Source organism: Budorcas taxicolor, chromosome X (assembly GCF_023091745.1).
Source record: "Budorcas taxicolor isolate Tak-1 chromosome X, Takin1.1, whole genome shotgun sequence".
NCBI lineage: Eukaryota > Metazoa > Chordata > Mammalia > Artiodactyla > Bovidae > Budorcas > Budorcas taxicolor.
In genome coordinates, this window is record NC_068935.1 from 140,111,866 (window position 1) to 140,242,816 (window position 130,951).

General features: G+C 49.0%; 1 protein-coding gene across 1 annotated transcript; it reads right to left on the bottom strand.

The window, feature by feature from the left end:
• Positions 1-13,624: 13,624 nt before the first annotated feature.
• On the bottom strand, positions 13,625-115,100 carry DHRSX (dehydrogenase/reductase X-linked). The gene is made up of 7 exons (XM_052662972.1): positions 115,019-115,100; positions 114,792-114,899; positions 109,165-109,233; positions 51,362-51,463; positions 38,967-39,174; positions 30,762-30,969; positions 13,625-14,279 (listed from the first exon to the last, which is right to left on the bottom strand). The coding sequence occupies exons 2-7, from the start codon at positions 114,805-114,807 to the stop codon at positions 14,076-14,078; spliced, it is 807 nt and encodes a 268-aa protein (XP_052518932.1). The 5' UTR covers positions 114,808-114,899; positions 115,019-115,100; the 3' UTR covers positions 13,625-14,075.
• Positions 115,101-130,951: the final 15,851 nt, after the last annotated feature.

Genomic DNA, 130,951 nt, shown 5'->3' on the forward strand with positions numbered 1-130,951 from the left:
CCTGGGGTCTTCCTGTGAGTCAAGATTCTACTTCTTGGAACATCATTCCGACTGTTCGGAAATATTAGATGAGGCACGTCTCCATCTTGGTTTCAACACAGGAAGTAATCCTAGTTCTCAAACAGGACAGTCATGGCTATAGGACTTGGCAGAATATCTGAGCAGTTCTGGGAGGTGCCAGCGTTCAGGGCTGAAAGCTGCATCTCAGTGGGTCTCAAACTTGTCTGAGCAAGACGATGGCTTGAGGAGGTCTAATAAATGCTGACGCCCCAAGGGATGAGTTTGGGAATTCTGTTGAAGGTGAGGCTGAGCATTAATTGTTTTCAGAGGCTCCCCTAGTGTGTAGCCAACACCCACCAGCCTTACCAGACCTTATCATCATACAGTCGCCAAGTTGTGTCCGACTCTTTGTGACTCCATGGACTGCAACATGCCAGGCTTCCCTATCCGTCACTATCTCCTGGAGCTTGCCCAAGCTCATGTCCACTGAATCGGCGATGCCATCCAACCCTCTCATCCTCTGTCACCCTCTTCTCCTCCTGCCCTCAATCTTTCCCAGCATCAGGATCTTTTCCAATGAGTCGGCTCTTCACATCAGGTGGCCAAAGTATTGGAGCTTCAGCTTCACTCCTTCCGATGAATATTCAGGGCTGGACCTTGGGGACGGTCTTCATCACCCAGGACAGGCTTGAGCACGTGGATGGTTTGATGGTGGAGAGGACGCGCTGGGGGTGGGGGTGTCCTTATCGACTGTAGACTTGCTTGTCTTTCTTGAGGTTGGAAGGAATGTGAGCAACGACGGCTATAGCATTTGCAGTTCCGGTGCAAAATGAAACTGGGGGTTCCTTGTTTTCACGTCATTAACAACTTCAAGAGGGTGGTCACAGGGCATTAAGGCAACAGACGTTCTTATGAACCCAGGGTCCTGTGTAGCTACACGGGTCAGTCAACCAGGAAAGCAACTCTGAGTATGTATACAAGAAGCTGTGATCTCCATGGTTTTCCAGGTCGTCACAGAAGGAACGAATGTTTTCTGAGTTTTCAAGCCTTCTGGTTCATGCAGGATATAGTGGATGGAATACTGTCTACCAAAAATTATGACCACGTCTTAATCCCTATTATTGGTGGATATGACTGTTGGCAAAAGGGTCTTGGCAGATGTAACTAATGAGGAATCTTGAGCTGAAGAGATCATTCTTGACTATCCAGATAGAAGTGAAGGGGCTGAGATGAGGTTCCTCCTGGATAGGGGTGGCCTTAAACCCAGGCACAGGGTCCTTGTAAGACACGGAAGAGGAGAGACACAGACGCAGAGGAGAAGCCATGTGGAGACGGAGGTGGAGACGGGAGGGAGGCGGCCACCAGCCCAGGGACGGAGGCCCGGAGCCACTGGAAGCTGGAAGAGGCAGGGAGGACCCTCCCCTGGAGATTCTGGACAGAGCTTAGCCTTGGGACACCATGACAATTTGAGGACCACCTCCAGGGCTGGGGGAGGATGGATGTCTGTTGATTTTAGCCACCCGTTTGGGGTCCTTAGATACAGCTGCCCCAGGACCCTCGTGTAGACAGCACAAGAATGAGCTGGGTGAATCAGCAGGGTCGTCCACTGGGACCACGGGCCCCCGTCACACAGAGATCCAAGCGATGAGTCACTGGGGCCCACCAATCGTCTTGTGGGTTCACACGGTGACTGTCGCTTCTGCAGCAGGGACGAAGGAGGTCGGGAGCCTCTGACCCTTGGCTTCCACGGCCTCTATGACCCCTGGCTGCTCTCTTCCTGGTGCGGGCCCCCGGCCCCCGGGAGACTCCTCATCATGCACGGCTCTCCTGGGAAGGGTGTCAGGATGTCTCTTATGCAAGTAGACGTCCTGCAGAGTCAGGGCACCTAGAGAACTCTCTGGCTTGTTCCTTTCAGGCCACCACGTGGATAGCCCTGTGAGCTGATGTCTCATCTCTGCCAACCACAGCCGCACACGGGCGAGACGGCGAGGACCTCAAATGCACACGTCCTCATCTCCTGCTTGTTTACACTAACGCCTCCTGGTCCCGCAACACCGAATCTGTTGCACCCCGTTCTTCTGTAATGAAAACACGGTCTCTGGGGTTAGACACACCTCAGGGTCCCACCCAAGGGCCACCAGGACCTCGAAACGAGGTCAGACATTGAGTCTTTAGGGGGCAGTTTCCCACCCACTTGATGGATTTACAATTCTCCCCATGGTGCACAGGGGGACGACACCTGGTGTCCACATACTACGGACCTTGGATAAGTCTGACCGTCCCCCCGTTTTTGTAAATCAAGTTTTATTAGAACACAGCCGCACACGTTAGCATTGTGTCTGTAGCTCCCTGTGTGTGGTATGGAAGAGCTGAAGGGTTGTAAGAGAAAACATATAGCCCTACCATAGGAAGACATTTATTAACTGGTCATTTACGTAAAAAGTTGGCTCTTCTGGAATGCTATCTATCTGAATATCATCACTCATGAATATCTATCTATCCATCCATCATATCTACCCACCCACCCACCCACCCATTATCTGTATCACCCATCCACCCAACCATAACATCTATCATCAACCCTGAATATCTGTCTATCCATCCATCCTCTCTCTCTGTCTGTCTGTCCATCCGTCCATGCATCCATCCATCATGTCTATCATCAATCTTGAATATCTATCATATCTATCTGTCTATGTAACCATCATATCTGTCCATCCATCTATTCATCACACCTATCATCAACCCTGAATATCTGTCTATCCATTCTATATATCTATCTATCCATTCATCATATCTACCTATCCAGCCACACATCATATCTCTGTCAATCCATCATATCTATCCATCCATCCATCACAGCTCTCTATCATCAACCCTGAATATCTATCCATGCATCCTATCTGTCTGTCCATCCATCCATCCATCCATGTCTATCATCAGTCCTGAATATCACCATATCTGTCTACCCAACCATCATATCTACCCATCCATCCATCCATGTATCCATCACACCTGTCATGAATCCTGAATATCTATTTATTCATCTGTTCTATCCATTTATCTACCCAACCATCATATCTACCCATCCATCCATCCATGTATCCATCACACCTGTCATGAATCCTGAATATCTATTTATCCATCTGTTCTATCCATTTATCTACCCAACCATCATATCTACCCATCCATCCATCCATGTATCCATCACACCTGTCATGAATCCTGAATATCTATTTATCCATCTGTTCTATCCATTTATCTACCCAACCATCATATCTACCCATCCATCCATCCATGTATCCATCACACCTGTCATGAATCCTGAATATCTATTTATCCATCTGTTCTATCCATTTATCTACCCAACCATCATATCTACCCATCCATCCATCCATGTATCCATCACACCTATCATGAATCCTGAATATCTATTTATCCATCTGTTCTATCCATTTATCTACCCAACCATCATATCTACCCATCCATCCATCCATGTATCCATCACACCTATCATGAATCCTGAATATCTATTTATCCATCTGTTCTATCCATTTATCTACCCAACCATCATATCTACCCATCCATCCATCCATGTATCCATCACACCTATCATGAATCCTGAATATCTATTTATCCATCTGTTCTATCCATTTATCTACCCAACCATCATATCTACCCATCCATCCATCCATGTATCCATCACACCTATCATGAATCCTGAATATCTATTTATCCATCTGTTCTATCCATTTATCTACCCAACCATCATATCTACCCATCCATCCATCCATGTATCCATCACACCTATCATGAATCCTGAATATCTATTTATCCATCTGTTCTATCCATTTATCTACCCAACCATCATATCTACCCATCCATCCATCCATGTATCCATCACACCTGTCATGAATCCTGAATATCTATTTATCCATCTGTTCTATCCATTTATCTACCCAACCATCATATCTACCCATCCATCCATCCATGTATCCATCACACCTGTCATGAATCCTGAATATCTATTTATCCATCTGTTCTATCCATTTATCTACCCAACCATCATATCTACCCATCCATCCATCCATGTATCCATCACACCTGTCATGAATCCTGAATATCTATTTATCCATCTGTTCTATCCATTTATCTACCCAACCATCATATCTACCCATCCATCCATCCATGTATCCATCACACCTGTCATGAATCCTGAATATCTATTTATCCATCTGTTCTATCCATTTATCTACCCAACCATCATATCTACCCATCCATCCATCCATGTATCCATCACACCTGTCATGAATCCTGAATATCTATTTATCCATCTGTTCTATCCATTTATCTACCCAACCATCATATCTACCCATCCATCCATCCATGTATCCATCACACCTATCATGAATCCTGAATATCTATTTATCCATCTGTTCTATCCATTTATCTACCCAACCATCATATCTACCCATCCATCCATCCATGTATCCATCACACCTATCATGAATCCTGAATATCTATTTATCCATCTGTTCTATCCATTTATCTACCCAACCATCATATCTACCCATCCATCCATCCATGTATCCATCACACCTATCATGAATCCTGAATATCTATTTATCCATCTGTTCTATCCATTTATCTACCCAACCATCATATCTACCCATCCATCCATCCATGTATCCATCACACCTGTCATGAATCCTGAATATCTATTTATCCATCTGTTCTATCCATTTATCTACCCAACCATCATATCTACCCATCCATCCATCCATGTATCCATCACACCTGTCATGAATCCTGAATATCTATTTATCCATCTGTTCTATCCATTTATCTACCCAACCATCATATCTACCCATCCATCCATCCATGTATCCATCACACCTGTCATGAATCCTGAATATCTATTTATCCATCTGTTCTATCCATTTATCTACCCAACCATCATATCTACCCATCCATCCATCCATGTATCCATCACACCTGTCATGAATCCTGAATATCTATTTATCCATCTGTTCTATCCATTTATCTACCCAACCATCATATCTACCCATCCATCCATCCATGTATCCATCACACCTGTCATGAATCCTGAATATCTATTTATCCATCTGTTCTATCCATTTATCTACCCAACCATCATATCTACCCATCCATCCATCCATGTATCCATCACACCTATCATGAATCCTGAATATCTATTTATCCATCTGTTCTATCCATTTATCTACCCAACCATCATATCTACCCATCCATCCATCCATGTATCCATCACACCTATCATGAATCCTGAATATCTATTTATCCATCTGTTCTATCCATTTATCTACCCAACCATCATATCTACCCATCCATCCATCCATGTATCCATCACACCTATCATGAATCCTGAATATCTATTTATCCATCTGTTCTATCCATTTATCTACCCAACCATCATATCTACCCATCCATCCATCCATGTATCCATCACACCTGTCATGAATCCTGAATATCTATTTATCCATCTGTTCTATCCATTTATCTACCCAACCATCATATCTACCCATCCATCCATCCATGTATCCATCACACCTGTCATGAATCCTGAATATCTATTTATCCATCTGTTCTATCCATTTATCTACCCAACCATCATATCTACCCATCCATCCATCCATGTATCCATCACACCTGTCATGAATCCTGAATATCTATTTATCCATCTGTTCTATCCATTTATCTACCCAACCATCATATCTACCCATCCATCCATCCATGTATCCATCACACCTGTCATGAATCCTGAATATCTATTTATCCATCTGTTCTATCCATTTATCTACCCAACCATCATATCTACCCATCCATCCATCCATGTATCCATCACACCTGTCATGAATCCTGAATATCTATTTATCCATCTGTTCTATCCATTTATCTACCCAACCATCATATCTACCCATCCATCCATCCATGTATCCATCACACCTGTCATGAATCCTGAATATCTATTTATCCATCTGTTCTATCCATTTATCTACCCAACCATCATATCTACCCATCCATCCATCCATGTATCCATCACACCTGTCATGAATCCTGAATATCTATTTATCCATCTGTTCTATCCATTTATCTACCCAACCATCATATCTACCCATCCATCCGTCCATGTATCCATCACACCTGTCATGAATCCTGAATATCTATTTATCCATCTGTTCTATCCATTTATCTACCCAACCATCATATCTACCCATCCATCCATCCATGTATCCATCACACCTGTCATGAATCCTGAATATCTATTTATCCATCTGTTCTATCCATTTATCTACCCAACCATCATATCTACCCATCCATCCATCCATGTATCCATCACACCTGTCATGAATCCTGAATATCTATTTATCCATCTGTTCTATCCATTTATCTACCCAACCATCATATCTACCCATCCATCCATCCATGTATCCATCACACCTATCATGAATCCTGAATATCTATTTATCCATCTGTTCTATCCATTTATCTACCCAACCATCATATCTACCCATCCATCCATCCATGTATCCATCACACCTGTCATGAATCCTGAATATCTATTTATCCATCTGTTCTATCCATTTATCTACCCAACCATCATATCTACCCATCCATCCATCCATGTATCCATCACACCTGTCATGAATCCTGAATATCTATTTATCCATCTGTTCTATCCATTTATCTACCCAACCATCATATCTACCCATCCATCCATCCATGTATCCATCACACCTGTCATGAATCCTGAATATCTATTTATCCATCTGTTCTATCCATTTATCTACCCAACCATCATATCTACCCATCCATCCATCCATGTATCCATCACACCTGTCATGAATCCTGAATATCTATTTATCCATCTGTTCTATCCATTTATCTACCCAACCATCATATCTACCCATCCATCCATCCATGTATCCATCACAGCTGTCATGAATCCTGAATATCTATTTATCCATCTGTTCTATCCATTTATCTACCCAACCATCATATCTACCCATCCATCCATCCATGTATCCATCACAGCTGTCATGAATCCTGAATATCTATTTATCCATCTGTTCTATCCATTTATCTACCCAACCATCATATCTACCCATCCATCCATCCATGTATCCATCACACCTATCATGAATCCTGAATATCTATTTATCCATCTGTTCTATCCATTTATCTACCCAACCATCATATCTACCCATCCATCCATCCATGTATCCATCACACCTGTCATGAATCCTGAATATCTATTTATCCATCTGTTCTATCCATTTATCTACCCAACCATCATATCTACCCATCCATCCATCCATGTATCCATCACACCTGTCATGAATCCTGAATATCTATTTATCCATCTGTTCTATCCATTTATCTACCCAACCATCATATCTACCCATCCATCCATCCATGTATCCATCACACCTGTCATGAATCCTGAATATCTATTTATCCATCTGTTCTATCCATTTATCTACCCAACCATCATATCTACCCATCCATCCATCCATGTATCCATCACACCTGTCATGAATCCTGAATATCTATTTATCCATCTGTTCTATCCATTTATCTACCCAACCATCATATCTACCCATCCATCCATCCATGTATCCATCACACCTGTCATGAATCCTGAATATCTATTTATCCATCTGTTCTATCCATTTATCTACCCAACCATCATATCTACCCATCCATCCATCCATGTATCCATCACACCTATCATGAATCCTGAATATCTATTTATCCATCTGTTCTATCCATTTATCTATCCAACCATCATATCTACCCATCCATCCATCCATGTATCCATCACACCTATCATGAATCCTGAATATCTATTTATCCATCTGTTCTATCCATTTATCTATCCAACCATCATATCTACCCATCCATCCATCCATGTATCCATCACACCTATCATGAATCCTGAATATCTATTTATCCATCTGTTCTATCCATTTATCTACCCAACCATCATATCTACCCATCCATCCATCCATGTATCCATCACACCTGTCATGAATCCTGAATATCTATTTATCCATCTGTTCTATCCATTTATCTACCCAACCATCATATCTACCCATCCATCCATCCATGTATCCATCACACCTGTCATGAATCCTGAATATCTATTTATCCATCTGTTCTATCCATTTATCTACCCAACCATCATATCTACCCATCCATCCATCCATGTATCCATCACACCTGTCATGAATCCTGAATATCTATTTATCCATCTGTTCTATCCATTTATCTACCCAACCATCATATCTACCCATCCATCCATCCATGTATCCATCACAGCTGTCATGAATCCTGAATATCTATTTATCCATCTGTTCTATCCATTTATCTACCCAACCATCATATCTACCCATCCATCCATCCATGTATCCATCACACCTATCATGAATCCTGAATATCTATTTATCCATCTGTTCTATCCATTTATCTACCCAACCATCATATCTACCCATCCATCCATCCATGTATCCATCACACCTATCATGAATCCTGAATATCTATTTATCCATCTGTTCTATCCATTTATCTACCCAACCATCATATCTACCCATCCATCCATCCATGTATCCATCACACCTGTCATGAATCCTGAATATCTATTTATCCATCTGTTCTATCCATTTATCTACCCAACCATCATATCTACCCATCCATCCATCCATGTATCCATCACACCTATCATGAATCCTGAATATCTATTTATCCATCTGTTCTATCCATTTATCTACCCAACCATCATATCTACCCATCCATCCATCCATGTATCCATCACACCTGTCATGAATCCTGAATATCTATTTATCCATCTGTTCTATCCACGTATCTATCCAACCGTCACATCTACCTATCCATCCATCTACCCATCATGTCTATCAATCCTGAATATCTATCATAGCTCTCTGTCTGTCCAACCATCATATCTATCCATCCATTACACCTATCATCAATCCAGAATACCTATCCATCCATTCTATCTATATATCTATCTACCCAACCATCTTATCTATCCATCCATCCATCTATCCATCCGTCATCTCCACCATAAGTCCTGAATATCCATCACATCTATCCATCCAGCATATCCATCTATCCTGAATATCTATCAATCCATTGTTGTATCAGTCTGCCTATCTCTATCATGTATCTATCTTTCTATCCATCTCTTTCCATCTATGATTCTATATGTCTACCTAAATATCATCTAGCCAGCGTCCATCTACCTATCCATCTGTCTGAACATCATGCCTAATATACATCTATCTACCTACCTATGCATCTGTCTGAACATCATGGCTAATATTCATCTATCCACCTACCCATCCATCTGTCTGAACATCATGGCTAATATTCCTCTATCTACCTTCCTGTGCATCTTTCTACCTAAACCATAAGACCCAGGCACCTGATGCTCTTTTAGAACAGAGAGCTGAATAAATGAACCGAGATGAGCCGATGAGTGAACGACGTCTGTGAAAGGCTCTGGCCCTATACCTTAGAGCACAAATCTCTAGACTCTTTTCCTGTCTTTTGCTTCTACAGAGAAGCAGAGCTACCGAGGAGAGGTGGAAGCAAAGCCCCCATGGGCACGCCATCCTCCAGGCAGATGGCGACAAGCAGAGAGGGGAATGAAAACGCACACCTCCCGGGAGGGTACCATTCGTGGCGGTGCTCCCATGCCAGGGGCCATGTGTGTGATGAGGACGTTGTGAGTTTCTGGGGACACTGTCATGACAGCTGTGTCCTGTGACTCAAAGCTGTGCCGGGGACCCCGTGGGAGCTTCCTCCTGTCCAGTGCGACCCGGCGAATGGCATTGCCACACAACCGACACCATGTGCCCAGAAGACCCATCACCAGAAATAAAGTTTGGGCCGCGTCCCTGCAGCCCCATCCACACTGAAGAGCCAGGTATTAAATAGCAAGACACAGCTCCGGCATCTTTGTTTAGAAGCAGATTTGTTTCAAGTTGAACACCTTCGCCGAGAAACGCGCCCTGGCCCAGAGGCGGGAGACTGAGAGAGAACCCCTTCTTGGTCGTCTTGAGTATTCCCAAGCGAGAGCTGCGGTGTTCCTTCATGGTTTCATTAAGTGACCATTGAATAAACACTTTGTCCCAGAAAAATGAACCCTCCTTCACTGTTGGTGAGAACGTGAATCGTGCACATGCTACGGAGAACAGGATGGAGGTTTCGCAAAAAAAAAATTAGAAGAGTTGCCATACGATCTAGCAATTCCACTTCAGGTTGTATATCCAGAAAAGGGGAAAACTCTAACTTGAATAGACACACGGACCCCACTGATCACACCAGCACCATTCACAACAGCCGAAACATGGCAACAACCTAAGCGCCCATCGACAGGTGAATGGGTCAGAAAGACGTGGTACGCACACACACACACACACAAACAATGAAATAGCGCTCAGCCATGAAAAGGAATAAAATAATGACATTTACAGCAACATGGAAGAACCTAGAGATCATCACACTAAGTGAAGTAAATCAGACCCAGAAAGGCAAGTACCGTATGACACTCAGTTACATGTGAAATCTAAAAAAAAAAAAAAATGACGCATATGAATTTATTTACGAAACAGAAGTAGACTCTCACACACATAGAGATCAGACTTGTGGTTGCCAAAGAGGAGAAGGTGGGGAAGGAATGTATTAGGAATTTGGAATTAACACATGCAGACTGCTGTATCCGTACCGCACAGGGAGTTATATTCAATATCTCGTAATAAGCAATAATGGGAAAGAATCTGAAAAAGAATATGTGTGCATATACAGGGTTGGGCAAAAAGTTCCCTTGGGTGTTTTCACGACATCTTCAGTTCAGTCCAGTCACTCTGTCATGTCCGACTCTGCGACCCCGTGGACTGCAGCGTGCCAGGCTTCCCTGTCCATCACCAACTCCGGGAGCTTGCTCAAACTCATGTCCATCAAGTTGGTGATGCCATCCAGCCAGTCGGTGATGCCATCCAACCATAACATCTTATGGAACCTCACACAAACGTTCTGGCCCACCCAAGGTATTCATAACTGAATTACTTTGCTGTACACCTGAAAACTAACACCATATTGCAAATTAGTATAGTTTAAAAAAACGTTTAAAAAAATAAACACTCCATTCCGGAAGCACGCTCCATCCATCTTATACTTGTGAAGTATAAACCCAACTCTGGAAGAGCTGCTGGTTGCGACCCCAATGCCTAGTGTGCTGGAAGCCCAATGTCAGGTTTGGGGCCTCCTTAGGGTTTCATTTGTTGAGGGAATATGGCTAGCTAACCAGTGGTCACTGGTCTTGAAATCCAGGGTGCGGTCTGGCAGGAAACACACACAGTCATTTCGCTAGCATCCCACGTGTCTGAACTCTCCATGCTAGACTCTGAGAACCCAAGAGCCGTTCTCAGAGACAGGATTGAGGCTTCCTTGACCTGACTGGTGGGCAGGGGTCCAAGCAAGTGTCCACCACCCTGTATGAGATGTTCATACAAGTCAACAACTGTGTAAGTTTCCTGTATCGAATCACGATCATGGTGTTGGTGTTTTGTTTGTCTTTTTAGTTGCTGCGTCTGACTCTTTGCAACCCCATTGTAGCCCAACAGGCTCCTCTGTTCATGGGGATTCTCCAGGCAAGAAGACTGGAGTGGGTTGCCATTCCCTTCTCCAGGAAATCTTCCTGATTCAGGGATTGAACCCCGGTCTCCTACAATGGCAGACAGCTTCTGAGCCACCATGGAAGCCTTTTGGTGTTTTTTAAAAAACTGAAATTTATCCTCAGCTTCTTTTATAATTTCTTTTTTTTTTTCACATTAAAAAGATTTTTTTTTTTTTTGCTGGACCACATAGCACGTGGGATCTTAGTTCCCTGACCAGGGATCAAACCCACATCCCTGGCACTAGAAGCCTGGAGTCTGAACCACTGGACCAGCAGGGAAGTCCATTGTCTCTCATTTCTGCAGATGCGGGGCTGAGCTCCCTGCAGAAGCTCCAGGGGAGGGTCCTTCCCATCTCTTCCAGCTTCTGGGGTCTCCAGGCATCCGTCCCTGGGCTGGTGGCCGCCTCCCTCCCGTCTCCGCCTCTATCTCCACGTGGCTTCTCCTCTGCGTCTGTGTCTCTCCTCTTCTGAGTCTTATAAGGACCCTGTCGTGGGGTTTAGGGCCACCCCCACCCAGGAGGACCTCATCTCAGACCCTTCACTTCACCACGTCTGCAGACAGCCTATATTCACAGAAGATCCCACTTCTAGGTTCCACTCATCAGAACCCAGTATCCTTCAGGAATGTTTTCAGGCGAACACAGCCTTCTCATTGATTGGCTTAAAACCATGGGAATCCATCCTCTCCCAGTCCTGACAACCAACCATCCATCGTCCCCCAGTCGTGGAGACCAGACATCTGAGGTCAAGGGGTCCCAGGGCTGAGCTCCCTCCAGAGTCTCCAGGGGAGGGTCCTTCCCACCTCTTCCAGCTTCTGGGAGCTTCAAGCGTCCGTCCCTGGGCTGGCGTCTGCCTCCCTGCCGTCTCTGCCTCCACAGTCCCATGACCCCCTCCCCTTCCGTAATCAAATCTCCCTCTACCTGTCTCTGATAAACAACCTCACGCGCACACTGGTGAGCAAGAGTAACGTCTCATCTGAAGAGCTTCATTATTATTGGCAATGACTCTTGTCCCGAATACGAACACATCTGCGCATTCCCAGGCGGCAAAGTGGTAAAGAATCTGCCTGGCAACGCAAGAGACAGAAGAGACTGGGTTAAATCTCTGTGCCGGGAAGGCCCCCTGGAGAAGGAGACGGCAGCCCACTCTAGCACTGTTGCCTGGAGACTCCCCATGGACAGAGGAGCCTGGGGGGCTACAGTCCAGGGGATCGCAAAGAGTCGGACAGGACTGAGCAACTGAAAAATGACGACATTCTGGCTTGAAGGATAACCCACGTCCTGTGCTATAACCCGTCCTCCAGGAGAGGGACATGCCCATACTAACAGATGATGAACGGAAGGGCAGAGAGCAGGAGAGAGGTTTCGTGTGCCCACTGAAGGGTGAGTGGACTGCAAAGCTGCCGTTCTACGACCGAGACCCTAAAAGGTGGTGGAGTGGTCCAGACGCCCACATCCTGTCCACATCTGTGTCCTAGAGAGCCCCATGGGGACTGGTGTTCCGGGCTCCCGTGGTGTCACGTGTCCTACAGAATTACCTAGCCCTCAGGAGACCGTCCTTCCATGAGTGGTGGGGTGAGACCCCTGGTGGGAACCCTGGGGGCCACAGGTTAGCCCCTAGGAGCCAGTCCTCCTGAAGATGATGCGGGGTCATGTGACCCTTGAGCAAGACAGTAAAGAAGGAAGGCTCAAAGCGTCTCCCTTTCTGGGAGCCAGGAATCAGAGATGCATCTCTGGCACGGTTCAGGCGTGAGACAGACGGGAACGCAGGACATCCTCGTAGCTACTGGACTTCCCTTGAAAGTGCCTGTTTCACCCGAAACATGTCTACCCCAGGGTTCCACAGCGCCTCTGCACTTAGGAAAGGGACACTGTCCATGAGGCTTGCAAGATTTAATGACTCAGAGCACCCAGTACAACTGGACACTTAGCAGGGATCACAGGATGCATGGCTGAGAACCACACCAGCTCAGGGGTCCACTCAGCGTTCCTCTTTTCTGTGAGCTCCCTGGTCTTGATGGGAGACCTGGGGGCGGGTATACAGAGGGCCCGGAGGGTTGGGGAGATGAGGGTGATGGAGAGATGTGGTCCAGCTGAAACACACCTGTGAGGGCGGCACAGACCGTGGTGTTCCCCATTGGACCATGGTCTTCCTGGCAGGCCGCTGCCCACCGAAGGTCTCCCGGGTCATGACAAGAGACCCTGGGGGGAGACAGGACCCGGAGCATCGGGGGGATGAAGGTGATGGAGAGATGTGGTTCAGCACAATCAGACCTGCAAGTGTGGCACCAACCGTGATGTTCCCTGGGTCGGACCACAGTCTTCCCGGCAGCCCGCTACTCGCCGAAGGTCTCCCGGGTCACATCGGTGATGCCTGTTAACTGGCAGCTTCTGGCCCAGAGCTGCCGCTGAAGCTCCGGGTCGTACGTGGCCTCAAGAGACCGGGTCTCCCTCTCGTTGTAGAGATAGCGGCCACCGAGACCTTCCAGGGCTGGGGTGACTGCGGCATAGACGGAGGTCCAGGCTCCCTCGTCTGGGGTCTGCAGGGAGAAGAAACACAGAGGAAGATGCTAACTGTCAGAGCAGGGACACAGGGTCTCGGGAGCCCACAGACATCAAGAGGGAGACACAAGGCCCCTTACCGGGGGCCCATCGACTCATCAACTCAAGCCTGGCTGGCCAAGGCTGGGGGAGCTGGCACTCTGTGACCTCGCAATGGTGCATCCTTGTGGGTTGTGTTTCCACGTTGTTCTCATGCATTCCCACACACACATGCAAATAGCCTGTATGTGTTACATGTTACCTGTACGTGTTACACCCCCATTGCTCTGGATGACCAAAGGAAGCAGACTCTAAAGAGAAGGCTGGATACATCTCAAGAGAGCAGAGCTCTGTGGCTGCAATAAAAAAGGTCTTTCTCATGGATGTGACTCACTGCAGGGGTGAGACAAAGTGTGGGTTCTGGGCACAAACCCTGAGTTTAAATACTCAAGACTCCAGTTCTTTTTTTTTTTTTAATTCATTTTATTGAAGTATAGTTGATTTCTGAGGCTTCCCAGGTGGTACTAGTGGTAAAGAACCTGCCTGTCAATGCAGGAGAGTGTAAGAGACGCGGGAGACTGTAAGAGATGCAGGTTCGATCCCTGGGTTGGGAAGATCCTCTGCAGAAGGGCATGGCTACCCACTCCAGTGGGCTGCACCCACTCCCATATCCTTGCCTGAAGAATCCCACGGACAGAGGAGCCTGGGAGGTTACAGTCCATGGGGTTGCAAGGAGTCGGACCCACTTGAAGCAACTTAGCATGCATGCAGAGTTGATTCACAAGGTTGGGTTGATTCCTGCCATGCAGTGCAGGCTCTGTGAAACCAGAATGCCAACTGACTGGGTCAAAGCAGATGGCGGTTCAGCCTCAGGGTTGAACGCGTGCTCTCTAGCAATTTTGGAGGAAATGTTCAGACAGCAGAGAGGTCCTTGCTTTCCAAGCAGGGGAGGAGGTACGGTATGAGAACTGGAAAGTCTGAAAAGGAGCTTGAAAGGAATTAGAGAGACGGGAGAAAAGTGGATGCTGGGTGGAAGGCAGAAGGTTGGAATGTAACACATGCTGAGCTTCTGGGCTTAGGGCTCATGCCTGGGCGTGATCACTGGATTAGAAGTCGTGTCCAATTCTTTGTGACCCTGTGGACTGTAGCCCACCAGGCTCCTCCGTCCAGGGGATTCTCCAGACAAGAATACTGGAGTGGGTTGCCATTTCCTCCTCCAGGGGATCTTCCCGACTCAGGAATTGAACCTGCCTCTCCTTCCTATATTAGAAGGCAGATTCTTTACCGCTGAGCCACTTAGGAATCAAGAAAACTCCCTTATCTTATTGTCAAGGTAACGGTCGTTCTCGAGCTTGTCACTTAAACTTTGGAAAATCCACTCAACTCGGCCTACCCTGGTCCTTCTCATGTGCCTCTAAGAGTCTGTCTTTGGAAGCATCACCAGAAACAGATTGAGGCCTGGAGACAGCCTCATAGTCACATTTTCTAGACGGAGATAGGCTAAGAACATCTCCTGGGTAGTCATAGTGACAAATATCCTGTTGTTCTTGGTCAGATGGATTACCAGGGAGCGCTGCACCTCCACAGCAAAAACATGGTTAGATCAGCTCCCGGAGTGAGCCTGCTTCCTAAGTCAGTCATTCTCCAGGCTGAAATCCCAGGGGTCTGTGCCCAGAACCCCCACTTTGTCTCACCCCTGGAGTGAGTCACTTGCACGAGAAAGACCCTCTTTAATGTAGCCACAGGGCTCCGCTGTCTTGAGAGGTGTCCGGTCTTGTCTTCAGAGGCTGCCTCCTTTGGGTCGTCCAGCGGGCATTGTCTGGGGAGGAAGGGGTCCACTTCACTTCCCCTACACCTTGGAAACCCTCTTATCTGGCCCCTACACCTTGGAAACCCTCTTATCTGGGTAACACTCCTTGTGATTGGCATGTCCAATGGAACACAAGGATGGCTGTTTTAGGGGATGGTGCCTGTGGTGTGCTGGACATGAACTTGGGATGGGCACTTTGCCAGAAACTCAGGTACAGTCAGGAGGGATGAGATGTCATGGGATTCTGTCTGTTGATGTGATTCCCAAGCACAAACATACTACACCCTCATGCATACACACTCACATATACCCAGGCACAGACATTCACGGGCACACACACACACCCATGCACATGCCAATATTCACATGCTCACACAGTCACACGCACACACACCCCCATGCACACAGATGCATGTATATGGACACACAAATATTCACATGCACACACTCACATGCACACGCATGCATATGGATGCACAAACATACACATGAACAGACAGATATACTCAATGCACACACAACCAAGTGCCCACATGTATTCACATGCACACACAAATATTCACATGCACACACACTCACAGCACACACACCCATGCACACAAATGCATTTATGAGCACAGGCACACACACCCACACACATTCACACAGATACACATACCCTCAGGCACACACATGCATTTACACAGATGCACACACACCCATGCACACAAACCCATAAGCACACGAATGTATTTATATGGACACACAAGTGTTCACACAGACACACAAATATCCACATGCACCACACACACTCACATGCACACACACCCATGTACACAAATGCACTTATATGCAGACACACACCCAGGCACACACGTTCACACGGATACTCATACCCTCAGGCACACACATGCATTTACACAGATGCACACACACCCATGCACACAAACCCATAAGCACACGAATGTATTTATATGGACGCACAAGTGTTCACACAGACACACAAATATCCACATGCACCACACACTCACATGACACACACCCATGCACACAAATGCACTTATATGCAGACACACACCCAGGCACACACGTTCACATGGATACTCATACCCTCAGGCACACACATGCATTTACACAGATGCACACACACCCATGCACACAAACCCATAAGCACACAAATGTATTTATATGGACGCACAAGTGTTCACACAGACACACAAATATCCACATGCACCACACACACTCACATGCACACACACCCATGCACACAAATGCATTTATATGCAGACACACACCCAGGCACACACATTCACACAGATACACATATCCTCAGGCACACACATGCATTTACACAGATGCACACACACTCACATGCACACAAACGCACTTATATGCATGCAAACACATCCAGGTGCACACATTCACAAGGCTGCACATACATACACCCAGGCAGACACACGCATTTATATGGATAAATATTCACACAAATATTCACATGCACACACACACACACACTCACATGCATACCTTCACACACACACATATTCCCCCAGGCACAGACATGCATTTTCACACACGTGCAACTATTCATATGCACATACATACAAAACACACAAGCATTTACACGCAGACACACACATTCACATTTACACACATATAACTCCAGGAGTTGGTGATGGACAGGGAGGCCCGGTGTGCTGCAGTTCATGGGGTTGCAAAGAGTCGGACATGACTGAGCGACTGAACTGAACTGAACTGATGCCCTCATGTACACACATTCACACACACATAAGCATATCCTTGCATGCACACAGAAAACATTCACCCAATGTGGTCTTGACCATCCAGAGAGTTCTCTGACATAGAAAAGGGAAATTTTTTTTGAAAAGGAGCCATTCTCAGCGCTCACACATCTCATGCAGGATTAATCACATCCACTTATCCCACTTAAGCACATGATAGATGCCGGGCTAAAAACAGCCGCCCTCGATCACCTACAGAACATTTCCAGGCCTCGGGCAGATGACAGAGAGGAAGAAAATGCGATTTCATGTGTAATGTTTTAATTCCCAAATGTTTTGACAGCTCATGAAACGGACGGTTTTATGCATTTCTTCTTCCCCGCGTCTGACGGCACAGTCCCAAGTCTCGGCCATGAGGATCGTGACACATCACGCCTGCCTGAAAGGGAGAAGGTCCGAGACGCTGAGAGTCACCTGTGTTTCCATAAAGAAGGCAGAACGCTGACCAATTAATACTTTTGAATTGTAGTGCTGGAGCTGGAGAAGACTATTGAGAGTCCCTTGGACTGCAAGGAAATCCAACCAGCCCCTCCTAAAGGAAATCAGTCCTGAATATTCATTGGAAGGACTGATGCTGAAGCTGAAGCTCCAGTCCTTTGGCCACCTGATGTGAAGTGCTGACTCACTGGAAAAGACCCTGATGCTGGGAAAGATTGAAGGCGAGAGGAGAAGGAGTTGACAGAGGATGAGATGGTTGGATGGCATCACTGATTCAATGGACATGAATTTCAGTAAACTCCAGGAGATGGTGAAGGACAGGGAAGCCTGGCGTGCTGCAACCCATAGGGTCGCCAAGAGCCAGACGTGACTGAGCAACTTTAAGACAATAACAGTATTTTCGTGGCCCTGAATACCAAGATGGATAGTTTAGATAAGAGCTCCCGGGCACCTGGAGCTCACAACAGGAAGGGGCATTGGGTCAATGGGTGGGTACATGCGCGTGGAAAAAAGAAACCAAAATAAAAAGCAAAGAGAGCAGAGGGTGGGATTGAAACTGTGCTCAACAGAGCTGGGAGCTGTGTGCTGCAGAGAAAGATGAATGTGTTATAATTACATAATTACACAGCCCTTTGCAGGGTTGGAAACGCTTTCCCACATATTATGTCAGTGCCGCTCACAACAATCTTAGGAGATGCCATCATCCAGAATTAAGAAATTACAAAGATGAGGGGCAGAGTAGAGGGAGGGCAAGGGAGCGGGAGGGTGCACAGGATGGCCAGATTTTGGTTCTTCTGGAGACCCCAACCCTCCCCACCGTCATCCTGAATCAGGATGGGCATGTTCCCTGACAAGTCTCTTGTGTCTCTGCTGGAATCCCTGAAAGCTGCACTTTCTGTGTGTTTCTCTGAGTTGCAGACACATGCTCTCACCAGCCCAGCTGGCACTGGAGGCGGATACCCCACGGACACACCTCAGGGTCAAACCATCTGTACTTCTCATCTGCCTGGTACCCTATTTCCCAGACAGGCACCAACACACAGCCTGGTGTTCCTGCATCAGAAACCCCACATGACTCCTGAGACTTCCTTGCTTCACCTTTCAAGGTCAACGAGTCAAGACACTATGATGTGCTCTCTGGAATGGTCTTTTTTTTTTTTTCCTACTTATCTGTTTGGTCTTCCCCATGGCTCAGTGCTAAAGAATCACCTGCCAATGCAGGAGACGTGGGCTTGATCCCTGGGTCACGAAGAGGCCCTTGAGAAAGAAATGGCAACCCACTCCAGTATTCTTGCCTGGACAATCCCATGGACAGAGGAGCCTGGTGGGCTACAGTCCATGGGGTCACACAGAGTCGGACATGACTGAGTGCCTGAGTGCATGCACACCTGTGTATGCGCACACACACACATTTATTTATTTATCTGCACCAGGTCTTACTTGTGGCATGGGGCATCTTTCGTTGTGGCACATGAATTAGGCTGAGGTATGTGAAATCTAATTCTCTGACCAGGGATTGAACTCAGGCCTCCTGCATTGGGAGCGTGGAATCTTAGCCACTGGACCACCAGAGAAGTCCTGGAATCATCTTCAAAACAATCTCCTGTCTCTCTCCATGCTTGCAATGGCCTCTAACCAGACCCTGGGTTCACTGCCTATGGATCATGCCCTCTGGTCCATGGATGCTCTGTAGACTGTGGTCCACGGATGCTCTGTGGGCTGTGGTCCATGGATGCTCTGTGGGCTGAGGTCCACGAGATGCTCTGTAGACTGTGGTCCATGGGATGCTCTGTAGGCTGTGATCCACAGGATGCTCTGTGGGCTGTGGTCCATGGATGCTCTGTGGGGTGTGATCCATGGATGCTCTGTAGACTGTGGTCCATGGATGCTCTGTAGACTGTGGTCCATGGATGCTCTGTAGACTGTGGTCCATGGATGCTCTGTGGGCTGTGGTCCATGGATGCTCTGTGGGCTGTGATCCATAGGATGCTGTGTGGGCTGTGATCCATAGGATGCTGTGTGGGCTGTGGTCCATGGATGCTCTGTGGGCTGTGGTCCATGGATGCTCTGTGGGCTGTGGTCCATGGATGCTCTGTGGGCTGTGGTCCACAGGATGCTCTGTGGGGTGTGATCCATGGATGCTCTGTGGGCTGTGGTCCATGGATGCTCTGTGGGCTGTGGTCCATGGATGCTCTGTGGGCTGTGGTCCATGGATGCTCTGTGGGGTGTGATCCATGGATGCTCTGTAGACTGTGGTCCATGGATGCTCTGTAGACTGTGGTCCATGGATGCTCTGTAGACTGTGGTCCATGGATGCTCTGTGGGCTGTGGTCCATGGATGCTCTGTGGGCTGTGATCCATAGGATGCTGTGTGGGCTGTGGTCCATGGATGCTGTGTGGGCTGTGGTCCATGGATGCTCTGTGGGCTGTGGTCCATGGATGCTCTGTGGGCTGTGATCCATAGGATGCTGTGTGGGCTGTGGGCCATGGATGCTCTGTGGGCTGTGGTCCATGGATGCTCTGTGGGCTGTGGTCCATGGATGCTCTGTGGGCCGTGATCCATAGGATGCTGTGTGGGCTGTGGGCCATGGATGCTCTGTAGACTATGGTTCATGGGATGCACTGTAGACTGTGGCCCATGGGATGCTCTGTAGACTGTGGCCCATGGGATGCTCTGTAGACTGTGGTCCATGGGATGCTCTGTAGACTGTGGTCCATGGATGCTCTGTGGGCTGTGGTCCATGGATGCTCTGTAGACTGTGGTCCATGGGATGCCCTGTAGACTATGGTTCATGGGATGCACTGTAGACTGTGGCCCATGGGATGCTCTGTAGACTGTGGTCCATGGGATGCTCTGTAGACTGTGGTCCATGGATGCTCTGTGGGCTGTGGTCCATGGATGCTCTGTGGGCTGTGGTCCATGGATGCTCTGTGGGCTGTGGCCCATGGATGCTCTGTGGACTGTGGCCCATGGATGCTCTGTGGGCTGTGGTCCATGGGATGCTCCAGAGGCTGGAAGCATCTGATTCTACGTCACTGCTGGCATCAAGTATGTGGCATCCCTGGATAGGGTGTAGCCCCAAAATCTAAGCCACTCACTGCAAGTGAGCAATGGCAAGCTTGGGCTCTCCTGTGTCCAGACTGGAGCTGGAACCAGGTATCCTGAGGAGACTCGAGAAAGGGGGATATCAGATCATTATCAGGGGGTCAGGGGTTCAGATGGGGACCCCAATGAGAAGGGGGCAGTGACAGTATGATCACCCCCATCTTTTTTTTTTTTTAATTTTAAAATCTTTAATTCTTACATGTGTTCCCAAACATGAACCCCCCTCCCACCTCCCTCCCCATAACATCTCTGTGGGTCATCCCCATGCACCAGCCCCAAGCATGCTGTATCCTGCATCAGACATAGACTAGCGATTCAATTCTTACATGATAGTATACATGTTAGAATGCCATTCTCCCATATCATCCCACCCTCTCCCTCTCCCTCTGAGTCCAAAAGTCCGTTATAGACAGCTGCGTCTTTTTTCCTGTCTTGCATACAGGGTCGTCATTGCCATCTTTCTAAATTCCATATATATGTGTTAGTATACTGTATTGGTGTTTTTCTTTCTGGCTTACTTCACTCTGTATAATCGGCTCCAGTTTCATCCATCTCATCAGAACTGATTCAAATGAATTCTTTTTAATGGCTGAATAGTACTCCATTGTGTATATGGACCACAGCTTTCTTATCCATTCATCTGCTGATGGACATCTAGGTTGTTTCCATGTCCTGGCTATTATAAACAGTGCTGCGATGAACATTGGGGTACATGTGTCTCTTTCAGTTCTGGTTTCCTCGGTGTGATCACCCCCATCTTGAGCTATTTCTGCATCACCCATGGTCTGAGCCTAACTCAGGCTTCTTGGACCCTTGGATTGTTCTTCAGTTGTGTCTGACTCTTTGTGACCCCATGGGCTGCAACACGCCAGGCTTTCCTGTCCTTCACCGTCTCCTGGAGTTTGCTCAATCTCCTGTCCATTGAGTTGATGGTGCCATTCAGCCATCTCATCCTCTGTCGTCCCCTTCTCCTCCCGCCTTCAATCTTTCCCAGCATCGAGGTCTTTTCCAGTGAGTTGGCTCTTCACACGAGGTGGCCAAAGTATTGGAGCTTTAGCATCAGTCCTTCGAGTGAGCATTCATGCTTGATTTCCTTTAGGATGGACTGGCTGGATCTCCTTGCAGTCCAAGAGTCTTCTCCAGCACCACAGTTTGAAACTATCAACTCTTCGGTGCTCAGCCTCCTTTGTGGCCTAAGCTCAGCCTTCAGCTCCACTCTGAGGACCACACTGTCTGCGTTCTGCCCTCAACACAAGCGCAGATCATTACTGCCATATTCCTCCTCTTAGGGCTCGAGAGGATGGCTGAGGAAGCCACAGAGTCAGGAGCAGGGGAGTTCCTGGCACAATCATGGGACATGCCTGCTCCACGCCTCATTAACTGTCTTCGGCGCTCTGTGCAGAGGGCGTGCGTGAGACGTCACCCAGCTGCCGGCAGTGATCGATGGAACGGTCTCGATTCGCTCGTGGAAAGAACCATATAAGGGTTTCCCTCGAGGCTCGGTGGTAAAGAATCCACCAGCCAATGCAGGATATTCATGTTCCATCCCCGGTCTGGGAAGATCCCGCGTGCCACAGAGCAACTAAGCCACCGCAACTACTGAACCTGTGTCTCAGAGCCTGTGCTCGGCAGTAACAGAAGGCACCACCTTGAGAAGCCCTCAAGCACCTCAACTGGAGAGTTACCCTGCTCTGTGCAGCTGCAGAAAATTCCACACAGGAATGAAGACCCAGCGTGGCCAATAAATAAAGAAAACTACTTTTAAAAAACTAATTAAGCGTCTCATCTTCATAAATGTATCAACCTATCATTTTTTTTTTCCAAGGGAAAAACTGCCATGCTCCGGGAACTGGCTCTGAACTTGGAATCAAGTCCACGGTTTTTGGTAAGGTGCAGAATAGAGGTTTCAGAGTGAGGTACCAGGGAAGTCCTCTACACGCGAACTCTCAAGTTGCAAACTCGCAAAGATGTGAAGGTGCGTTCCATCAGGCTCAGGCGTGAGTGACACTGCAGCTCACCCTCCGTGTACTCTGCTGACAGTTCTTCAGCCCTGCCGTCTCCCACCGCCTCCTCCTGCTCGGTCACTAACTCCTCTTGCCTGATTCTGTCGATGCCAGCCCCTGTGTGCCAGCTGTTGCCCTGGACGACTGTCCTTCTCACGGTACCGTACTATAAGATTGAAAATGTTTATCTTGTGTTTGCTTTTTGTGTATTTTTTGTGTGAAAAGAACTATAAAGCTAAGACAGTACAGAACTATTCAGCCGACTGGGTTAGTTGGGTACCCCGGCTAACTCTGTTGGACTCACAAATAGGACGTAGGGACGTGCTCCTGGAATGGAACTCGTTTGTACGTAGGGGACGGACTAAAAAGAATGTCACTAAATGACGTAAAGGGACACAAAGACACGTCAGTCCTACAGACTCCCCCCACTGTCCAGGGATCAAGGGCACACCCTTTTGAGAATTCACACAAGTCATACACATACGCATGCATCTAGGGAAGTAACTCGTATAGTATATGGTTGCGTGTGTGCTCAGGTGAGTCCGACTCTCTCTGTGACCCCATGGACTGTGGCCCGCCAGGCTCCTCTGTCCATGGGATTCTCCAGGCAAGAATAATAGAGTGGGTTGCCATTTCCTTTTCCAGGGGATCTCCCCAACTTAGGGATTAAATCCAAGTCGCCTGCATTGGCTGGGGGATTTTTTATCACTGTGCCACCTGTGAAGCCCCTTTTCCATGTACATATATCTGTTTATGCATGTGTCTCCAGATACAGATACAGATAAATATTAGTATATCTATTTTTTGGTTTCTCCATCTCCAGAATATTTTCCTCCTATGTTCTAATATCATTGGTTATGACTCTCCAATATTACTGCTTTGTATCTTCTTGAAACAGAAAATACAGTGGAAAAGAGTATCGGCAACATACGTGAAAGACACAAATTAGCAGTCAGAATAAACAAACGGGGGTGAATCCAAAAGAGAAAGCCTAATATTTAACAACTTATGACCAACCTAGATAGCATGTTGAAAAGCAGAGACATTACTTTGCTGACTTAGGTCTGCCTAGTCAAGGCTATGGTCTTCACAGTGGTCATGTATGGATGTGAGAGTTGGACTGTGAAGAAGGCTGAGCGCTGAAGAATTGATGCTTTTGAACTGTGGTGTTGGAGAGGACTCTTGAGAGTCCCTTGGACTGCAAGGAGATCCAACCAGTCCATCCTAAAGGAGATCAGCCCTGGGATTTCTTTGGAAGGAATGATGCTAAAGCCGAAACTCCAGTACTTTGGCCACCTCATGCCAAGAGTTGACTCATTAGAAAAGACTTTGATGCTGGGAGGGATTGGGGGCAGGAGGAGAAGGGGACGACAGAGGATGAGACGGCTGGATGGCATTACCGACTCGATGGACGTGAGTTTGAGTGGACTCTGGGAGTTGGTGATGGACAGGGAGGCCTGGCGTGCTGGGATTCATGGGGTCGCAGAGAGTCGGACACGACTGAGCGACTGAACTGAACTGAACTGAATGTTTCCAACAGCCACATGCATGGAAACAACGTGGATATCCACCGGCAGATGAATGGATAAAGAGGATATGGTGACTGCACACGCATGGAGTATCAGCCAGCCACAGAAAAGAATGCGATCATGCCATTTGCACCAACACAGGTGGATGCAGAGATGGTTATAATACGTAAGGTCAGCCAGACAGAAAAAGACAAATACCATACGATATCACAGATATGGGGGATCTTAATAAAGAAAGGGTACAAATGAACATTTTTCCAAAACCGAAATAGAGTCGCAGACACAGAAAACAAACTGATGGTTACTTGGGGGTAAAGGAGCGAGGGATGAATTGGGAGATGGAAACTGACATATACACACTAGGATATATAAGACGGATAACTACAAAGGACCTGCTGTGCGGCACAGGGAACTCCACTGGATATTCCGAATCGATCTAGATGGCCAACAGTCTAAAGAGAGATTGGATACACGCATATTCATAAACGGTTCACCTTGTCGTACTCCTGAAACGAACACAACTCTGGAAATCAACTTACAGCTCCAACATTTTAATAAACACATAAAGTTTCATCAAAAAAAAAAAAAAAAAAAGAGAGAGAAAGGCTAAACATCACCAACTCACTGGACATGAGTTTGAGCAAACTCCAGGAGACAGTGAAGGACAGGGAAGCCTGGCGTGCCGCGATTCCTTAGGGTCACGGTGAGTGGGACACAGCTTAGTGATCAAACCACAACAGAAACAGACACCCCCTAAACGAAAGGGGAAACGTGACGAGCAGACGTGTCCAAAAAGGCAACGTTCAGATGCGAAGTAATCCCACGGAGACTGCTGAACCACAGGGTGTTTCGGAAAATGCTCATTAAAACACAGCTAGCCCCGTTTCCTGCTCCAGGATGCAAGCACCCAGCAGTTGACTCAAGCTGGCAAAGACTAAATACTCCAGCGCTTAACGTGCGTAAAGAAGGTGCAAAGCATCTGGAAACAGTGAGAAACTTTATTCTCTTGGGCTCCAAAATCCCTGCAGATGGTGGCTGCAGCCATGAAATTAAAAGACGCTTGCTCCTTGGAAGGAAAGCTATGACCAACCTAGATAGCATATGAAAAAGCAGAGACATTACTTTGCCAACAAAGATCCGTCTAGCCAAAGCTATGGTTATTTCTAATGTATGGATGTGAGAGTTGGACTGTAAAGAAAGCTGAGTGCCAAAGAATTGATGCTTTTGAACCGTGGTGTTGAAGAAGATGCTTGAGAGTCCCTTGGACTGCAAGGAGATCCAACCAGTCCAACCTAAAGGAAATCAGTCCTGAATATTCTTTGGAAGGACCGATGCTGAAGCTGAAACTCCAATCCTTTGGCCACCTGATGGGAAGAACTGTCTCATTCAAAAAGACCCTGATCCTGGGAAAGATTGAAGGCAAGAGGAGAAGGGGACGACAGAGGATGAGATTTTTACATGGCGTCACTGAGTTTAAATGGACATGCGTTTGAGAAGGCTCTGCGAGTTGGTGAAGGACAGGGAAGCCTGGCATGCTTCCGTCCATAGGGTCGCAGAAAGTCGGAAGGGATTGAGCGAATGAAAAACAAAATCATGTTGAATTCTCAGCGCTGAGACTGTGCACTGGAAAAACGGTCTTCTAAATCCAAACGGAATTCCCAGGAAGCATTGACATAGGAGGCCCTTCTAGTCTTATAATCCCACTGCCTCTGATGTTCCCAACAGAAAGAGAAATGGCGGTCTGCGGAAGACCAAACCTGCAGGAACAGCAAAAAACCAGAAAGAACCCGCGCATTCCTACCCCAGAGAAAGGATCTGAACCACTTCATGGGTGCGGGTGGAGGACTTCACAAGGACAGGGGTCAATAATCTACTCTGACATACCTCAACGTGGGCAGCTCTCAACCACGTGCAGGGTGATAAACTGTGACCTCCCCCAGGAGACAAATCTAAGTGTGTGAATGCATGCGTGCCGAGTCCATTCAGCAGTGTCTGACTCTTTGCGACCCTGTGCACTGTATCCCCGCCTGGCTCCTCTGTCCATGGGATTCTCCAGTCAAGAACACTGGAGTGGGGTTGCCATGCCCTCCTCCAGGAGATCTTCCAGATTCAGGTATGAACCCCTGTCTCCTGCACTACAGGCAGAGCCACCTGGCGAAGCCCCAAAATACCAGGCATAGGTGATGAATTCAATCTCCAGCCCCCCTCTCCCTGGAGGTCAGAGGGTTAAGACTGAAAAGTCCCACCCTTTAAAGGCCAGTTGGTTGCCTCGGCAACCAACCCCCACCCTAGGGCAAGTCCCAAAGGTCACACATTTACATAACAAGGGGAGTCTTTCAGGATCTCAGCACTTGGGAAATTCCAAGGGTTTTAGGAGGGCTGAGGCAGAAAAAGGGACCAAAAAAAAAAAAAAACCCCAAAACCCAAATACATGCATTTATCATAGACCACAATATCACAAGCATCAAGAAAAAGGTGGGCAAAGTGAAAGATGGCTTACTTTCAGATAAGGAACAGCAGCATCTGAAATCTCGACGCTCCCTAAAGTAAGTTAAAAATTCCCCCTCCTGTTAGATTTGTTCAGATGAGATGATTATAGTAGAGTCATATACATATTATTATATTACTATTGGAGAAGGAAATGGCAACCCACTCCAGTGTTCTTGCCTGGAGAATCCCAGGGAGGGGGGAGCCTGACGAGCTGCCGTCTTTGGGGTCGCACAGAGTCGGACACGACTGACGTGACTTAGCACCAGCATAATCATATAAGCGTACAGTCATATACACTTATAAGTAAGTATACTGATACTTATATAGTCATAAAACATATTATAGCATATTACAGGTATAGTATAGTATACTCTAGTCAAAGCTATGCTTTTTCCCGTAGTCATGTATGGATACGAGAGTTGCACCGCAAAGAAGGCTGAGAACCAAAAAACTGATGCTTTTGAACTGTGGTGTTGCAGAAGACGCTTGAGAGTCCCTTGGACTGCAAGGAGATCCAACCAGTCCATCATAAAGGAGATCAGTCCTGAATATTCACTGGAAGGACTGATGCTGAAGCTGAAACTCCAATCCTTTGGCCACCTGATGCAAAGAGCTGACTCACTGGAAAAGACCCTGATGCTGGGAAAGATTGAAGGCAGGAGGAAAAGGGGACGACAGAGGATGAGATGGTTGGATGGCATCACTGACTCGATGGGCATGGGTTTGAGCAAGCTCCGGGAGTTGGGGATGGACAGGGAGGCCTGGCGTGCTGCGGTCCACGGGGTCACAGAGTCAGACACGACTGAGCGACTGAACTACAACAAGATACCACTTGTAAAAACGTAACCACCGCCTAAACATAGGGAAATATGAGCAAATGATTAAACAGAAGGAGACCTCTTCATGCTACAATGGGTTTTTTCCCTATTTGTAAAAATCATCTAAAAGGTGGTTTAGAAACATAATCTGGTCAGTCGAGAAGCGCTGAACTCAAAAAAATAAATGCACAATGTGAGAACTGGCAGTTAAGCTTTATTTCAGGCAAAATGAGAACTGCGGGCCAGCAGACAGCACTTGAGATAGCTCTGAGATACTGCTCCAAAGAGCCAAGTGGGGGAAGGTCAGTACACGTATTATTTTACGCAAGGTTTCTGCTCGTCACGGGGAGCGGTCACCACCATGCAGGACTTGTCAGTGCTTTTCTAGCTATGAGGAGATGAAATAACCGAGCTCATGAAATGGGCTCCTGAGAATACCCAGCCCTCTGAAGACCTGTCCTGCCAGTCTTTCCCGGAGCAGTCTTTCCTGTCTGCTGTCCACGCTGAGCCCCTTTCAGGGAATGTGGAAGGTCTGCAGCCGTAGCAGCGCTTGGTTGAATCCTTGCAGAGGTGGACAGAAGATGCCCACGGCAACTACTAGTGTGTTGTTGACAAACGGTAAACACAAAGAGATTGGCGCTTCCCTGGTGGCTCAGAGGTTAAGAATCCGCCTGCAGTGCGAGAGACCCAGGTTCCATCCCTGGGTCGGGAAGATCCCCTGGAGAAGGACACGGCAGCCCACTCCAGTATTTTTATGGACAGAGGAGCCTGGCGGGCTACAGTCCACGGGGTCACAAAGAGTCAGACGCACTGAGCGACATAGCACAGCACCCACGTCTCATTCACAAGAAGAAATGAGATTTCAAATGGAACCAGAGAGGGGAAGCGGGTGATACAGGCGAGGCGGGTTTTGCTGTCCCGGTGACGGACATGCGATTACAGCTGCTGCCGGCTGCTTGCTGGGGACAGTCGCCTCTGCTTCTTCACATCTGCCAGAATCTGAGCTCCGTGGGTGGTCCCGGAATTCCGGACCGAGGGGAACCCGGAGGCGGAGAAGTGGCGACAGTCACAGTCACTGACAGCGTCCACCCCGCCCCTCCAGAGCTCTGACCATCGCGGTTGCTAATCTGTGAGATTCCCACAGAGAGGACGAAATGAATTCTGCGCACCTGCCAGGACTGCGGAGGTGGGTGATTTACCCGACTCCCCTCGGGGAGTCAGCACCTCCCACGGAAAAGATCACAGCTCGAGGAGGGATGTGATTCCAGCAAGAAGCCACATGACTGCGCAGCAAAGACACAACCTGACTGGTAACAGCGACAAACGTGGAGACCTACACACACTGCATATGGGCTGGGGACACCGTTCTACACGCACACCAGCAGACGTGTTGTGGGAGGTTGGGGTCCCCGTATTCCATGTCTGTGTCCCTTAGCTAGGGGCCGCCCTGGTGGCTCAGACTATAAGCAATCCACCTGCAATGCAGGAGACCCGGGTTCGATCCCTGGGTGGGGAAGATCCCCTGGACGAGAGCATGGCAGCCCACTCCAGTATTCCTGCCTGGAGAATCGCACGGACAGAGGAGCCTGGCGGGCTACAGTCCATGGGGTCACAGAGAGTCGGACACGACTCAGCGTCTAACTCACAGAGCACATCCTCTAGCTAAACAAACTCCTTCTCGAGAATTTATCCTAAAGAGAAAATCACACGGAAGATCCCAACAGACATCTCTGCAAACAAAGACACACGGACGGCCCTCGGGTACATGAAAAGATGCTCAGCGTCGCTGGTTACTAAAGAAACGCAAATCAAAACTCCAATGAGGGGACACCTCACACTGGTCAGACGGAAATGAAGCGAAAGTCGCTCAGCTGTGTCCGATTCTTTGCGGCCCCATGAATATACAGTCCATGGAATTCTCCAGGCCAGAATACTGAAATAGGTAGCCTTTCCCTTCTCCAGGGGATCTTCCTGATCCAGGGATCTAACCCAGGGATCTCCCGCATTCCAGGTGGATTCTTTACCAGCTGATTCTTTACCAGTACAGTATGGAGGTTCCTTAAAGAAAAAAACATTAACAATACATCCACCATCTGACCCTGCAATCTTACTGCTAGGAATATATCTGAAGAAAGCCATGTTTAGAAAAGATAGCTGTAACTCAACCTTCACAGCAGTTTTGGTGGCAATGTATACTTGCACAGGCATTATGGAAAACGGTATGGAGTGTTTGCAAAAAACTAGAAACAGAGCGATCATACGATCCTGTGATCCCGCTGCTGGGGCATATATCTGGAGAAAATGATAATTAGAAAAGACACGCGCACCCCAGGGTTCATCGCAGCACTATTTACTATCGCTGAGACATGAAAGCAACCTCAATGTCCATCAACGGATGAACAGAGAAAGATGCGGAGCCTGGAATCAGTAACACAGTGGTGTCAACGAGGTTAAAGCCAGATCTGCCCGCGGACCAGAGCAACACCCCGAGCATCGCGGCCTTTACCTTAAAAAGCCACCAGCCCAGGAGCTTCTTGACGAGCCGGGTGCCCCAGAAGACGTGTCTGTAGAGGTCGGTGTCCACCACGCCGGGGTCGGCCACGCTGGCGGTCACGGGGACGCCCCGGGCGGTCAGCAGCGCCTGCAGGTGGTAGGTGAACAGCACCAGGGCCAGCTTGCTCTGGGCATAGGCTGCGTGTGCCGAGTAGCTGGTACTGCAGAAGCAAAGAGGAGAGGCTGTGAGACCCGGGCGTCTGGATGCCGACACTGCCCTGGCCCAGCCGTGGACAACAGCGCCAGGCATGGGTTGAGGGCGCCTAGAGACGTGCCCGAGGTCAAGCGGGCTGTGCTGAGTCACTCAGTTGTGTGCGACTCTTTGCAACCCCGTGGGCTGCACCCCACCAGGCTCCTCCGTCTGTGGGATTCTCCAGGCAAGAAGACTGGAGTGGGTTGCCATGCCCTCCTCCAGGGGATCTTCCCAACCCAGGCATCAAACCCGGGTCTCCTGCACTGCAGGTGGATTCTTTACCGAGTGAGTCACCAGGGGCGCCCACGTGTGTTACCTGCACTGCGGAGTTCTCCTAGGATGCTACAGGGTGGGTACTAGGGTGGATATTCCACCCAATATAGGGTCAGGGGACTGACTGGTTTAGATCCGCAGGCTCGTGGCAACAGTTGCTACGGGGCTTGGTCAGTTCCAGAGATGTTTATCCTGTGATTCTGGAGCAGGGCTGCCCACCTGTGACCTTGCTATAGGGCCCCACACCACTTTTTATTTTCTCCTGGAGTGTTCGACACTTGGGGAAGACGCCAGGACAGATGTGCTCCTCTAGGGCACAATGACCACCTCCATCCACTCCCGTTTTGACTTCCTACCATCAGGCACTATTTTATGAGGTTGGACGTGGGCACCACTTCCTGAAAACCACAGGGCTTTTTTTCTGGCGGTCCAGTGGTGAAGGCCTCTTCACCTTCCAATGCAAGAGGTGTGGGTTTGATCTCTGGTCAGGGAGCTAAAATCCCACATGCCTTGTGGCCGAAAATACCAAAGCGTAACACAGAAGCAATATGGCATTAATAAGAAATTCCATAAAGACTTTAAAAACAGTCCCCGTCAAAACAAAAATTCTTTGCATAAATAAATAAAAACATAATGGTTGGTCACTGATACCTAACCTTTCCCAGAAAGTAGCATTCCTGGAATGTAGGAAAGAATTCACTGCAGAGAAAATACCACTCCAGGCAAACTAACTGTGGTAGCTTCAGTTCAGTTCAATTCAGTCGCTCAGTCGCGTCCGACTCTTTGTGACCCCATGAATCGCAGCACGCCAGGCCTCCCTGTCCATCACCATCTCCCGGAGTTCACACAAACTCACGTCCATCGAGTCGGTGATGCCATCCAGCCATCTCATCCTCTGTCGTCCCCTTCTCCTCCTGCCCCCAATTCCTCCCAGCATCAGAGTCTTTTAGCTAGTAATTTTATGCATAGCTACATAGCCTGCGTAGAATGAAGAGCTCATTAACATCTCTACTGGGGACGTTCCGGGCAGTCCAGTGGCTAAGAATCCACCTGCCAGTGCAGAGGCTGGGTGTTTCATGCCTGGTCAGGGAGACAAGATCCCACATGCCTCACGGCTAAAAAAAAAAACCAACACACAAGAGACAACGGTGTAAAGCAATTACATTCCAATAAAATTTAAACAGAATAAATAACAAGGACCAGTTTTGAGGCTTTCATCCTTTTCTTTTCTTTTGTCATCAACAATAAATCTGCAAATGAAAAACCCAAGTGATCTGTGTTGAAAAAGAAAAGCTAGCACTTGAAATTGTGAAAGGGACATTAAAACCTGACAATTCAACTATCCACAAAAAAGAACAGAAGCAACATTGTAACACATTCAATATCAGCTTCAGAAATGGCCCACATGGAAAAAAGAAAAAAACAAGTCTGTAATGGCCCACATGGAAAAAAAAAAAAACAAGTCTGAAAAATAAAGAAAACCAAGGAAGTCTTCCTGGCAAAATACTCCACGTCTGGTTCATTGGGGATCGGTCATTTTCTTCATGTCCATAGTTCTTTTTCTGTAATTTTGTGGATACGAATGCAGCCCCACTTGTGTTTCTTCTTGCGGTTCAACATGCCCCAGAGTCTATGTTAGTTTACATTTTCAGCCCCCGTGGTGACTCTAACATTCGGAGAAAATCCATCCACGGAATTCACCCTTGTGGGAATTTAATGCAGACAGAGATTAAAAAGAAAGAAATCCATCCTGACATGAGAAGCAAAAACAAAAACAAAAAAAAAGCACTCGCTGGAACTCAATGCCTCTTATGCACAAAGGCTCTTACTAAACAGGAATTGAAAATTGCATTAAATGAACGAAATGGACTCAATGATTCAGAAAAGCAAAGTCAGGAAACGTGACCAAGGAAAAACACGTAAGAGGGGGAAAAAAAATAATGACAAAACGGAAAGGGAAATATTTAAACATAGAAAACAGGACAAGCAATGATAAGGCTGAGAAATGAAGCCATGTAAGCGTCATTGCCTAGTGAGGCTTTCTGAAAAAAAAAATTAAAAAAACCACCTCAAGCTGTTTTGTAAATTGCACACGTGGGCTCTCGGCTGTCAAAATGTGACAACCACATCAACACCCTTGGGGACTCTGTCCCACCTCCTGCCGTTTCCCCGGGCAGCAACTTTCTTCCTTGTCAGCAAGCCCCCACGATGTTGCCAGCCGGCAGCCAGCCATTTGTCACAAGAGGCCACGTGCAAACTCTGAGGTTCTTTCGGGGGCCCCTGCAATTTAAGCTGGAGAATAAACCCCAAGTCCTTTGTCTCAGCGACGAGGAAGGGCAGGTCGGCCAAGGGTGACGCAGGACGAGCTTCCGCAGAGCGTTTGCCAGAGGAACTCCAAACACATCTTTTGTTGGAGGGAGGAAGGAAGATGATAACACAGCAGAGTTCCAAGCACCAATTCCCTCCCCGGGATCCGTGACAACCCCCCAATTATAGTCGAGATGCCTGTTTCTGGCAAGCTGTTCCTCTCTCTGCCCAGCAGGGGAGGAGAAAGCTCCAGCAATGAGGGGGTTATTAAGTACGGGGAGGTAAAGGCTCAACTTTCCCGTTGGCTTTGGACCATGTCAGCAACACACACATCCGTCTGCTCCTGAATTAACAGGGCCGTTTGGGACAGAAGAGCAGTCGTGAAGTTAAGAAAGAAGACACCGGAAATGTGCAGGTTCCTTAAAGGAAAATTGACGCATGACAGAATTATGGCTTACCTCTATGGAGATGAGTATGGAGGTTCTTTCAAAAAATAAACCAATGTTCACTGCAGCACTGTTGAGGGTAACCAGGACCTGGAAGCAACCTAGATGTCCATCAACAGGTGAATGGATAAAGAGAATGTGGTGATGTGTACATGGAATATTACTAAGCCATAAAGAAGGGAAGAAATTGGGTTGTTCGTCGCGATGTGGATGGACCCAGAGAATCATCTGTCATACAGATGATTGCAGTGAGTCAGAAAGGGAAAGACAATTGCTGTATATTAATGCATGTATAGGGAGGGAATTTGGACAAAGAAGGCAATGGCACCCCACTCCAGTACTCTTGTCTGGAAAATCCCATGGATGGAGGAGCCTGGTAGGCTCTAGTCTGTGGGGTCACGAAGAGTCAGACACGACTGAGCAAATTCCCTTTCACTTTTCACTTTCATGCATTGGAGAAGGAAATGGCAACCCACTCCAGTGTTCTTGCCTGGAGAATCCCAGGGACGCGGGAGCATGGTGGGCTGCCATCCATGGGGTGGCACAGAGTCGGACACGACTGAAGCGACTTAGCAGCAGCAGCAGCGGGGAATTTGGAAAACTGGTTCTGAGGAACCTATTTGCAGGGCAGGAATACAGACGCTGATGTAGAAACAGGCATGCGGACACGGGGTCTGGCGGGGGCAGCAGAGGGCGGGAGGAACTGAGAGAGGAGCGCTTCCATCTATGCGGCGCCATGCGTAACAGAGCCAGCTAGTGGGAAGCTGGCGAGTGGCACAGGGAGCCCGGCTGTGTGGTCTGCGATGACCTCAGGGGCTGGGATGGGGAATGCAGAGGAAGCTCGGGAGGGAAGGGATTATACGTACGCATATAGCTGCTTCATGCCTTGTACAGCACAAACGAACGCAACTTTATAAGCCAATCACGCTCCAGTGAAACAATAAACATGCTAAAACTTTGTGAAAAGAAGAATTATGGTCCTCTACAATAGCACAGAGAAGAGACGATGCAAAAAGTCAATACTTGTCTCTAAAGGATAAAAAAAGAAAAAGAAAAAGAAAAGAAAAACAAGAGTACAAGTAATTTCAGGAGTGGTTCCCTGGTGGTTTGAAAGATACACATCCACGCTGGAAATGGAAAAGAATCAGAGCTGAGACACCAGAGAACAGGATTCCCATTAGAGTTTCTAAGTAAAGCCCCGAGGGACAAGAGACACGGTTGGTATTGAAGACAATGAAGAGATGGTTACAATGCTAACAGCCAAACTGCTCCTCTCCCAGTTCCTCCCGCCCTCTGCTCGCCCCCCCCCCCCCCGCCCCCGCCGCCAGACCCCGTGTCCGCAAACCTGTCTCTACATCAGCGTCTGTATTCCTGCCCTGCAAATAGGTTCCTCAGAACCAGTTTTCCAAATTCCCTTTACAAACAAAAGCACCGGCAGAAGACATTCATAAAATGTCTACGCGACTTGCTTCGAAACAGGAGACTTTTAGTAACTGCCCTTTGTAACACACGGCCTCAAAAAGTAGAACAGAAACCATAAATATACCTTTGTTTTCAATAAACAGTAACTTATTAATTTAACTACCTCATAAATAATTTGAAGGTCAATCTAAAACAGAAGTGGAGATATCACTGCGGTAGCCTTTTTGTTGGAAAGGAAAAAAAGTTTCTTCTATACTTTTATGTTCGGTGATGAGGGCATGCAGATTAAACCAACAACTGTCAGATTAACAAGAGAAACACATGATTTTCACTTCTAATTTCAAGAGAAACACTTGTTAATTTCCCTTCTAATTTCACAGGTCTGGGGGATTCCAAAGACTTGGGAAGTCCTCGTTTCTCAGAAGTTTCTGTTTTTAGTTAGATAAGGGAAGTTCCCGAATGGCATCTTTCTGCATCTGTTGCTTCGCAATGGCCTTCAGCTCAAAATAATCTGTGTATCCAAGTGGCACATTTTGAGTTGGCATGTTCAGATCCCTGTCACTTTCTCTATCTTAAAGGCAAGAGAAGGAAAGGTGAAGGATGGTATTTTAGACACAATATACGCAAATCTGTGTACTGAATCAAAGACTCGATAACTCTCTAAAGGGTTGGTTCTTGATGAACAACCTAGGAAAGCGTTACTTAGAGATAGGAAATCTTCTCCTAAATTGCAGCAGCATGGTTTTTTCGGTTGAGAAGAAGAAACTGGACCTTGACTTCTGCATTTGATGCAAGCAATAAGTGGTGTTTACAAGGCTGAGTGTTGTATTTGGTTTGGGTCTGGCGCTGAACTCAGAGCCAATCTAAGCCCACCACAGTAAGGATACTGGGACACCCGAGACCAGGTGCTAAGTGGACACAGTGAGGAAGGGCACCCATTGTTAGTAAGATGCCAGTAATGGAGTAGACCATATGTTTGCACTAAAAAAAAAAAAAAGGTTTTCAAGTTCTCATCAGAGAAAAAATAGGTACTGTCCAAAGGGCGTCCCCCTGGCTCAGTGGTGAAGAATCTCCCTGTGATGCGGGAGGCCTGGGTTCCGTCCCTGGGTCCAGAAGCTCCCCCGGAGGAGCAAATGGCAACCCACTCCAGTGTTCTTGCCTGGAGAATCCCATGGACAGAGGAGCCTGGCGGGCTACAGTCCTTGGGGTCACAGAGAGTTGGACACGACTTAGCTGGTGTTCCAGTCCTTAAGACTTTACCTTCCAGCGTAACAGATGTGAGTTTGATCGCTGGTCAGGGAATTAATATCCCTGCATGTTGCAGGGTGTGTCCAGAAGGTAAAAAAATTAAATAAGGAACGAGGATATGTTTTACAGCACGAGGAATATAGCCAATATTAGACAATAAATACAATACAATCTTTAAATTTATATACTATATATTAATATGGAAATGGCAACCCACTGCAGTACTCTTGCCTGGAGAATCCCACGGGTGGAGGAGCCTGGTGGGCTATGGTCCATGAGGTCGCAAAGAGTCCTGAGCAACTAAACCACGTGCAAATAATGATATGAATATGATAATATACATGACTATGTGAGTATAATTATGCTTATACATGTGCATTGCAGGCAGATTCTTTACCAGCCAAGCCATCAGGGAAACCCAAGAATACTGGAATGGGTAGCCTAGCCCTTCTCCAGGGGATCTTCCTGACCCAGGAACCGAACTGGGGTCTCCTGCATCGCAGGCAGATTCTTTCCCAACTGAGCTATCAGGGAAGCCCCAATAAACCATCATGGAAAAGAATAAAAGAGAAGAGCATGGATAGACGTGTATGGAGAAGTCACTTTGCTCCAAGGTGGAAATTACAACACTGTACGTCAACTACGCCTCATAGACTAAATTGTAACCATGCTTCACGGTTTTTCTCACGTGTTGAAGAATATACTAGGATTTGCCTCAAAGCCTAAATATAAATAGACTGATATGCAGACACTGCTTACATGTGTGACCGCAAAACAGCAAACGGTTCCTCATCCAGGCAGATCTCATCTTGCTGCACATCAGCGATATTGCGCTTTTGTGCACACTGAAGGTCTGGGCGAGCTCCGTGTGGAGGAAACCTCCTGGCGCCGTGTTTCAAAACAGCGTCTGTTCACCTCACGTCTCTGTGTCACGTTTCCGTCATTCTCCCTGTATCCTTCTTTTAAATTTTAAATTTGACAGAATTTTTATTTCAGAGTGCCGTAATCCTGAATCGAAGTGAAGGGCTGGTTGAAAATGGTGCTCTGAAGTTCTGACATGACATTTAACAGCTGTAAGTTGCTAGGTTATAAGCCAGGTGCACACAAGATGGAAACAAGTAATATAGAAAGTTTTGGTAGCCAGGAGATTCATCTTATTATCTCTTCAGCGACATATTTCCAGCCGACTCTAAATTAAAGGCCTGCTTTCTCCCACTCTTTCAAGTCTTTGCATGGTGATCATATTTGTTCCGTTGAGCTGTGATGAGTGACCTTTGATGTGACTACTGCAAAAAAGGTTGTGACTTTCATGCAGAGTGAAGTCAGAAAGAGAAAAGCAAATATCGTTTATTAACACTTAGGCGAAGCGTGGAGAAACAGTAGGTTTTCAGTTGCTAAGTCGTGTCTGACTTTTTGTGACCGCACGGACTGCAGCCCGCCAGGCTCCCCCGTCCGTGGGATTCTCCGGACAAGAATACTTGAGCGGGTTGTCATTCCCTTCTCCAGGGAGAGAAATGGTATAGACGCTCTTATTTGGAAAGCAGAAAGACACACGGATGTAGAGAACAAGTATATGGACGCCAAAGGGGAATGTCGGGGTGGGAGGAATTGAGAGGCGGCGATTGATACATATGCAGGATTTTGATACATACGCGCCATTGATACTATGCATGAAATAGACAACTAGACAAGTACTGACCGCACAAGAACTCTCACAAAAAGATTACAAGTCGCTGAGATGAGATGGCTGGATGGCATCACGGACTCCATGGACACAAGTTTGAGCAAGCTCCGGGAGTTGGTGATGGACAGGGAGGCCTGGCGTGCTGCAGTCCATGGGGTCGCAAAGAGTCAGACACGACTGAGCGACTGAACTGAACACTCAAGGCTCAGAGGACAGTTAGCATTCTTCAGCAATAAAGGATTTTTTTTAATCAAGGTCTGTACCCTGTTATTTTAGACACAATGCTATTTATTGCACATCTAAGAAATTACAGGCTAGAGTAAGCATCACTTTCAGATGCAGTAGAAAGAAAAACCAATTTGTGCAGCTCACTTTCACGCGATACGTCCTTTATCACTGCAGTCTGGAACCAAAACCCACAGCCCCTCCCAGGTCTGCCTGTGTTGGTGGTGCAGTTTTTTGCTTTTTTTTTTTGGCCACGAGAGAGGCTGAGCTGCAGACCAGGAGGTGGGAAGCGACGTCGCCTGGGACAAGCGCCCTGTGCAGAGCGTCGCGTTGACAGGTCACCTTGCCTCCCCGACTCACCCGCTCTGGAGGTCGTCCAGGTTCAGCTCCCCCACGTAGTGCGTGGCCGAGGACACGGTCACCACCCGGGCGCTGCGGCCAGGGGCGCCCGACTCCTGCAGGGTGTCCAGGAGGAGGTTGGTGAGCAGGAAGTGCCCCAGATAGTTGATGCCGAAGTGCTCCTCAAAGCCGTCGTCCGTGGTCCTCTGGGGCACCATCATCACGCCGGCTGGGGACAAAGGGGGCACTCAAAAGAGTCAGAAACGAGTAGGTGGGTGGGGTGGGAAGAGATGAGACTCTACACCATCCCGTAGACGACGGAGAAGCCCCTAAAGTCCAGGACAGTATCTCTGGTCCTAACTCCCAGCACCCCTTCCCACCTCAGTGTCCAGCTCTGTCCACAGCAAATAGATGGGGGGCAGGAGGAAGCAGTGACAGACTGTATTTCCTTGGGCTCCAAAATCACCAAGGATGGTGAGTTCAGCCACGAAACTAAAAGATGCTTGCTCCTTGGAAGGAAAGTTATGGCCAACCTAGACAGCATTTTGAAAAGCAGAGGCATCACTTTGCAGACAAAGGTCCGTCTAGTCAAAGCTATGGTTTTTCCAGTAGTCATGTATGGATGTGAGAGTTGGACCTTAAAGAAAGCTGAGTGTCAAAGAATTGATGTTTTTGAACTGTGGTGTTGGAGAAGACTCTTGGGAGTCCCTTGGACTGCTAGGAGATGCAACCGGTCCATCCTAAAGGAAATCAGTCCTGAATATTCATTGGAAGGACTGAAGCTGAAGCTGAAGCTCCAATACTGTGGCCAGCTGATGCAAAGAGCTGACTCACTGGAAAAGACCCTGATGCTGAGAAAGATTCAGGGCAGGAGGAGAAGGGGACGACAGAGGATGAGATGGTTGGATGGCATCAGTGACTCAATGGACATGAGTTTGAGCAAACTCCGGGAGCTGGTGATGGACAGGGAGGCCTGGCGTGCTGCAGTCCATGAGCTCACGGTGTCAGATACAACACAGCCTCTGAACAACAGCAATAAAGTGCAGAATCGATGCAATTGCACTTGAATCTTACCGAAACCATCACCACCCCCTCTACCTTCAGTCTGTGGAAAATTGGCTTCTGTGAAGTTTGTCCCTGGTGCCAGACAGTTTGGGGACCACTCATACAGCACCTAAAATCTGATGAAAAAAATATTGGGTTTCCAAAGAGATTGTTTAGCTTTCCTGTAAGATCTTCCAGAAAATCTCAAAAGAATGTTTTGGCCAACCCAATAGACTGGGAGTTTGGGGCTGACATATACACACAGCTATATTTAAAATAAAATGTGCTTTAAGCTGTGCTAAGTTGCTCAGTCATCTCTGACTATTTCACTGCAGCCCACCAGGCTCCTCTGTCCATGGGATTTCTCCAGGCAAGAGTACGTGAGTGGGTTGCCATTCCCTTTTCTGGGGGAATCTTTCCAACCAAGGGATTGAACCTGTGTCTCCTGCATTGGAAGGCAGAGTCTTTACCACCTGAAGGTGAGAAGTGAAAGTGACTGTCGATCAGTCGTCTCTGACTTTACAACCCCACAGACTATACAGTCTGTGGGATTCTCCAGGCCAGAAGACTGGAGTGGGTAGCCTTTCCCATCTCCAGGGGACCTTCCCAACCCAGGGATCGAACCCAGGTCTCCTGCGTTGCAGGCGGATTCTTTACCAGCTGAGCCACAAGCGAAACCCTGAGAAGCCCCTTAAAGTAAAATGCCTTTTAAATATTTAAAAAAAAAAAAAAAAGTCGAGGGGCTTGGTAAATTTCACACAAGTAAATTACAGACCTAGGACCAACGTCCATTATTTTAAGACTATACCCACTGAACATCTTTCTCCCTAAGACCTCTACGTAAACAAAACAGGTTTCCTCAACTAGAGACATTTTCTGCACGATGGTCAGCTGTCTAAAGGTGTGTGGTTCTGAAAGGAGAAACTTTGCTACAGTTTTAACATATCAACTGAGTTTGCTGTTATTATATGATGCTAAGCTCAAAGATGTTCTAAAATGTTGCCCTGTATTGAACAGTAGTCAATAAAAAGTAACACATATACAATGGAATATCTAATGAATGTGTGTTTAATGTGTCCAACTCTTTGCAACCCCATGGACTGTAGCCCCACAAGGCTCCTCTGTCCACGGGATTCTCCAGGCAAGAATACTGGAGTAGGTTGCCACACCCTCCTCCAGGGGATCTTCCAGACCGAGGGATCGAACCTGCATCAAAGGAAGATTCATAACCCGGCGAGCCAGCTGGGAAGCCCACCGTGGAATATTACTCAGCCATGAAAAGGAATGAAACTGTGTCAGATGCACTGATGTGGACGGACCTAGAGTCTGTCATACAAAGCGAAGTAAGTCAGGAAAAGAAGTATTCATGCATATATGCGGAATCTACAAAATCAGTTCAGAGGAACCTAATTTCAGGGCAGTAACAGAGACACAGACGCAGAGAACAGTTTGGGGGATGCTGGGGGAAGGAGAAGGTGGGATGGATAGAAAAGGACCGACATAAAGGACTGATATATCCACGACCGTGTGTGAAGCAGACAGCTAGTGGGAAGCTCTGTATAGCCCAGGGAGCTCATCTCGGGGCTCTGTGATGACCTAGACGGGTGGATGGGGGCTGGGAGGGAGGCTCAAGGGGGAGGCGATATATCTGTACTTCTAGCCCATCTGGGTTTCCCTGCTGGCTCAGCTGGTAAAGAATCTGCCTGCAATGCAGGAGACCTGGGTTCCATCCCTGGGTTAGGAAGATGCCTTTGGAGAAGAGCATGGCAACCCACTCCAGTATCCTTGGGCTTCCTTGGTGTCTCAGATGGTAAAGAATCTGCCTGCAATGCAGGAGACCTGGGTTCCATCCCTGCGCCTGGAGAAGGGAAAGGCTACACACTCCAGTATCCTTGCCTGGAGCATCCCATGGACAGAGGAGCCTGGCGGGCTGCAGTCCACAGGGTCGCAGAGTCAGACACGACTGAGCGACTGAACTCAGCACACGGCTGGTTCACTTCATTGTATGGCAGAAAGAAACACAACATTGGAAAATCAATTATAGCCCAACAAAAAAAATTTTTTAAGAATACACCAAACTCTCACTGGGTGTCTGTTTTATATGTGATGAAAAGTAAGGTGCATGATAAAAACGTTTCTGAGGAGTGTGTTGGGGATGCCCTTCAGAAGCTGTCTGGAAGAATCCAGGCAGAGGTGGTCAAGAGGCATTTTGGACACAATGTGGACAGTTCCGTGCAGTAAGTTCCCTTGATGTCGAAGGTGGACGGGATGAAGCTGCGTTCAATAAGCTGTGTGCGTGCCTGCAGCAGGGAGGGTACTCAGCGTATGACAGACTCGTACATTCCGGGGGCACGCGGCTCACGTGAGGCCAGTCGGGAAAGGACACAGGGCTCCAGGCAGAGGGATAGCCAGCCTGCTCACTGTCTGGACACGCATTCCCTCGGGAGACAGATTCTACAGCACATTTCCTGAGTTGCGGTGGCCTCCCGAACTGCCGTCATGAGTGGAAGTTGGCAGTGGTGACAAGGTCATAGAGCATCCGAGGGCATGCTCAGAAAAGACCCCAGTTTTCAAAATTCTGTCTCTCGGGGCAGAGCTGGCCTCCCGAGAGAAGGCTGGCACTCCTAAGATCTCTGTTCTGGCCCAGCGATCACACATGGGGATCTCGTCAACCAGCCCAGCGGAGGCCAGGCGCCATGCCTGGAGAAGATTCTTGAGAGTCCCTCGGACTGCAAAGAGATCAAACCAATTAGTCCCAAAGGAAATCAATCCTGCATATTCACTGGAAGGACTGATGCTAAAGCTGAAGCTCCAATCCTTTGGCCACCTGATGCAAAGAACAGACTCATTTGAAAAGACCCTGATGCTGGGAAAGATTGAAGGCGGAAGGAGAAGGGGACGACAGAGGATGAGATGGGTGGATGGTATCACCAGCTCGATGGACATGAGTTTGCATAAGCTTCAGGAGATGGTGATGGACAGGGAGGCCTGGAGTGCTGCGTCCATGGGGTCGCAGAGAGTCGGATATGACTGAGTGTCTCAACAACAACAACAACTTCAAACCACAGGAGAAAGCCACTCTGGACATGAGACCCTTGTGGAACGTTCAGAAAACAGCAGCTCCGGGTGCAGCCCCATGGGAGGACCAGAGGGACAGCAGTCCAAAATGCAGGCAAAGGACTGTGGTTATTTCAATATGTCTGCATGCTCACTAGCTCAGTCATGCCCAATTCTCTGAAGCCCCGTGGACTGTAGCCCACCAGGTTCTTTTTGTCCATGGGATTTTCCAGCCACAAATACTGGAGCAGGTTAATAGCAGCATTAATTATAACAGGCAAGATGTGGAAATGACCTAAGTGTCCATTGACAGTTAACGGATATGGAAGATGTGGTGTGTGTGTGTGTGTGTGTGTGTGTGTGTGTGTGTGTGTGTGTGTGTATTCCCTCATGGAGAAGGCAATGGCACCCCACTCCAGTACTCTTGCCTGGAAGATCCCATGGATAGAGGAGCCTGGTAGGCTGCAGTCCATGGGGTTGCGAAGGGTCAGACATGACTGAGCGACTTCACTTTCCCTTTTCACTTTCAGGCATTGGAGAAGGAAATGGCAACCCACTCCAGTGTTCTTGCCTGGAGAATCCCAGGGACAGGGGAGCCTGGTGGGCTGCCGTCTCTGGGGTTGCACAGAGTCGGACACGACTGAAGCGACTTAGCAGCAGCAGCAGCAGCATTGCCTCATTCCTTTTTTATGACTGAGTGATATTCCATTTGACTGAGTGATATTCCATGGGCTGCCCTGGTGGTTCAGCTGGTAAAGAATCTGCCTGCAAGGCGGGAGACCATATACATATACATATGCATATAGGTATAAATATAATGGAATATTACTCAGCCATGAACAAGAATGAACCAGCGGCATGGATGGACGCAGAGATGACCATACTAAGCTAAGGAAGCTATAAACAGAAAGACGAATACCACGTGGGATTCTTTACAGCCCGTGGAATACTACTCAGTCAAACGGAATATCACTCAGTCATAAAAAGGGAATGAACTAATCCCAGCTGCTGTGACACAGAACAAGTCAGAGAAAGATAAGACACTGCGTCAGATCGCTCGTACGTGGAACCGTAAAAATACCTCAGACTAGTGAATATGACCACAAAGAAACAGACTCGGACGTAGAAGAAACTGGTGGTGAGATCAGCAGAAGAGAAGGAAGGGGTGGGGGCAAGATGGGGGGAGACGGTGAAGAGGTCCAAACCACTGTGTGTTGGTGTAAACTTCCCTGGTGGCTCCGCTGGTAAAGAATCCGCCTGCAATGCAGGAGACCCCAGTTCAGTTCCTGGGTGGGGAAAATCCGCTGGAGACGGGACAGGCTACCCACTCCAGTATTCTTGGGCTTCCCTTGTGGCTCAGCTGGTAAAGAATCCGCCTGCAAGGCCAGAGACCTGGGTTCAACCGCTGGGTTGCAAAGATCTCCCTGGAGAAGGGAAAGGCTAGCCACTCCAGTCTTCTGGCCTGGAGAACTCCATGGACGGTATGGTCTATGGGGTCGCAGAGAGTCGGACACACCTGAGCGACTTTCACTTCATTTCACATCAGTTTAAAATAAAGTACAAGGATATATTTTACAGTACAGGGGACACAGCCAACACTTTATAATGACTGTCCACGGACTCCAAGTTTACCAACTGTGAATCACTACCGTCTGCATTGTGGCTCAGCTGGTAAAGAGTCGGCCTGCAATGCAGGACACCCGGGTACAATCCCTGGGTCAGGAAGATTCCCCTGGAGGAGGAAATGGCAACCCGCCCCAGTAATTCTTGCCTGGGGGATCCCATGGACAGAGGAGCCTGGTGGGCTACAGTCCATGGGGTCAGAAAGAGTCGGACACAGTTGCGCGACCACCCGTTTCCCTTTCATCCTGTACACCTGCAACATATAACATTGTACACGCATTGTACTTCATAAAAGATGATTATCAACAAGAAAGCAGGTATTTACGAACCCGCTGTGCTGTGATCGGTCACTCATTCGTGTCACAGATGGACTTGAAAGCTATCATGTGTCACATTGGAAAACACGCCACCTTGTGGAACAGGGGCGCTGGAAGGGGACGTGGGGGTCGGCAGGAACTGAGGGTTGAATTTGAAGGTGTCTCCAGGGCCTCAGCCTGCACAGTTGAGGATCAGGTTATAAAAAAGCTGGTGCTGCGTCTCACATCCTCAAGATGCTTTTGGGGGAGTTCCATCGTGGTCCAGTAAGGTGAGGAATCCACGGTTACATTGCAAGGCGTCTGGGTTCCATCCCTGTTCACCAAGGTGAGGGGAAGATGGTCTTTGATTTCTTGGACATGGGCAGCAGAGAAACCACCCAGGAGAGTGTGGTCAGCCAGGCCTCGGCCCAGCTGATGGGCTCTGGAGCTAACGCCACTGGACAGACCCACTGGACTCATTCGTGTTCTTTTTTTTTTTTTGGTTGGGGCACTTGCAGTCAGGTGCATGGAGATCTGAGCTGAAGGACACCCCCCTGAGCCACCTCCTTGAGGCTGGACCTATACACTCAGTCCGTTCGGATTATGTGTTTCCCAGCGATCACAGACAGGACAGCTCCCGTGCAGCCCGAGGGGTGTGCCAGCTCGGATGGTCTCCACACACAAGCTCTGCTGACAGATTCGAGCGGCAACTCTCTGACTCCAGTCGACCGCGAGGAGGCTCCGGGCTCAGGGGGAGTTCAAGGTGACCTGGGAAATCTTCAAAGGTGATCTGAGCAAGCCCTGGGCAAGAGCATTGTGAGTGGAAATATATTTTTACAGCAGTGGCCTGGGCATCGCTGGCATGCCTACAGCCCCACACCCCACCGTGTTCCAGACGCGTCAGATCATCTGGGGATTCATCCACTGGGGGAGCCAGGTGCGGATGGCAGCGCCCTGGATGCTGGGCCTAAAACTCCCAGGGTCCCCACTCATGACTAAACCCATGATTAAGTGAGCTGCTGTCTGGCTTTCCAGGTGGTTCAGTTCACTAGTAAGGAACCCGCCTGCCAATGCAGGAGACATAAAAGATGCGGGTTTGATCCCTGGGTCAGGAAGATCCCCTGGAGAAGGAAATGGCAACCCACTCCAGTATCCTTGTCTGGAGATTCCCATGGACCGAGGAGCCTAGCGGGCTACAGTCCGTGGGGTCATACAGAGTCGGACACGACTGAGCAACTTCACACACACACACACACACACACACACACTATAAATGGATAGAAAGCATGTGATTCAACTGAGGACCAGGGTTGGGGTGACTTTGACCCCAGATCCTCGTCACGCGAGCAGGACGCAGGGGGTGGGGGGCTGAGTGACCCCGGGGCGGTGGGGGGGCTGAGTGGCCCCAGGGTGGGGGCGGTAATGGACACACGGTCTCACCACAGACCAGGTAAAATCTAGACATTCAAAGAGCAAACGACAGTGTCCAGAATCTACCGTGAGTCAATGGGGAAATCATTAACGAGAGTGCCGTGTGGATCGGTCCACAGCTCACTGCGTCCACCGTGCTCCCCATAACATCATCTGCCGGTCACCACAGAGGGAAGACCCACCGTGCCTGCCCCATGCCCCAAGAGCAGGGCAGACATGCTTCTCCAACAAGCAGCTATTCTTGGCTGGAAGCACCTCCCAGCCTCTGATGTATGTACACCCAGGATGCCTTGGGTCGGCGGGATCGGAAACACCCAGCTCTGTGAACGGCTTTTGCATTGTAAAATGTACAAGAGCCGAGACGTGGGTGCAACCTAAATGTTGCAGAAAAATGGATAAAGAAGGTGTGGTGCGTATATACAATGGAATATTACTCAGCCGTGAAAAAGAATGACATGATGCCTTTCGGAGCAACACGGACAGAGCTAGAGATTATCGTGTTAAGTGAAGTAAGTCAGACAGAGGAAGACAAATATCATGTGTTATCAGTTACACACGGAATCTAAGAACGCGGTGCAAATAAACCTATTTACAAAACAAACTCACAGACGGAGAGAACAGAATGATGACTACCAAAGCTGAAAGATCCATCCGGTGCATCCTGAAAGAAATCAGTCCTGAGTATTCACTGGAAGGACTGATGCTGAAGCTCCCATCCTTTGGCCACCTGATGAAAGGAGCTGACTCATTGGAAAAGACCCTGATGCTGGGAAAGATTGAAGGCGGGAGGAGCAGGGGACGACAGAGGATGAGATGGTTGGATGGCATCACCGACTCAGTGGAGTTTGAGCAAGCTCTGGGAGGTGAAGGACAGGGAAGCCTGACGTGCTGCAGTCCATGGGGTCGCACAGAGTCGGACATGAACAACAACAACACTTGGGCACCTGCTCCCCAAGAATCAGACCCCAGTCCCTGCTTTCCTGAGTGCTCTGGACACCAAGGCCCCCATGGCCACTGCCCAGAAGGCCAGCGCTAACGGTCCTTGGTCCGCGAGCTGATTTATGTCATGCGTTCCTCAACTAATGAAGATCTACAGTGAAAACTGGGTTAACGTGTATCTGGCCAGACAAGCCATCTTTTTTCTTTCTCAGGGCTACCACTGACACATTTATTTGGCACGGGGAACAGATACTTTTTAGTAATCCTTGATGTTGGGAGATTCATCTAGGAGAGTGATGGGAAGTATTCCTGCAAGGACAAACCATAAATTCTGAGCCGTGAACACAAACCTGTCCAAGTTCTGGCACGAGGATGGGAAACATCAAATTTGGATGGGAATAAATGATCAATATTGACCGGCTCTGCAGGACATTCACTATTAATCATTCTCGGGGTGGACGAAGCCCCAGCCTCGATCACGAGTTCCCCCACCGGCGGAGAGAGGCGGTCTCGTCCCATTTGTGCCATGCTAACCCATGCACAAATATTCCCTGACTGGAATGCCAAACACCTGCAAGATCCTGATTGCTCCCTTTAATCATAAATTTTAGGGACTTTCCTGTCAGTGTGGGCTTCCCTGGTGGCTCAGCTGGTAAAGAATCCGCCTGCAATGCAGGAGACCTGGGTTCGATCTCTGGGTTGGAAAGATCTCCCTGAAGAAGGGAAAGGCTACCCACTCCAGTGGGCTTCCTGGTGGCTCAGCTGGTAAAGAATCCGCCTGCAATGCAGGAGACCTGGGTTCGATCCCTGGGTTGGAAAGATCTCCCTGAAGAAGGGAAAGGCTACCCACTCCAGTGGGCTTCCTGGTGGCTCAGCTGGTAAAGAATCCGCCTGCAATGCAGGAGACCTGGGTTCGATCCCTGGGTTGGAAAGATCTCCCTGGAGAAGGGAAAGGCTACCCAATGCAGTATTCTTGGGCTTCTCTGGTAGCTCAGCTGGTAAAAAATCTGTCTGCAATGCCAGAGACCCGGGTTCAATCCCTGGGTCGGGAAGATTCCCCTGGAGAAGGGAAAGGTTTCCCACTCGAGTATTCTGGCCTGGAGAATTCCACGGACTGTATGGGGGGGGTCACATACCCACCGGGGTATGTCCATGGGGGTCACAAAGAGTCAGACATGACTGAGCGACTTTCACTCCACCACCTTCATGGACATAATTCACAGCTACAGAACATAACTGCTTTCTTTAGAACATGAAACTCTCCTCTGATGGACAGTGCAGGAGCAACACTGTAGCAAACTCGAGAAAGACTGGAAAAGTGATCTCCATCGAGAATGGTGATACAAACAAATGAATCAATTTTAAAAATGCAAAGCTAGCGAGGACCTCTAGCTAGCCATGATCCTCGGACAGCTTTCCTGTGGGACGCAGCTAGGGGGGTGCTCTCCATGAGAGCTGATGCCTGGGATGGTTTTAACAGGAGTTGGTCCTACAAACCCAAGCCCCTCCCTCTTTTTGAAAAACTTCATTTATTTATTTTTCGCTGCACAGGGTTTTTGCCGCTGCTTGGCTTTCTCTAGCTACAGTGAGCAGGGGTTCCTCTCTAGCTGCAGTGCTCAGGGGTATCATTGCGGATCACAGGCTCGAGGGTGTAAGCGCTTCAGTACTGGGAGCACACACGCTTAGTTACTCCAGGGCATGTGAAACTTCCCAGAACAAGGATCAAACCTGTATCTTCAGCACTGGGTTGGGGGTGGGGGGGATTGTTAACCACTAGACCACCTGGGGAGTCTGAATCCTACTCCTTTGAGCCAATCACCTTGAGAGGAGGAGTTACTATCCCAGAGAAGGGTCCCGGGCACACAGCTTTGGTAAATTCAGCAGGCTCTACTGAACACCATCAGTACCATGGACAGGGCCTTGGTCTGAGAACTCGTGAAGCCAGGAAATGGGTTTGCAGCTGCTGACTCAGAATATTCCCAGTATCGTTTCCTTTCGAGTTGTGGTTTGACCTGAATGTCCATTGACAGAGGAACAGATAAATGACATGTGGTACATATATGCAATGGAATATTACTTGGCCATGAAAAAGGATGAAAGAATGCCATTGGTAGTAACAAGCATGAAACTCCAGATTGCCATACTGGGTGAAGTTAGTCAGACAGAGGAGGAGAAACATCATACGCTATCACTTACATGCACAGTCTAAAAAGACACCATACAATTGAACTTAGTTATGAAACAGAAACAGACTCACAGGCATAGAGGAGAAGGAAATGGCAACCCACTCCAGTCTTCTTGCCTGGAGAATTCCCTGGACAGAGGAGCCTGGTGGGCTGCAGTCCATGGGGTCACAAAGAGTCAGACACGACTGACCAGCTAACACACACACACACACACACACACACACACACACACACACACACACACAGGCTTAGAGAAAAAACGTATGGTTACTGGGGGGAAGGATGTGGGAAAAGGATAGTTAGGAAGTTTGGGGTGGACACGCACACACTGCTATATTTAAAAGGGAAAGAGGGAACCCTTCCAAACTCATTCTATGAGGCCACCCTCACTCTGATACCAAAACCGGACAAAGACTTCACAGAAAAAGAAAATGAGAGGGCAGTGTCACTGATGAACCGCAATGCAAAATTCCTCTACAAAATTGTAGTCAACAGAATCCAGGAACACATTAAAAGGGTCATACACCATCACCACGATCCTAGGGGAGAAAGGAAGGGAGGTAGTGGAAGACAGGGAAGCCTGGCGTGCTGCAGTCCACAGGGTCGCCGAGAGTCAGACATGACTGTCCGTGGGATTCTCCAGGCGAGAACGCTGGAGTGGGTTGCCATTTCCTTCTCCAGGGGATCTTCCCAACCCAGGGACCGAACCCACGTCTCCTGCATGGAATGCAGATTCTTTACCCTCTGAGCCACCAGGGAAGCACTGAGCACGCTTCACATCATTTTAAAGCAACACCCTAAAATTGACTGTCCTGATAGTGATGCCCAAACACATCAGTGGAACCCAGCTTCGGCAATAAACTGAAACTATATTTCCACGGCAATCCCGCTTTCCCCAAGGACTTCCAGAGCTCCTGTCTGTGCCTGAATTAACCTCTGGAGTTCACCAGACCTCACCATTATTTTTGCAATTTATTGTTTCAGTTCAGTTCAGTTCAGTTGCTCAGTCATTCCTGATTCTTTTCGACCCCATGGACTTCAGCACCGCAGGCTTCCCTGTCCATCACCAACCCCCAGAGCTTGCTCAAACTCATGTCCATTGAGTCGGCGATGCCATCCAACCATCTCAGCCTCTGTCGTCCCCTTCTCTTCCCGCCTTCAATCTTTCCCAGCATCAGGGTCTTTTCCAATGAATCCGTTCTTCCCATCAGGTGGTCAAAGGACTGGAGCTTCAGCTTCAGCATCAGTCCTTCCAATGAATATTCAGGACTGATTTCCTTTATGATTAACTGGTTGGATCTCCTTGCAGTCCAAGGGACTCTCAAGAGTCTTCTCCAACACCACAGGTCAAAAGCATCCATTCTCCTGAGCTCAGCTTTCTTTATAGTCCAACTCTCATATCCATACGTGACTACTGGAAAAACCATAGCTTCGACTAGACGGACCTTTGTTGGCAAAAACATCTATGGTTTACTTGCAGGAAAATTAGTTTACGATGTTGCCTTTTTTCTGTAAACACCACGAATCAGCCATAATTATACATACAGGCCTCCTGAGCCTCCCCCCACCGCACGCCAGTCCACTCTCTGGATCGTCAGCCTCTTACTCAGAGTGAAGAACTGGGGGCATATCACTCAGTCATGAAAAGGGATGAAACTGACTCACCCTAGGGATGTGGACGGACCTAGAGTCTGTTACACAGAGTAAAAGAAGTCTGAAGGAGTGAAATAAACATCATATATGAACACATATATATGGGCTCTATAAAAACGGAACTGATGAATCTATTTCAGGGAAGAGTCAGAGGTGCAGACGCGAAGTACAGCCTTGCATCACTCACCGTTATTCACCAGGACGTGGAGGGGCAGCTTCTTCATTTTGAATGTCTGGACGAACTCCCGGATAGACCTCATGGACGCCAGGTCGCAATACAGAAACTCCACTGGAGGAAGACAAACAAGCGAGGTGAGCTTTCAATCCACCGCACGCGCTACAGTCCATCAGCGTTCACTCGGAAGGGACATGTTAGGACACTCTTGAGTACAGACAGAGGAAGCTGTGTGTGCCAAGTCACCCAGCCCCCGAGAACAAGGGAGGGCGCGTTTTCAATGCTTTCCCTAAAACAAGAAAATAACAAAGGGAGCGTGCGTAAGGGATAGGCGTAGTCCAGGATCAGTTACTCAGCACGGTCACCATCCTGCGAATCGTGGGTGACCCCTCCCCGGAAGACACACTGGGAAGGTGAGGATGCATTTGGAAAGTCGAAGTGTTAGTCGCTCAGTCGTGTCCTGCTCTTTGCGACCCCGTGGACTGTAGCCCCCCAGGCTTCCTCTGTCCATGGGGATTCTCCCGGAGACCCCGGTTCGATGCCTGGGTCCGGAAGATCCCCTGCAGAAGGGAATGGCAATCCACTCCAGTATTCTTGCCTGGAGAATCCCCATGGACAGAGAAGCCTGGTGAGCTACAGTCCATGGGGTCACAAAGAGCAGGATACATCTCCTGCATTGCAGGCAGACTCTTTACTGTATGCATTTAGAAATTTAAAAAGAATAAATAAAAATCAATCGTTGTTGTATGTTGGCTGAGCCCAGGGGTTTAAAAAAAAAAAGGCAACATTAGGCACTTACCTTTTACATGTTTCTTTTTAACATTTTTTTAAAATGTGGGCCATCTTTTAAAGCCTTTAATGACTTTGTTACAACACTGTTTCAGTTTTATGCTTTTGGCTTTTTGGCCAAGACGCCCATGGGCTCTTACCTCCTCAACCAGGGATGAAACCCATACCCCCTGCATTATAAAGCAGAAGTCCCTTGCATGTTTCTTAAATGCATTTTTTTGTTGTTGTTAATTTTTTTGCTCTTTTGATTCTGTTCTCAATGGCAGCAGGTTGTGGCAGATTGGGGAAGATGGAGCTTTGCCGCAGGGAGTTGGGAATTTCTGCTCTAGAAGTTGGTGCCATCTGCACAGGAATTCCCAGCACGCTGTTGTAATTTCCCCCTGAAACACTCCCAAGAATGTTTAAAAAAAAAAAAAAAAGAGGGAAACCCACACGATTGCTAATAACTACAACCAATGGTAAAAAAAGGATGCGTGGACCCACACACTCAGCTTCCAGTCCTGTCCAACTCTCTGCAACCCCATGGACTGCGGCCCGCCAGGCTCCTCCGTCCATGGGATTCTCCAGGCAAGAGTACTGGAGCGCGGTGCCAAGCCCTCCCCAGGGGGATCTTCCTGACTCGGGGATCGAACTCAAGTCTCCTGAGTCTGCTGCCCCTGGCAGGCAGGTTCTTTACCACTAGCGCCCCGTGGGAAGCCCCGAAAGGACCATAATCAACAAGCAACACGGGGGCTGACGCTGCGTGTTGAGAGCACTGCCTTGTGAGCGGGTCACTGCCTCTTGCTTTCTTTCTACCCACTGGTTTGAATTTTTTCATTTTTTATAGCTGTGCCGCACAGCTTGCAAGATCTTAGTTCCTCACCCAGGAATGGAAGGAGGGCCCTGGCAGTGAACACACTAAGTCCTAACCACTGGACTGCCCAGAAATTAGCCCAGTCTCGTCATCAGCACCAGTTTCCACGTCCACTCAGGAGCTGCCCCTCTCTCACCTCTGCAACAGCATCACTGGAAGCAGGGGGTGATACTGCACGGGGGATCTGTCGTTGAGTCGCTCAGTCGTGTCCGACTCTTTGCGACCCCACGGGCTGCAGCACGCCAGGCCTCCCTGTCCTTCACTGTCTCCCGGAGCTTGCTCGTACTCATGTCCATCGAGTCGGTGATGCCATCCAACCATCTCATCCTCTGTCGTCCCCTTCTCCTCCCGCCTTCAATCTTTCCCAGCACTGGGGCCTTTTCCAGTGAGGAAGAGCAGCCCCTAAATCAAGTCCTGCTGCTGGGGAGGGCAGACTGCCCCTCGCAGACCAGAATGCGTGAAGAGCTCCATCTTTGAGAAGAGCGGCACAGATGACACAGTGTGACCCCTGCCTCCCATCCAGCAGAGGCACCAGGACTGACCACTGGGAGGCAAGGCACTCACGTGTGTTAGGGGTTCACCTAACAGGCAACTAGGGGTTGCATATCTGCAACAACGGACACGGTGAGAGGGGCTGCAGTAACTGACCCAGCAGGGCTCTTCGCGGGGAGGAGGAGACAACAGGTGACAGGTAAACAATATTTCTGCTTTTCGTTTGGTTGAAAGTGAAAGTGAACTTGCTCTGTTGTGTCCGACTCTCTGCGACCCTGTGGACTGTAGCCCACCAGGCTCCTCTGTCCATGGGGATTCTCCAGGCAAGGAGACTGCAGTGGGTTGCCATTTCCTTCTCCGATTATTTATTTGGTTACCGTGGGTCTTACTTGCGGCATGCAGGATCTTTAAGTTGCGGGCATGGGGCATGTACCTCCCCGACCAGGGACTGAACCCGAGCCTCCTGCATTGGATGCTCAGAGTCTTAACCACTGGACCACCAGGAAGCCCCGTAGCTGACATTTTTCACTTGACCTGGGGCGCCATTAACCTACCCTTTCATTTCTAGCTACATGATTATAGAGAAATGGAGGCTGCCGTGCTGAGAATATTCAGGGCACCCCTAGGGAACAAGAAACAGAACACGTGTCTCGCAGGCAACTGGAACACAGAAGGTATACCAGTTGTCCGGGTAGCAAAAAAGCCGGAAACTTAGATAACAGGTGGGGGGTGAAGTTTGAAAGAGTTCAGAGGTAAGCCAAGGGTCTGATCCTGCTGCAGGAAAGAGTGAGACTGACAAGCGGCTGGTCATGGTACAAAACCAAGATGGTAGCCTCCCACTGCGAGACCATGTTGAGGGCAGGAACAGGAGGATTCTTCTGTATGGTCGTGATGGAGTTTTTTTTAAGGCAGGGATTAAAACTTAAAAGGCTGAAAAGTGGCAGGCTAACAAGGAAACACCAGGCAGGGCTGGCCCTTTTGAGACAAGGAGGTGATTCAGGGCTAAAATTTCAATGGGACAACGCGGATCGTTCCCTGTGGGTGCAGTGTTCAGGCAACGCGCAGGCGTGATACAGACGTAGAGAACATGTGTGTGGACAGCAACGTGGGGAGTGCAGGTGGGAAGAATTTGCAAGATTCGGACTGACACGTATACACTATTGATACTCTGTGTGAAATAGGCAAGAAATGAGCACCTACCGTATACCTCAGGGGACTCTGCCCAATGCCCTCTAATGACCTAAATGGGAAGGGAAGCCAAAAAGGGACGCTATGTGTATGCATATGGCTGACTCACCTCGCTGCACAGCAGAAGCTTGCAGAACATCGTGAAGCAACTATATCCCAACAAAGATTAATAAAAAATGTTGGAGCTATGATGATGGTTATAGTTAAGCAGCGAAATCCTCTGCTGCCATTTCTTCATCAGAAGATTTCTAACAACACAACATTACAGCCTCTTTGTCAAAACCCATTAGAAACGCAGGCAGAGGTGGGCAGAAACAAAACTGTTCTGGGAGAACGCCATGTGTATCTTTGAGCATCTGAGGAATTGACAGACAAAAAAAAAAAAAAAACTCAAAAAACAAGGACCCAGAGAAGACTGTGGATGATACATCTGACAAGATCGGGAATGCAAATGAACAAACAGGGACGCATCTATGATAGGAAGAAGATTTTGAAATGATAGGTGTGTACTTCTACCCGAATGAATAATAGCCTAAATTTACAAGTAAAATAGCAACATCTCAAGGAAATGAGTACTTTAATCGAGAAGAGGACTGACTGATACGATCTAATCAAGCAAATTAGGACTAATCAGACCAACAAATATGGGATAAATTTTAAAAAAAATCATGAAGGAAAGACACTCAGAAAACACAGGGAAGGGTGTCAGATGGTATTTGATCAAATCCTTTCCTACTTTCAAAAACCAGACAGCCCCACCTCTAAACTGACTGACTTAGAACGCAGCGGGTGGAGGGGAGCCTGAACTGATTCTCTTGATGACGCGTGCATCTTTCTGATACAAAAAGCTGCCAAGAAATGGCATCAGAAGATTTCACCGCTGCTCAGTGGTTAAGACTTTACCTTCCAATGCAAAAGGGGCAGGTTCGATCCTTGCTTGGGGAGCCAAGATCCCATATGCCTTGCGACCAAAAACACGAAAACAAAAAACAGAAGGAGTATTGTAACAAACTCAATAAAGCCTTTAAAAATGTGGGGGAGGGAAGAGACTGAAAAAAAAAAAAAAAAAAACCACCACAATGGGAAGAGAGAGTTCACATTACTAACTACAGGTGAAAAAAGAAAACCGTGAATGAAAAGGCAAATTAAAAAATTTCCACTGGGATAAAAAGAACAGTGCCAAGTGCAAGTAAACATGCTACTCGCTCAGTCGTGTCCGACTCTTGGCGAGCCCATGGACTGCAGCCCGCCAGGCTCCTCTGTCCAGGGCATTCTCCAGGCAAGAACACTGGGGTGGGTTTCCATGCCCTCCTCCAGGGCATCTTCCTGACCCAGGGATCGAACGTGGGTCTCCTGAGTCTCCTGCATTGGCAGGCAGGTTCTTTACCACTGAGCCACCTGGGAAAACCCCTCTTACACCGTCCCTCTGTGCCCACCTGAGCCTCAAGCTTATCCCTATCAAGCAAAGAGCGGGTCGTCAGAATCACACTGACCCCTGGCTGCAGAGAGATATGGTCAGGACACACACGTCGACCCCCAGGAAAGTTCACTCTCTAAGGCTCCCACTTCCTCACCCCCACCACAGAGCCATCTCAGGAAGGCGTCACAGTAAAGCTCAAGCCCTAGAACCTCAAGCATAAAACCATGACCACCACCACCAAAATGGCAGCCCACGCCAGTGTCCTTGCCTGGAGAACCCCATGGACAGAGGAGCCTGGACGGCTACAGCCCACTGGGGTCGCAGAGAGTCAGACACGACTCATCAACTCAACAACCACCACCACCCAAAAAGCCAACAGTACAGGTTAAAAAAAAAACCTTTGTAAAAGTTGCCAACATCTGTGCAACTTTCAGATTACAGACCATTCCAATGTTTCTGACCCCCAAGTGTATTTGGAAGATGAAATTAAAAGGAGAACATTCTCGACTGACGCTAACTGACCCCAAGGCACGTAACAGATGTCCCCAAAGCACTTCACAAGTAAAGAGAAAAAACTGATATTGGACTGACTCAGAAGGCAGCCAGTTAGAAGGCAATCTGACTCATGCTTGGAAACAGTGATTTTTAAAGAGCTTTAAAAGCAATTCCTACTCCCAGGAGGTAAATGGTTCTCCTGGGGATCTTATTTACTTCTTCCATCTACAAGGCAGGGTGAAAAGAAGCTTCTGCCCAGCCCAGATGATCAGAGCCCCTAATTAGTGTAGGTTTAATCTGTTCCCCCCAGCTGTGTATGGATGACAACACCCAGATGAAGTCAGCACGGCCCCGCCGTCAACCCCGGGTGAGCTTGCATACGGAATCACGGGGGAAATGCAAATTTAACTGCCTTGACGTATCACCTCGCACCTGTCAGAAAGGCCATGCTCAAAAAGGTAACACAGAACAAACGCGGGAAGGGGGGTGGAGAGAAGGGAGGCCTCTTACACTGTGGGTGGGATACACATGGGCGCACTCACTACAGAGAACAGGATGGAGGTTCCATGAGAAGCTAAAAATAGAGAGACCCCAATGGCCCTGTCATCCCACTCCTGGGTGTCTACCCAGAGAAAACGCAAAGGGAAAGGTGCGCCCCAAAGCCCACTGCAGCACTGTCCACAATAGCCAGGGTGAAACAACGCATCGTCAGATGAACGCGCAGAGAACATGGGGGACATAAATAAAATGGGAGGCTGCTACTGTTTACTCACTGCTGCCGCTGCTGAGTCGCTTCAGGCGTGTCCGACTCTGTGCGACCCCACAGACGGCGGCCCACCAGGCTCCCCCGTCCCTGGGATTCTCCAGGCAAGACCACTGGAGTGGGTTGCCATTTCCTTCTCCAACGCATGAAAGTGAAAAGTGAAAGTGAAGTCGCTCAGTTGTGCCTGACTGTGTGTGACCCCATGGACTGCAGCCCACCAGGCTCCTCCGTCCATGGGGTTCTCCAGGCAAGAACACTGGAGTGGGGTGCCATTTCTTTCTCCAATGCATGAAAGTGAAAAGTGAAAGTGAAGTCGCTCAGTTGTGCCTGACTGTGTGTGACCCCATGGACTGCAGCCTGCCAGGCTCCTCCATCCATGGGGTTCTCCAGGCAAGAACACTGGAGTGGGGTGCCATTGCCTTCTCCGTTTACTCACTAAGCTGTGTCTGACTTTTGTGACCCTATGAACTGTAGCCCGCCAGGCTATTCTATTCATGGGATTCTCCAGGCCAGAATACTAGAGTGGGTTGCCGTTTCATACTCCAGGGGATCTTCTCAACCCAGGGATCCAACCCGCATCTCTTGCATGGGCAGGCAGACTCTTTTATCACTGAGCCACCTGGGAAGCCAGCAGTGGAATATTACACAGCCATAAAAAGAATGAAATAATGCCGGTTGCAACAACAGGATGGACCCAGACATGATCATAGTAAGACAGACAGACAGAGAAACACCATATGATATCACTTATATGTGGTATCTGGGTTTTTTTTTTCTTAATATACAAATGAACTTATTTTCAATACAGAAAGAGACTCACAGATACGGGAGACAAACTTATGTTTACCAAAGGAGAAAGTGGAGATGGGATAAACTAGGAATTTGGGATGCACACGTGCACACTAATATTGTTTAGTCACTCAGTCGTGTCCAACTCTTTGCGACCCCACGGGCTGCAGCCCGCCAGGCCTCCCTGTCCATCACCAACTCCCGGAGCTTGCTCAAACTCATGTCCATCGAGTCAGTGATGCCATCCGACCATCTCACCCTCTGTCGTCCCCTTCTCCTCCTGCCTGCATTCAAGAATCCCGTGAACAATACATATCGTCCTCTAAATTAAATATACTAGATAACCAACAAGGACTTATTGGATAGCACAGGAAACTCCACTCAACAGGCTGTGATAACCGACTTCGGAAAGGACTGGAATGAAGCCCTTTAAATAGCTCAGTATTTATCAGAATGCTTTGGGCATCAAGCAAAACTGTAGAATGCCGTGCCTTCATAAACAGTGTTTATGGTCCACCACGGTTGCACTTTTAGAAAGTTCTCAGGCGGATCTCCTAAAAACTGGAGCTGGGATCGACTCAATAAAAGGTTTTCATGTTTCTACATTACCCCAGAACAGGAACTGGAGAAGGAAATGGCAACCCACTCTGGTATTCTTGCCTGGAGAATGCCAGGGACAGAGGAGCCTGGGGGGCTGCAGTCCATGGGGTCGCAGAGAGCCGGACACGACTGAGCGAGTAACACACAAGAGCAGGGAGGTTTCTGGTTCAGTTTGTCTCCGGCTACACGCGTCCCGCCAGTAACAGACAGGAGACACCCAAGGTATGTGCTACTCACTGTCCTTTTTTAATTTTTTAAAAAATTTTTATTGGGGTATAGTTGATTTACAATGTTGTTGTTCCATTCATTTTTTTTTAAAATATAACTTTATATTTTGTCCATGCCGCGTGGCTTGCAGAAGTTTAGTTATCTGACCAGGGATAAAACCCAAGCGCCTGCAGTGGAAGCGCAGATTTTTAACAACTGGACCGCCTGGGAAGTCTGTCCATTCTATTGTAAAGAACATTTGTTTTCAAATAAAAAAGGAAGCCAGGAAGGGAGACAGGGAAGACAGGAGACAGGAGACAGGAGAGGGGAATGTGTCTTTATTGTGTTTTTACTGCGAACAGGAACCCCCTGAGTTTGGATTAATACAGAAGAATTCTTTTCACCTGCTCACATTTTGATGACGGCGATTGCGGAGGAGGGTGCCAGTGTTTTCTGTCCATTCACCTTGTTTTTGTTTTATCAAATAAACTAGTAAAAAAGAGATTACTTTTTTTTTTCGAGACAGCCTTGTGATTCTCCTCTTTTCCTCTGTGAATGTTGTCAAATGAAAAAGACAATAAACGCGATCAATAAACGAGAAATCTCAAAGCCGTCCGCGGCGAGGTCTGGCCTCCGTGAGGGAGGGCTCCCAAAGCTGCGATCCAGAAGGTGCTCCCTCCCCCAACAGTGATTGCTGAGGGCCGGGAGGATGCCAGAATCAGACATCTATCTCTCCTTAAGGTGAACAACGAAATGAGTTTGACCCCAGACAACCGAGGTGCATCTGAAAGGAGGGAATTCAGGGAGCCCAGAGGCTTGCATCCTCCCCTGCTACACTGCTCACTTCCTTCCCTGATATCTGATCTTTACTGTTCAGACCGCCCGCTTCCTTTGTTGCAAACTTGTATACAGCCTGACTCCCTCTCCCGCCTCCTTGGAGCAGATTTCTCAGAGCTCCCGAGATGCCGTTCCCAGGCTCGGCGTCCTCAACATGCCCACCCAGTAAGACACCTCTCTGCTTTCAGGTGCTGACTGTACTTTCTTTCATCGACGATCTGATTTGGTTTGCATATGTTGAAGTGTCCCTGTGACTCTGGCGTGAATCCAGCGTGGCAGTGGTGTGCCATCTTTTTGATGTGTTCTTGGATTCAGTGTGCTGGTATCTGGTTGAGAATTCTTGCATCTATACTCATCAAAAATATAGGTTTGATGGGAAAAGACCCTGATGCTGGGAAAGACACAAGGCAGGAGGAGAAGGGGACGGCAGAGGATGAGATGGTCGGATGGCATCACCGACTCAATGGACTTGAGTCTGAATAAGCTCCGGGAGTGGGTGAAGGACAGGGAGGCCTGGCGTGCTGCAGTCCATGGGGTTGCAAAGAGTCAGATACGACTGAGCAACTGAAAATTAACAACAGTATTCATCAAAGATGTCACCCTGCAATTTTCCCTTCTGGCAGTATCTCAAGACTTCTCCTGGGCTCCAAAATCACTGCGGACTGTAACTGTAGCCACGGTACTAAGGGACGCTTGCTCCTTGGAAGGAAAGCTGTGACAAACCTAGACAGCATATTGAAAAGCAGAGATACCACTTTGGTAACTAAGGCCCGTCTAGTCAAGGCTATGCTTTCTCCAGTGGTCATGTATGGATGTGAGAGTTGGACCGTAAAGAAAGCTGAGCACCGAAGAACTGATGCTTTTGAACTGTGGTGTTGGAGAAGACTCTTGAGAGTCCCTTGGACTGCAAGGAGATCCAACCAGTCCATCCTAAAGGAAATCAGCCCTGAATATTGACTGGAAGGACTGATGCTGAAGCTGAAACTCCAATCCTTTGGCCACCTGATGCCAAGAACTGACTCACTGGAAAAGACCCTGATGCTGGGAAAGACTGAAGGCAGGAGGAGAAGGGGATGACAGAGGATGAGATGGCTGGATGGCATCACTGACTGGATGGACATGAGTTTGAGTAAACTCTGGGAGTTGGTGATGGACAGGGAGGCCTGGTGTGCTGCAGTCCATGGGGTCACAAAGAGTTGGGCATGACTGAGTGACTGAAAAGCAACAAGACCATTTCTTGAAGGAGGTGAACACACTTCTTGTCTCTTCAGCCCGTATGTGTCTCGTGGAGGGAAAGAAGGGAACGCCCCTGCTTTCTCCTGCTTCAACCCCACCCCCACCGCCGGGCACCCCAGTCCTCATCGGACGCCTCCCTCCGCCTCCGTGAGCAGAGCCTGAAGCTGCAATCACGACCGAGGTCTCAGCATCCTCTCGGTAATGACTAGCATCTTCCTGGGGATGTCAGAGTGATTTTCTGCACCATTTCCCTCCCGCGGTCGTAAAGAACACATTACGGATTTGGCAGAACCTGTTCATCAAGGCTGTTAAACCTCCCCAAAGAACAAGCAGCATCAAGACGGAAAAATGTTCTTTCATTTTCTCTGGATGTCTGCGGTTCTGCTTTTAAGCAGACTTAAAAAAAAAAAAAAAAAAAGGGTCCGGCTCTTTGCGACCCCACTGTCCATGGAATTCTCCAGGCCAGAATACTGGAGTGGGAAGCCTTTCCCTTCTCCAGGGACGTTTTCCAAGCCCAGGGATCAAACCCAGGTCTCCCGCATTGCAGGTGGATTCTTTACCAGCTGAGCCACCAGGGAAGCCCTTTAATTAATTATTTTAATTGGAGGATAATTACAATATTTGAACATTGGATTTTTTTTTTTTTTAAGGCAGACAGTTGCCCTCCACAAGTCTTTCATTGCTCTCACTATTTCGGGGTTTTTTTTTTTCTTTTAAGAGACAGTTTCCATCTGCATAACACCACGGAGACATGCCCACAGGTAACAGACAAGTCGGGACATACGGTGACACAGACATTGTTCAGTAAACAACGCCTCCAGCGCTGGGCCACACGGAACACAGTCCTGTCATCCAGGCATGCTTACTAAAGGAAGCCCTGCTTTCTTCTCCTCGGAGATTAAGACAGAAAGAAGACAATGCATCAGTGAGACCGAACCCTTTCTTACGACCGAGTGACAAACACTCGGGGCTTCCCAGGTGGCTGAGATGGTAAAGGATCTGCCTGCCAAGTCAGGAGACCCTGGGGTTCCCTGGATCAGGAAGAGGGAGGAGGAAATGGCAACCCACTCCAGCATTCCGGCCTGGAGAATCCCACAGACAGAGGAGCCTGGTGGGGCTAGGACTCAAAGAGCCAGACGCGACTTAAGACACAACTTTGTTGACTTGAATGATAACAACCACCACCAACACTTAAAAAAGTAAAAGACAGAGATTATTTTGTTCGAGTAATGAATTTCCTTTTTTTTTTTTTTTGGCCTAGAAGTGTGTGGGAGTTTCTCCAACCAGCGGGGATGAAACCCATGCCATTGGCCCTGGGAGCAAGGCGTCTTAGCCCCTGGACCTCCAGGGAGGTTCCCGACTTATGAGTATTTGAAAAGCGAAAACAGAGCTGAGATGGTTGGATGGCATCACTGACTCAATGGACATGAGTTTGAGCAAGCTCCAGGAGTTGGTGATGGACAGGGAGGCCTGGCATGCTGCAGTCCATGGGGTCACCAAGAGTCGGACATGAGTGAATGGAATTGAAAAGCAAAATATATACATATTTCAGGACATTTATTGAAATAGAAAATATATATATATTTATATCAGGATGTTCAAAGAACTCCATGAGTGGCCTAGAGACTCCAGAAGGACTTTAACTTTAGACTCCAGGAGGGCTAAGACCTCCAGCCCAGGGACCTTCTGGCATGTACTCATTAGCCATAAATGGTGGTCCCTCAGAAGTCCATGAGATCCAAGGGAGGCGTGCACCCCCACAGTGGCTGGAGGGGGTAAACTGGCCTCCTAGCCTGAGGACACCAAATACCTAGGGTTGCACCAGCATCAATGTAACAGCAACGAAGACCTCCCGGGGGGTCCAGTGGCTAAGACTCCGCACTCCCAGTGCAGGAGGCCTGGGTTCCATCCCTGGTCAGGGAACTAGATCACTATTAGAGTTGGCATGCTGAAATGAAACCTCCCATGTGCTGCAGTGAAGACCCAGCCCAGCCAAATAAGTAAATATTTTTTTTTTAAAAAGCATAAAGAAAGAGAGCAGGACAGAAGAGACAGACATTACAGATGTCGACAAAGTTGGCCAAGCAAATGGGCAGATTCCGTCTGCTCTGACACAGACGATCGTCCCGACAGGGTGTGGGGGTGGGACCCCTGCTTCCATCCCCCAAGCTGCCGAGGGCAGGTCTAGTCCCACTAACACTCTTGTGGCCCCCCACCCTACTTCCTCCGTCCTACGGAGTCTCACGCGTGTCTATAGATTCCTCTGCAGGCGTCAGGGACTGACTGCTGTCAGCTCTGAGCTGGGGTTCTGCAAGCACTTGTGTGTCTGAAGGCGTACCCCCGATGCAGCCATGGACAGAGGTGTAGTCCACGAGCAGCTACTCCTCTGCCATCTCGTTCCTCCCTCGAGCAGATTCCCTCTGCTGGCAGAAAACTCCACCAGGATCTCTCCGATTTGTGCGTTTCTTGCCCCGTGAGGCACTGACCAACCTTTGTTTTGAATTTCCATTTCAAGCGTTCATCTAGCAAAACACCTTGAAGATGGAGGTACCATCTTACTCCAGACCAACAAAACGAACCAAAAAAAAAGAAAAGAAAAAGAGGTCACCTTATTTATTTCTTCTTCTCAAATGCAACCAACATCACGCAGTACCCTGGAAAAAAAATGTTCTCTTGAGACTTCCCTGGCGGTCCAGTGGTTAGGATTAGACCTTCCAATGCAGGGAATAGGAGGTTCAGTCCCAGGGCAGGGAGTTAAGATCCCACCTGCCTCATGGCCAAAAAAAAAAAAAAAAAAAAACATCCAGACACAAAACAGAAGCAATATTGGAACAAATTCAATAACAACTTTAAAAGTGGTCCAGATTCTACCAAAAATTTAGAGAAGAGCCAACACCTATTCTACTCAAAGTCTTCCAGAAAATTGCAGAGGAAGGTAAACTTCCAAACTCATTCTATGAGGCCCCCATCACCCTAATACCAAAACCTGACAAAGATGCCACAAAAAAAGAAAACTACAGGCCAAATCAGTGATGAACATAGATGCAAAAATCCTTAACAAAATCATAGCAATCAGAATCCAACAACACATTAAAAAGATCATACACCATGACCAAGTGGGCTTTATCCCAGGGATGCAAGGATTCTTCAATATCTGCAAATCAATCTATGTAATTCACCACATTAACAAACTGAAAAATAAAACCCGTATGATTACCTCAATAGATGCATAGAAAGCCTTTGACAAAATTCAACATCCATTTATGATAAAGACTCTCCAGAAAGCAAGAATAGAAGGAACATACCTCAACATAATAAAAGCTATATATGACAAACCCACAGAAAACATTATCCTCAAGGGTGAAAAATTGAAAGCATTTCCCCTAAAGTCAGGAAAAAGACAAGGGTGCCCACTTTCACCACTACTATTGAACATAGTTCTGGAAGTTTTGGCAATCAGAGCAGAAAAAGAAATAAAAGGAATCCAAATTGGCAAAGAAGAAGCAAAACTCACTGTTTGCAGATGACATGATCCTCTACGTAGAAAACCCTAAAGACTCCACCAGAAAATTACTACAGCTAATCAATGAATATAGTAAAGTTGCAGGATATAAAATCAACACACAGAAATCCCTTGCATTCCTATACACTAATAATGAGAAAGTAGAAAAAGAAATTAAGGAAACAATTCCATTCACCATTGCAACGAAAAGAATAAAATACTTAGGAATATATCTATCTAAAGAAACTAAAGACCTATATATAAAAAACTATAAAACACTGATGAAAGAAATCAAAGAGGACACTAATAGATGGAGAAATATACCATGTTCATGGATCGGAAGAATCAATATAGTGAAAATGAGTATACTACCCAAAGCAATCTACAGATTCAATGCAATCCCTATCAAGCTACCAGCAGTATTTTTCACAGAGCTAGAACAAATAATTTCACAATTTGTAGGGAAATACAAAAAACCTCGAATAGCTAAAGCAATCTTGAGAAAGAAGAATGGAACTGGAGGAATCAACCTGCCTGACTTCAGGCTCTACTACAAAGCCACAGTCATCAAGACAGTATGGTACTGGCACAAAGACAGAAATATAGATCAATGGAACAAAATAGAAAGCCCAGAGATAAATCTACACACCTATGGACACCTTATATTCGACAAAGGAGGCAAGAATATACAATGGAGTAAAGACAGTCTCTTTAACAAGTGGTGCTGGGAAAACCTGATCAACCACTTGTAAAAGAGTGAAACTAGAACACTTTCTAACACCATACACAAAAATAAACTCAAAATGGATTAAAGATCTAAATGTAAGACCAGAAATTATAAAAATCCTAGAGGAGAACATAGGCAAAACACTCTCCAACATAAATCACAGCAGGATCCTCTATGACCCACCTCCCAGAATACTGGAAATAAAAGCAAAAATAAACAAATGGGACCTAATTAAACTTAAAAGCTTCTGCACAACAAAGGAAACTATAAGCAAGGTGAAAAGACAGACTTCGGAATGGGAGAAAAGAATAGCAAATGAAGCAACTGACAAACAACTAATCTCAAAAATATACAAGTAACTCATGCAGCTCAATTCCAGAAAAGTAAATGACCCAATCAAAAAATGGGCCAAAGAACTAAACAGACATTTCTCCAAAGAAGACATACAGATGGCTGACAAACACATGAAAAGATGCTCAACATCACTCATCATCGGAGAAATGCAAATCAAGACCACAATGAGGTACCATTTCACACCAGTCTGAATGGCTATGATCCAAAAGTCTACAAGCAATAAATGCTGGAGAGGGTGTGGAGAAAAGGGAACCCTCTTACACTGTTGGTGAGAATGCAAACTCATAGTACAGCCACTATGGAGAACAGTGTGGAGATTCCTTAAAAAACTGGAAACAGAACTGCCTTATGACCCAGCAATTCCACTGCTGGGCATACACACTGAGGAAACTAGAATTGAAACAGACACGTGTACCCCAGTGTTCATCACAGCACTGTTTATAATAGCCGGGACATGGAAGCAACCTAGATGTCCATCAGCAGATGAATGGATAAGAAAGCTGTGGTACATATACACAATGGAGTAGTACTCAGCCATCAAAAAGAATACATTTGAATCAGTTCTAATGAGGTGGATGAAACTGGAGCCAATTCTACAGAGTGAAGTAAGCCAGAAAGAAAAACACCAATACAGTGTACTAACGCATATATATGGAATTTAGAAAGATGGTGATGATAACCCTGTATGCGAGACAGCAAAAGAGACACAGATGTACAGAACAGACTTTTGGACTCTGTGGGAGAGGGAGAGGGTGGGATGATTTGGGAGAATGGCATTGAAACACGTATAATATCATATAAGAAACGAATCGCCAGTCTAGGTTCAATGCAGGATACAGGATGCTTGGGGCTGGTGCACTGAGATAACCCAGAGGGGTGGTATGGGGAGGGAGGTAGGAGGGCGGTTCAAGAGTGGGAACTTATGTACACCCGTGGCAGATTTATGTTGATGTATGGCAAAATCAATACAGTATTGTAAAGTTAAAAAAAAAAAAAAAGTGGTCCAGATCAAAAAAATATTCTTTAACCACATCAAAAAAAAAAAAAAAAATCTGAAAAAAAAAGAAGTGTTCTCTCATTTAGGGAAAAAAAAAAGTCTTAGTTTTTAGAAATTAATTTGCAATAAGTCCTTTTATGAAAGTCTTCCCTGGTGGCTCAGATGGTAAAGAATCTGCCTGCAATGCAGGAGACACAGGTTCAGTCCCTGGGTTGGGAAGATCCCCCGGAGGAGGAAATCACAACCCACTCTAGAAAGGCATCTAGAAAGGTCTCAGTGCTAAATGTGAACTGTCATCACTTATCCGTGTAGTCAAAGGTATGATTTTTCCAGTAGACAGGTATGGATGTGAAAGTTGGACTATAAAGAAAGCTGAGTGCTGAAGAATTGATACTTTTGAACTGTGGTGTTGGAGAAGACTCTTCAGAGTCCCTTGGACTGCAAGGAGATCCAACCAGTCCTTCCTAAACAAGATCAGTCCTGAACATTCATTGGAAGGAGTGATGCTGAAGCTGAAACTCCAATCCTTTGACCACCTGATTCGAAGAACCGACTCATTGAAAAAGACCCTGATGCTGGGAAAGATTGAAGGCGGGAGAAGGGGGCGACAGAGGATGAGATGTTTGGACGACATCACCGACTCAATGGACATAAGTTTGAGCAAGCTCTGGGAGTTGGTGATGGACAGGGAAGCCTGGTGTGCTGCTGTCCATGGGGTCGCAAAGAGTCGGACACAACTGAGCGACTCTGAACAACCACAAATGAAGCTCTCTGCTGACCAGCAGGGCAGTGCCAAACTGACGCCGCTTCTTTTTAGAAGTGCTTCCGTCAGTCTGACGGGAGGACAGACCTCGCCACACCCCTCCTCCCCAGGCTGCAGCCACGCCTCGAACACAAGGCTGGGAGCAAGCGAGGTCTCTAGGCTGTCCCGACTGGACAGCCATCCACGTTGTGTTTAAACAATGGGTCCCAGCCACAGGGTTAAGAAACTGTATGTGCCAAACCCGAGGCAGAGCTGACCGTCCATTGCCCGTCTTTTTTCCCTCAGGGCCTCAGGTCTCTCCTGCAACCTGGCCATGCGCCCACGGGTCCCTGACAGCGCCTTCCACTCATCCTATTTTTCCTTAGAGCCTGCCTCTGCAGCTGCCTGCAATTTCAACCTAACGATGATCCACGCAGGGCCTCCCGGGATCTGCCTCTGACGGTGTAAGGAAGTGTCGCCACATCCATCCACCCACCCTGTCAACGCTCAGGTGCATGCTTGGGGGAAAAAAAATTGGACATTGGAATAAACATCACCTCCTATCTCCTACAGTCACGACCTCAGGAAATCATGTTTGAAAGGGCTTCGGGGCAAAGAAATCCTATCAAGATGGATTTTTCAGGGAATTTCTCAGTGGTTCTGTGGCTAAGACTCCGAGCTCACAATGCAGGGACCCAAGTTTGATACCTGGTCAGGGAAGCTCATCCCACATACTACAGCTAAACATCTCCCATGTCACAGGTAAAGAAACGCTTAGAAACTTTGTGAACCAGTGCAGCCAAATAATTAATAAATACATATGAAGAGCTGACTCATTGGAAAAGACCCTGATGCTGGGTAAGATTGAGGGCAGGAGGAGAAGGGGAGACAGACGATGAGATGGTTGGATGGCATCAACGACTCAATGGACATGAGTTTGGGTGGACTCCAGGAGTTAGTGATGGACAGGGAAGCCTGGCGTGCTACAGTCCACGGGGTCGCAAAGAGTGGGACACGACTGAGCGACTCAACTGAACTGAACTGTATTTATATATTTCCATTCCATTTACTGAAGAGAAATGACAACATCCATCTACAAAAAAAGGCTAGTGCAAAAAATGTAAACAACAGCTTAAAAAGCCAGGGTGAATGTGCACACTTTAATTGCTTAATCGTGTCCGACTCTTGTGACCCCATGGACTGTAGCCCACCAGGCTCCTCTGTCCATGGGATTCTCCAGACAAGGATACTGCAGTGGGTTGCCATTTCCTCCTCCAAAGGATCTTCCCGACCCAGGGATGGAACCCACGTCTCCTGCATTGGCAGGAGGATTCTTTACCGCTGAGCCACCTGGGAAGCTGCTGCCAGGTATTTATGGGGCCCCTTATCTAGGGCAGGAATTGTCCAAGGCACTGGGGTCCAGGTACCACCTGGGGGTCACTCAGAGGCACCTTGGGCAACCTCGGATACTGCAGGACAATGAGCTACTCCGAGGACCACAGGCTCACACTGAAGGCACTGAGGAATCCGGAAGAAAATTCACCGCCGGACCACCGGTGGGCCACAGCACCCATGATGCCTTTGGGTCGCTCATCCCAAGTGCCATGTTGGTTTCCACCACAGCTCCCATGATGCCTTTGGGTCTCTCATCCCAAGCGCCATGTTGGTTTCCACCACAGCTCCCATGATGCCTTTGGGTCGCTCATCCCAAGCACCATGTTGGTTTCCACCACAGCTCCCATGATGCCTTTGGGTCGCTCATCCCAAGCGCCATGTTGGTTTCCACCACAGCTCCCATGATGCCTTTGGGTCGCTCATCCCAAGTGCCATGATGGTTTCTACCCAGCTCCCCCAGTTGACAGACCTAAGGCAGACCTGAGACTCAAAGATGACCCCACAGCCAGCAAGACAGCGGTGGGGACAGTGAGGCTCATGGAGTCCAGCTCAGACCACCGGCTGGGGATTACAGATGTGGGTGCCCACCTTGGCTTGCCAGGGTCACCATCTGTTACCAGGATGGACAGGGAGATACACAGACACACCCTGCTACTTTTGGAAAACCATTGGGTTGGCCGAGAAGTTCGTTTGGGGTTTTCCATAAGATGTAAGTAAAGTAACTTTTTGGCAGACCCAATACTTTGAGCTTCCCTGGTGGCTACGTGGTAAAGAATCTCCCTATCAATGCAAGAGACACATATTCGATCCCTGGATCAGGAAGATCTCCTGGAGAAAGACATGGCCACCCACTTCAGTACTTCTACTGGCTTCTCTGGTGGCTCAGATGGTAAGGAATCTGCCTCCAAAGCAGGAGACATGGGTTCAATTCCTGGATCAGAAAAATCCCCTAGAGAAGGAAATGGGGACCCACTCCAGTATTCTTGCCTGGAGAATCCCATGGACAGAGGAGCCTGGTAAGCCACACAGTCCATGGGGTCCCAAAGAGTTGGACATGACGTCGTGACTAAACAAATACTTAGAGGCACTACTGAAATCTATACTCCACCCAGCCTGCTTTGAGAGTCCTGGCTACTGTTTGGATCGTTGAAAAGAAGCCTGTCATGTGCCCAATTATTTGACACCATTGCCCTCTTGTTATATAAACAGAGTGCAGTGACACCAATTCTTCACAGTTAACTGTTTTAGTGACATTAACATGACCTTCAAATTCTAGACCCCAAGGAAGCTTCTTTTAGTGTGTGTGTGTGTATGTGTGTGTGTGTGTGCGTGTGTGTGTGTGTGTGTGTTCTGGGGTGTCATTCTTATAACCCACTAAGCAAATGCTTCAGATTCACCTCATAAAAAATGTCCTTGGCCACGGGAATGGATAAAGAAGATGTGGTAACACATATCCGATGGAGTACTATACAGCCATGGAAAAGGGTGAAACCAGGCCATTTGCAGCCACATGGGTGGACCTAGAGACGATCGTGCTAAAGTCAACGCGGCAGAGAACGACACATATCATATTATAGTTTACGTGTGGACTTTATATGTAGATAAATATCACGTGATAATTTATCTGTGGATATTTAAATATGGGATGTAAACGATGACACAAATGGGCCTATCTATGAAACAGAAGGAGACTCACAGTCACGCAGAACAGACTTGTGGCTGCCAAAATAGGGAGGTGCTGGGCAGAGGAGGGAGGGATTGGGAGTTTGGGGTTATCACAGGCAAATGATTATATATAGAATAGACAAACACAAGAAACACTGAACAAGGAAATGTATTCAATAACCTGAGATTAAACCATAATGGAAAAGAATGGGAAAAACAATGTGTGTGTGTGTGTGTGTATATCTATATATTTATATATGTATGTATGACTGAATCGCTTTGCAGTACCCCAGAAATTAACACAACACTGCAAATGAACTGCAGTTAAGCAAATAAAAGTAATTTTTAAAAATGTCCTTAGTAACCTATGGACCACACCAAAATCAGCTCACCGTTTGCCGTCACAGACAGAACACACTTGTTGATGCCCACGACGCACCCAGTCAAAACAGACAGAAAAAGCAGAGCAAACTCAAGGGCAAGAGGCAGCGTCTATACAACCAGCGAAGAGGGTACCATTTTGCTTCCTGAAGTGTCGATCGGGAGGTCAACCAGAAAGGAGACAAGGAAAGCTTGGGTGTCACCTAGAGGAAGGGACATAGTCCGGGACGTTCTAAATGTCTCCGGTGGGGGCTTCCCTGGCAGTCCAGTGCTTAGGACTCTGCCTTCCAACGCAGGTGGGTGTGGGTTCACAACCTGATCAGGGAGTTAAGATCCTACACACCTTGCAGCCAAGAACAAAACCAAACATAAAACAGTAACAGGGACTTGCCTGGTGGCCCAGTGGATAAGAATCCGCCTGCCAATGCAGGGGACGAGGGTTCCATCCCTGGGCTGGGAAGATCCCACATGCTGTGGAGCAGCTAAGCCCACGTACCAGAACTACTGAGTGCAAAGGACCTCAAGCTGATGACGGAGGAGACAGCGGGCACAGCAGATGGGAGGAGAGGCTTGAGAGATGCCCAGAAGTGGGCTTGCAGTCCACGCCTCTACCCTAGGTGGCTGGACCCCTTCGTCTGAGAAAGCCTTGGTTTTCTCATCTGTGAGATGGAGCTTAGGATCACACCTACCATCAGGATGTTGTATGGATAAACCATGTGACGTTCTCAGCATCACATCCAACGTATGCTAAATACCCAGTCACCACTTCTTTCACACAACAAAGGTCCATCTAGTCAAGGCTACGCTTCTTCTGGCCTGTCTCTTCCCTTCCTGACACATTTCTCCAGAGCAGTTTTCCCTTCGCATCTTGGGTTTCTCATGACTTACTCACTCCCTGGGGCCCAAGATGCGAAGGGAAAACTGCTCTGGAGAAACATGTCAGGAAGGGAAGAGACAGGCCAGAATGTGTGCAGTGATATTTTCCTAGAGCTTTTAAAAGTAGGTTTCTAATTGGCCAAATCAGACCTCCGCTGGGCGAGAGCGTGGGCAGATAACCCGCCCTGTGTCAGCCAGGATTCCGGGTAAACAGACCCCGCCAGACAGTTGGAGCTTCACACGTGAGCAGAGAAGAGATGGCTGTACTGTGAATATGAGGCGCAAACTCTGTTGGCCTCCAGCTTCTTCTTTATGCGACGTGACCACCAGCTGGTACCAGCCCACCTCAGTCCAGCCCCAAATCATCAGACTCCCAATTTCATACGGTGGCAAAAATACCTCAAGTTTTTTTCCTTCAAATTCTAGCCAGATTATTCAATAGGGGCTTCCCTGGAGGCTCAGACCGTAAAGAAACCACCTGCAATGCAGGAGGTCCGGAAGATCCCCTGGAGGAGGACATGGCAACCCACTCCAGTCTTCTTGCCTGGAGAATCCCATGGACAGAGGAGCCTGGCGGGCTACAGTCCACGGGGTCACAAAGAGTCAGACATGACTGAAGTGACTTAGCAGGCACACTTGTAGGGTTTTCTATGAACTCATCTTGCCACCGACTTCTTACCATCTGGAAGGGTGCCATACATCATTTTAAAGGCAAGTGTTCCCAGCAATATCTACCGACCTCATAACTCTTCTGCGTTCAGTATTAATAGAGTCACTTAAATTGAACCGCATGAGATTAATAGGCTGGGGCTTCCCACATAGCTCAGTCAGTAAAGAAGTCACCAGCAACGCTGGCCTCTGCCTGCAGAGGAGGAGACCCGGGTTTGATCCCTGAGTCAGGAAGGTCCCCTGGAGGAGGAAATGGCAACCCACTCCAGTGTTCTTGCCTGGAGAATCCCATGGACAGAGGAGCCTGGTGGGCTGCAGTCCACGGGGTCGCGAAGAGTTGAGCACAACTGAGCAACTGAAAAACTAAACCCAGATTAATCGGCTATTGGGTACTTAGGGTCCCATTGCAAACCATGCCCACCGAAACGCACACCTCCTGACGTGAAGCCCTCATAGCTCCTTCTATGCAAACCCACAAAAGCAAAGTGTAGCCTCGCACTTAAACGAAGCCTTCATTATGCATCCACAAGCTCACACACAAGAAGTAACATTCGGCTCTGAGAGACGAGGAGGTTTTTAATTGTAGGTAATTTGATATAATTATCTTCAATTCACTACGTGCAAAGAAGCGTGCATGCTAAGTTGCTTTAGTCGTGTCTCAGTCTTCAAGATCCCAGGGACTGCAGCCCACCAGGCTCCTCTGTCCATGGGATTCTCCCAGCAAGAACACTGGAGTGGGTTGCCATGCCCTCCTCCAGGGGATCTTTCCGACCCAGCGACTGAACAGGGATTGAACCCACGTCCCTTAAAGTCTCCTGCCTTGGAAGGTGGGTTCTTTACCACTAGTGAAACCTGGGAAGCTTCAGAAGAGCCACGCAAAATCTACTTTTACATTTTTTTAGAAACACCATTTTTATAAAATTCTGGGAGCGGAGGGTGGTATTCTTCCTGGAAGGAGTTTTATTCTATTTATTTATTTGTTTTGGCTGGGGGCCATGCGGAATCTTAGTTTCCTGACTGGGAATAGAGCCCATTCCGCCTGCATGGGAAGCACAGAGTCTTAACCACTGGACCACCAGGGAGATCTTCCTTTTAATATGTTTTTAATTCTTTTGGCAAATCAAAGAGGAGACTAGGTTTCCCAGGCAGCACACTGGTTTCCCCAGCAAAGGAGGCGCGCTATTTTAAGAGAGTTTAAAACAGACTGTGAGATGCTCAGGCATTGCGGTCTAGAGTCCTTGTGCCTTCAGCTGGAGATACTGACATTCAGTGACATTCAATGAGCCGGAAAGAAAAGCCTTGGCGTCACTTGGAAGTGGCAGCGTGACTCCCCCACATGAATGTCTAATGAAGGTCTGGACAACGGCTGATGTTTTTCACTCATGAATGTTTAACACGTATGCAATGTTTCCCTAGGCTCAGGGAAACTCCCTCCTCCTTCAGAAGCAGGGAGGTGAAGGCCACGCAAGATTCCCTAGGCATGAGGCTCCAGCTTTCAACACGGACCAGGAGCGGGTTATGCAGTGATGCTGACGATCAGCGGTGGCTTTCCAGGTCCTCGACAGACCCAATGGCAAGTGGACAATAATAAGCCACGGTCTAGGGACTCCCCTGGTGGTGCAGAGGCTAAGAGTCCAAGCTCTCATGGAGGGGGGTGCGGGTTCGCTCCCTGGTCAGGAAACTGGATCCCAAATGCTGCAGCGAAGAGGTTGCATGCTGCAACAAAGACTCCACGACACCATCAGCACCCGTGAAGCCAAATTAATTATTTCTTAAACTGAGCGACAGTTTACATAGACAAAACCACGTGTCCTGTGGAGTTGGGCCAGGACGAACCTGCAGCCATCTGAAAGGAGCCATCATGACTCCTCCGTGGGTGGCACGGTTGCACAGCGGACCCTCAAACGGTCTGCATTTTGCTGCGACACCCAGAGCCCTGTCTGTGTTTACTGGGTCAGTCCTGTCCAACTCTTTGTGACCCCAAGGGCTGTACAGCGCACCAGGGGGATTCTCTACGCAAGAATACTGGAGTGGGTCACCATGCCCTTCTCCAAGGGGTCTTCCCAACCCGGGGATCAAACCCGGATCTCCTGCATTGCAGGCAGATGCTTTACCATCTGAGCCCCCAGGGAAGCCCTGTCTACAAGCATGCATTTATTCAGCTACTTATGTTCTTGCCAGGGTCGGGAAGATCCCCTGGAGAAGGGAAAGGCTACCCACTCCAGTATTCTGGCCTAGAGAATCCCATGGACTGTATAACCCATGGGGTCACAAAGAGTCGGACATGACTGAACGACTTTCACTTCTTGCTTCCCTGGTGGCTCAGACAGTAAAGAATCCGCCTGCAATGCAGGAGACCCGGGTTCGATCTCTGGGTCTGGGAAGAGCCCCTGGAGGAGGGCATGGCAACTCACTCCAGTATTCTGGCCTGGAGAATCCCAAGGACAGAGGAGGTTGGTGGGCTACACTCCACAGGGGCTCCAACAGTCAGACACGACTGAGTGACTAAGTCACATACTCATAAGACGGTGAAAGTAAAAGTCAGTCCCTCAGTCATGTCCGACTCTTTGCGACCCCGTGGACTGTAGCCCACCAGGCTCCTCTGTCCATGGGATTCTCCAGGCACGAATACTGGAGTGGGTTGCCATTTCCTTCTCCAGGAAATCTTCCCGACCCAGGGATCGAAACCGTGTCTCCTGCGTTGGCAGGCAGATTCGTTACCAATTGAGCCACCAGGCAAGCCCCATTAGTGAAGTACACTTCAGTTTCCAACAAATGGTTAAAAAATTAAGATAATGAGTATCCCCAAAGAAATGAACTGGAGAATAGAAGAATGGAAAACTAGGGAAAGATTCGGTGTAACAGGAAAAGTCCCGTGACACAGACTCAAATACACAATAAGAAGAGCTACTACAGGCGGTAAACATTATTTTTAAAGCCCCATCCGTCTAGCAACCACATCCCAGTGAAACGATTGTGCATTAAAAAGAGGCTGAGTTTTCCAAGCATCCATGGAGCAGGCGGCAGGCCATCTCACAAAGGGAAAATCAAATACGGACGAGACGCTGCTTCCCCACTGGTAGGTTTCAGTGAAGAGAGAAGCAACATCAACAAGACTCTTGAATCACAAGCAGTTCCACGAATACTTGAAGACCCAGGTGGCGGATCATGCAGGCAGGAGAGCAAGAGATAGCGTCAAATAACTTCAGGAATCAGGAAATAAAAACGGGTCAGTGTTTGTTTCCCAGAAAACGTAATGAGACATGTATGTGGCTCAACCTCCCTGGGACTCCCAGGCCAACCAAAAAAAAAAAAAAAAAACTCAGCCTCACTAGATGATTAAGAGGAATCAATCACTGTGCATAAAGTAAAAAAGCTTTAAAGACTCTGCCTGCAATGCTGGAGAGCTGGGTTTGATCCCTAGGTGAGGAAGAGCCCCTGGAGCAGGGCATGGCAACCCACTGCTATATTCTTGTCTGGAGAATCCCGTGGACAGAAGAGCCCGGGAGGCTACAGTCCTGAGGGTCGCGAGGAATCAGACAGGACTGAACACTCAACACTACTCCATCTCTTTATTTCCATCTTACAACGTGCTTGTTGAAGAAACAGGGTCTTTTTCCCTCATATAACTCTGCAGTCTGAGTGTATACCCTTGACATCTATTAGGTGTTATATATTAGACTCTCCCATGGTCTTTGGAACTGCAGAGTTGGAGAAGACTCTTGAGAGTCCCTTGGATTGCAAGGAGATCAAACCAGGGAATTCTAAAGGAAATCCGTCCTGAATATTCACTCCAATTCTACCTGATGCAAAGAGCTGACTCACTGCATAAGGCCCTGATGCTGGGAAAGATTGAGGGCAGGAGGAGAAGGGGATGACAGATGGTGAGATGGTTGGGTGGCATCACCGACTCAATGGACATGAGTCTGAGTAAACTCCGGGAGTTGGTGATGGACAGGGAGGCCTGTGGTCCACGGGGTCGCACATGAGTTAGCAACTTAGTACACAGCGCAGAGCCGTTATACCCCAATTAAAAATAAATTTTAAACAAGAAATATCTATAGTCAGAAATACCAGGCTCCATGGCTTGTCTATGAGAAGGACGGAGCTGAAATCTGGGGATGGGTTTAGTGATTACAACAAGACCAGTGATTAAAACCCCTCCCCGCTGAGTTCCACATGGTAGAAGAAAGTCTATCTTCTGTTGGTGCAAATGCATGACTTAGAAGAGACCCTTTTCATACGCATTTTAAGAGAAGCTTTCAGAAGACTGCTGGAGACGCTAACAGAGGTAATTATGACGGCTGAAAATACGCACGCATTGCATTATCTGCTAGTGTTGACGAAGGTCTTACAAAGACCCTAACCTGTGCTATATCAAGGACTTTAAAAAACGTTTCCATTTTTACTGAATTCTCAATGAGGGACAAAAACTGCCGAAATCTCAACAGGGATCTGGAGATATCAGTGGCTAGATCGCGTCCAATTCTCTGCAAACCCATGGACTGTAGCCCACCAGGCTCCTCTGTCCATGGGATTCTCCAGGCAAGAAGACCGGAGTGGGTTGCCATGCCCTCCTCCAGGGGGATCTTCCCGACCCAGGGACGGAACCCACATGTCCTGCACTGGCAGGCAGATCCTTTACCGTCTGAGCCCCACGGGACGCCCAAAGGAGGAGGTGGCCTTGGGGATACACCACACGCTCCACCCTTTCTGCTCGGTAGCGTCCCGGGCTCACTCCTGAGCAGATCAGAGGACGGTTCCTGAACCAGAAAGTCGAGCTGGGATTCCTACTTTTGAATGACAGGATGACGAGAACCATTTTCGTCAAACAGGCCAGCTCTGATCAGGATGCTGGGTGTGGTCAACCGGCGGCAAAGCACTTCATTTTCTTCCCTTCAAAACTAAATTACAGGGTGGGACGGCATTTTTGTGAATCTCGGATTCATAACACGGGCTCCAGTTCGCCATGCTTCCTGGGACCCCATATCCCAGAGGGCGGGGTTACAGGAGTGCAGATAATGGGGGTCATTCCAGCATATTCTCTTTTTTTTTAATTTATTTTTTATTGAAGGATAATTACCTTACAGAATTCTGCTGTTTTCTGTTAAACCTCAACATAAATCAGCCTTAGGTATACATAGATCCCCTTTCTTTTGAAGCTCCCTCGCATCTCCCTCCCCATCCCACCCCTCTAAGTTGACACAGAGCCCCTGTTTGAGTTTCCCAAGCCATACAGCAAATTCCCCTAGGCTCTCTATTTTACATTTGGTAATAGAAGTTTCCATACGTCTCAACCTCTCCTCCCCCCTCCTCATGCCTATAAGTCTATTCTCTATGTCTGTTTATCCACTGTTGCCCTGGAAATAGATTCTTCAGTACCATTTTTCTAGATTCCGTACAGATGTGTTAGAATATGGTATGTATCTTTCTCTTTCTGACTCACTTCACTCTGTATGATGGGTTCTAGGTTCATTAGCCTCACGAGAACTGACTCAAATGCATTCCTTTTTCCTGGCTTAGTAATAGTCCACTGTGTATATGGACCACAAATTCTTTATCCATTCCTCTGTCGATGGATGTCTAGGTGGCGTCCATGTTCTAGCTACTGTAAATAGTGCTGCAATGAACAACGGGATACGTGTGTCTCTTTCAGTTTTTGTTTCCTCGGGGTATACGCCTAGGAGTGGGATTGCTGGGGCACACGGTGGTTTTATTCCTAGTGTTTTAAGGAATCTCCATACCGTCTTCCATAGTGGCTGTATCAATTGAAATTCCCACCCACAGTGCAAGAGCATTCCCCTTTTCTCCACACCTCTGGCATATTCTTGATGCCCTTTGGGAAAGAGCTTAAGAATACATGCTACGGTGCTTTGCTTGTATCAGCATGAATTTCCGAAATCCATCCCCAGAGTCAAAAAAGGAAAAGTTAGGGGTAGACAGGGGAAGGGTGTGTGGAAGGAAGGACTTGGAAAAGACCCAAGAGGGAACATATGCTTCCGAAGAATTGATGCTTCTGAACTGTGGTGTTGGAGAAAACTCTTGAGAGTCCCTTGGACAGCAAGGAGATCAAACCAGTGAATCCTAAAGGAGATCAGTCCTGAATATTCACTGGAAGTACTGATGCTGAAGCTGACACTCCCATCCTTTGGCCAGCTGATGTGAAATGAAAGTCTGGGATGTCCAGACTTCTGGACTCATGTCTCCTTGCCAGGAAGTCACCGAAGAATGACTAAGGCAAGAACACAAGAGATAGAAACAATGCTGCCGGCCAACCTCCTCCACCGCAAAGGTCTCACCCTCAACACGCCTCACTCAACACAGGTGCCGCTCAGGACCTTCTGGAGGCTGCTCCCCCACCAGCAACCCTGACTCACCGTGCCGAGCGTCCAGCACTCCCCATGCCATCTGTCTCCACGATCCTCCCCCGCCCGCTATGTGCACGCTAGTCACTCAACAAGCTTCTGACTCATCCTCCATTCTGGAATATTTCATCATCTCTACTGCCTGTCTGCTCACAGTCTGGACATTTCGATGCATGTCTCCGGCTTTGTAGGAACCCAGCTCTGTTCCCTTCTCCAGGAGCATATCGGGCACCTGCCAGCCTGGGAAGCTCATCTTTCAGTGTCATATCTTTCTGCCTTTTCATACTGTTCATGGGGTTCTCAAGGCGAGAATGCTAAAGAGGTTTGCCATTGCCTTCTCCAGGGGACCACGTTTCGTCAGAACTCCCCACCATGACCCGTCTGTCTTGGGTGGCCCTACGTGGCATGGCTCAGAGTTTCAATTGAGTTACAGAAGGCTGTGGTCCATGCGATCAGTTTGATTAATTTTCTGTGATGGTGGTTTTCATTCTCTCTGCCCTCCAAGGGATAAGGGTAAGAAATCTATGGAAGCTTCCTGACAGCATATTAAAAAGCAGAGACATTACCTTGCAAACAAAGGTCCATCTAGTCAAAGCTATGGTTTCCCCAGTAGTCACATATGGATATAAGAGTTGGACCATAAAGAAAGCTGAGCACCTGCCGCAAAGAATACCTGTGGAGTGAAATGGCTCCCATCGTGAGATACTAGCAACAGAGCTCTCGGGACCTATTAGCTTGTGTGTCTGTGATAAAGTGATATACAATGTAAAATTTGCCATTGTAAAGTGATTTATTTAAAATGGAAACTAATCAAATGTATATCAATGGATGGGTGGGTGGGTGGGAGGATGGTTGGATGGGTGGGTGGTGGGAGGATGGATGGGTGGGTGGGTGTGTGGGTGGATGGATATATGGATGAATGGATGAATAGATGGATAGTGGATGGATGGATGGGTAGGTGGATGGATGGATGATGGATGGATTCATGTATGGATGGATGGGTGGGTGGACGGCTGGATGGTTGGATGAATGGATGATGGATGGATGGATAAATAGGTGGATGGATTGATGGATGGGTGGGTGGATGGATGAATGGATGATGGATGGATGGATGGATGAATAGATGGGTGGATGGATGGATGGGCGGGTGGATGGATGGATAAGTAGATGGATGCATGCATGCATGGGTGGGTGGACAGACAGATGCATGCATGGGTGAATGGATGGATAGATGGATAACAGACGATGGATGGGTGGACGGATGGATCATGGATAAAGACAGCATCTATCCACTCAGTGGAACATTATTCAGCTGTGAAAAGGAGTGAAGTTCTGACTTGGGGTACAACGTGGATGGACCCTGAGTGCACGATGGTCAGTGATAGAAGCAGACACAGAAGGACACACGGGGTGCCCTTCCAATGATAGGAAACGTCCAGAACAGGCTAATCCACAGAGACAGGAAGCAGATTCAAGGCTGCTAACATCATGAGCGTCTAGATTATCGGAGAGTGACTGCAGGTGGGCACAGAGGTTTCTTCCTAATGCCAAGAGCATACTCTGAAATTAAACAGTGCCGATGGTTATGCAACTCTGTGAACATACTGAAGACGACTAAATTGTATGCTTTAAGGGCTGACGTTTATGGTTTAGGATCATATCTCAATAAAGCTGCATCACAAATTGTCATTTTAAAAATTGCTACATTTTTAATACTTTGGGGACATTTAACACCGTGACAGTTCTGTAGAACCCATGCTTCAACGTAGCTCCACAACATCTTTGTCATCTCCAAATGAAACACCAGCCCTATAGGTGTTGCCCTGTGTTCCTTCCTCTCTCCCCATTCTCACTAATCGCCGATCTGTGTCCATGGAGCTGCCTGATCCGGACATTTCCTGTCGATGGGATCAACGTGTGTCCTTCTGTTTCTGCTTCTCTCTCTGAGCATCGTGTGTTCAAGGTCCATCCACATTGCAGGCGATGTCAAAGCTTCACTCCTTTCATTCCACGACATGGACTACATTCAGCTTCTCCATTCATCCACCCACCCATCCATCCATCCACCTGTCCATTCATCCATCCACGCATCTATCCATCCATCCACCCATCCATTCATCCACCCACCCAACCATCCATCTATGCATCCATCCACCCACCCATCCATCCACTTATCCATTCATCCATCCATGCATCTATCCAACATCTATCCAGCCATCCACTATCCATTCTTCCATCCATCCATCCACCATCCACTTTTCCAATCATCCACCCACCCACCCATCCATCCACCCATCCATCCATCCATACTTCCATCCACCCATCCTTCCATCCACCTATCTATTCATCCACCCAGCCATCCACCCACCCACCCACCCATCCATCCACCTATCCATTCATCCATCCACACATCTATCCATCATCCATGCATCCATCCACTCATCCATCCATCCACCCATCCATTCATCCACCCACCCACCCATCCATCCACCTATCCATTCATCCATCCACGCATCTATCCATCATCCATGCATCCATCCACTCATCCATCCATCCATCCACCCATTCATCCATCCATCTACCTATCCATTCATCCATCCACACATCTGTCCATCATCCATCCATCCACCATCCACTCATCCATCATCCACCTATCCATTCATCCATCTATCCACCCAGCCATCCATCTATCCATCCATCCACCCATTCATCCATCCACCATCCATCCACCCATCTATACACTGATCCACCCATCCATCCATCCACTATCCGTTATCCACCCACCCACCCATCCACCTATCCTATTCATCCCTCCATCCATCCACCATCCACATATCCATCCATCATCCCTCCATCCATCCACCATCCACCCACCCATCCATCCACTTATCCATTCATCCATCCATGGATCTATCCAACATCTATCCAGCCATCCACCATCCACTTTTCCAATCATCCATCCACCCATCCATCCATCCATACTTCCATCCACCCATCCTTCCATCCACCTATCTATTCATCCACCCAGCCATCCACCCACCCACCCATCCGTCCATCCATCTATCCATCATCCATCTATGCACCATCCAGTATCCATCCATCCACCATCCACTCATGCATCCAAACATCTAATTCATTATCCATCCATCCATCCATCTGTCCACCCATCCATTCATCTATCCATCAACCCATTCACTCATCCATCCATCCATCTATTCATCATCCATCCATGTATCCACCTATCCATCCATCTATCCATCCATCCATCCTTCCATCTACCCATACATCCATCCGTCTACCCACCATCCATTCATCCATCCACCATCCACTCACTCATCCAAACATCTAATTCATCATCCATCCATCCATCCATCATTCTATCCATCTATCCACTTATCCATCCATTCATCCATCTATTCTTCATCCATCCTATCCATCCATCCACCCATCAATCTACCCATACATCCATCCACCTATCCACCATCCACTCATCCAATCATCCATTTACCTATCCATCCATCCATCCACCCATCCATCCATCCATCATCCATCCATCCATCAATTCATCCACCCATCCTTCCATCCATCATTCATCCATCCACCTATCCATCCATCCATCCACCCACCCAGCCAGCCACCCACCCATCTATCCATCCATTCACTCATCCATCCATTCACCCCTCCTCCGCTACCCCAGTCCCTGGCAACCACGAACCCACTTCCTGTCTCTGTGAATTTGCCTGTTCTGGACGTTTCCTACCAATGGAGTCACACACCTGTGTCCTTCTGTGTCTGCCTGTCTCCCTGAGCATCATGTGTTCAGGGTCCACCCACATCATAGCCTGTGTTGGAGCTTCAATCCTTTTCATTCCACTGTGGACCACATTCTGTATCCATCCATCCCCGGATGGATGCTTGAATTGCTTCCATCTTTAGGCAATTCTGAGCAGCATTGCTATGAACAGCCAGGCACAAGTTTTCCTGTGGACACCTGTTTTCAGTTCTCTTGTGTAAATACCAAGAGATGCTCAAATGGTAACATATGTTCAACTCTTATGTTGATGTGTTAACTCACTTGTTTAACTCGTAGAAGAACCAGCTTCTGCAATCGCTTTGACAATCTCCTTTAGCTTGGGGACTCCTGAAACCCGTCTTCCTCTCCATTCACGCTCAAATCCACGTGCACACGGAATGTTTACTCCCTTGGCTGGAATTTCACTGAACTCAAACAGCACAGTCTCGATGCTCAGACACCAACCTGCCCAGGACGCCATGGGGCCACACCCCATCATACCAAACCCCAACCTCTGTCTTTACAGCAAACCCCACAGACTATGCAGACACCTGGGGAAACTGCTCAGCAGGAAAGTTCGTTTTTCTTTTTTTCCCCCCGAAATACCCCTTGTCGTGGCTCAGACAGTACAGAATTCACCTGCACGGCAGGAGACCCGGGTTCAACCCCTGGGGCAGGAAGATCTCCGTGGAGAAAGGCGTGGCAGCCCACTCCAGTATTCTTGCCTGGAGAATCCCATGGACAGAGGAGCCTGGTGGGCTACAGTCCATGGGGTCGCAAAGAGTCGGACACCACTGAGTGGCTTTCACTTCCGCTTTTCACTCTCAAACAGCGTGGGGCCTCTGTCTGGGAAGCTTACAACCCCAACTGTGTTCCTCTTCCAAGGTTACGTACTTTCCTGCTGTGAAGATGTCGTAGAAAGAGAAGAGACGCTCCCTAGAACAAGCTTATCACAGCACAAACAGTGAAAGAAATGAGAGGGGAGAGAGATTCAACCCCAGCAATGTCATTTGTGTAAATACGACGAGGAAGCGGATCCCATCTTCTGTTGCCTCCTGCTGCCGCTTTCTCACTCAGGCGTGTCCGACCGTCTGCGACCCCGTGGACGGCAGCCCTCCAGGCTCCTCTGTCCATGGGATTCTCCAGGCAAGGACACTGGAGTGGGTTTCCATTCCCTCCCCCAGGGGATCTCCCCAACTCAGGGATGGAACCCAGCTCCGCTTCACTGCAGGCGGATTCTTTACCGTCTGAGCCCCCAGGGAGGCCCTCGTGATTTCACTTTTTTTGGTGAGCACACTGAGAATGTGAGCAAATAAAATCCTAAATTCCGGGGCGCAGCTGACTTCACACACACTGTCCTGTCTGGAGGGGGACTGTGTCTGCGGACAGTTGTGTCTGGGCGACACTTGTGTCTGGGGGGGGGGGCAGTTGTGTCTGGGGGCACTGGTGTCTGGGAGGCATTTAAGTCTGGGGGACACTTCTATCTGGGGGACACTTGTGTTTGGGGGCACTGGTGTCTAGGGGACACTTGTATCTGTGGTCACTCCTGTCTGTAGACACTTGTGTCTGGGGGGACACTTAACTCGGGGGTGCACTCCTATCTGGGGGACCCTCGAGTCTGTGGACACTTGTGTCTGGGGGGACATTTGTGTCTGGGGGGGCAGTTGTGTCTGGGGGCACTGGTGTCTGGGAGGCACTTAAGTCTGGGGGACATTTGTATCTGGGGGACACTTGTGTCTGGGAGCACTGGTGTCTAGGGGACACTCGTGTCTGTGGTCACTCCTGTCTGTGCACACTTGTGTCTGGGGGACACTTAACTCGGGGTGCACTCGTATCTGGGGGACCCTGGTGTCTGTGGACACTCGTGTCTGGGGGACCCTGGTGTCTGTGGACACCTGTGCCCTAGGGGGCACACACAGCCGGCAGGGCATGGCAGCGCAGCAAACCTCCGTCCCCAGCCCCCAGGGAGGCCTGCGCTTCTGCTCCATGTGCAAAGACAGCGCCCCCACCTCGGGCAGCCCGCCCGCTCCTTGCTCACTGCAGCCCCGGGAGGTGGACCCAGGGCTGAGGACGCATTCTGCGGGGAGAGGCTGTGCGTGGAAACGCCTCCCTCACCTCTGTCCACATCACCCTCCGCGGCACCTCTCGAGAAAGCACCTCCTCTGTTTCCAAGGAGAAAGGACGTGAGAGAAGTCCATGAGGTTCTCAGGTTCCAGGTCACCTCACAACCCTGCCAAGAGGTCAGCGAGTCTAAGTGCATATTCAGCTTCGAACTCAAGTTTAGCCGGCTGAGTTAACCCAGTCCGAGCTTCTCAGAACTTCACCAACGCTGGCGCCTGGGGAGACCCTCCGTCCCTTCCTTCCTGACTTCCATCAGCGCTTCTTCCTTCCAACACTAAACCCCACGCCACTTGGCCCCCTAACCACAGCCATCACTCTCATGTCTGACACCCAGCCTTCCCTTCCACCCTCCTTATATCTGTTTTCCGCACGCTAGCGTGTCAGTCGTCTGCGACTCTGCAACCCCGTGGACTGTAGCCCCCCAGGCTCCTCTGTCCATGGGGATTGTCCAGGCGAGAATACTGGAGTGGGTTGCCATCTCCTCCTCCAGGGGACCTTCCCCCACCCAGGGATGGAGCCCACATCTCCCATATCGCAGGCGGATATTCATTACCACTGCACCACCCGGGAAGCCGTCCCGTGTTATGTGAACAGTCACTTCTCAGTTCCTATCAGTGGTCCAGAACCACAGCCTGCCTTCTTCATCCGTCTTCCTTGCCCCATGCCTTCCACTCGCTGGACACACTTCCCCAATTCCCATTTTGATCTCTACCCTCCAGACCTGTCAATAGCACCAAGGTTGAGAAACCCTCTGTCTCAAGCAATCAGGATCTCAGCTGGACCAGCCATGCACACCAGAAAGTTATGTTTGCCTCCTTAGAAACACCTCCCATTATAACTCGTGTGCCCTGTGTAAGTATGGGCAAAGGGGTTTTCGGTGGGCACCTCAAGCTGCAAAGGCACACAGCTCACCCACCACCCAGGATTTTTAGCTGTTCTTCAGTCTCCAAGTTGCGTCCAACTCTTTGCACGTGACCCCATGGACTGTAGCACGCCGGGCTTCCCTGTCCTTCAGAGTCTCTCAGATTTGATGCAGACTCATGCCCACTGGGGCTTTCCCGGTGGCTCAGGTGGTAAAGGGTCCACCTCCAATGCAGGAGACCGCAGGAGACCTGGGTTCAGTCCCTGGGTTGGGAAGATCTTCTGGAGGAGGGAGTGTCAACCCACTCCAGTATCCTCGTCTGGACAATCCCCATGGACAGAGGAGCCTGGCAGGCTACAGTCCATGGGGGTCACAAAGGGTCAGACACGACTGAACGACAAAAATGCCCACTGAGTCAGTGATGCCCTCCAGCCATCTCATCCTCTGTCGTCCCCTTCTCCTCCCGCCCTCAATCTTTCCCAGCATCAGGGTCTTTTCCAATGAGTCAGCTCTCCGCATCAGGTGGGCAAAGGACTGATCTCAAACAATAAGTCTCCTTGCTGTTTTAAAAATAAAAATGAGAGCAATCTTGCTAGCAAGATCAGCTGAATCCCTTTCTTACTCTGCTCTTGTCTGAAAGGGAGGGGCAGCCTGTGTCTGTCGGCCACCCAAGTGACCTTGTCAACCCTCCGGAGCAGCATGACGGATTGCAATTCCGCAAATTCCACGAGCGTCAGCAACATCCTGAGATACGCCCGGGACGCCCTGGGAGTGCTGCAATGAACGAACGGCAGGTGATGATACTGCAAAGTCTCCATCAGCTTGCACTTGCATCTTATTGAGACACACCATCATTCTCCATCAGCTGAGCCCTTGGGGACTCAGAATCCGAGGACCCCGCATCTTTCCTTGGACCCCGCATCTTTCCTTGGACCCCGCATCTTTCCTTGGACCCCTGGACTGCTTCGTGGCATGCGTTTCCAAGTGTGCCCTCTCCAAATCCCACAGGACACCCGATGGGTTTTCTGGACCCAAGCCCTCATCAGGGACGTTTCAGGATGGGGGTGACTCTCAGACTTGACTCTCAAGAGTCAGGCCACGTTTTCCCCCACTGCATACAAGTCCACAGCGTGGTCTGCAAAAGCTCCAGCAGACAAGGACCCCAGAGGTGGGCTGAGTGAGCCAAAGCTGGAGAGCAGAGAGCCACTCCGGCGCCTCTGACTAGCTGGTAGCACTTCAAACAAGGCGATGCATCTACGGGAGATGTCCAAGGTCTCCTAGCCAAGCTCTGCCTATTTTTAAACTCACTCAAGGCTACCATGTGGACTTTATGAACTGATGCACTTTCGAAAAGCACTGGGGGCTCCCCTGAGGGCTCAGATGGCAAAGAGTCTGCCTGCAAAGCAGGAGACGTGGGTTCGATCCTTGGGTGGGGAAGATCCCCTGTTGAAGGGCATGGCAACCCACTCCAGTATTCTCGCCTGGAGAATCCCGTGGACAGAGGAGCCTGTCGGGGCTGCAGTCCACGGGTTGCAGAGAGCTGGACATGACGACCGAGTAACTAACGACATCACATTTCTGCAAATGTCTTAACATTTTTGCCAAAGTCTGGCTTACGAGGAAGACAGCCCAATCCTCCTATCAATGTCTGCATTCCATCTGTGGCCATATGGCGTTTCTATCGAAGAAAATGCAAGCTCACAGAGATGTGTTGCTGGAAAATGGAGGGCTGTTTGGATAGCTTTCCTAGACAACTGAGGATTATCTTTGGCAGTATCCTCCCCACCCCCTAAACCACCAGGGGGTCTGTGCATGATGGCAAACTGCAGGGAGGCAACTGGAGGCATCAAGGTGCTCAGTGGCTCATGCGTGTCCGACTCTCTGCAACCCTGTGGACTGTAGCCCCCCAGGCTCCTCCGTCCATGGGGATTCCCCAGGCAAGAACCCCGGAGTGGGTTGCCATGCCCTCCTCCAGGGGACCTTCCTGATGGAGGGATTGAACCCACGTCTCCTGAATTGGCAGGTGAAATTTTTACCACTAGCGCCACCTGGGAAGCCCTCAGTAGAACTTCATTATTCTGCCCATCTTGGATTGACTGGTACAGGGAAGTATGCAGAATGAATCACCTGTCCACGGAAACGGCATCGCAGACAGAAGCACAGTGGACCCCACCCGAGACCACGCAGGGTCACTACCCCACGCTCCACGGACATGTCCTTCCTTCAGCCTAAGAGCTGGTCCGCATAACACGCCTGAGACAAGCAAACTCTCACCCTCCTCCACACTTCAGAGAATCCCGAGGGCCACCAAGCTCTTAGGACAGACCTAAGATACCGCAGGGTGGGTGCAAACAGACAAATCCCAGTAGGCATGATCCTGAACCCAGAGAGATTTAAGGAATCTTGAGCTCCTGGGACCATTATGAGGGTCAGGTCCAAGGTGGGAAGTAGGTGGACCCTGGTTGCCCCAACAGCCAAGCCTGAGAGGAAGGCTGGGGGTCCCGTGACAGCCCTCCCGTCTCCCAGCATCCGCCCTGGACTGGGGTTTCTTCACCTACCGCTGTCCTCAGCATCACAGACCAGCTGACTATTCCCTTGGAATCTCCAGGACAGCTCGCATGCCTGCCGTCACCGACCTTAGACTAGAAAAGCATGAATCCCAAAACACGGGGAAGAGGTTTACCTGGGGGTCCCCAAAGCAGGGGGCCCTGGGTTCGATGCCTGGTCAGGGAACTATACCCCACAGGCTGCAATGAAGAGTCCACGCGGGGGGGTTCCCTGGGGGTCCAGTGGGTAAGAATCCCTCCTTGAAAGGCAGGAGACACAGGGTCTCCATCCACGGTCTGGGCAGATCAAATGTGGCAAGGAGCAACTGAAGGGGTGAAGCACAAACTACTGAGCCCGTGAGCCCGCGCTCTGCAGCTCGACAAGCCTCCGCGACAAGAAGCCGGGCCCCGCTAGTGAGAGCACCCCGCCTCGACGACAGAGGGCTCGCGGCGGCCGTGAGCGCCCCACGCAGCCGCCAGTAAGCGGAGCCGTCACGGGCCACGACGAAAGCGCTCGCACGCCGCTTCCAAGACCCAGCACGGCCGCATAAATACACACATACACGAAAACATTAAGATACCAAAAAATAAATAAAACGCAGTTACGAGAATGCCCTAAAACTGTATTTCTACGTGCCACAGGGAGATTATAATTATTCTCAACATAAGAGGGGAATGTGGAGTTTCATCCCGCTATCCCACGGGTCTTTGCCAACGTCTTGGGTCATTTTCACGTCTGATTTTTTTGCCCCGATCACTTGTTGTGGTTATCCAGTCACTCAGTCGCATCCGACTCCTTGCGGCCCCACGGACTGCAGCACGCCAGGCTTCCCTGTCCATCGCCATCACCCGGAGTTTGGCAGAGCCTCCAAATGGCTACCCACTCCAGCGTTCTTGCCCGGAGGATCCCATGGTTAGAGGAGCCTGGTGGGCTACAGTCCAAGGGGTCGCAAAGCGTCGGACAAGTCTGAGCACTCACTCACTCACACTCCTGCATTGCAGGCAGATTCTTTACCGTCTGGGCAAACGAGAGAACCCGACTTATCTTTTGTACCACGTGGCCAAGTACAGAGGGACTTGGAGTTAAACAGTACCCAGAAGAGCTGAGATTGGAGGTCTGCTGAAGAGGCTCGTGACCCCGCTTCTTGTCAGAATGGGGCCACTTTCAAAGACTCCCAGGCTGTGGCCGAACTCTGCATCAAGGTGACCCAGGAGGGGATGACAGGACTCGCCCTAGAGACACCCAGAAACCGCTGACACCGGGATCCCAGTTTGCACAGCACAGCGTCCTTCAGCGGAGAGATGCTCCCTCCTTAGATAATGAGTTTTAAATGGAAGCACCAGCGGGGAAATTGAAAGGAAGAACAGGAAGGGGACATCTTTCTCTTCTAGGCTCTCAGTGAATGGGAGATGAAAAGCTCTTAAGGCATGCAAAACTACGTTTGAAATTTTCTTATCGACCTATGGTACTTTGTCGTCCAGTTGCTCAGTCGTGTCCGACTCTTTGCGACCCCATGGACTGCAGCTCACCAGGCTTCCCTGTCCTTCCCTATCTCCTGGAGCTTGCTCAAACTCATGTCCGTTGAGTCGGTGATGCCATCCAACCATCTCATCCTCTGTCATCCCCTTCTCCTCCCGGCTTCAGTCTTTCCCAGCATCAGGGTCTTTTCCAATGAGTCACTTCTTCGCATCAGGTGGCCAAAGGATTGGAGTTCCAGCTTAAGCATCAGTCCTTCCAGTGAACTTTCAGGGTTGATTTCCTAGCAAGGTTGGTTTGTTTTTTTTTTTTCCGTGTAATAATAGAATCACCAAGAAGGATATATACAGTAGCAGAATGGTTTCTGAAATGTTTCATTTCTCTCTCTCACACACAGAAAGGATCTGAAATGTATTTGGCAAAATGTGGATATTTGATAAATCTGCATGTCAGGTACCCAGCCTTCCTTTATGCGCTTCTCTGTATCTTTTCGACGTGTGTGCGCTCAGTTGGTTCAGCCGCCTCCGACTTCTGGCGACCCCGTCTTTTGTATGCATGAAGTATTTTATAACAGAATTATTTTAAAGGCACATTGACATTCAAATCGCTGCTACAAAATGAACAGGCTAATTTGTGCGGATCAAATGCTTGACGGGCATTTATTTGCAGGCAGAATTCGTTTTACAGGGCTTCGAAAACGCTGGGATTTCTTTTTTAGAAAAACCTGAAGGCTTGGGGGCAACTCTGCATCGATCAAGACGTCTCTCCCTGCTGTGTTTTCAACAGTATTTGCTTGCTTCCGGTCTCTGGGTCCCGTTTTGGTCATGCTCGAAATATCTGAAACTTTCTCATTATGAGTCTATTTGTGACGGTGTCTGCGACCCTTGATGTCACGACTGTGACTCGCTGAAGGCTCAAAGATGGTGAGCCATTTTTCAGCAACAAAGTATTCTGAATGAATGAGTGACATTGCCGATTCTTTACCACTGACCCACCGGGGAGGCTTCATCACACACTTAATAGACCGCAGTCCACTGCAAACATAACTCTTACAGGCCCTGGGAAGCCAAAACATTTGTGTGATTCCATTTATAGTCAAGGACACGGAGGCCTGGCATGCTACAGTCCACGGGGTTGCAAAGACTCGGACACGACCGAGCGACTGATCAACAACAATTTCTTGCGATATCTCCTTCATTGTGGAGGTCTGGAAACCGAACTCGTACCATTATTACCAAGGTCTGCCTTCAATCTTAAAGGGTAATGTGAGAAGTCAGACCGAGAAAGACAGATATATTGCTTATATGTGGAAGCTAAAACATGGCCCAAATGAATGACTCCATGGGAACAGAAACTGACTCGGACACAGAGAGCAGACGGTTGGCTGCCAAGTGGGACAAGTGTAGGGCTGGGACTTTGAGGCAATCAGTGTTAGGAGATTTTGCTCCGTCTTCCTTTTTTTAGTTATTCATTAAATGAAAATGAAACTAGTATATATAGGGTGGATAAACAGGTCCTCTTAGTTTGCACGGGGAACTCTATTTACTATCCTGTGATACACCATTACGGAAAGGAATATAAAAAGAATATCAATATATATAACTGAATCACATTGGTGTACTGCCGAAATTAAGACAGCACTGTACATCAACTCTACTTCCATAAAAGAAATTTCCGCCTCCCCAAAAAAGAATAATTTGCCTCTCTGTAAACTAAAACCCCATGGAAGCTTTCCGCTTTGCACCGGGTCCAACTGCCTTCTGTTGAGGCATGACCCACCATCCCCTTCGAGAGACTCCACCAACCTCCTGAGTGGGGACCATTTCACTTTCTGACAAGTTTATCAGAATCTGAGTCAGCCGTTCCTAAATTCTCCAGCATTCCAGCTGAAGAGACGGTGGTTAAACTTCTTTAGAACCAGAAACATGAATCCTTTCTGAGGGTGAACGTTGCCTCCGTGAGAATTGCAAGCAGAGGGTGGTGGGTTTGAGCCAAAAGATTATACAGAAGAGGCAAAGAAAGAAAAAAAAGAAAAGAAATGAGGAAATGAACTGCCCTTTAGAAGAATTTCATTTTACTATGGTTTCATTTCACTTTTATAAAGATTTCCACTTTCAGTTTTTATTAAACCATTTTAACAAAACGTTCACTTTTAGAAAACTTCAATTTACTTTTTAAAAAAAGCAGCAATAAATCAAGGTCTGTGTGTAAATTCACAAGAGCATTTGCTGTTGTTCAGTAGCTCAGTCATGTCTGACTCTCTGCGACCCCGTGGACCGCAGCACGCCAGGCCTCCCTGTCCTTCACCGGTCCCATTCTAGGGAAGAGCTCGCCATCAGTTCCAGGGACCCCACCTTCAGTGGCTCGTCTAACCCTAATCACCACCGCCGCCCCCGACAAAGGTCCTAACACCAATTGGAAGGGTCACAGTTTCCAGCCGGGAACATTGGTGATGCACACACCCAATCCATAACACTCTATGCTCCTGGAAAACTAAAGACAAATACCCCCATCCCTCTGTGTGTTCCAGAAACCACTGTGCTTCAGAGAACCTCTATCCCTCCATCACTTACTGCCTGCATCCCTCAGTCAAGATTCAGAGTGCTGGCCCTTAGTTGCTGAGTCATGTCCATCTCTTTGAGACCCTGTGGACCACAGCCCGCCAGGCTCCTCTGTCCCTGGGATTCTCCAGGCAAGGATACGGGAGTGGGTTGCCATGCCCTCTTCTAGGGGATCTTCCCAACCACAGGGATGGAACCTGGGTCTGTCTCCTGCATTGCAGGCAGATTCTTTAGTATCTGAGCCACCAGGGACGCCTCTCGGTTTTGGAGAACAAGGCCACACACACGCGGACCCTTCACTCCCTGGTCTCAGGCTCCCAAAGGCTGAACTGGAGCGTGTGCACACACATGGACCTAGCCCGACAGAATGCCTGCTGTCTGGACTGGCTGGCCGTTTGTTAAGCTCCTGTCCTGTCCGCCCCCCCGCCACCCCCAGGCCGCTGGACGGTTGACTTGGCATCAGAAGGCAGAACAACCCATCTGGAAACCAGCTGCTCGCAAGGCGAGACGTGGGCAGCTCTCACATTCCAATGCCAACACCACCCTTGCAAAGCTTCTGCTGCACGGCTGTGCCCTGCAGTCCCTAAGACGAGAGCCATCCTTCCTTCTATTTCAACAGGTGTTTTCCAACGTCCTCTGATTGTTGCCATCGTCAGCACGGTTCCCAAAGAGGAGAGGGGCTGGCGGGCGGTGGGGCACACAGTGGAAGTCTGAGGTTGACATACGAGAGAGTTTTTCTTCTATCAACCTATAGTTGATTTACCAGGGTTGCTAGCTTCAGGCATCCAGCAAAAAGTTTCATTTATACATATATATATATACTTTTTTCCAGAATTCTTTTCCATCATAGGTTATTAAAGTGAAAGTGTCAGTCGTGTTTGACTGTTGGCAACCCCCTGGACTGTAGCCCACCAGGCTCCTCTGTCCATGGGATTCTCCAGGCGAGAATACTGGAGTGGGTTGCCATGCTCTCCTCCAGGGAGTCTTCCTGATCCAGGGATCGAACCCGGGTCTCCCACGCTGCAAGCGGACTGCTTACTGTCTGAGTCACCAGGGAAGCCAGTGTGGTCTGGGCACGTTATATTTCTAAAATGCATTTCTGCGCTTCCAGTTTGAGAGACTGCATGAGGGAAGGAAAAAAAAAAAAAAGAAAGAAAGCTATTTCTCCCGCAGAGAGCTTGCCATTTCCCATAATCGCATCCTGCTTCTCTCCATCTATTTCTATTTGTCTGGAAAACCCCAGGTACGTCCCTACTTTCTTTTCCGTGCCCCCCTCCCACCCCTGCAGGGACTGGCCTCAGCTATTGTGCAATCTTTGTCTGTTTGTTTGATTTTCCGTTTGTTATTTCATCTTGGTCCAGGAATCGCAGGGCTCCCTGGCTTTTCAAAGAACCCACAGGGTTCCCCGCACATAGAACTGGCCTCACTAGAGTTTTATTTTTTTCTTTTACTAAGTTGCCGAGGGCTGTGATTGTTGTTACAGTGTTTTCACCAAAACACAAATAAAAAGGGCAATTTTCCCAGGATCTCATTTTTTTCTTGTAGAAAAAAAAAAAACAGTTCTGGCTCCTTCTACACAGGTGCCTGTAAACCAGGCGGAAAGACGGAACTGGGTGACTCATGCTAACGCTGCGGTTCTATGGAGCTGCAGGGCTGAAGGCAGTGTGGATTGGAGGTGTAGTGAGCTGTAGTGTGTGCGTGTGTGTGTGTGTGTGTGCACACGCGTGCACACGCCCTGTTGATATTAACCATTTGGAGGCTTTATAAGTTGTAGAGTGTGTGCATCTGTGTGTGTGTGTGTCTGCTCTTGACATTAACCAAAGCACAAAGGGAATTGTCAGAAGGAAGAATATAGTGTGTGTATGTGTGAGTCCTCTTGACATTAACCACTTGGAGGCTTTATAAATTGTAGAGTGTGTGTGTCTGTGTGTGTGTGTGTCTGCTCTTGACATTAACTAAAGGACAAAAGGGAACTGTCAGTGTGTGTGCGTGTGTGTGCGTGTGTGTGTTTCTCTGCTCTTAACATGAACCAAGGCCCTAAAGGGAATTGTCTGTGTGTCTGTGTGTGTGTGTGGTCTTGACAATAACCAAGCACAAAAGGGAATTGTCAGTGTGTGTGTGTGTGTGTGTGTGTGTGTGTGTGTGGTCTTAACGTGAACCAAGGCCCTAAAGGGAATTGTCAGTGTGTGAGTGCGTGTGTGTGTGTGTGCGTGTGTGTGTTTCTCTGCTCTCTACATGAACCAAGGCAGTACAGGGAAGTATCAGAAGGAAGCACGCCAGCCCAGCGCCACCTGTAAGGCTGGTGTCTGTCACCTAAACAAGATGCTGTGCTCATAATGAACATGGCGGCCCCGGAGAAAGGCTTGCGCCCCGCAACTGCCGAGGAGTGCTCTCTAATGCCCACCCGGGTTCTTCTCTGCTGGCTCAGTCGATAAAGAATCTGCCTGCAATGCAGCAGGCGCAGGTTCGCTCCCTGGGTCGGGAAGATCCCCGGGAGGCGGGCAGTACCCTTGCCTGGGAATCCCAGGGACAGAGGAGCTTGGCGGGCTATAGTCCACGGGGTTGCAAAGAGTTGGACACGACGGACCCTTTCACTTTAACAACCTATAATGGAAAAGAATATGTCTATATAAATGGATAAATGGACCACTTTGCTGTACACCCGAAACTAACAACATTGTTAAATCAACTACAGGTTAATAGTAAATAAACATCTCTCATATGTCAACCTCCAACTTTCAACGTACCCCTCCCCGCCCCTTGTCCCTTTGCTAACCATAGGTTTGTTTTCCGTGTCTGAGTGTGTTTCTGTTTTGTACACAAAGTTATATGTATCATTTTTTTAAGATGCTGCCAAAATAAGCAATATAAACACTACTAATACTGTATGTAAAACGCATCACCAGGGCCTGCCCTGGTCGCCTGCTGGTTACGACTCCACGTTCCCAGTGCAGGTGATGGGGGTTCAACCCTTGGTTGGGGAACTAAGATCCCACATGCCTTGCAGCCAGATCACCCCCCCCCCACCAAAAAAAAATCAAAACACTATGGAGAACCAGCAAGGACCTGCTGGACAGCCCAGCGAACTCTGCTCAATACTCTGTTATAACCTTATGGTCACCAAGGGGAAGGATGGGGGAAGGGATAGTCAGGGAGTCTGGGATGGACATGGACACACTGCTGTATTTAATGTGGAGAACCAGCAAGGACCTGCTGTGCAGCACAGGGAACTCTGCTCAATCCTCTGTAATAAGCAAAACGGGAAAAGAATTTTAAAAAGAATAGGTCCATGTATATATATAGCTGAGTCACCTGACCACACTGTTAATCAATGCTACTCCAATATAAAATTAATAATTAAAAAAATTAATGAATGCATGGAAGACTATTTGAACAGTACCTGACACCTTGTGAAGACTTGATAAATGGAAGTTGCTGATGTTAATTTTCTTTTTGGCAGAATTAGAAATGGGAGAAATTTCAGTAACAAGGCAGAGCTTATTTCAAGAATTGTAAGCAATTATTCAGACATGTTTCAGATTTTTGCACTCATTATTCACTTAGCCAGCAGAGCTCTTACGGAATCTCTAGTCACTGGAACTATTCTCACTACTTGAGGCGAGCTGCCATGTCATCAATTTAATCCCATCAACATAGGATCACAACTAGTTGAAATCCTTTAACTGTATCTTATAAGTCTTAACTGTATCACATAAACACTCTTTTCTACCCCATGGACTGCAGCATGCCAGGCTTCCCTGTCCTTCACTATCTTCCAGAACTTACTCAAACTCACATCCATCGAGTCGGTGATGTCATCCAACCATCTCATCCTCTGTCGCCCCCTTCTCCTCCGACCTTCAATCTTTCCCAGCATCAGGGTCTTTTCCAATGAATCAGCTCTTCCCATCACGTGGCCAAAGTATTGGAGCTTCAGCTTCAGCATCAGTCCTTCTAATGAACATTCAGGACTGATTTCCTTTAGGATGGACTGGTTGGATCTCCTTGCAGTCCAAGGGACCCTCAAGAGTCTTGTCCAGCAACACAGTTTGAAAGCATCAAACATTTACAAAGGAAACAAAAAAAAAAATCCGAGCCTGCCGGAATGACCTTGGAACGGTGCCGACCTCCTTGCAAGGCCATCATAAAGAGACCAATGGGATGATACAGGACAATGTGAAGCTGCACCTCGGAGAACACTTTCCTGGAGGAGGAATTTATTTCCAGGCCTAAAGTGAGCAACGCAGGAACTGGTGCTGGGGGGCGGGGCGGGGAGGGCAGTCTGCTGGCCTCTGCTGTCCTTAGAACAAGCTTTGACCTTCCCCATTCGGCTGTCAAAGGCATCCTCTGATACCACCCCCATCGGTGAGCAGAAAAATACAAAGCAGAATCTTGCAAGAGAGAAAAGCCCTCTTGGGCTGAATACGAACGATGTCGGCCACCTCCACCCCGCGTGTGTGCACCGTCGGTAACTCGTATCCGAAACTCTGCCACCCCGTGGACTGTAGCCCGCGAGGCTCCTCTGCCCATGGGATGCTCCAGGCAAGAATACTGGAGTGGGTCGTCATGCCCTCCTCCGGGGGATCTTCCTGACCCAGGGATCGAACCTGCGTTTCCCGCCTCTCTCGCACTGGCAGGCGGATTCTTCACCGCGGAACCACTTGGGAAGCCCTACCACCTCCAGGCACTTCCTTAAACCGACTTCAGAGAAACCGGCGTTGCAAAGCGATAGGAATCCGGAGGAATATTTGCAGAATAAAAGCAATTAGACCCATTAGTAGGGTAATTAACTGAGAAAGCACAGCGTAATCCCCCCCAAGCAAGACAGGCTGGAACCCACGCCCGGAAAGTCTGTCTTTCCTCTTGGTTTTGAAATCACAGGTGGACGTCCCTTCAAATCCAGCAGCCCCCAGCCTTCTTGGTTTCGTGGATGAGAGCTTTTCCATGGACCAGGCTTAACGGAGATGGTTTGGGGATGACTCAAGCACGTGACACTCGTCAGAGGCGTTGTTTCGATTATTAGTATCTCGACTAAATTTTAAAAAAGCACAATGTGAGGGTTGTGAGTTACCTTTTATTTGGGGATAAAACAAGGACTGTAGCCCAGGAGACAGCACCTCAGATTGCTCTGAGAGACTGCTCCAGAGAGGTGGGGCGGGGTTGGCAAGGTCAGGATATAAGATTTTGGTGAAGGAGGCATTCAAGCCATCAGGCACTGACTTTACAAAAGGTTACCTGCTAGTAACCGAGTAGCTGATGTCACCATGAAGGGATTCAGTGCCTTTCTAGATAAATGGCAACCCACTCCAGTGTTCTTGCCTGGAGAGTCCCAGGGACAGGGAAGCTTGCTGGGCTGCCATCTATGGGGCCGCACAGAGTCGGACATGACTGAAGCGACTTAGCAGCAGCAGCAGCAGCAGCAGATATGACCCTCATGACAGAAAGCGAAGAGGAACCAAAGAGCCTCTTGATGAAGGTGAAAGAGGACACTGAAAAAGCTGGTTTAAAATTCATCATTCAAAAAACTAACACCGTGGCATCCGGTCCCATGACTGTGCAGCAAATAGATGGGGAAACAATGGAAACAGTGTCAGACTTTATTTTCTTGGGCTCCAAAATCACTGCACACTGTGACTGCAGCCACGAAATTAAAGAATGCTTGCTCCTTGGAAGGAAAGCTATGACACACAGAGACAGCGTATTAACAAGCAGAGACATCAATTTCCCAACAAAGGTCCATATAGTCAAAGCTATGGTTTTTCCAGTACTCGTGGACCATCAAGAAGGCTGAGCACCGAACAACTGATGCTTTTGAACTGTGGTGCTGGAGAAGACTCTTGAAAGTCCCTTGGACTGCAAGGAGATCCAACCAGTCCATCCTAAAGGAAATCAGTCCTGGGTGTTCATTAGAAGGACTGATGCTGAAGCTCCAATCCTTTGGCCACCTGATGGGAAGAGCTGACTCACTGGAAAAGACCCTGATGCTGGGAAAGACTGAAGGTGGGAGGAGAAGGGGGCGACAGAGGATGACATGGTTGGATGGCATCATTGACTCGAAGGATATGAGTCTGAGCAAGCTCTGGGAGTTGGTGATGGACAGGGAAGCCTGGCAGCTTCAGTTCATACGGTTGCAAAGAGTCAGATACGACTAAGCAAGTGAACCACAACAAGTATATGAAACAGATAACCAACAAGGTCCTCCTCTATAGCACAAGGAAGTATATTCAACACCCTGAAATAACCTACAATGTAAAAGAATCTGAGAAAGGGTCTATGCGTACAGATAACTGAGTCCCTTTGCCGTACGCCCGAAACTAACAGAACATTGTAAACCAGCTATCCTTCCTTTAAAGAAAAGAAATAAGATGAGATGCAATTAAATACAGATGAAACCGAACAGAATGAGATCTCGCAGCGAAACCACACACAGCTCTGGCAGGCATGAGTAATCAGACCTCCCAGCACGTTCGTCCTGAAATCACCTTTCCAGGTTTTGTGCAGAGGCGGCTGTAACCTACTGGGGTAAGTGAGATGCTAGAGGGGAATTTGCATAGATGAACCATTCTTGTTTAGGAAAATCATCAAGATACACAGAGGCCGTGCAGCTGGCAGGACGTGGGATGGATGTAGGTGGATTTCTGTGTCCAGGGAAAAACAGGTGAAAACCCAGCTTTCCGAAGCACCGATCACCCGGGCACCACGACGGGCCGCAGGTAAGGGGACTCACCCCTCAGCTTTCCCAGGGGTCAGTGGTGAAGAACACACCTGCCAATACAGGGAATGCAAGGAGGAAATGGCAACCCACTCCAGTATTCTGGCCTGGAGAATCCCATGGACAGAAGAACCTGGCGGGCTACAGTCCCTGGGGTTGAAAGACCGTCAGACATGACTGAGCAGCTACATAACCATAATCAACCAGTCAGTCCCTGTCTTAACCACCTCAGCCTCCCTGTCTGTTCAAGAAAGCTCATCCAAATCACCGTTCTCTTTCTTCAGCTTCTCTGTACAAACCTGGCAAAGCTAAGAACCTAAAGAACTCAAAATAAAGCAACCCAAGTGTCCACCCACGGATGAATGGATAAGGAAGGCATGGTACCTATGTACAAGGGAATATTACGCAGCCATCAAAAAGCACCACGTAATGCCAATTGCCGCAACACAGATGGACCCAGATATTATCATACTGAGTGAAGGAAGTCAGAGAAAGACAAATGGCATATAACATTACTTAAATGTCGGTTGTTAAAATATTACAGAAATGAACTTATTTACGAAAATAAAGAAGCATAATCACGGACTTAGAAAACAAACTTAAGGCCACCAAAGGGGAAAGTGGGAAGGGATAAATTAGCAGGTTGGGTTAAAATACAGCAACTACAATCTATAAAACAGATAATCAACAGAGACCTGCTGTATAGCACAGGGACCTTTACGCAATATTCTGTAATAGAATTCACACTGGAAAACAAACATTCTGTAATACCCTAAAAGGGAAAAGAATCTGAAAAAGAATGGATGTATACCTTCAGATTCATAGATTCAGTATAACGGAGTCACTGAATCACCCTGCTATATACCTGAGAAATAACACAACATTGTAAACCAGCCATGAAAGTGAAAATGAAAGCTGCTCAGTCGTGTCTGACTCTTTGGGACCCCATGGACTGTATAGTCCATGGGATTCTGCAGGATAGAATACTGGAGTGGGTAGCCTGTCCCTTCTCCAGGGGATCTTCCCAACCCAGGGATTGAACCCAGGTCTCCCGCATCGCAGGCAGATTCTTTATCAGCTGAGCCACCAGGGAAGCCCAAGAATACTGGAGTGGGTAGCCTGTCCCTTCTCCGGGGGATCTTCCCAACCCAGGGATTGAACCCAGGTCTCCTGCATTGCAGGTGGATTCTTTATCAGCTGAGCTACAAGTGAATCACTATAGTGTAATATACAATTAAATGTTCAAAAACATGTTAGCATAAAAATATAAACAGAATAATGACTACATCTATTCACAAATAGATATCTACTTGTACCATGTATAGATACAATTTAAATACCTATTTATACTTAATAGCTACCTATTTTCCTTGAATAGATATTATTATCTATAGAGAGATACAAGTAAAAAGAGAAATATATAGATCCATACACACAGAGACTCACGACACGCTTTCATTAAATTGAATTTTCAATTTTCGCCCTGGTCACATTCTAAAACGAAAATGTCTTCAACCGTAAGGAAAATTAAGTCTGTTATTTTACAAAAATATCATCAGAATATGTGAGCTCACTGCCCGAGGCAGAAGGAGGGGAAGGGAGGGAGAGAATCCTCTGTAAATCTGAAAAAACAGTTCTCTGTCACTGGCGGAGGCAGACGTGCCGTGTTGCCCCAGGTACCTGGTGAGAGACACAGGCTGTGTTTATATCAGTGCCCAGAATCAACGGCATATGGAATTTCATACGGAATTTGGGAAGGTGCAATCCTTTGGCCACCTGATGCCGAGAGCTGACTCATGGGAAAAGACCCTGATGCTGGGAAAGATTAGGGGAGGGAGGAGAAGGGGACGACAGAGGATGAGATGGTTGGATGGCATCGCCACCTCAATGGACGTGAGTTTGAGGAAGTTCCGGGAGTTGGTGATGGACAGGGAGGCCTGGCGTGCTGCAGTCCATGGGGTCGCAAAGAGTCAGACACGACTGACTGGCTGAACTGAATAGCTGATTCATGTTGCTGTATGTCAGAAACCATGACGGTATTGTAAAGCAATTATCCTCCCATAAATATGTGTTTTAAATAAAATAAAAAAAGCCACAGGAATAGCAGGCAAAGAATGGATGTGAAGGATCTGGGGAGTAATGGGTGAAAGCAAAACCCGCATCAGTGTTTCCCTCCACGGCACCACCCGTTCTGCGGGTGTGGGGGGAGAGTCACAGAGCATCTCTGCGGTACCCAAGACAAACCCCAGGTCTGCAGGTCCCCTTGGCCGGAGGGAGGCAGGCCAGACGTGCAGGGTAACAGGACCGCTGTCAAGTTCCCGCCTGATGGGTGCACAACTCAGTTAAGCGTCTGACTGCGGTGAACCTGGAGTTGGTGGCAGGCAGATGACACCTGCCCAGCGCCATGAATGAGCCAGTTTTCTTTTTATTTTCAACATTTTACTTTGTACTGGAGTATAGCCTGGGCCAGGAGGCCTGGCGTGCTGCAGTCTACGGGGTTGCAAAAAGTCGGACACGACTCAGCAACTGAACAATCTTGTGATGGTTTCAGGTGGACAGCAGGGGGACTCAGCTGTCCATACACGTGTATCCATTCTCCCCCAAACGCCCCTCCCATCCAGGCTGCCACGTGACACTGAGCAGAGTTCCCTGTGCTGGACAGCAGGTCCTTGTTGGTTCTCCATGTTAAATACAGCAGTGTGTCCATGTCCGTCCCAGACTCCCTAACTATTCCTTCCCCGATCCTTCCCCCGGGAACCATAAGTTTATTACAGAGTATTGAGCAGAGTTCCCCATGCTGTCCAACAGGTCCTTGCTGGTTCTCTGTGTTAAACACAGCAGTGTGTCCATGTCCATCCCAAACTCACTATCCCTTCATCCCATCCTTCCCCCTGGGAACCACAAGTTTATTACAGAGTGTTGAGCAGAGTTCCCTGTGCTGTCCAGCAGGCCCTTGCTGGTTCTCCATGTTAAATCCAGCAGTGTGTCCATGTCCATCCCAGACTCCCTGACTATCCCTTCCCCGATCCTTCCCCCTGGTGACCATCAGGTTATTACAGAGTATTGAGCAGAGTTCCCTGTGCTGTGCAGCAGGTCCTTGTAGGTTCTCAATGTTGAATACAAAACCAGGTTTCTGTATGGCCACAGCAGCGTCGCCTTCAAAGGCGAAACGCCGCCCAGAGGATGTAGGAAGCTGTCGTCCATGGGCCCTCCTGAGCTCAGTGGGCCGAATTAAAACATTCAAGGCGCTTTCCTGGTGCCTTACATTTCCTGGGAGGAAATGTCCTGTCTCAGGAACCATGTATCCACATGAAAAAGTTATCTGGGGTACAATTGATTTCATCGAGAAAGGGCTTTCAAGAGAAGCTTTTTATAATCCTGCAAATTCCAGCCTTAAGAAGTACGGGGGGTAAGGTTACAACCGCAGCTGTAAAATAAGAAAATTGAGAAGTCCCGGAGGAGTTTCTTCTTTTATATTGTCCTGAAAGGTGTATCTTAATCAACACAAAGCATATCCAGCTACCACAGTTGATTAGAAATATGGCTGATAAACGCTTTCTGCAAAAGCAAGGCTGAAATGCCATGAAGGTGAGAGGAGATCAAATTTCTCAGCAGCAAGCTCCTCATCCAGGGACAAAGGTTTCCACGAACAGAAGACGGACATGAATTAATTCATTTCTAGGGGTATCAGAGGAAAAGCTAGTTCTCGCAGTTGAACAAAGTTGCAAAATTTCAGCTCAGGAGAGAAGACTCGAAAATTAAGGAAGTAAACAGACAGCTCCCATTTGCTCCTGGTGACACTGCTTCTGACAATTAAATTAAGCATGTCACCCTCACAGGACACAGTGAATCCACAGAATTAATGAGTCTCTCCCGTAACACAGGGGAAAAAGCAAAGTGTGGAGGAGACACACAAAAATCAGATAGGATCAGCAGCTAGCCCGGCATCCCCGGGGAGCCCATTACTGTCTCTCGGCATCACCTCCAGAATTATGTGATTTTACGTGATAATAACTGCAGTGGACAGGAGAGCCGTAATGATCGTTTGTATCAGCATCACCGTGTCATCATTACCGTTATCACCACAGCCACCAGCAGCAGCAACAGCACCACCATCGTCATCACTGACATTCTGTCATCACCAACATCATCCTGAGCTCCACCGTCAACAGCGCACCCCAATCCACATCCCCATCATCCCCATCATCCCATCATCCCATCATCCCCATCACTGTCACTCTGTCATCAGCACCATCAGCACCACCATCCTCAGCTCCACCATCCCATCATCCCCATCATCCCATCATCCCCATCAACCCCATCATCCCCATCATCCCCATCATCCCATCATCCCCATCATCCCATCATCCCCATCAACCCCATCATCCCCATCATCCCCATCATCCTCATCATCCCCATCATCCCATCATCCCCATCACTGTCACCTCTCATCAGCACCATCAGCACCACCATCCTCAGCTCCACCATCCCCATCCCCATCATCCCATCATCCCATCATCCCCATCATCCCATCATCCCATCATCCCCATCACTGTCACCCTCTCATTAGCACCATCAGCACCACCATCCTCAGCACCACCAGCATCAGAGCATCCCCATCCCCATCATCCCCATCCTCATCATCCCATCATCCCATCATCCCCATCACTGTCACCTCTCATCAGCACCATCAGCACCACCATCCTCAGCACCTCCATCATCAGAGCATCCCCATCATCCCATCATCCCATCATCCCATCATCCCCGTGATCCCATCATCCCATCATCCCCATCATCCCCATCACTGTCACCTCTCAGCAGCACCATCAGTACCACCATCCTCAGCCCCACCAGCATCAGAGCATCCCCCTCCCCATCATCCCCATCCTCATCATCCCATCATCCCATCATCCCCATCATCCCATCATCACCACTGACATTCTGTTATCACCAACATCATCCTGAGCTCCACTGTCAACAGTACACCCCGATCCACATCCCCATCATCCCCATCATCCCATCATCCCCATCATCCCATCATCCCCATCATCCCCATCACCGTCACCCTCTCATCAGCACCATCAGCACCACCATCCTCAGCTCCACCATCGTCAGAGCATCCCCCTCCCCATCATCCCATCATCCCATCATCCCCTTCATCCTCATCATCCCCATCACTGTTGCTCTCTCATCAGCACCATCCCCACCATCATCCTCAGTCTATGGGGTCAAAAACAGTGAGACAGGACTGAGCACCTGAAGCTTTCATTTTCCATACACTCTTAGATTAGGCAACCACTTGTGTTTCTTATTCGGATTTTCTTTCTCTTTTTTTTTTTTCTTTTGGTAATCTTCTGGAAAAAGAATGGGCATTCCTAAAACTCGATACCTCATATTGTTAAAGGCTGTGCGGTTACAGAAATTAAATTAAATCCAAGAAAAACGTAAAGATTGAAAGTTAGGTGAAAGTGAAACTGAAGTTGCTCAGTCGTGTCCGACTCTTTGTGACCCGATGGAATGTAGCCCGCCAGGCTCCTCTGTCCATGGGGATTCTCCAGGCAAGAGTCCTGGAATGAGTTTGCCATTTCCTGCCCCAGACGATCTCCCTGACCCAGGGGTGGAACCCGCGTCTCCTGCATTGTCAGGCGAGTTCTTCACCAACTGCATCACCCCTGGAATTCGCCACACTACTACGTATAAAATAAACAACGATGACCTACGGTATAGCACATGGAAAATATACTCAGTGTTCTCTAAGAACCAACAGGGGAAAAGGATCTGAAAAGAAATGACATGTATATGTCTAACGAATCACTGTGCTGTATACTTCAAACTACCAAGATATACTTTAATTTTAAAATTTTAAAAGAAAAAAGAATGATATGAGGAAAGGTGTGAAACTGCCCAGGAAGACCCTCTTGATGTTGAAAAGTGTACAATGAGGACACTAAGCAAGGGACACCCACCTCCTTTGGAAAACAAAGGTAAGGGGACTTCCCTTGTGGTCCAGGGGCTAAAGACTCTGACCTCCCAAGGCAGGGGACCTGGGTTCCACCTCTGGTCAGGAAACTAGGTCCCACATTCTGCAAGTGAAGATCCTCAGTGCCTCAATTAAGACCCAGCACAGCCAAATAAATATTAAAACACACACACACAGATATCCAGTTGCAGAATTTTCCATCATTCCCAAGTGGGACTCTGTCGCCATGAGACACGGACTCCCCACGCCCTCCGGCAGTCCCTGGAACCCACCCTCCTATTTCTGTCTCTATCAGTCTCCCTCTTGCATCCAATATGTGCATGCTCAGTCATATCCAAGTCTTCGCTACCCCAAGTCTTGACCCACTCTTTGCAACCCCATGGACTGTAGCCCTCCAGGCTCCTCTGTCCATTGGGATTCTCCAGGCAAGAATACTGGAGTGGGTTGCCATGCCCTCCTCCAGGGCATCTTCCCCACCCGGGCATCAAGCCCCTGTCTCTCTTACCACTAGAGTTCCCACGCTCCTCTCGGGATGTGCTAGACGTGTAAATCCTGCAGAACTTGTCCTCTCGTTTGGCTTATTTCACTCATCGGCATGACCTCGAGCTTCACCCACGTAGAAGCAGGTATCAGAATTCCCTTCCTCGTTATGGCTGATTCCCTCGTACGCATGGACCCACGTTTCATTTACTGTCTCATTCACAGATATTTTATATAACCCATAATGACATCTCTCTGAATTTAGCAGTGTTAGTCACTCAGCTCTTGGCAACCCCATGGACTGTAGCCCCCCAGGCTCCTCTGTCCGTGGGATTCTCCAGGTAAGAATACTGGAGCAAGTTGCCATTTCCTTCTCTGGAACTTAGGATCCATTCAAATGCATCAGCCTCCCGCCCACACCCAGAATTTGCTGAGTGCCGAAGAATTGATGATTGTGAACTGTGGTCCTGGAGAAGCCTCTTGAAGAGCCCCTTGGACTGCCAGGAGATCAAACCAGTCTATCCTAAAGGAGACCAGTCCTGGATATTCATTAGAAGGACTGGTGCTGAAGCTGAAACTCCAATCCTTTGGCCACCTGATGTGAAGAGCTGACTCACTGGAAAAGACCCTGATGCTGGGAAAGATTGAAGGTGGGAGGAGAAGGGGGCAACAGAGGATGAGATGGTTGGATGGCATCACTGACTCGATGCAATTTGAGCAAGCTCCGGGAGATGGTGATGGACAGGGAAGCCTGGTGTGCTGCAGTCCATGGGGTTGCAAAGAGCTGGACAGGATTAGCGACTGAACAAGCCCTCAGGGAATCTTAACATAATCTCGAGTTCCATTTTATGAGCAGGTGGTCGTGGAATTTGCTCCAAACGGGAGACATCATTTGGTAGGGAGGGTTTCCAAGGACAAGTCCACCCCAGAAAACCCATGACGGGCATCATTTAGACACGGCTTGCCATGCCAGGCTGCCATGTGGACTCCTCTGGAAGGCCTCCAATGTGGCTGCCTTTAAAGGCATGTCAATCAAGCACTCGAAATGAGAACCCTCTGAGGACACGTCGGGGCAGGCGTCCACCAGGCAGGCGCCCATGCCTAGGATGAGGATCAGGCAGATGGCCAAGGCAGCGATGCGCCAAGCCCTGAAACCTGACGCCCTGCCTGCCCCGTCCACGCCCCAGCTTATCCACAGGCATGGGGTGGAGGACTGATGCCAACGTGAGGCTGGGACAAGGGGAGAGCTGAATCCACTCCCGAGTCTAAGCCGGCGAGTCCCAGAAGGTGGATTGCAGGCGAGGAGGGCGGTTCAGGACACGCACAGGTGGGCGGCCCATTGCCCAGACTGAGAGACCACTCCACCTGGAGCTCCAAGACAGAGGTGTGGCGACGCCTGCCTCTAAGCATGTGGCATCCTTGCCAGACCCCTTCTGGCCGGCCAGCTCCACCCAGCGGGCGAAACATCGCCCAGAAGAATCGTTCCATGTGGAAGCACGCAGCAGGGGAGAACCAGAGGCGGTGTGCTCGGACCCAGATTCCAGGAGACCATCATCTGGGCACGTGCGTTCAGTCCCTTTGGACCCCTCCTCCTGCCTTTCAGAAGCTGTCCTTGGGCTTCTCTACTGTCAATTTTGTTGAGTCACAAAGTCGCATCCGACTCTTTGCAACCCCATGGACTGCGGCCCACCGGGCTCCTCCATCCATGGCGTTCTCCAAGGCCAGAATACTGGAGTGGGGCTGCCCTTTCCCTTCTCCAGGGGATCTTCCCGACCCAGGGATCGAACCCGGGTCTCCTGCGTGGCAGGCGGGTTATCATGAGCACCACCTAGAAAGCCCACACATCACCATACAGAGAATAGATGAACGGCAAGGACCTATTACATAGCCCAGGGGGTTCTACTCAATATTCTCTCAGAAGCCAACATGGGGCAAGAATCTGAAAAGAAATACTCGTATATGTATCACTGAGTCGCTGGGTTTTATCGCTGACGCTAACATGGTACACTTTAGCTCTAAAACATTTATAAAAAAGAATATGAGGAAAGGTGTGAAATTGATTGGGAAGACCCTCTTGAGGGTGAGGCGTGTAGAACGGTGATGCAAAGCAAGGGATGCCTTCTTCCTTTTAAAAACAAAGGACAGCGGACTTCCCCGGTGGTCCAGCAGCTAACAGTCTGAGTTCCCCAAGCTGGGGGCCCGGGTTCCATCCCTGTTCAGGGAACTAAAATCCCACACGCTGCAAGAAAAGCTCCCGCACTCTTCAGCGAGGGTCCAAGATTCCGTGGGCCCAACTAAGATCCGCAAGGACAAACAATAAATATTGAAAAAAACAAAACAAAGCACAGAAACCACGTTTACTGGGATTCACGACCAGGGAATTCCACCGCGGCTTGTGTGAGTCACCAGGGAAATGTGCAAAAGCAACGCTGACCTTCCTGGGTTTCCTTTGAAGACTATGTCACTCACCTATTTCCATTTGAGTCCCTCTGAATACTCTCAAACCATTTTGCTGTCTGCTTTCCAGTGCTACGGATTTTATTGGTATTTTAGCGGTGGCTCTTTTTTTGTTTCTTTCTTCCCTTGGTAAATTAGCACGACTGTTTCCTCCAAATAAGAGAGCTTTGCTCAGCATGTAATTACTCAAAACCAGTATCTATTTCCACTTGGGTTCATTTGAACATTGTTAAGCCATTTCCCTGTTTGTTTTGCGGAGTTGGGTTTTTTTCATTGGTATTGTAGGGGTGGCGTGGTTTGTTTGTTTGTTTTTTTTTTTTGGTAAATTAGCATGACTATTTGGTCCAAATAAGAGAGGTTTTATTAGCATGTAATTACTGAAGACCAATATCCATTTAGGCTTCCCTCATAGCTCAGTTGGTAAAGAATCCTCCTGCAAGGCAAGAAACCCTGGTTCGATCCCTGGGTCAGGAAGATCCCCTGGAGAAGGGAAAGGCTACCCACTGCAGTATTCTGGCCTGGAGAATTCCATACAGAGCAGGGGGTCACAAAGAGTCGGACACAACTGACCAACGTTCAGTTTCACGTTCGATATCTACTTCCACTCGGATTCTTTGAACATTCTTAGTGGCGTTCTGCTGCTTGTTTACGTCATGTTGGGGGCTTATTGGTATTCTGGGGTGGCATGGGTTGTTTTTTTTTTTCTTTTTTCTGGTAAGCTGTTGTTGTTCAGCCACTCAGTTAAGCCCGACTCTCTGCGACCCCATGGCCTGCAGCACGCCAGGCCTCCCTGTCCATCACCAACTCCTGGAACTTGCGGAAACTCACGTCCATCGAGTCGGTGATACCACCCAACCATCTCATCCTCTGTCGCCCTCTTCTCCTCCTGCCTTCAAGCTCTCCCAGCATCAGGGTCTTTCCAAATGCAGGGGACAGAGGTTCAATCCCTCATCCAGGACAATGCCCCGTGCCGTGAGAGACAACTAAGCCTGTGAACCACAGCTTCTAGAGCCTGTGCTCCAAAACAAGAGACGGCAGCGCAGCAGAAGCCGGAACTCGGCAACGAGAGAGGAGCCCCCACCCGGCGCAAGCAGAGAAAAAGCCGGAGCAGCAGTGAAGACCCAGCACGGCCCAAAAACATGAATAAATAACATTATTTTAAAAAAAAAAGAAGAAGCGGAAGGAGATGGATGCACCTTCCAGTAGGCACATCCAAAGATTCCTGAGTGGACACAGGCCTCGGAGGACCCTGGGGATGGATAAGGAATGAAAACGCGGCCCGATCTCACCAGGAACACTCTCCCTCACGGGTACCATGCCTGGTGCTGCCTTGCACTGGCCAAGGAGGACCAGAGGCCCTCAAGGAAACACTCCAGAGCAGAGATATGGCCCCATCCCCAGAGCTGCTTCCATCAGCCCCACCGGGAATCCGGACCCAGAGCAAACCAGAAGTGCCATCTGTCTGGGGGAGATCAGTCAAGTACCTTGGTCGTTGAGCGTGTCCTCTTTTATCCTCCTCACGACGTCCTGGGCTTTGCTGTCATTATTTCCGGCTAGAAGGGAAAGAAAGACACAGGACTCAGAGGAAGAAAACCGCTCCACGGGAAACAACCTTTTCTCGAGACGGTGGACAGCGAAGCCTGCCAAGTGTCTCATTCCATTTCAGCTCAGAGCAACTGTGGCTGATTCAGTGTATCTGCTGAAGATACGCTTTCTTCAGCCTGCACTGGCCAAAAGCATGCTGGTCTGGGGAGCTGCCCTGGTGGCTCAAAGAATCCGCCTGCAATGCAGGAGCTAAGATGTCCTGGAGAAGGGTGAGGCAACCCACTCCAGTATCCTTGCCTGGAGAATCACATGGACAGAGGAGCTGGGCGGGCTACAGTCCACGGGGTCGCAGAGAGTCGGACATCACTGAGCGCACGCACACACACACACGTATGCATTTCTGGGGCATCCTACTTTTCATTGATTCCACACACACGTGTCAGCTTATGGCATGAGAACCACGGTGAGGCCAAGGAGACTATGGACCTGAAAATGTCGAAGGACATGTCCCACCAGACACGGAACTTTCAAAGCCCTTGTGGTCCAGGGAACCCCTCCACGCACGGGTGGCTGGAGCTGTGAAGAGCTTCATGAGGGAATGTGTGCAGTCCAGTGGCAAGGACTCCACACATTCACAGCCTGGGTTCAGTCCCTGCTGCGGGGAATCTAAGATCCCTCAAGCCACTGCACGGCAACCAGAAAAATGAACAAAACAGAACAAAACAAAGGGTTAGTCGCTCCGGTGTGTCGGACTCTCTGCAACCCCATAGACTGCAGCCCCGCCAGGCTTGCCTGTCCTTCCCCATCTCCCGGAGTTTCTGCAAATTCCCATCCCTAGGGTCGGCGATGCCATCCGACCATCGCATCCTCTGTCACCCCCTTCTCCTCCTGCCCTCAATCTTTCCCAGCATCAGGGTGGTGAACCCAGGGAAAACAGAAATGTCCAGCTCCAGCTGGACACAGAGAAACAAAACAGTGGCAAAGGACATCGTTGGGGGACATGAACGAAAAGGGATTTAGAAACCACAGCCGCCCTTGGAGAAGTTCAAAGCCGCGGACATCAAGGTGAAACATCTGCAAAAGTGATTTGCACCTCAGGCGCCTTAAGGAAAGAATTGTTATGTGGTTATGACCACTTTGCTCAGAGATTCTTCCTGCAAGCAGGGGCCAGGGGCACGAGGGGAAAGAACGCACGTCTTCCATCTCTAAACGCTGGACGCATCAAACACCGCCACCTCCAAGAAAGAGAATTCAGGGCTGAGTGGGGGACATGGGCATGTATGAGCTTGCTCCTGAAATCGGTGCGATTTTTTTTAAAGTGTATTTATTTTAAATCAAACAAAGATGAATATTTTTAACAATAGAAGAGACAACATGAGGAAGAGACACATCATAAACCGTTTAGACACCTTGACGGCAAAGGAATGAAGGACGCGTGATGCGAACATCAGAAGGAACAGGCGGGAAAAGGAAACGATAAATAATCACAGTGAGACGCGCTGTTAAAATGCCATCTGCTTCCAGGCCGCCTGGCAGGGTCAGGCCACGTTGGCATTGAGAGCTGGTATAGCTGAGGCTCCAGTGAATGAAGAAGGAAGCCCCAAGTTCCTAGAAAACATACAGGAGGATCTGATAAAGCTGAGACGGGGGCAGGGAGTGGAGCCCGCAGGGCGGACTGGACGCAGGGAACTGCGCATCCCCCCGGCAGCAGAGAGCTCACTCAACAATCAGGCAGCCACAGCCAGTAGCATATGGCATTGCCTATACGTGCAATCTAATTAAAAAAAAAAAATGATACAAAGGAACTTCTTTACAACAGAGACACGGACTGAGAGACGTACAAAACAAACTCACTGTTACCAGAAGGGAAAGGGGTGGGGAGAGATAAATTAGCAGCTTGGAATCGGCATATACCAACTGTGGTATAAAACAGATAACCAGCAAGGACCTGCTGTCCAGCACAGGGACCTCTGCTCAGTACTCCGTAATAACCTCATGGTTCCCAGGGGGAGGGATGGGGGAAGGGACAGTCAGGGAGTCTGGGATGGACATGGACACAGTGCTGTATTTAACATGGAGAACCAGCAAGGACCTGCTGGGCAGCACAGGGAACTCAGCTCAATACTCTGTAATAACCTTATGGTTCCCAGGGGGAAGGATGGGGAAGGGATAGTTAGGAAGTTTGGGATGGATGTGGACACACGGCTGTGTTTAACATGGAGAACCAACAGGGACCTGCTGTCCAGCACACGGAACTCTGCTCAGTCCTCTGTAAAAACATTATGGTCACCAGGGAGAAGGATAGGGGAAGGGATAGTTAGGAAGTTTGGGATGGACATGGACACACTGCTGTATTTAACATGGAGAACCAGCAAGGACCTGCTGGACAGCACAGGGAACTCTGCCCAGTGTCACGTGGCCGCCTGGCTGGGAGGGGAGTTTAGCGAAGAATGTATATACGTACATGTACTGCTGAATCCCTTTGCTGTCCACCTGAGACTATCACAACATTGTTAATCTGCTGTACCCCAACAAAAAATATTTTTGGTGTTTGTTAAAAAAAAAAAAAGTTTAAAGAAAAAAAATTAAAACACAACCCCAATGAACTTATTTGCAAAACAGAAATAGACTCAGACAGAGAACAGCTTCTGATTGGCAAAGGGGAACGCTGAGGAGGGGTAAATGAGGAGTTTGTGATGAACTTAGAGACACGACTATATTTGAAGTAGATACACAGCAAGGGCCTGCTGCACGGCACAGGGAGGTGAATGCAATATCTCGCAACAGCTTATACTGGGGAAAGAGTCTGCTGAAAGAATGCACAAACACAAACACAACTCTGCGACTCTGCGACTCTGCTGTACAGCTCAGCCTAAGACAACACTGCGTATCAGCTATGTGTGTGTACGTATCAACTCGCTTCGGTCGTGTCCGACTCTTTGTGACCCCGTGGACTGTAGCCCCCCAGGCTCCTGTGTCCATGGGATTCTCCAGGCAAGGATACTGGAGTGGGTTGCCATGCCCTCCTCCAGGGGATCTTCCCGAGCCAGGGATCGAACATGGGTCTCCTGCATTGCAGGCAGATTCTCTACTGTCTGAGCCGCCGGGGAAGCGCATGCCTGACCTTGCTGCTGCTGCTGCTAAGTCACTTCAGTCGTGTCCGACTCTGTGCAACCCCATAGATGGTAGCCACCAGGCTCCCCCGTTCCTGGGATTCTCCAGGCAGAAACACTGGAGTGGGCTGTCATGCCTTCTCCAATGCATGAAAGTGAAAGGTGAAAGTGAAGTCGCTCAGTTGTGTCCGACTCTCAGCGACCCCGTGGACTGCAGCCCACCAGGCTCCTCCGTCCGTGGGATTTTCCAGGCAAGAGCACCGGAGTGGGGTGCCATCGCCTTCTCCGATGCCTGACCTTAGACTGTTGCTACATCTACTGGGGACCCACTAGCATATCCGGAAACACTCCCCTGAAGGAAGCAGGTCACAGGCACAGTGGGTCTGCCTTGCCGTCAAGCTCTGTTCGGTGGCGGTTACGTCTTTTACAAGCCACAAAGCAAGGGTCCAATGGCACCAAGTCATGGGGGAAGGTCAAACTCCCACGTTCAGATTTGCTCTGGGAAGGATGAACCCTGCTCACCAGAGTGTAAAAGTCTGCAGGAAGGAAGGAAAGTACCACTTGTTAGGAGAAAAAAAAAAAAAGAGAGATATCGACCCAAATTAGGTCCAGTGAACAACGGGCCTGAAGCTAAACCTGGTTTATCTCCTGCTGTAATTAAAAATAAAATAAGTTTTATCGGAACACAAGTCCTGCTCATCGCTAGTCCATCCTAAAGGAGATCAGTCCTGAATGTTCATTGGAAGGACTGATGCTGAGGCTGAAACTCCAATACTTTCACCACCTGATACAAAGAGCTGACTCATCTGAAAAGACCCCGATGCTGGGAAAGGTTGAAGGCAGGAGGAGAAGGGGACGACAGAGGATAAGATGGTTGGATGGCATCACCGACTCAGTGAACATGAGTTTGAGCAAACTCCAGGAGATGGTGATGGACAGGGAAGGACTTGCCTTTGCTGCAGTCCATGGGGTCGCAAAGAGTCAGACATGAGTGAGAAACAACAGTTGAAAGCAATAAAACCAGACCTGTAGTACAATTTTCATCAAAACGGACACCATGAAAAGGATTAATTAAATGCAGAGGTTGTCCGGGAAAATGTGCTCAATATTGTATTTTGTTTTGTTCTTTTTCAAAGCTCGTCTCCCTGTATCTTTTTTCCAGCTGATTTAAACAGCTGAAATATTCACAAATGTAAATTGAGTTGACCTGAAGTGTCTCCACTTTCCTAGCAGAAGAAAGTCCCTTCATTTCTAAAGCAGATCGAAGGACCAATATAAGCCATCAGAAAGCTTCAAAAAGAAGAAGGGGAAATTGAGATCGTCTCCAGCATGCAGCCACAGAAGACGCTTGAAATCGGCTAGCAGCTGATTCCGTGACATCCGAAAGGCACATATTGAAGTCCTGACCCCCAGGACCTGAGAATCAGGCTGTATTAGGAAATGAGAGCCTTTTGAAGAGGGGATGAAGCTGAAACAAGGTCAGTAGGGTGAGTCCTGATCCCATAGGACTGGGGTCCTCATAAGAAGGGGTCAGGGCACAGAGACACACACAGGGGCGGCCACATGAGGTCTCAGGGAGGAGACGGCCGTCCACACGCCCAGCAGAGGCGCCTCGGGAGGAACCAGCCCTGCCCACACCTGGCTCTCAGACTCCAGCCTCCAGGCCTGCGGGAGGGTAAACGTGCGCTGTTTCAGCTATCCAGTCTGTGCTGTAATTTGTTATGACAGATCTGGGAGGCTAACCCACACTTATTGTCATTTATTGCAGTGACTCACACAGGTTAAAAACTATATATATGATCCACATTAAAGGAGAAGCTAGGCTCCTATCCAAAAAAAATCAGGAGTATCACAATCTCCTGTCTGTTTCAGCTTTTCAGGGTTGACCGTTAACGCCTTCTGCACCTGCTGGCTTTCTTCCTTAGTTGCTAAGTAGGGTCTGACTCTTGAGGACCCCCTGGACCATAGCCGGCCAGGCTCCTCTGTCCATGGGATTTCCCAACCGACAATACTGGAGTGGGTTGCAATTTCCTCCTCCCAGGGGTCTTCTCGACCCAGGGATCGAACCCTGTTGTCTTGCATTGGCAGGATGATTCTTTACCACTGAGTCACTTGGGAAGCCCACAGTTGAATACGTTGTTCGGTCACTAAGTCGTGTCGGGCTCTTCGAGACCCCGTGGACTGTAGCCCGCCAGGCTCCTCTGTCCGTGGGATTCTCCAGGCAAGAATACTGGAGTGGGTTGCCATGCCCTCCTCCAGGGCCTCTTCCCGATGCAGGGACCAAACCCAGGTCTCTTGTGTCTCCTACCCTGCCAGGCATTCTTTACCACTGGGCTGCCTGGGAAACACCCCTGGATCTGTACCCACACCGATATCTGCATAACACAGAGGCCAACGACAGCGTATCTCCCAGTCACTCTAACACGTAAGGTCTTGAACAAAGGGACCATCACCTATGATGACGTGCATGCCCAGCTTCGCCAGGTGCTTTGCGGTCGAGTATCCAATGCCGTCAGTCCCTCCGGTCACTATGGCAACACGTTCCGGTTGCGGAGAGAAGACTGCAGAAGAGAAAGAAAAAAAAAAAAAAACAAAAACAAGGGTTAGAAGCACAGCACATGTCGGAGCTAATGAAGTCACAAGAGAGGCCACGATGCCAACAGGAGCGGTGGTTTCATACCTGTGGTTTTGTTCCTGTGAGTTATTTACAGGCTCAGGATGGGAGAGGGTAACACAGGACCTTCACCCTGACTGACGACTGCCTGGGCTTGCCAGGGGGCCCTCGGGGCAAAGAAGCCGTCTGTTGATGCTGCTGCTGCTAAGTCGCTTCAGTCGTGTCCAACTCTGCGCGACCCCATAGACGGCAGCCCGCCAGGCTCCGCCGTCCCTGGGATTCTCCAAGCAAGAACACTGGAGTGGGTTGCCATTTCCTTCTCCAATGCGTGAAAGTGAAAAGTGAAAGTGAAGTCGCTCAGTCGTGTCCGACTAGTAGCGACCCTATGGACTGCAGTCTACCAAGCTCCTCCGTCCATGAGATTTTCTAGGCAAGAGTACTGGAGTGGCTTGCCATTGCCTTCTCCAAAGAAGCTGTCTACAGGAGTTCTATCCCTGTCTCCAGACCCCCTGGAGGAGGAAATGCCAACCCCCTGCAGGATTCCTGCCTGGAGAATCCCAGGGACAGAGGAGCCTGGTGGGCTGCAGTCCACGGGGTCTACAAAGAGTCGGAGAAGACACACTTGCATTACGACAGCCTGGCGTAGACACCTCACAAAGCCTCGCTCAACCCCCACAGACACCTCTGCAAGAATGAACGCTGCCAACATGAGGCGCAGAAAGGGTGAGACGAGGGATATAGCCCAGGACCCTGGGTTGGGAGTCCTGGATGAATCCTCTCGGGTCAGGCTGGCTGTGCTGTGACGTGGAGGTCTTAACACCTGTACACACGTCCTTCCTCCGAGGCGCTTAGTAAACCGAGTACCGTGAACGTCTTGCCTATCGTCTTCTCCAGCGTCTGGAGACGGCGTGAAAACCACAGAGTGTCTCACAAAAACCATGAGCGTTGTGACTGCTTTAACCATTGACCTCTGCACGAACCCACATGGATCCAAACACGTGAGACCAGCGGTTGATGTTTCGACCTAAAGCCTGCTGTGTCCGACTCACGGGCGGAGAGAACACACGTGGGGTGGTCTAGAGGGGCAGACGGGGCCGGGGAGGGAAGGGCTGGTCGCTTGGGGTTAGAGGGTGCAAGCTGTTATATATCGGGTGGGGCAACAGCAGGGTCCTACTATACAGAGCAGAGGACAGGATTCAATACCCTGCGATAAACCATCACGGAAAAGGATGTGTAACAAGATGTGCGTGTGTGTGTGTGCGCGTGTGTGGATTACATATATGGGTCTTCCCTGGTGGCTCAGATGGTAAAGAATCTGCCTGCAATGCAGGAGACCCGGGTCCAATCCCTGGGTCCGATCCCTGGGTCGGGAAGATCCCCTGGAGGAGGGCATGGCAACCCACTCCAGGATTCTTGCCTGGAGAACCCCACGGACAGAGAAGCCTGGAGGGCTACAGTCCACGGGACAGGGCTGGGTGCAGGTGGATGGAGGCCCACAGGAAGCCCCTGCCAGGAAGGCATAGCGCTGAGTCCTGGACAGACGGCTCACTTTGCATTTGAGCGGGAAGCTTCTAGGTGAGTGAGCTGCTATGTGTAGAAAGTGGCTGGTCCGAGGAGATTTACTACAGGATCAACGCCGGTCAGTCACTTCAGTCACTCAGTCCTGTCTGACTCTGTGCGACCCCATGAATCGCAGCACGCCAGGCCTCCCTGTCCATCACCAACTCCTGGAGTTCACCCAAACCCATGTCCATTGAGTCGCTGATGCCATCCAGCCATCTCATCCTCTGTCGTCCCCTTCTCCTCCCGCCTTCAATCTTTCCCAGCATCAAGGTCTTTTCCAATGAGTCAGCTCTTCTCATCAGATAGCCAAAGGATTGGAGCTTCAGCTTCAGCATCAGTCCCTCCAATGAACACCCAGGACTGATTTCCTTTAGGATGGGCTGGTTTCACTGATTTCCTTTAGGATAAACGTAGCAAGCATGAATTTGGTATGTTCCCTGTCTCCTGTATTTTATTTTACAAAATGCCTTTTCTTCATCAAAGTACACTTGATTTATAATATTTTTACAAGTTTCAGCGGTACAACACAGTCACCGTTTTTAAAAGTTATACTCCATTTCTGTGTGTGTTCATCACCACGTCATGTCTGACTCTTTGCGACCCCATGGACGGTAGCCCACCAGGCTCCTCCATCCACGGGATTCTCCAGGCAAGAGTACCAGAGTCGGTTGCCATTTCCTCCTCCAGGGGATCTTCCCAACCCCAGGGATCGAACCCAGGTCTCCCGCATTGCAGGCAGATTCTTTACCATCTGAGCCACCAGGGAAGCCCAAGAATACTGGAGCGTGTAGCCTATCCCTTTTCCAGGGGATCTTCACAACCCAGGAATCGTACCGGGGTCTCCTGCATTGCAGGAGGATTCTTTACCAACTGAGCTATCAGGGAAGCCCAAAACAAATACAGTAAAGGCTTTAAAACAATAAAGATACATTTTTAAAAATTTAAATGCTTAAAAAATAACAAACAAAAAAATACTGAAATGGCCCTTCAAATCACGGGTCCAACTTTACACCCAGTGACGGACATGTTAATAGCTGACGAAAACTGCAAGAATACCATCTGACCCAGCAGGTTGGCAAGAGTTTCAACATCACGTTCTCTGGTATGGCCACGGGGACAACGCTCTGACCCACAAAGTGGATAGGAGTGCAAAACGGCTCAGTCCCCGTCGGGGAAAACTGTGTAATATCTACCCCAGTTACATGTGATTCTATCGTTTCATCTCGCAAAGTCACTTCTAGGAATCGGCTGTGAAGAGGCCAGGTCAGGTGCCAACTCAGAGCTCCGCAACTGCGCTGCGTCTCCATGCAGAAACCATGTGTCAGCCACCTGCCGCCATAGTCCACTCTCCAAGTCGTGTCTGACTCTCTGTGACCCCACAGACCATTGTGAATTTACAAAGATTAAACCCTATGCATTCTTGCAAGAGCTTTGTATTTTTAAACTCCCCTTTTAAGGTCTTTGACCCAATGAGAGTTGACGTAAGGGTCTATTCATAATAGCGGAGTATGTGGTATTGGATTTAGTCACTCAGTAGTGTCTGATTCTATGCGACCCCGTGGACTGCAGCTGGCCAGGCTCCTCTGTCCATGGGTTTCTCTAGGTTTGTGTCTGACTCTTATGACGCCGTGGACAGTACCCCGCCAGGCTCCTCTGTCCATGGGATTCTCCAGGCCAGAATACGGGAGTGGGTTGCCATGCCCTCCTCCAGGAGAGCATCCCGATGCAGGGATTGCACCCGAGTCTTACGTCTCCAGTAAATTCAGGATGCTAACCTGACCCCAACCGCGCCAGCTGCCCATCCCAGACGGAAGCGTACCAGCAGCCCTGTCAAAGCTCTCACCTGCTCCTCTAATTCTAAAACCATTCAGTTTTGCAGCCTCCTGGTCCGACACTACCAGAAGCAACTCCTTGCTCCAGGGTTTGGGTCTGGACGGCCAGGCGCTCACGCAGAAAGGCAACCGTGGATTCCCAGGTGCCTCGGAGGCCAAGGCAGGAGACACGGGTTCCGGCCCTGATCCGGGGACGATCTCACACGCCACGGGGGCAACAACTGTGCTCCAGGGCCCCGAACCCGCAACTCCTGAAGCCCGTGTTCCGCAAACCAGGAAGTCACCGCAATGATAAGCCCACACGCTCCAACTAGACACCAGCCCCCACTCTCTGCAATGAGAGAAAGCCCAGGTGTGGCAACCAAGACCCAGCAGAGCCAAAAGTTAATCAATCGGTAAAAAGTAATTTTAAAAAAAGGCAGCTCAGATCTTGGCAAACGAACGGTTGGCAAAGACACAGCATTTGCAGGGTGAGCCCAGCGGTCCCTTGCGAGCTATGTTTAGACACTCCGCGGTCATGCTTCTAAGTGTCTAACTCGGAGGGCTGACCTCACAGCTCGGGGATGGGCCGCAGCTTGGGAAAATAGCAACATGACAGGCTCACTGAGCTCGCGACACGTGAGAGACGCCCCTAATGACTCTGCGACCCCGTGGACTGCAGCACGCCATGCTTCCCTACCCTTCACCATTCTCCTCCTGGAGCCTGCTCAAAATCATCCATATGGCACCTGCTTCTTTTACTTTAACCTTCCTGCTCTTTTGCTTTGCGTTACAAATGTTGCCCAGAGCCTGAAATAGACGGAGCAGTTCACTCTCAGGTTCTGATCTTTAAAGGCATAACCCTTTTCCACTCACAGAGAGCTTTAAAAAGTTGCAGAAGAGAGAATAACCTTTGTTTGGTTGGAGATTTATAGTAACATTGTAGACAGGATAGTTCATTCTTAGGCAGATCTTTACCTGAGTATAACCCTTTTCCACTCACAGAGAGCTTTAAAAAGTTGCAGAAGAGAGAATAACCTTTGTTTGGTTAGAGATTTATAGTAACATTACAGACAGGATAGTTCATTGTTAGGTTCTGACCTTTAATGGTATCACATTCACAGAGAGATTAAAAAGTCACAGAATAGAAAATAACATTTGTCTTCTTAGAGGGTCATAGGAACACCATAAACGCATTCTGAGTCTCAGATCTTTAGGCGTATAACCCTTTTCCATTCAGAGAGATTTAAAAAGCTGCAGAAGAGAGAATAACCTTTGTCTGCTTGGAGGTTTAGACTAACATTATAAATAGATGGGAGAGTCCCTTCTCAAGGCCCTGACCTTTAAGGGGACAACACTCGTCCATTCACAGGGAGATAAGTGGTTGCAGAGGAGAGAAAAACACGTGTGTTGTTGGACGTTAAGATGAGCATCGCGATGGACACGGATTCCTGAACCAAGAAGTCTGCAACCACTAACCTCACCCCCTCCCTCACCTGGCCCTTAACAAAGCTTTGCTGAAACATTCAGGAGGTCCAGGACTTGAGGGCACAAGACACCTGACTCCTTGCATGACCCTGCAGTTAAAGCTTTCTCTGCTCTAAACTCCCAACATTTCGGCTTGTTCATCTTCACTGTGCGCTGAGCAGACAGAAAGGACGGCTTTTGCTAAGCAAGACACAGACACGGTGCAGGAAATAATCTATCACTCGGACCACGAAAAGATTGCTTCATCCCATGGAACTGAAAGGTCAGGGCGAGGTCAGGACGAAAGGTCAGGGAAAAGTCAGGCGTGCTGAGCATGCCCGGGCATGTCGGGACATGCCCCGGCAGAGGGCGCTGCAGACACACCCCGGAGACGGGCCGGCAACCAAGCCGACCAATCAGGAGCCGACACGAAGCCCTCGCCGTCCAATCAGGAACCGACACGGAGCCCTTGAACACCAATCACCGCTGAGCCCGCGTTTTCTTCCTTATATGGGAGCCCCGGCCCGGGCTATAAAACCCCTTCCCCGCCTCTCACACCTCGCAGACTCCACAGACTCCCTTTACCCTGCAGACTCCCTTTGCTTCGCAGACCCCCCCCCCCCCACCGTCGCTTTCCTGCTTACCCGCCCCCGAGAGCGACCGCCCAATAAAAGGCCCTGTTCAACAGTCCATAGGGGTGGTTCCTTCTTCCCGCGGCATTTCTTACAGGAACCAAAAGTGCCTCAGAAGACAGCGAAAGGAAAAACAGAAATGGTGCCATGTGGGAAGAAGGTCCCGTTCTTTGTCTATAAAGAGTCCTTGCAAAATAATTTGAAAACATTTAACAACTCTCAGGAAAAGAGAAAAGAAGGAAATGAACAAGAAATTCACCGAGAGGGAAAAAGGCACAGATGTGGACAAGGATGTTGGAGCTGGCTCCGTCCTGTCTGACTCTCTGTGACCCACCAGGCTCCTCTGTCCATGGGATTCTCCAGGCAAGAATCCTGGAGTGCGGTGCCATGCCCTTTTCCAGGGGGTCTTTTCCGACCCTGGGATCAAACCCGGGGCTGCACTGCAGGGAGATTCTTTACCACTGAGAACCATGATGGGGAATTTTCAAACCCACATGCACACAGAAGTCGCAAGGATCGCACAGACGGACACAGGACTGAACACAAGTTAGGGCAGGAGATGGGGCCGAGAGCACCGCCTTGCATCAAAGTCAGCCTCTCGCTGTAGGATATGGTACCTGTATCCGTCATGATACAAGAGGGCTCCTCTTGCAGAAAAGCAGGAACGCTGTTGCCCCATTGAATTCTTTATAACTGTACCTGAATCTAAAACTATCTCAAACTAGCAGCTTTTTTTTACGTGTGTATTTTGACCTCTACACCCAGCCTACAGGTCCCCAACCAGGGATCGAACCTGGGGTCCCCGCAGTGAGAGCACCAAGTCCTAACCACTGGTCTGCCCACCAGGGAAGTCCCAGGAGCTTTTTGTAAAAAGTCTAAACTCATGCCTTCATTTAAAAAAAAAAAAAAAAAAGAATATAGCCTTCTTAAAGTATAAAGCAAGGAGATCCAACCCATCCATCCAAAAGGAAATCAGTCCTGAATATTCACTGGAAGGACTGATGCTGAAGCTGAAACTCCAATCCTAGGGCCACCTGATGTGAAGAGCTGCCTCACTGGAAAAGACCGTGATGCTGGGAAAGACTGACGGCGGGAGGAGAAGGGGGCAACAGAGGATGAGATGGTTGGACGCCATCGCCAACTGGATGGACATGAGTTTGAGCAGGCTCCGGGAGATGGTGATGGACAGGGAGGCCTGGCGGGCTGCGGTCCATGGGGTCACAAGAGTCGGACACAACTGAGCGACTGAACTGAAAGTGTGAAGCAAAAGGTGGCTTCCCTGGTGGCTCAGTGGTAACGAATCCGCCTTGCAACGCAGGAGACACGGGTTCAGTCCCTGGTCCAGGAGGATCCCACAGGCCAGGGAGTAATAAGCCCAGTGAGCCACAACTCCTGAGCCTGAGAGGTAGAGCCTGGGAGCCCAAACTCCTGAAGCTTGCATGCCCTGGAGCCCGGGCTCTGCAACAAGACAACCCCTCGCAGTGAGAAGCCCCCGCTCACAACTAGAGAAAAAGGCTATGTGTAGCAACAAAGAGCCAGTGCTGCCAAAAATAAACACACAAATACATGAAATTAAAAAGAAAACCAACCTCAAAACAAAGAACTCTGCCATCTTGGCCCTTGTCCAGCTATGTTGAAATGACCCAAGCTTTGTGGCTACTTTTAGAATTGGGGGCTGACTCCACGCCTGGTCCCTTTTTTATCAAATACTGGCGGCTGGATGCCCAGGCGAAGTACGGTCGTCACGAGACAGAAGTGGGCGCCAGGTACAGGCGTTTTGAAAGCCCAGGGCAGTGGCGACACCATCTCCCCTCTGTTATCTCTGAGGTTCCTGGACTTTGATTTATGTTCTGCATTTCCTATCTTCTGCAGACACGTGTAAGCCGCTGTGAATTCTCTATGAGAGCACGTGGGTCGTCTGTTCACTGCTTCACCCCTTAAATCTTTGCTCCCGTGCTCTCCTGGGAAACGACAACAGAAGTCTGCCAGGAGAGCATCAGGGAAAGATAAATCCAAGCCACAGTGAGTCGCTGGTTCACAACTGTGCGGATGGCTGCTATATTAAAGGGAGGAAGGAGATGGGAAGACGGGAGGGGAGAGAGAGAGAAAGAAGAGAGAGGAAAAAAGAAAGAGAAAATGGAGAAAGAGGCAAAGTAAGAAAGGGAGAGAGGAGGAAAGACAGGAAAGGAGAGACAAAGAAGGGAGGGAGGAAGGAAGAAAGAATAAAGTTAGTGAGGAGGTACCGAAATCAGAACCAACGCAAGGCTGACGCAGAGGTAAGCTGGAGGGGCCACTTTGGCAAAGAGTCTGACGGCTCTTCAAGAGGTTAAACATGGAGATACAAGAGCCCAGCTGGGCCACACCGAGCTGTCAATGTCTCCCGGAGAAATTAAACCATGCATCCACCCAAACATGCATGATGAAGCTGGATTCAGAGGAGCTTGATTCACAAGAGCCAGGAAGGTGAGAACAGCCCAAGTGTTGATGGATTGATGGATGGATGATGGATGGATGGATGATGGATAAGTCAATGGATGGATGGATGGAAGGATGGACGGATGGATGATGGATGATGGATGGATGATGGATGGATGGATGATGGATAGGTCAATGGATGGATGATGGATGGATGGATGATGGATAAGTCAATGGATGGATGGATGGAAGGATGGACGGATGGATGATGGATGATGGATGGATGATGGATGGATGGATGATGGATAGGTCAATGGATGGATGAATGATGGATGGATGGGTAGCTGGATAATAGATGGATGGATGGGTGAGTGGAAGGATGGATGGATGATGGGTGGATGGGTGGATGGATGATGGGTGGATGGGTAGATGGATGACGGGTGGATGGGTGGATGGTGGTTGATGGATAGATGGGTAGATGGATGATGGATTGATGGATGGATGGATGATGGATGGATGGATGGATGGATGATGGATGGATGATAGATAAATCAATGGATGGATGGATGAATGGATGGATGGGTGGTTGGATGATGGATGGATGGATGAGTGGATGGGTGGATGGGTGGGTGGATGGATGGAAGGACGGATAGATGGATGATGGATGATGGATGGATGGATGATGGATAGGTCAATGGATGGATGAATGGATGGATGGATGGGTGGCTGGATTATAGATGGATGGATGGGTGAGTGGAAGAATGGATGGATGATGGGTGGATGGATGATGGGTGGATGGGTGGATGGATGATGGGTGGATGGGTAGATGGATGACGGGTGGATGGGTGGATGGTGGTTGATGGATAGATGGGTAGATGGATGATGGATTGATGGATGGATGGATGGATGATGGATGGATGGATGGATGATGGATGGACGGATGGATGGATGATGGATGGATGGATGGATGGATGAATGGATGGATGGGGGTGGTTGGATGATGGATGGATGGATTGATGGTGTATGATGGATGGATGGATGAGTGGATAGATGGATGGATGGATGAGTGGACGGATGGATGGGTGGATGGATGATGGGTAGATGGGTGGGTGGATGATGGATTGATGGATGGATGGATGAGTGGGTGGGTGGATGGATGATAGATGGATGATGGATGAATGGATGGATCAATGATGGATGATGGATGGATGATGGATGGATGGATGGGTGGGTGGGTGGGTGGGTGGATAGATGGTTGGATGGATGGATGGACTGACGGATGGATGATGGATGATGGATGATGGATGAATGGATAATGGATAGGTTGATGGATGGATGGATGGGTGGCTGGATGATGGATGAATGAGTGGATGGATGGATGGATGATGGATGGATGGGTGAATGGATGATGGGTGGATGAGTGGGTGGATGATGGGTGGATGGATGATGGATGAGTAGATGGATGGATGAGGGATGGATGATAGATGGTGTATTATGGGTGGATGGATGGGTGGATGGATTGGTTAAACAGCATGAGGTCCATCCACACGGTGGAACAGGATGCAGCCGTGAAAAGGGGTGAAGCTCTGACACAGGCTACAGTGTAGATGGAGACCCCGAACACACGATGTTCAGAGACAGAAATCACATGCGCAAGGCCATATATTTCATGATCCAATTTATACAGAATGCAGAAATAGGCAAACATATGGAGGCAGACTGCACACTGGTGGGTTCCAGGGGCTGGAGAGAGCGAGGAACAACAGGTAACTGGTACAGGAATCTTTTTCTGGTTGCTGTGTTTAGCTAAGTCATTTCTAACTCTTTCGCGACCCCGTGGACTGTAGCCCCACCAGGTTACTCCATCCATGAGACTTCCCAGGCAATGACACTGGAGTGGGTTGCCATTTCCTCCTCCGGGGGAATCTTCCCGACCTAGGGATCGAACCCGCATCTCCCGCTTTGCCAGGAGGATTCCTTACCACTGAGCCACGTGGGAAGGAGCTGATAAAAAGAAGTTCAAAGATGACACAGTGGTGGTGCTTGTCCAACTCTGCAAATACCCTAAGAACTTCTGAATTGTGCCAGAAAAAGGGTGCCTTGTATGGTGACTACAGTCTCAGTTTAAAATGGGGGAAACACCGTGTTTAATCATGAATAATGGGGGCCGAGTGGGTACTTGGAAGCTCTGGCATTCTTCTCACAAATGAATAATAACCTATGTTACCCACCCTTTCCTGCTGCTTTTACCAACGCTCTCTACTTTACTGTGCACGTGCGTATGGTATGCTTAGCCACTCAGACACGTCTGACTCTTTGCAACCCCATAGACTGTAGCCCACCAGGCTCCTCTGTCCATTGGGGACTCTCGAGGCAGGAATACTGGAGAGGGCTGCCAGTCCTGTCTCAAGAGTCCTCAAAATTGAGGGGAAATAATGTTAAATTGATGCGTGTCTGCGTTTCTAACTCAACTGGCTGCAGGATTCTGTTTTCCTGAAACACAGCCTCACTAAGAAAGGCTGTGTCGGTAAACCACAACAATTAAGAAGCTTACACGTCTCACTAGTGAGACTCTTCTCACAGATCCACCGTGGGAAGCGGACTTTGAAGGATAAAGTGTGCAGCTCGGACACTGTGCTCGCCTGTGACCCATCTGGTGACTAGGGAAGAGGAAAACAACAGGCATTCATTCCAGGGACAGAATGATCTCCAGGCGGGAAAGCAAAGCAGGGGCAGAGATGGGAAGGCTTAGCACACGGTTAGATCACATCATCTATCCATCAACCCTCAAAGGAGGCTGGCAGAAAACGGAACAGCCCGCAGAGTTGTCCAGACCTCGTGTTAAAAAGTTCCTTAGTCCTCAAACATCTCTACCCACGCCCTGATTTCGTCCTTTCTCCTGAGTGAGTAATATTCCACTGTATGTATGTACCACATTTTTATCCATCCGCCCCTTGACGGCCGTCTAGGTTGCTTCTACGTCCTGGCTATTGTAACGCAGCACTGCTGTGCACACTGGGCTGTGTGTATCTTTTTAAATGGCACTTTCGTCTGGCCACGTGCCTAGGAGTGAGACTGCAGAATGACACGGTACTACTGGTTTTCGTTTTCCAAGGAACCTCCCTGCTGTTGAGCCTACATCAACTGACCTTGCCACCAACAGTGGAGGAGGGTTCCCTTTTCTCCACACCCTCTCCAGCATTTATTGGGTGTAGATTTTTTTGACGATGGCCATTCTGACCAGTGGTACCTCATCGTCGTTTTGAGGTGAATTTTGGTTCATTGTATAGCAGACACTAACACACCATACTGAAGCAAGTGTGCCCCAGTTTAAAAAATAATAACTTTAAATTGACTATTCTTTCAAAAATTAAGTTACTCAGTGCTGTGAACAGTGGTCTGAGGAATGATAGTGTCAATGTGTTACACATGTCACATTTTCCAGTGAATTTTGCGAACAGACCCACGTCTCCCTGGACAGCCCGAGGACAAGGCTCTTTCATCTCCACTCCCGTCTTCCAAAAGAACAGAGGACGAGAGAAAAACAGTGTCGGTGGGAGCGTCTACAGGCAAATTCTGCAACCTCCCTAGCTGTATGCCATGTAACACCAAAGGAATACTTTTCACAGGCAAGAACACTCTGCAGAATTCTTTTGCAATGAATATGTCTCAGGCATATTTTTTAAACCCTAAATAAGCCCAATTCCTCAGGATATTCCAAGTGATGAGGAAACTTGCTTTGGGAGGAACACAGCCATAAGATGAAGGACCAGATGGCAGGGTCCTCAGAAAATTGTACTGAACTATATGATTTAATGGGTGGGTTATTTGCCAGTAATCCTAAGGGAAGTCAACACTGCGCATTCATTGGAAAGGCTGAAGCTGAAGCTGAAGTTGCCATACTCTGGCCGTTCGATGCAAAGAGCCAACTCATTGGGGAAGACTCCGATGCTGGAAAAGAGGGAAGGCGGGAGGAGAAGGGGACAACAGAGGATGAGGTGGCTGGACGGCATCACCGACTCGACGCACATGAGTCTGAACAAGATCCAGGAGATGCCGAAGGACAGGGAGGCCTGGCGTGCTGCGATCCACGGGGTCCCAAAGAGTTGGACACGACCGAGCAACTGAACAACAAGACCAGCAGGCTGGAGACTGGGGAACAGCTGAAGTTACAGCTCAAGTCGCAAGATCATTTGAAGGCAGAATTACCACTTCTTTAAGGAACCGCAGTCTTTCTTCAAACTGACATTGTCAAGTGATATGACGAGGCCCACCCAGATTATGGCAGGTAATCCGGTTAACTCAAAGTCTACTAATTTCAAGTTCTTAACATGGGGCTATTTTTATAGTGTTTATTGAATTTGTTACAATGCTGCTTCTGATTTTTTTTTGGGGGGGGGTGGTAGTTTCTTGCAAGGAGGCAAATACTGGTTGCTGAAACAAAGTTACCGAAACTAGTTGCTTTAAACCACAGGTGTGATTCTCAGAGTCCTGCAGGCTATGGGTCTGAGACCACAGTGAGAGCAGATTCGTTGCCAAGAGGCAAAGCTCTCCTCCTGGTCCTTACACCTGCACACTTGCTGTATCCTCGTGTGATGGAGAGACGTGTGATGAAGAAATGATTTCTCTTCCCCCCCTCTCACAAGGCCACTCATCCCATCCTGGGGACCCCACCCTCATGGCTTCATCTAACCCTCATCACCTCCCAAAGACGCCCCTCCACATCCCAACATATCCCCTTCGGGGGCCAGGGTTTCCACATATGAATTCTGGGGGGATACAGAGACTCGGTCCATAGCAAGCTCACGCCGTCTCAGCTGGAGGTGTGGGCCTGGGAAGGCTGGAGGGGAAGGAGGAAAGGCAAGGCTGGGGGCTACCGGGTAGCTCTTCCCTTGAGCCGTCAGCAGATGCCTACCTACTTGCCGTCACCCCTGACTGTGGCTGTGCTCCCCCCATTCTCCCACCTTCCCAGCCCCGATACACGCCAACCCCCCACTAGGGTGATCAGGTCAGCACCAGGCAGGGACACCACCAGCGCTTCTCAGGGGTGTCTGTCCTGTGAGACGCCAGGCACACAGCCTCACTGCTGGCTCGGGCATCACGCCCACACCCTCTCTGGGATCCCAGGCCGGGTTCCTCCCCAAGGCCGAGCACGCTGCGGCAGCCCCAGATGGTCGGACCACACCCCTGGGGCTGGCCACCGGGGACCCAGGCGTGAGATCCTAGACGCGAGCAGAAAGGGAGGTGACCCAGTATCTGCTTCCCAGAGCTGGTCCTCACACATGGCACTCTGCCGCCTGGAGACCCTGATCTGGGAACAACCTGGAGACCCCCGTCATCTAAGCACCATGCAGAGGCCGTCCTCTCTGAGCCTGACCTGAAGACCCCCATCACCCGAGCCCCCCTGGAGACCCCCATCATCTGAGCACTATGCAGAGACCGTTGTCTCTGGGCCTGACCTGGAGACCTTCATCATCTGAGTCCCCCTGGAGAACCCCATCATCTGAGCCCCGCCTGGAGACCCCCATCGTCCGAGCCCCCTGTGGAGATCCCCATCATCTGACTCCCTCCTGGAGACCCCTGTCATCTGAGCCCCCCCTGGAGACCTCCATCATCTGAGCACCATGCAGAGACCGTCGTATCTGGGCCTGACCTGGAGACCCCCATCATCTGAGCCCCGCCTGGAGACCCCCGTCATCCGAGCCCCCCATGGAGATCCCCATCATCTGACTCCCGCCTGGAGACCCCTGTCATCTGAGCCCCCCAGAGACCCCCATCACCTGAGCCCCCCTGGAGACTCCCATCATCTGAGCCCCCCTGGAGACCTCCATCATCTAAGCACCATGCAGAGACCGTCTTCTCTGAGCCCCACCTGGAGACCCCTGTCATCTGGCCCCCCTGGAGACCCTCATCATCTGAGCACCATGCAGAGACCGTCTTCTCTGAGCCCCACCTGGAGACCCCTGTCATCTGGCCCCCCTGGAGACCCTCATCATCTGAGCACCATGCAGAGACCGTCTTTTCTGAGCCTGACCTGGAGACCTTCATCATCTGAGTCCTGCCTGGAGACCCTCATCATCTGAGCCCCGCCTGGAGACCCCCATCATCTGAGCCTCCCTGGAGACCCCCATCATCTGAGCACCATGCAGAGACCGTCTTCTCTGAGCCTGACCTGGAGACCTTCATCATCTGAGTCCCGCCTGGAGACCCTCATCATCTGAGCCCCCCTGGAGACCCCCATCATCCGAGCCCCGCCTGGAGACCCCCGTCATCTGAGCCCTGCCTGGAGACCCCCATCATCCGAGCCCCGCCTGGAGACCCCCGTCATCTGAGCCCTGCCTGGAGACCCCCGTGATCTGAGCCCCCCTGGACCTCTGTCATCTGAGCCCCCCTGGAGACCCCCGCCATCTGAGCCCCGCCTGGAGACCCCCATCATCTGAGCCCTGCCTGGAGACCCCCATCATCCGAGCCCCCCCTGGAGACCCCCATCATCTGAGCACCATACAGAGACCGTCTTCTCTGAGCCTGACCTGGAGACCTTCATCATCTAAGCCCCGTCTGGAGACCCCCGTCATCCGAGCCCCCCTGGGGACCCCTGTCATCTGAGCCCCTCGGAGACCCCTGTCATCTGAGCCCCCCTGGAGACCCCCATCATCTGAGCCCCCCTGGAGACCCCCATCATCTGAGCCCCCCGGAGACCCCCGTTATCTGAGCCCCCCTGGAGACCTTCATCATCTGAGGCCCCCAGAGACCCCTGTCATCTGAGACCCTCTGAAGACCTCCATCATCTGAGCCCCCCTGGAAAACCCATCTGAGCTTCACCACCCATAGCCCAGGAATGGGGTCCTCCTCTGAGACCCCGTGCTCCCCAGGCAGGCCCATGCCCACCCAACCCCCCTGTACAGAGCCCTGCCTTAGCATCCACTTTGGACTCCCGGCTCCAGGGTCTGCTGTCCTGGCCCTGAGGGGTGCTCCCTGCTCTCTGGCCAAGTGCATGTGAAAGAGGGGATGCCACTCCAGCCTAGGAGACAGGGGTCCAGGCACTGAGCTCAGAGGGGTCGACACCCACCCTCCAACTTCTCTGGGCGAGAAGCTTGAAATGTCGAGCGCGCAGCGGTTCCAGGGCCACATGAGCAAAATGCATTATAGGAACCCCGTGGTTCCTGCCAAATCATCTTACGCAGCAGGGAAATGTGTAAACCCGTGGCAGGTGAACCAATGACAGCTTCCCTTTAAGGAGAAACGTATGGCTTCATTCAGTTTCCTGCAGAGAAAATCAAAGCTGCTCAACGTGCCTTCAGTTTAACCGTTCAAGTACAGGATGGATGGATGGATGGATGGATGATGGGTGGATGATGGGTGGATGGATGGATGGATGGATGGGTGGGTGGATGGATGATGGGTAGATGGATGGGTGGGTGGGTGGATGGGTGGATGGATGGATGGCTGGATGGCTGGATGGGTGGATGGATGGGTGGGTGGATGGGTGGATGGATGATGGGTGGATGGATGGTGGATGGGTGGGTGGATGGATGGATGGATGGATGGATGATTGGATGGATGGATGGATGGGTGGATGGATAGATGGATGGATGGATGGATGGGTGGGTGGATGGATGATGGGTGGATGGATGGGTGGGTGGGTGGGTGGATGGATGGATGGATGGATGGATGATGGGTGGATGGATGGGTGGATGGATGGGTGGGTGGATGGATGGATGGATGGATGAGTGGACAGATGGATGGGTGGATGGATGATGGGTGGATGGATGGGTGGCTGGGTGGATGGATGGATGGATGGATGGGTGGGTGGGTGGATGGGTGGATGGATGATGGGTGGATGGATGGGTGGGTGGGTGGATGGATGGATGGATGATTGGATGGATGGATGGATGGGTTGATGGATGGGTGGATGGATAGATGGATGGATGGATGGATGGGTGGATGGATGGGTGGGTGGATGGGTGGGTGGATGGATGATGGGTGGATGGATGGGTGGGTGGGTGGATGGATGGGTGGGTGGGTGGGTGGATGGATGGATGGATGGATGGATGATGGGTGGATGGATGGGTGGATGGATGGGTGGGTGGATGGATGGATGGATGGATGAG

What these genes read in the sequence shown, in the direction of transcription:
- DHRSX (XM_052662972.1), bottom strand. An exon ending in CCACGTCCTGGTGAATAACG is followed by an intron (nt 39,175 to 51,361) that starts GTGAGTGATGCA and finishes CTTTGTCCCCAG; the next exon opens with CCGGCGTGATGATGGTGCCC. An exon ending in TGGGCTGGTGGCTTTTTAAG is followed by an intron (nt 14,280 to 30,761) that starts GTAAAGGCCGCG and finishes TTCTCCCTGCAG; the next exon opens with ACCCCAGACGAGGGAGCCTG.